The sequence below is a fragment of the Triticum aestivum genome, chromosome 2A (assembly GCF_018294505.1).
Source record: "Triticum aestivum cultivar Chinese Spring chromosome 2A, IWGSC CS RefSeq v2.1, whole genome shotgun sequence".
In the NCBI taxonomy this organism is placed as follows: Eukaryota; Viridiplantae; Streptophyta; class Magnoliopsida; order Poales; family Poaceae; genus Triticum; species Triticum aestivum.
The window spans coordinates 292,097,752-292,241,930 of NC_057797.1; positions in this window are offsets into that span (position 1 = coordinate 292,097,752).

Here is a 144,179-nt window from a genome sequence, read left to right on the forward strand (position 1 = left end):
CTGGAGTGTACTCAATATTCGGATTATACTCTTGAATCATTTCGACCCATCGAGTTTTCCTGAGGTTGAAATTAGGCTGAGTGAAGATGTACTTGAGACTCTTGTGATCAGTGAAAATGTCCACTTTTCTTCCCAATAGAAGATGTCTCCAAGTCAAAAGAGCATGCACAACTGCCGCCAACTCAAGATCATGAGTGGGGTAGTTCTTCTCATTAGGCTTCAACTGGCGAGATGTATAAGCAACAACTTTCTTCTCTTGCATCAATACTGCGCCAAGACCTTGGAGAGAGGCATCACAAAAGACCTCGTACGGCTTGGATTCATCAGGCGGAGTCAGAACTGGAGCAGTGATCAATTTCTCTTTCAAAGTGTTGAAAGTAATATCACACTCCGGAGACCAAACGTACTTGACGTGCTTCTGGAGAAGATTAGAGAGAGGCTTCGCGATCTTAGAAAAGTTTTCAACGAATCTTCGGCAATAGCTTGCGAGACCGAGGAAGCTACGGAGTTGCTTCACGTTCTGAGGAGGTTCCCAATTCACAATTGCAGACACCTTCTCAGGATTCAGGGCAATGCCCTTTGCAGAGATGATATGGCCAAGATAAAGAAGCTCATCGAGCCAAAATTCACACTTGGAGAACTTGGCGTAGAACTGATGTTCCCTGAGCTTATCAAGGACCAAACACAAGTGCTTGGCATGATCTTCCTTGTTCTTGGAGAAAACTAGAATTTCGTCGAGATAGACCAAAACGAAGTCATTGGTGTAGGCGTTGAAGATGAAGTTCATCATGCGAGAGAACGTCGGAGGAGCGTTGACGAGGCCAAAAGACATGACAGTGTATTCATATGAACCAAAGCTTGTCCTGAAAGCCGTCTTGGGAATATCTTGCTCACGGATACGAATCTGATGATAGCCCATACGGAGATCAAGCTTGGAGAATACTCGAGCACCTTTGAGTTGTTCGAACAGCTCATTGATGTTTGGAAGTGGGTATTTGTTCTTTATGGTCTTCTTGTTCACTGGACGGTAATCAACACAAAGTCGGTCCGTTCCATCCTTCTTCTTCACAAAAAGAACACCACAACCCAACGGAGAAGAACTAGGCCGGATGAGACCCATTTTCTCTTGAATATCGACTTGCTTCTTCAGCTCCTTCTACTCTTCAGGTCCGAGCTTGTAAGGACGTTTGCACACCGGTTCCGTGCCAGGCTCAAGATCAATAATGAATTCAACTGGCCAGTGTGGAGGCATTCCTGGAAGCTCTTCTGGAAAGACGTCTTGATATTCGCAAACGACTGGAATTTGCGAGGTGGCATCGAGTTCACCCTTCTCATTGAGAGAAAACAGACGGATGGTATTATCCCGAGAGGCAAAGACAATTACATCCTCAGATGAATGAGTCAATTGAATCTGCCTGGCAGCACAATCAAGATGAGCCTTGTGCTTAGAAAGCCAATCCATCCCGAGAATAAGATCAATACCCCAGTTACCAAGAACCACCGGAGAAGAGAGAAACTTGTAGTCACCCAAAGTGATAGAGATGTCGGGAGCGACCAAACTAGAAGTCAAAAGCTTGCCGGGAGAAACAACTTGCATGACTTTGGGCATGATCTCAGTCTCAACATTGTGCTTCGATGCAAAAGGGCATGACAAAAAGGAATGCGATGCACCAGTGTCAAAAAGAACTTTTGCAGGAACATCGTTAACAGGAAGGTTACCCATGATCACATCTGACGAGTCCTCTACCTGAGCTGCATTCATCAAATTGACCTTGGCGGGTTACGCTTGACCATAGCTGTACTTGCCGATCTGACAGGAGGAGGAGGTGGAAGACGCCTCTGGTTGAAACACTTGTTGGCATAGTGACCCTTCTGTTGGCACTTGTTGCACGTGACCTCTGAAAGCGGACGGTGATACGGAGCACTCGATCTTGGAGCTTGAGACGAAGTCTTGTTCTGAAAGCCAGGGTTGGGTGGGTGGGAAGAACCACTGCCACCTTTGCTCTTCTGCTGATACGGCTGACGGAACGGAGGAGGAGGAAGCCAATACTTCCGCTCCTTGGCCACTTGAGTGGAGGAAGAAGGAGTAGCATCTCTGACTCACTTCTTGGAAGCATCACACCTCAACTGAGCAGCCTCTTGCTTCAGTGTCATGTTGTAGAACTCATCGTATCTCAAGGGCTCAAAGAGAACAAGAGCTAGCTGAATTTCTTCTCTGAGACCACCCCTGAACTGGTATATCATGCTCTTCTCATCAGGGACGTCCTGCTTGGCAAAGCGGGCGAGCTTCTGGAACAACTTGTTGTAGTCATAGACAGACAAAGAGCCTTGCTTCAGATTGCGGAATTCCTCACGCTTAGTTTCAACCATGCTCTGAGGAATATGATGAGCTCGGAAATCTCGACAGAAATCATCCCAAGTGATAACAAGTCCACCTCAGGAATCCTTGTACTGCTGGAACCATTCTGCAGCTTGATCTTTGAGTTGTAAGGACGTGAACTTGACAGAGTCCTTAGGCCTGACGTTACTGCACTCGAAATGCTTGCACAGATCCACAAGCCAATCGTCAGCATCGGTTGCCTCAACACAATTGCTGAAAGTCTTTGGCCCGTTAGCAAGGAACTGGTTGAGTGTAGTAAAGTGATTCTGATTGCTGCCTTGATTCCCTTGGTTGCCTTGATTGCGCTCATGGAGAATTTGCATGATCAACTATGTGTTTGCATTGGTTGCAGCCATCACAGCTTGCCATGCCTCTGGAGGAGGTGGAGGTGGAGGTGGATCAGGATTCGGAGTCGTGCGCGTTGGAGGAGCCATCCTGAAGAGGTTGACCACCCACTAGCATATTGACAGACAAATATTGAAGCTGAATCTAACGGAATGAAAATTGCAACATATAGTCTTCACATCCGAACAAAATGAACGAATGCATTCCTCTTGAAATGGTCACATATCCATAAATTGAGAAGCCACGTAGAATTAAGGTAGAGAAATAAATCAACAAGGTACGGATCAAGAACGAATAATCGGTAAGAAATCCTAATCTCAGACCAATATCCATGGAAGAAGAACTAGAGCTACTAGAATTACCACCTATGAAACTCCCGAACCTTTCCGGTTATGCAACCAGGTGTTGGGGATACAGGGGAAGCATAATATCTCACCCAAATATAGCAAATCCTACATCCAGCTGTATCCATCCTTCAACACATAACCAAGAAACCTTCGGAAACCATCTACCACAACCTTCGAAAAGCATCCGTTATACAAGTTATGGCGATACTCCCGAACTCCCGCCCCAGTACTGGGTGGCATCGAGGTTATCTCACCAACGAACTGCATAAAAGAGATTTTCGATGTCGGCGTATCAAACTCAGGTATTCCAGAAATGCAACAATAAAATTATGATGACAACACCTCAGAGCTCAACTCCCCGGGACACTTCCACTAAACCCCTGACAAGAGGCACCAAGACAATGTTCTCATCATAAAACCATCGGAACGAGTCCAAGATACCCGCGTGATCCTAAAATTTTTTTTAGTGAAATTTGAGAAGAGAAGAGTCAAAACTCTACGTCAGGATGCCTTACCAGAGCGATGAGGAGACTGGGAAGTAAAAAGAATTGCTAAACTCTCTGATATATAATTCCTAATTGACTCAAAACATTTTTCTAGACACAACTCGGCCGCTAATAACGATCAAGCAATGGGGCTCCTAAGGTCGGGGAAGGCTCTGATACCAACTTGTAACACCCTCGATGCGAGTATAGCTCCCACGTGTCGAGGCACGACTTAGAGACATAATCGCATTGAAGGCATATGTCGCAAGTTAGGCAATCTTCACAAACATCCCATGTAATATAATAAAAAAAGGGGAGATAACATAGTTGGCTTACACTCGCCACGTCAATCAAGTACATAAATAACATTACATCATCCAAACACTCATGACCCGACTACGGCGCCAAAATAAAAGATAACCCAACATGCGAAACGGTCCCAATCACCCCCAACTGGGCACCACTACTGACCATCGAGTAAGGACACATAGTAACATTGAGAGTCCTCGTCAAACTCCCACTTGAGCTCATACGCGTCTGCTGGAGCGGAATCATCAGGCCCTGCATCTGGTTTAATAGTAATCTGTGAGCCACAGGGACTCAGCAATCTCGCACCCTCGCGATCAAGACTATTTAAGCTTAAAGGTATGACAGGGTAAAGATATGTGGAGCTGCAGCAAGCGACTAGCAAATATGGTGGCTAACTTATTCGCAAAAGAGAGCGAGAAGAGGAGGCAAAGCGCGGGCGAGAAACTAGAGAACAACCTGCGCAAACATTACTCCAACACCGTGTCCACTTCCCGGAATCTGCCGAGAACAAGCCATCATGGTAACACACTCAGTTGATTCATTTTAATTAAATTAAGGTTCATGTTATCTACAACAGGACATTAACAAATTCCCATCTGCCCATAACCGCGGGCACGACTTTCAAATGTTCAAATCCCTGCAGGGAAGTCCAACCTTAGCCCATGACAAGCTCTCACGGTCAACGAAGGAATAGGCCTCCTCCCAAGATGTTCCAATCGGACTCGGTTTCTCAGTAATTCAAGACACTTCGACAGGTTAAAACAAGACCAGCAACACCGCCCGAATGTGCCGAGAAATCTCGATAGGAGCTGCACATATCTTTTTCTCAGGTTTCCCTGAGGGGGCGCAGCACAGGACTCTAGTTTGGACCAACACTCAGAGGAGCACTGGCCCAGGGGGGTTTGAAATAAGATGACCCTCGGGCTCCGGAAACCCAAGGGAAAAAGAGGCTAGGTCGCAAATGGTAAGACCAAGGTTGGGCATTGCTGGAAAAGCTTTAATCAAGGCGAAATATCAAGGGGTTCCCATTATAACCCAACCGCGTAAGGAACGCAAAATCCGGGAACATAACACCGATATGACAGAAACTAGGGCGGCAAGAGTGGAACAAAACACTAGGCGAGAGGCCGAGCCTTCCACCCTTTACCAAGTATATAGATGCATTAAGATAACATAGCAATATAATGATATCCCAACAAGTGAATAAATGTTCCAACAAGGAACGGGCTCCAATCTTCACCTGCAACTAGCAACACTATAAGAGGGGCTGAGCAAAGCGGTAACATAGCCAATCAACGGTTTGCTAGGACATGGTGGGTTAGAGGTTTGACATGGCAATTTGGGAGGCTTGAAAGCAAGTGGTAGGCATCATAGCATTGGCATAGCAAAAGAGCGAGCAAACTAGCATAGCAAAGATAGTAGTGATTTCGAGGGTATGATCATCTTGCCTGCACAGTTCTCAGAGTTGACTGGATCCTCGAAAGCAAACTCAACGAGCTCCTCGTTAGCGAACTCGTCTCCCGGATCTACCCAAACAAGACAAACAAGCAACAAGGATATAATCAACCACGTGCAAGCTCAAACAACACGATGCAAAGATGATATGCTATGCGGGATGCGATGCGGGATGCAAAATGCAAGATATGACAGGAAACGCATGAACCTGGCCTGAACATGGAATTCCAAGTGTTCCACTGGAAATATGAGATGAAATCGCTTGAAAACGATATAAAGAACACCGGAATCGGAGTTACGGTTTGGAAATGGCAAGCGATTCAAATATGACACCGGTCTGCGATTTACAGCAAGTAGGCATCTAAATGCAACGAAATGAACATGCTACAGCAACCAAACATCACACAAAATACATGGCATGGATGCATTCAAGATGATTAACAAAAGTCTAGCACTGAGATACGGCCAATTCATCCATTAACAGGTTCAAACAAGCATGGCAAAAATGCATATGGCAAACAGATCTCAGACTTAGTAAAATTAACACTTGTCTGGAATTTCAGATCAGGTAGCCCTCTTCGGAGCAACAAAACTATATGCTACAGGACCTGAACATGGCAAAGTAAAGCATGGCATGGATCTACTCAAAGAGCTTAACAAAAGTCCCTTAGTGACCTTGAGCCAAAAGGGATCAGAAAATACAATTGCAAGCATGTGAACATAGTAAAAACATAATCAGTTTTCAGACAGTGAAAACTGGCACATGCTGAAATATAACTCAAGTAGGCATGTTTACGAGCTCGATGCACTCACCACAGGGCAAGTCATGATAAGCTAAGCATACAACCATCAAGAAGGAACAAAATGCAAGCTAGACATGGCAAAAACAATAGCATAGCATGCACGGATCAACTACAACATCATCAGCAATATTGCAAACAAGTTGACAATCTGCCCAGATTCACAAAGTCGCAAAAGTAGAGCTCAATTGAGTCAAGCTAGGGTGCTCCATAATTGCAAACAAAGACATGGATTGATAGAGCACTACAAGATTAACAAAACATCCTTACTGATCATCCTCAAAAGAGGCACGGATCACTAGGAAACAACAAGAACATATGGCATCATAAGATAAACAGCTCAAGGACTTAGTGGAAATGCTAAGTCCCTGAAATCAGGAATACCAAATGCCTCACTTTGCAAGCTTGTGCTAGTCACCACACACATCACAAAAATACATGGGTTGCACCTCTGGAATGATGGCAAAACCCTTAACAAAACATATGTAGAACTCATGGGCATATCATGCACACAATAATCATGGCAAAAATGACAAAACCCTAAACGGAGTAGCAGATCTGACAATTAACTCAAGTAGCCCTCTTCTATCAGCATTTCGGGCATCAAGATGAACTCAAATGAAAATGATGCAATGGAATGAAATGATGTACTCTCTGAGATGAACATTTCGATATGCTATATGCATGAATCGGAACTACGGATGCAAAGTTACGGAGCCGTGAACAAGAGCACTTGAATTGAATAACGAAGTCAACCTAAAATTTCAGATCTGGATCGCACGCTTCCCGAGGTGGATCCGGGCTCGCCGGCGGGCTGGTCGGCGACGATGGACAGTGGTGGCCGGAGTTAGAGGGAGGAAGAGGCCGGGGCGACGCCGGCTTGCAGGGCGGCAAAGTGGAGCGGCGAGGCGGCGGAGGGAGCTCGCCGGCCTCGGGCGAGCACGCGGCGGGGCGGAGGAGCTCCGGGCAGCGGGCGTTGGCTGCGGCGGCGCCGGACGGGAGGAGGACGGCGGCGGGGTCGCGATGCGTCGGGGGCGAGGAGGCGGGCGGCGCTACGAGGGCGGTAGCGACCGGGCGACTTCGGGCCCTTGGGGGCCCCGGCTGGGCTCGCGGGCCGGCGGGGATGCGCGGCGATGTGGGCGCCCGGGCGGACGAATCTCGGGGCGCCACATGGCGGCGGGCGGCGGTAACGGACACGTCCGTCGGTGGCAAAATGTCCGGCGGTCGCGGTGAGAGTCCGATCTAGGGTTTGAGGAGGAGGGGATCAGGGATTTCGGGGAGAGACCTCTATATAGGCATAGAGGAAGCTAGGAGAGTCCAAATGAGGTGCGGTTTTCGGCCACACGATCGTGATCGAACGCTCTAGATGATGGAGCAGAGTTAGGTGAGTTTTGGGCCAAATTGGAGGGGTGTTGGTCTGCAACACACACGAGGCCTTTTCGGTCCCTCGGTTAACCGTTGGAGTATCAAAACGAAGTCCATATGGTACGAAACTTGACAGGTGGTCTACCGGTAGTAAACCAAAGCCGCTTGGTAAGTCCCGGTCCAATCCGGAAATGTTTAATCCCCACACACGAAAGAAAGCTAGAAATGACCACTGCAGGAGAACGAAGCGCCGGAATGCAAAATGGACAACGTGGAAAATGCTCGAATGCAAGAGACGAACACATATGCAAATGCAATGCACATGATGACATGATATGAGATGCATGACAACGACAACAACACACGGAGACAAAGAACCCGAACCCGAGGAAATAAATATAACTTAACGCCGGAAACGGCAAGAGTTGGAGTACAAATTGGGAAAGTTACATCCGGGGTGTTACACTGCTCATCCATGCTTGTTTTTCTTTATGCCAGCTATGCTTAGAGTTGTGTCAGGTCTGATTCATCGGGAATGAATCGGAGTGGTGAACATGTCCTACCGGTAAAGGCTAAGTGTGTGAACACGTTTTGGTAAAGGTAGCGATGAGAGGCGATGTAGGAGTACATGGTGGGTTGTCTCATTGGAACCGTCCTTAAGCACTGAGTTCTGTGTATGTTATCCAAGTCCAGTTACTACCACACATTGGGTTCTGGTTATCCGGTCCCTCTTGGCTTATTAATCCGCTTTATCTCTGTCTAGGAGTTGCAACTAGTTTCTAGCGTTTGTAGGTAGTGCTACTTGTCTACCAGGTGGTGTCCGACGGGACGGGCTTGGGACAGACTAGGCACCGTGGCACGGTGTACCAAGTGGCACCCGGATGGTGGGCTTGGGAACCCTGCACAAATCATTTGGGGCCGTGAGCGACACCCCGGCCGGATCTCCTTACGAATGGAACCCGAATAGGCGATAAACCTGGACGAGAGACTTGTGTGGTTAGTCAGGTCGTGGCCAACTCCCTCGCCCGGCTTCCGCTTGAAGGTTGCCGAGGTACATGACGTGTACATGTCTATAAGTGGCGGGAGCGTGTGTGAAGAAGTACACCCCTGCAGGGTCAATATCACCTATTCGAATAGCCGTTTTCCTCGGATATGGAAACTTGGAGAACTTATGTAGTACATAGACAACTTGAAGTGGATACTCTAAAATACGCAAGATAAGTGTGAGTGCTATGGATGGCCTTCTCGTAGGAAGACGGGAACGGATCCATAGTGGAGTATTGATATGGTGACCATGTGGACTCGTGCGCGTCTTCTTACCTCAAAGAAGTTTCTGATACTCGTAGTATAGGTTAGCCACTAAGTCAAAGCTGGCTTGCTGCTGTTAAACTCCACCACCCCTTTGTTGATAATGTTGCATATGTAGATAGCTCTGATGTAAGACTTGCTGGGTACCTTTGTACTCACGTTTGCTTATTTATGTTTTGCAGTTGGTTACACTAGTGGCTTCAACGAGTAGCTTGTATCCCAGCTACGATCTTGTACCCTTGGGAGGGTCGTGTTTAGTCAAGCTTCTGAGTCTTTTCCTTTGTAGTTTTCTGTACTCAGACATATAATGTTTCCGTTGCTTGTATGCTCTGAATGATGGGTCATGAGACCCATGTTTGTATTGAATGCTATGTGGCTCTTCTGGGCCTTTACCTATATGAGTTTGAGTTATGTTGTGATGCCATGATGTGCAGCACATACTTGCATGTTATGCGTACGTGTAACGTGTATTGCTATGTGTGGGATCCGACAACCTAGTTGTTTACCTCTGATAGCCTCTCTTATGGGGAAATGTAGTCTTGTGATTCCATGTGTCATAGTTGTCCGCTACAGCCCGGTTCACCGAAGTCCTGCTAGCCCAACACTACTATTCCGGAACACTTGACTGGCCGGCATGTTATTCACTTCGTTCCTGTGTCTGTCCCTTCGGGGAAATGTCACGCATTGACATCCGGAGTCATGTCTAGCCTGCTACAGCCGGGGTTCCCGGAGTCCTGTTAGCTTAGTGCTACAGCCCGGATTCATACGCTGTTGACCAACATGCTCGAGGTTGATTCATGTATGCCTGTCCCTGTAAGTTAGTGCTACTTTGGGTTCACGACTAGTCATGTCGGCCCGGGTTCTCTGTCATATGGATGCTAGCGACACTATCATATACGTGAGCCAAAAGGCGCAAACGGTCCCGGGCCAGGTAAGGTGGCACCCGTGGGAATACCGTGCGTGAGGCCGCAAAGTGATATGAAGTGTTACATGCTAGATCGGTGTGACTTAGGATCGGGGTCCCGACAATCCAAAATTTTGAACGGTCTTTCCTCATAAGTTAAATCTTCTGCCAATTCTATCTCAGCCATTGTACTTCTTCTCTTAGGCGGGGATATGCATCGTCTCAATTGTGAAACATGGAACACGTTGTGTATGTCTGCCAATTCCGGGGGTAGTTCTAGTTGATATGCAACCGTACCTACTCGAGACATAATCGGGAATGGACCAATGAATCTGGGTGCCAGGTTTCCACGAGTCTAAAATCTCTTGACTCCTTTCATAGGAGTGACTCGGAGGTATACGTGTTATCCGGGTTCAAAATTGACCTCTTCTGTCGAGACTTGGCTAGTTGTAGCCTGTCTTGGATTTCCCTAACTTGTATCTCAGCATCCAGCATGAGATCCGTTCTGAAGATACGGCTATCTCCAGTCTGAGACAAATTTAGAGGAATGCGGCACTTACGGCCATACAAATATTCGTATGGTGACATTTTTAGACTGGTCTAGAAACTGTTGTTATGAGAGAACTCGGCATACGGCAAGCAGTCTTCCCATTTAGCACCTTTGGCTAGCACACAGGCTCGCAACATATCCTCGAGTATTTGATTTACCCGCTCTGTTTGTCCATCTGTTTGAGGGTGATAGGCAGTACTATATTTCAATGATGTCCCCAAGCCTCGATGGAGACGGGACCAAAAAGCAGAGGTAAACAAAGAGCCTCGGTCAGAAGTGATAGTTCGGGGTACTCCATGCAGACTGACGATCCTGGATACATACAGTTGTGCAAGTTCATCTGCCCTGTATCTGGTTCTGATCGGAATGAAATGAGCAACCTTGGTCAGGGTGTCTATTATAACCAAGATTGCATCCTTGCCTCGCTGAGTCCTAGGTAATCCTGTGATGAAATCCATGCAAACGTCATCCCATTTCCACTGTGAAACTGGCAGCGGTTGGAGAAGCCCGGCTAGCTACTGATGATCTGCTTTCACCTTGTTGCATATGTCGCAGCAGGCTACAAAATAAGCAATGTCTTTCTTCATACCATCCCACAAGAATATTTTTCTAAGGTCCTCATACATTTTCGTACCTCTTGGGTGAATAGAATATGCGAACTCGTGGGTTTCTAACAGGATTTTCTTCTTAAAATCCAGTTGATTTGGCACACAAATGCTTCCACAGAACCGGAGGGTGCCGAATTCGTCCTTGGAAAAGTCAGAGGCCTGCTTTTCCATCTGGCCTTTGGCCCGTTTTTGTAGGTTGGTGTCAGCTGGCTGGGCCTTGCAGATCTCCATCTCACGTGTGGCGGTAACTTCCAAAATATTAGCGAGGTGAGCCTCTATGATGACCAAGTTGAGCTGAGCGATCTCCTCTTGGAGTTTGGTGGGCAATGATTTTAACATGACATTTAAGCTGACAGGCTTTCGACTGAGCGCATCAGCAACGACGTCGGCCTTACCTGGATGGTAATTTATTCCAAGGTCGTAATCCTTGACCAACTCTAACCACCTTCACTGACGGAGATTTAACTCTGGCTAAGTGAAATGTACTTGAGGCTTTTGTGATCGGTAAAAAATTGGCACCTTTTTCCAATGAGGTAGTGTCTCCAAATTTTTAATGCATGAACCACTGCAGCCAATTCCAAATCATGAATAGGATAATTTCCCTCATGAGGTCGTAGCTGTCGTGATGCATATGCTACTACCTTGCTGTCTTGCATCAACACGCAGCCAATACCTTGTCTGGAAGAGTCAATACAGGTGCGGTTTTCAGTCGTATCTTCAGCTCATTAAAACTCTTCTCACAGTCCTCTGTCCACTTAAACTTTCTATCCTTTTTAAGTAGCTCCGTCATAGTTTTAGCAATTTTGGAAAACCCTTCAATAAAACGACGATAGTACCCAGCTAATCCGAGGAATGTCCGGATCTGTGTCACGGTCGTGGGTGGTACCCAATCGAGCACATCCTTTACTTTGCTCGGGTCCATGGCTATACCTTCTGCGGATAGTACATGTCCGAGAAACCCAACTTTCTTGAGCCAAAATCGCACTTACTAAACTTGGCGTATAGCTGATGGTCGCAGAGCCGCTGTAGTACTGCTCGGAGGTGATCCTTGTGTTCCTCCTCACCCTTGGAGTAAATGAGGATGTCATCCATGAAAACTACCATGAATTTATTGAGGAAGTCCATAAATACTTTGTTCATCATATGCATGAAGAAAGCAGGGGCATTGGTGAGACCAAAGGACATCACGGTATATTCGTAAGGATCGTACCGAGTAGTGAATGCGGTCTTAGGAATATCTTCCTTTTTAATCTTGAGCTGATGATATCCGGTTCGTAAATCGATTTTAGAGAATACCTTAACCCCACTGAGCTGATCAAACAGATCGTCAATCCTTGGCAGCGGGTATTTATTTTTGATGGTGACCTCATTCAGCTGGCGGTAGTCTATGCACATACGGTGACTACCATCCTTTTTTCCCACAAAAATGGCAGGTGATCCCCACGGTGAAGAGCTTGGACGAATATAGCTCTTCTGGTGTAATTTGTCAAGCTATTTCTTTAGCTCCACTAATTTTGATGAGGGCATCCGGTAATACTTCTTGTATAATGGTGCAGTTCCGGGCACAAGATCTATGGCAAACTCCAGTTCCCGATCTGGTGGCATGCCTGGCTGTTCTTTTGGAATCACATCAGGGTACTCACTGATCATGGGAATAAATTCCAATTCAACCACAGCAATGCACACTAAATCTGGCCTGGGTATCTTCTTGTCAGGACCCCGACTCAATGCCACATCGATCTAGCATGTAACACCTCATATCACTTTGCGGCCTCACGCACGGTATTCCCACGGGTGTCGCCTTACCTTTGCCCGGGACCGTTTGCGCCTTTTGGCACACGTATATGATAGTGTCGCTAGCATCCATATGATAAGGAGCCCGGGCTGACATGGCTAGTCGTAAACCCAAAGTGGCACAGACTTACAGGGACAGGCATCCATGACCCAGCATCGAACGTGTCGGTCATCAGCGAGTGAATCCAGGCTGTAGCACTGGGCTAGCAGGACTCCGGTGAACCGGGCTGTAGCGGGCTAACAGGACTCCGGTATTCATCGCGTGACATTTCCCCGAAGGGACAGACACAGGAACGAAGAAGGACACATGCCGGCCAGCCTAAGTGTTCCGGAGCAGTAGCAAGCTACCATGGCTCGGTGGAAACACTAGGAGACATTTCCCCGTAAGAGAGGCTACTAAAGATAAACAACTAGATGGTCAGATCCCACACATACCAAGCATTTCAATCATACACACAATATGCTCGATATGTGCAAATACAACAAGGCATCACAACATGACTCTATGACTCAAGTATTTTAATCAATAGGCTCTGAGGAGCGAGATATTACAAACATGGGTCTCATGACCCAACACTCAGAGCATACAAGTCAAAGCACAAGCGGAAGCTATCATGTCTGAGTACAGACATCTATAAATGAAAAAGGCTGAGAAGCCTGACTATCTATCAGATCCTGCCGAGGGCACAAGATCGTAGCTGAGGTATCAAGCTAAACGTCGAAGTCCACGTGAAACTACTAGCGAGACTGAAGTCTCTCTGCAAAAAACATAAAATAGGCAAACGTGAGTACAAATGTACCCAGCAAGACTTACATCAGAACTATCTACATATGCATCATTATCAACAAAGGGGTGGTGGGGTTTATCTGCAGCAAGCCAGCTTTGACTCGGTGGCTATCCTAAACTACGACTGCAAGTAACACTTTTGAGGTGGCGCACACGAGTCCACATATTCACCATATCAATACACCACTATGGATCCGCTCCCATCTCCCTACGAGAACGCCATCCATAGCACTCACGCTTATCTTGCGTATTTTAGAGTATTCACTTTCACTTGTCTATGAACTGATATAAGCAACCCAGAAGTCCTTTTCCGCGGACACGGCTATTCGAATAGATCATATTAACCCTGCAGGGGTGTACTTCTTCACACACGCTCTCACCACTTACCGCCGTTTACACGACATGTACTCGGCAACCTTCAAGCGGAAGCCCAACGTGGGTGTCGGCCACGGCCTGCCTAAACACTCAAGTCTCTAGTCCAGGTTTATCGCCTATTCGGGTTCCATCCATGAGGAGATCCGGCTGGAGTTTCGCTCACAGCCCCAAACGATGTGAACAGGGTTCCGTGACACCAAACGGGCGCCCGGTATACCCGGCCACGTGCCTACCGCATCACAGCCCACCACTACGGTCAGCGCTGCCCACGGCCTCCAGCATACTACAAACACCAGAAACTACTTGCAACTCCTGGACAGAGGACAAGGGTGATCAAGAAGCCGAGAGGGTCCATTGGTTTCGGGCCCAATGCGTGGTAGTAGCTGAATCATGGATCACAAACACAGAACTCAGTTCCTGAGGACGGCTTCAATGAGACAACCCACCATGTACTCCTACATGGCCTCTCACCACTACCTTTACCAAAACGTGTTCACACACTTAGCTCACACACAGTAGGACATGTTCACACGCCTCTGATTCATCCCCGATGAATCAGACCTGACTCAACTCTAAGCAGTAGCAGGCATGACAAACAACCATGAATGAGTAGGCACAACAGGGCTCAAACAACTCCTACTCATGCTAGTGGGTTTCATCTAATTACTCTGGAATGACAGGTCATGCAGAGGATAAAGGGTTCAGCTACCGCAACAAGTAACAGATGAATCGATGTTGTCCTAATGCAGTAAAAGAGAGCAGGAGCGAGAGAGTGGGATTGTATCGGAATGAACAAGGGGGTTTTGCTTGCCTGGCACTTCTGAAGATAACATTGAGTCTTCATCAGTGTCAACGATCACATCATCGGTATCACGTCTATCGAGAGGGGACAAATACCGACAACAAAGAAGAAATACAATCAATGCAATGCACAATATGATGCATGCTCATGGCATGGCAATATGAATCTGTTTTGAGCTAATGCACCTAGCAATAGATTAAATGAGGTTGGTTTGAATACAAGATTCAAATTCAAACTCCATATGTGATTATTTAAATGCCCTTTATATGATTTGTGCTAAACAGCATCTATAAGTTGTTCTAACATGCATGAAAATGGTACAGATGGATTCCTTGAATTTTTTTGATAATTTTTCATATATAAATTATTTAATTTGGAGTTACGGTTGAATTTCTATGAATTTTAGAAGTTTTAGGCATTTTCTGGAATTTTCTGAATTATTTTAAATTCAGAAAATACTTATTGCGTCAGCATGACCTCATAGTGATGTCAGCAGGTCAACGGGCGCCGTCCAGGTCAAACTGACCTGTGGGACCCATATGTCAGCGTCACAGGTTAAACAGGGGGGGTTTATTTTGGTTTAATTAAGGATTAGGGCACTAGGGCCCACATGTCAGTGTCAGCAGGGGGGTAATTAAATTAAAATAAACTAACTAATTAACAGGGGGGCTGGCCCCACCTGTCATCGACCCAGGGGGGTCAAACCCCTGGTCAGCAGGGCCTAACCCACCGGCGGCTCGTCGCCGGTGGCAACAGGCGCGGCGGAGGGTGCGGGCTCGCTCCTCCGGCGTCCAAATGGACGGAGGAGAGCGGCTACGGGGAGCTGGAGCTCACCCGCGCCCATTTCAGCAAGCAGCAGCAGCTAGGGCGGCCGGAGACGATGGCCTCGAGCTCGGCAGCGGCGGCCGGAGCTCGGGCATGCTCGGTTTCGGCGTTACACGGCACGGCGGGCGCGGCCGATGGGCTCTACGGGATGCTGGGGTCACCAGGAACACCCGGAGGCAACGAGCGCAGGCGGAGAAGCTCGGGAGCACGGAGCTCACCGGCCATGGCAGACGGCGGCTTCGGGTGCTCGTGGGGCGGCGGCTACAGGGCGCAATCGAAGGGGGAAAGAGGGAGGGGAGGCGTAGGAGCTCACAGCAGTGCCGTAGGGATGATTAGCCGGCTCGGGGGCGCGCCGGAGTGGCCGAATCGACGGAGAAGATCCTCGGCGGCCGCGAGGGGAAAAACATCGGGGGTGGCGTTCCGGGGCTCTTATGATCGCGTGACACGACGAGGAGGTCGAGGGAGGACCGGCGGAGCTTCCTGGGGCGTCGGTGAGGCTAGGGGTGGCCGGTGGCCATGGGTACGGCGACGATGGCGGCGAGCTCCGCTCGGTGGTGTGCGCGAGAGAGAAACAGAGGAGGGAATGGGGTCCAGGGGGGAGAGAGGGGAGGTGCAGGGGGCGAGGGCGGCTCCGTGGCGTCGCGAGGGAGTCGGGGAGGCTGCCACGGCGAAGCAGGAGGTGGCCGGCGCTCTTCGGGCGCGCGCCACGCCTCGCCTCTGCCTACTGGCAGAGGAAGAAGAGGACAAGGAGGGAGGTGGGCTGGGCCGGCTGGGGGGGGGGCTGGGCCAGGTAGGCTGCGGTAAGTGGCCCAGGTAAGCTCTGTTCTTTTTATTTCTGTTTTTATTTATCTATTTTGTTCTGTGTTGTTTTAGTTTAGTAAAATACTAAACCATTTTATAAAATCCTGAAAATAGTTATGTGGCTAGAGTTAAACTATACCAAACCACATAAAATGTTCCAGTAATTATTGGACATATATTATTTATATATCAAATATATATCCAATGCAAATAGCTATTTATTTAATTCAAAGGCCCAAAATAATTAACTCTGAGATACCAAAAATATTGTTTTGAGTTTTACCTCTTTGCAATATTTTCAGAGACTAAGAGGAACATTTTCTTGGACTTCTTTGAGAAGATTTTAATGTTGATCATTTTTAGAAGGTTTCTGAGGCTTTGAAAATTCCCCAATTCAAATTTCATCTGAATTTAAACATGATGCTCACATGAGGTCTAGCCTAGTGCATAACAGGACCAGGGATGTGACAACTCACCCCCACTAAACAAAAATCTCGTCCCGAGATTCAAGCGTAGGGTAAGGTGAAGGGGGAACGCAACTAGTACAGTCTTCACGATCCAGGTTGCACTTCATAGGAACGTTGATTCGATCACCATTATTGTCTCGAAGTCTTGCTCTGAGAAATCCTATCAACATGACATGGAGGGAAGAAGGAGACTCTAGAAGGGTCGATCTTCTCGAAGATCGAACAACTCACGGAATGAGACATAGGACCATCTCTCGGGTTGAGACACGAGATACACATCAAGAGGGGTGGAAAGAAACGGATGACGAAGGTTCACTAGGTGGACAACAATTCCACACTTAAGAAGGTGGTAAACGATTGTCCACGTAGCGAGGAGTTGAGTTGCCATGATACCACGACGAAACATCCTGGAGGAGGGTGATTCATAGATTATTTCCTCAAGTGTCAAAAAGAATTACCTTTGATTCAGAGATCATTGAAAACCTTTATACCAGCCTAAGGCAATTCTCAAGCGATCGTTTGGAGGGGGGTCAGTAGAATGGCATACTCGGACTTGGATGATGTGGATTACCTTGTTGAAGACAACGCAATGGATGAATTTGCTTATCACCGGAAATGGAAGAGACCCATGGTAGAATGGCACATTGGCGGTGCAAACTGGGAACAAAATGCAAATGATGGGAATGATTCTAGTAACTGGGGAAGAACCCAACAATAAAGAGCGAATTCACTGTTGGAGTGGTTATAGCATAACCGAAGAGACTAGGAGCAATCCCGGTTAGTGCCGGCGATAATACCTAGCGCTTGTGCGTGCTCTCAAGAACTTGAGCATTTCCACAATCATCAAGGTTTTATCAACAACCGCGTCAAGGGTGCTGACAACACAACATACTACCATGATGAATAGCGATGGACGATGCAGATGCAAAGGAAGATAACACCTTCTCAGATTTCACCCTTGGCGGGGCCAAGGAAATAAAATCTGGATGATCGACCGAGAGACATTTAGCACTCCGCTTCTAATGTTCTCCTTGATGTGCTAGTGTAACTCATTCATAGATATGGTTTGATATCTAGAACATCAAGTAAAAAGATCGGACTTCGGAACACAGAAATCCATAGGGGTAACTAGGAAGTAAATCCTACGAAATCCCTATGGGGAGGTGGCCAACTTCTTCAATCAAGATACTACAATAATAGGTCTTCCGGTTGGGTGTGTTGGCCACGACATCCACCTTACCGGTTATCGAGGGGCCAATATTATAGTTCTTGGGAATGTTCCAACCATCAAGTCTGCCTGAGATTCAGATCTGGTTGGTGTCAGGATATTCTAGACTCATCGAGTCTAGGAAGAAAAACAAAAGTTTGCAACACAAATCGACGAGATGACGTTGCGAGATTCTCGGGGAATGAACTACGATAGTAGGCTCCAAAACATGAGCTGGTTCTGCTACAAACATGTGAACACGCTGTCCCAGACAAGCATGACCACATAGTAGTCTTATAATAAAACACTACCGAGTTCAGGAGGGGGAACCATCAACGAGGTATCGAAGTCCTTACATAAGTCCGGATTAGCTCTTATGAAGGAACTCCTTCTCCTTGAACAAATCAATCAGTGGCTTGGTGTGCTCGGGACACATATGGAATGAAGGTTGCAAGTCTCCATACCACAGAATACTTCGCACGTGTGCATGACTGATTTGGAATGATTCCAGAGAAAGCAAAACTAACTTTCTCAAATTCACGGCGGCAACTTTCACCAAATGCACGTGTATAAGAGGAAGTCACTCCTTTCATCAAACAAGTACTTCATGAGCTAGCATGAAGAAAATGCTTTCAAAAGTTTCCAACACTAGCTTAATGTTCAGCAAAATTATGGAGAGGACAAGGATGTTGTCGATGGGCTCAACAACAATTCATCCAGCTTCCCGTGGAGATGGAATTCCATAACTATGTGAACAAGGTGATAGTATTGGTCCCAGGAATATAACGGTGTATGCTCGAGGAAAAACCACGGTTAAGACAACATTACGAGCATCGTTGGTGCTGATTTGACTTGACGATGGCCCACACTCAAATCAAAGGATTAATAAGACAATAGGTCCAACAACTGATCACAGGAATCAATCGATGAAGATATCATCTTTCTTCAACACACACTACACAAGAATATCCCTTTGGAACGAACTAAGTCGGGCAAGCTTTTATCTTCCAACTCTCCAAGTTGTTGTCTAGCTTAACCAACTAGCTCAGGGATATCTAACACCGATTCTTGGAGAGAAGGTGGTTCACAAGAAACCGACTTGATCACGAGCTCAACATAACAGTCAGGGAACAACCTGGTAGTACTTCCGAGAAGATATTCGGAAAATCACGAACCACCGGTATGTTACTAAGCTCGAGAACAATCTCGCTTTTGAGGGCAAGACGATATGATCAAATGAGTGAGGACTTGACAAGATCCTAACTCATCAATCGAAGGGTGCACAAAAATAAGGACTAGGTAGCACGATCAGTCTTAGAAGGATGATTCAAAAACCAACACGCTAAGAATGAAATTATTATCCTTTAACTACCAAGCAACGAGGTTGCTGGGAGTATTGATTTCACACATCACAATTCATTTGTCGGTATTCCGGTTGCATCAACACGAGGGCCGAGGAATGACTAATGATGGTGAGAAGTATCACTACGTCAAAATTCATGAGAGTTGGTGCAGTTCTCATGACAATTCTGACATAAAGGAGGTAATACTCCAAGGTAGAACAGAACCAAAAGCTGGATTGGCATTTGATCTGCGGCATACAACTTCTTTGACTCAATCCTGGATATGGAAGAGGTACTGGAGTTTGTTTCTCCTAGTCATTCCGAACTAGAATGGCTTGACGGACCACAAGAATAACGAGCATCGGTGAACACGAATGCACTACATCAACTTGACTATCAACTGCTGGACAAGGGTCAAATACAACTACAGAGGGACAACTCAAAAGAACATATGATTTCCTGAGTTGTGGTTGCATGGTTTAGCATGTCGAACGAAGTTCAACATATCTTCCAGATAACCCATGCAGAGAGGTAGGACTGGCAGAGTCACGATTTATGAATGGAGATCTCCTCAAAAGTACTCTAATTGTGATCTTTTGATCCAATAAACATCTGCCATAAGCGGTCCATAGTATTTGGAAGAAGGAAATACCACGGACCTCGAGGACTATCGCAAAGTTACTAATATCCTGAAGGAACTAGCAAACAGTATCAGCATGAGGTAAGTAGAGTGAATCTCGGGTTCAAAACCCAGAAATAGAATACCTACTACTAAGTAGCATCACGGGATGCTTCCGAGAATAAAGGCCAGAATCATCACACTGGGAACACAGATCATGGCTAGACCACTAGATGATCCCCTAAGCACTTAGGGTCATAATAATAATTCCAACATATATGTCGAGGCAATAATTACCTCAACACACTGATTAGTGTGGTTAATCTGGCCCATGGGAACATTGAAACGGAAGAAAGGATTTGCAAATGCATCAGACTACTTAGAAACCTGGGATGACTCGAACAACATAATGGCTGTAAATGCTCAGAAAAGATTTGAGACATTCACAAAAATGGTGGCATAACCACTCAGAAGCACAATATCAAGGTTCCGAGATCAACAATTAACATACGGAAGTACTAGGAACTGAAACGAGGCTTAAGTCCAACAATCTATAAGTCTACAGATTAGCAACACGTGATCCTGATAGAAAGAAGAGAAAGCCTAGTTTCTTAACCCCGTAGGAAAGATAAGATGACTCAGATCAGAAGGGCATGAGGTATAAGGAGTAAAAAGAGCCTTACGTTCCATCCCACAATCAATTCCCTTATATAACTAAAGAATTTCTAGACTCAACTTCGACCAGTTTGGCTTGGTAATCCTACAGGCAGTCAAGCTCTGATACCAACGCTGTCAGGACCCCGACTCAATGCCACATCGATCTAGCATGTAACACCTCATATCACTTTGCGGCCTCACGCACGGTATTCCCACGGGTGTTGCCTTACCTTTGCCCGGGACCGTTTGCGCCTTTTGGCACACGTATATGATAGTGTCGCTAGCATCCATATGATAAGGAACCCGGGCTGACATGGCTAGTCGTAAACCCAAAGTGGCACAGACTTACAGGGACAGGCATCCATGACCCAGCATCGAACGTGTCGGTCATCAGCGAGTGAATCCAGGCTGTAGCACTGGGCTAGCAGGACTCCGGTGAACCGGGCTGTAGCGGGCTAACAGGACTCCGGTATTCATCGCGTGACATTTCCCCGAAGGGACAGACACAGGAACGAAGAAGGACACATGCCGGCCAGCCTAAGTGTTCCGGAGCAGTAGCAAGCTACCATGGCTCGGTGGAAACACTAGGAGACATTTCCCCGTAAGAGAGGCTACTAAAGATAAACAACTAGATGGTCAGATCCCACACATACCAAGCATTTCAATCATACACACAATATGCTCGATATGTGCAAATACAACAAGGCATCACAACATGACTCTATGACTCAAGTATTTTAATCAATAGGCTCCGAGGAGCGAGATATTACAAACATGGGTCTCATGACCCAACACTCAGAGCATACAAGTCAAAGCACAAGCGGAAGCTATCATGTCTGAGTACAGACATCTATAAATGAAAAAGGCTGAGAAGCCTGACTATCTATCAGATCCTGCCGAGGGCACAAGATCGTAGCTAAGGTATCAAGCTAAACGTCGAAGTCCACGTGAAACTACTAGCGAGACCGAAGTCTCTCTGCAAAAAACATAAAATAGGCAAACGTGAGTACAAATGTACCCAGCAAGACTTACATCAGAACTATCTACATATGCATCATTATCAACAAAGGGGTGGTGGGGTTTATCTGCAGCAAGCCAGCTTTGACTCGGTGGCTATCCTAAACTACGACTGCAAGTAACACTTTTGAGGTGGCGCACACGAGTCCACATATTCACCATATCAATACACCACTATGGATCCGCTCCCGTCTCCCTACGAGAACGCCATCCATAGCACTCACGCTTATCTTGCGTATTTTAGAGTATTCACTTTCACTTGTCTATGAACTGATATAAGCAACCCAGAAGTCCTTTTCCGCGGACACGGCTATTCGAATAGATCATATTAACCCTGCAGGGGTGTACTTCTTCACACACGCTCTCACCACTTACCGCCGTTTACACGACATGTACTCGGCAACCTTCAAGCGGAAGCCCAACGTGGGTGTCGGCCACGGCCTGCCTAAACACTCAAGTCTCTAGTCCAGGTTTATCGCCTATTCGGGTTCCATCCATGAGGAGATCCGGTCGGAGTTTCGCTCACAGCCCCAAACGATGTGAACAGGGTTCCCTGACACCAAACGGGCGCCCGGTATACCCGGCCACGTGCCTACCGTATCACAGCCCACCCCTACGGTCAGCGCTGCCCACGGCCTCCAGCATACTACAAACACCAGAAACTACTTGCAACTCCTGGACAGAGGACAAGGGTGATCAAGAAGCCGAGAGGGTCCATTGGTTTCGGGCCCAATGCGTGGTAGTAGCTGAATCATGGATCACAAACACAGAACTCAGTTCCTGAGGACGGCTTCAATGAGACAACCCACCATGTACTCCTACATGGCCTCTCACCGCTACCTTTACCAAAACGTGTTCACACACTTAGCTCACACACAGTAGGACATGTTCACACGCCTCTGATTCATCCCCGATGAATCAGACCTGACTCAACTCTAAGCAGTAGCAGGCATGACAAACAACCATGAATGAGTAGGCACAACAGGGCTCAAACAACTCCTACTCATGCTAGTGGGTTTCATCTAATTACTCTGGAATGACAGGTCATGCAGAGGATAAAGGGTTCAGCTACCGCAGCAAGTAACAGATGAATCGATGTTGTCCTAATGCAGTAAAAGAGAGCAGGAGCGAGAGAGTGGGATTGTATCGGAATGAACAAGGGGGTTTTGCTTGCCTGGCACTTCTGAAGATAACATTGAGTCTTCATCAGTGTCAACGATCACATCATCGGTATCACGTCTATCGAGAGGGGACAAATACCGACAACAAAGAAGAAATACAATCAATGCAATGCACAATATGATGCATGCTCATGGCATGGCAATATGAATGTGTTTTGAGCCAATGCACCTAGCAATAGATTAAATGAGGTTGGTTTGAATACAAGATTCAAATTCAAACTCCATATGTGATTATTTAAATGCCCTTTATATGATTTGTGCTAAACAGCATCTATAAGTTGTTCTAACATGCATGAAAATGGTACAGATGGATTCCTTGAATTTTTCTGATAATTTTTCATATATAAATTATTTAATTTGGAGTTACGGTTGAATTTCTATGAATTTTAGAAGTTTTAGGCATTTTCTGGAATTTTCTGAATTATTTTAAATTCAGAAAATACTTATTGCGTCAGCATGACCTCATAGTGACGTCAGCAGGTCAACGGGCGCCGTCCAGGTCAAACTGACCTGTGGGACCCATATGTCAGCGTCACAGGTTAAACAGGGGGGGTTTATTTTGGTTTAATTAAGGATTAGGTCACTAGGGCCCACATGTCAGTGTCAGCAGGGGGGGTAATTAAATTAAAATAAACTAACTAATTAACAGGGGGGCTGGCCCCACCTGTCATTGACCCAGGGGGGTCAAACCCCTGGTCAGCAGGGCCTAACCCACCGGCGGCTCGTCGCCGGTGGCAACAGGCGCGGTGGAGGGTGCGGGCTCGCTCCTCCGGCGTCCAAATGGACGGAGGAGAGCGGCTACGGGGAGCTGGAGCTCACCCGCGCCCATTTCAGCAAGCAGCAGCAGCTAGGGCGGCCGGAGACGATGGCCTCGAGCTCGGCAGCGGCGGCCGGAGCTCGGGCGTGCTCGGTTTCGGCGTTACACGGCACGGCGGGCGCGGCCGATGGGCTCTACGGGATGCTGGGGTCACCAGGAACACCCGGAGGCAACGAGCGCAGGCGAAGAAGCTCGGGAGCACGGAGCTCACCGGCCATGGCGGACGGCGGCTTCGGGTGCTCGTGGGGCGGCGGCTACAGGGCGCAATCGAAGGGGGAAAGAGGGAGGGGAGGCGTAGGAGCTCACAGCAGTGCCGTAGGGATGATTAGCCGGCTCGGGGGCGCGCCGGAGTGGCCGAATCGACGGAGAAGATCCTCGGCGGCCGGCGAGGGGAAAAACGTCGGGGGTGGCGTTCCGGGGCTCTTATGGTCGCGTGACACGACGAGGAGGTCGAGGGAGGACCGGCGGAGCTTCCTGGGGCGTCGGTGAGGCTAGGGGTGGCCGGTGGCCATGGGTACGGCGACGATGGCGGCGAGCTCCGCTCGGTGGTGTGCGCGAGAGAGAAACAGAGGAGGGAATGGGGTCCAGGGGGGAGAGAGGGGAGGTGCAGGGGGCGAGGGCGGCTCCGTGGCGTCGCGAGGGAGTCGGGGAGGCTGCCACGGCGAAGCAGGAGGTGGCCGGCGCTCTTCGGGCGCGCGCCACGCCTCGCCTCTGCCTACTGGCAGAGGAAGAAGAGGACAAGGAGGGAGGTGGGCTGGGCCGGCTGGGGGGGGGGGGCTGGGCCAGGTAGGCTGCGGTAAGTGGCCCAGGTAAGCTCTGTTCTTTTTATTTCTGTTTTTATTTATCTATTTTGTTCTGTGTTGTTTTAGTTTAGTAAAATACTAAACCATTTTATAAAATCCTGAAAATAGTTATGTGGCTAGAGTTAAACTATACCAAACCACATAAAATGTTCCAGTAATTATTGGACATATATTATTTATATATCAAATATATATCCAATGCAAATAGCTATTTATTTAATTCAAAGGCCCAAAATAATTAACTCTGAGATACCAAAAATATTGTTTTGAGTTTTACCTCTTTGCAATATTTTCAGAGACTAAGAGGAACATTTTCTTGGACTTCTTTGAGAAGATTTTAATGTTGATCATTTTTAGAAGGTTTCTGAGACTTTGAAAATTCCCCAATTCAAATTTCATTTGAATTTAAACATGATGCTCACATGAGGTCTAGCCTAGTGCATAACAGGACCAGGGATGTGACACTTCTTGCGAGCATAGAATTTGGTGAGCTGCCCATCCAGACTGGTCAGATTGACTTCTTGGGTTGCGCAGTTTGTGCAAACTTTATATTTGGTCAACCAATTCATACCCAATATAACATCCAACTTTTCAGACTCAATGATTATCAAGGATGTCAGAAAATAGACCCCGTTGATATTGATCTCCAGATCACGGCAGACCAGATTGCTCTTGATTATATATCCCGGGGTTTGTACCAGCATATTTTTGCCCAAAATTGTACAAGGAAAATTGTTTTAGGCGGCAAAACTCCGAGAAATAAAAGAATGGGAAGCCCCAGAGTCAAATAAAATTATGGTAGGTATGTCATTAATAGAAAACATACCAATGACGACTTCTGGCTTCTTTTGGGCTTCAACGGCGGAGATATGATGCACGTGCCTGGTGAAGTTTTGCTGGCTTGGCCGCGACTCCATATAATTGACTTGCGGCCGGCTTAGGCCATTCGTCTTGTTGTTCTTGGGCACTGCTTTGCATAATGTCCATGCTTCCCGCAAATGAAACAAGAATTATTGCGCTGACGCTCCTCATGCATTGGAATGGTCACAATATTCTTGACTTGGGTGGTGGTCTTGTTAACATTATGTTGCCAATTTGGCCTGTATTCCACCTGACTCTGCTGCCAGGTATGAGCCTTTTGCACAGGTGGTCCATCCTTCTTTGACTCAAACTTGCGCTTGTTGTCGTTAGCAGGCCTATTATCGGATATCAGCTTGTGCTCCCGTTCAGCAATGAACGCCTTGTCCACCAGGGTTTGGAAATCCGTGAAATCAAACATACTGAGAGCACAACGAAGTTGCGGATTTAAGCCTCCAAGAAATTTGTCAAACTTCCTTTCTTCGGTGGCCATGTCATACAGAGAATAATGGGCCAAATGATTGAATTTTTGCACATATTCAGACACAAACTGATTTCCTTGGACGAGTGCGAGAAATTCACGCTGCTTGGTCTTCATTACTCCAGTAGGGATGTGGTATTTTCGGAACTTATCCTTAAATCTCTCCCAAGTGATTTGCTCATCACTCGGCCACATGGCCTTGGTATTTTCCTACCATATGGCGGTTGGGCCTTCAAGGTAATGAGTTACAAATGGAACTTTATCATTTCCTTCAGTATGGGAAATCTCAATCTTTTTCTCCATTGGACGCGACCAATCATCGGCATCTAACGGGCCAACAGCCCAACTAAAATTGGGTGGACTGGTCCTCTGAAAATCTGACAGCTTCGAATGATGACCATTCTGATTTCCATTCCGTCCAACCATAGCTTGAACACTTCTCAATATCTCAATCAGATCATTGTTTCTTTTCTCTTCAAACATATGCAGAATTTGCTCGGTGGAGGGAGGATCAGGCGGTGGAGGTGGTGGCTAAACGTACGGCTCGAGAGACTGTCCTGCCTGTCATGCGGAACGACGAACATGAGTTCCCTCACGAATGTTGCTACTGTTGCCTCCCCGCTTCATCCTATTGTGAATTTTCCCAAGGCAACACAATCGAGATGAGAAACACCCAAAAATAAAATTGGGGAAAAGCCAGCGACAAATCCCGAAAGAAAGCAGAAAAAGCAAAAAATACGGCGAATAAAGTCTCAACATAATTATACATAGACAGATATATGAAAAGTAAACAACATGACTGGTTCACTACTCTCGTATAGGCAACGAAACATCATGACTACATCCATACATCATCCAGAAAACTGCGAATAATCGAACATACTACTGCTCTGCTGGTGCTGCGGCGTCCTCCCTTGAGGTGGTCTCGGATCCTGAACTAACGTGGTTAACGGAAACCTCCGGGTTAAAGGTAACACGATGGCGCTGCCTCGAGGGCTCTCCCTCGGGGGCAGGGGTAGGATGAAGCATCGGGGCTACAGAGGTAGTGAGAAGTGACACCTGTTGGGGAACGTAGTAATTTCAAAATTTTCCTACGCACACGCAAGATCATGGTGATGCATAGCAACGAGGGGAGAGTATGATCTACGTACCCTTGTAGATCGCAACGGAAGCGTTGACACAACGTAGAGGAAGTAGTCGTACGTCTTCTTCCCGATCCAACCGATCCAAGCACCATTACTCCGGCACCTCCGAGTTCTTAGCACACGTACAGCTCGATGACGATCCCCGGGCTCCGATCCAGCAAAGCTTCGGGGAGGAGTTCTGTCAGCACGATGGCATGGTGACGATCTTGATATATTACCGACACAGGGCTTCGCCTAAGCACTACAACGATATGATCGAGGTGGAATATGGTGGCAGGGGGCACCGCACACGGCTAAGGAACGATCTCAATGATCAACTTGTGTGTCTAGAGGTGCCCCCTGCCTCCGTATATAAAGGAGCCAAGGGGGAGAGGTGCGCCGGCCAGGAGGAGGGCGCAGGAGGAGTCCTACTCCTACCGGGAGTAGGACTCCCCCCCCCAATCCTATTCCAACTAGGATTCCCAAGGGGGAAAGAGCGAGAGGGGTGGCCGGCCACCTCTCCTAGTCCTAATAGGACTAGGGGAGGGGGGAGGCACGCAGCCCTTATGGGCAGCCCTTTCACCTTTCCACTAAGGCCCAATAAGGCCCATATGACTCCCGGGGGGTTCCAGTAACCTCCCGGTAATCCGGTAAAATCCTGATTTCACCCGGAACACTTCCGATGTCCAAACATAGGCTTCCAATATATCAATCTTTATGTCTCGACCATTTCAAGACTCCTCGTCATGTCCGTGATCACATCCGGGACTCCGAACAACCTTCGGTACATCAAAATGCATAAACTCATAATAACTGTCATCGTAACGTTAAGCGTGCGGACCCTACGGTTCGAGAACAATGTAGACATGACCGAGACACGTCTCCGGTCAATAACCAATAGCGGGACCTGGATGCCCATATTGGCTCCTACATATTCTACGAAGATCTTTATCGGTCAGACCGCATAACAACATACGTTGTTCCCTTTGTCATTGGTATGTTACTTGCCCGAGATTCGATCGTCGGTATCCAATACCTAGTTCAATCTCGTTACCGGCAAGTCTCTTTACTCGTTCCGTAATACATCATCTCAAAACTACCATATTAGTTGTAATGCTTGCAAGGCTTATGTGATGTGCATTACCGAGAGGGCCCAGAGATACCTCTCCGACAATCGGAGTGACAAAACCTAATCTCGAAATACGCCAACCCAACATGTACCATTGGAGACACCTGTAGTACTCCTTTATAATCACCCAGTTACGTTGTGACATTTGGTAGTACCCAAAGTGTTCCTCCGGTAAACGGAGTTGCATAATCTCATAGTTATAGGAACATGTATAAGTCATGAAGAAAGCAATAGCAACATACTAAACGATCGGGTGCTAAGCTAATGGAATGGGTCATGTCAATCAGATCATTCAACTAATGATGTGACCTCATTAATCAAATAACAGCTCATTGTTCATGGTTAGGAAACATAACCATCTTTGATTAACGAGCTAGTCAAGTAGAGGCATACTAGTGACACTTTGTTTGTCTATTTATTCACACATGTATTATGTTTCCGGTTAATACAATTCTAGCATGAATAATAAACATTTATCATGATTATAAGGAAATAAATAATAACTTTATTATTGCCTCTAGGGCATATTTCCTTCAGTCTCCCACTTGCACTAGAGTCAATAATCTAGATTACACTATAATGATTCTAACACCCATGGAGCCTTGGTGTCGATCATGTTTTGCTCATGGAAGAGGCTTAGTCAACGGGTCTGCAACATTCAGATCCGTATGTATCTTGCAAATCTCTATGTCTCCCACATGGACTAGATCCCGGATGGAGTTGAAGCATCTCTTGATGTGCTTGGTCCTTTTGTGAAATCTGGATTCCTTTGCCAAGGCAATTGCACCAGTATTGTCACAAAAGATTTTCATTGGACCCGATGCACTAGGTATGACACCTAGATCGGATATGAACTCCTTCATCCAGACTCCTTCTTTGCTGCTTCCGAAGCAGCTATGTACTCCGCTTCACATGTAGATCCCGCTACGATGCTTTGTTTAGAACTGCACCAACTGACAGCTCCACCGTTCAATGTAAACACGTATCCGGTTTGCGATTTAGAATCGTCCGGATCAGTGTCAAAGCTTGCATCAACGTAACCTTTTACGGTGAGCTCTTTGTCACCTCCATATACGAGAAACATATCCTTAGTCCTTTTCAGGTATTTCAGGATGTTCTTGACCGCTGTCCAGTGATCCACTCCTGGATTACTTTGGTACCTCCCTGCTAAACTTATAGCAAGGCACACATCAGGTCTGGTACACAGCATTGCATACATGATAGAGCCTATGGCTGAAGCATAGGGAACATCTTTCATTTTCTCTCTATCTTCTGCAGTGGTCGGGCATTGAGTCTGACTCAACTTCACACCTTGTAACACAGGCAAGAACCCTTTCTTTGTGTCACATCCTAGCTAGCCATGCATTAGAGTGTTGCATCATGTTTACTCTTTCATCAGAAACTTGAAATGGGGATCTGTGAAACCCTCAGAATCATTTTGAAAATGACCCAAATAAAAATTTCTCCAAAAGGATCCAAGAAAATGCTCATGTTGCTCTCTGAAAATATTGGACAGAGATAAAAATCAAACCAATATTTTTAGTGGCTCATGGACATTTATTTTGGGCATTTGGAATTAATGCATAAATATTTGCATTGGAAATATATTAATTATATATATTAATATATGCCCAAATATTATGCCATTTATAAAAGAGCTCTGGAATAATATATATAGCTCCTGCAAAAATTGGCATAAGTTGAATAAATGATTTAATATATTTTTTAAATCAAAACAAATGTCAGAAATTAGAAAACAGAAAAATATATAACAGGAGGAGCTTACCTGGGCTCCTCCACTGTGCGGCCCAGCCAGCTGGCCGGCCCAGCCAGCAGCCGGCCCAGCCCACCACTGCAGCCCTCCGTCGTCTTCCTCCCCTCGCCCCGAAGCTGCTGCGTGCTCGCACGCGCACGGCCGCGCGTCCACCTCCTGCTTGCCGACGAGCTCCTGACCGCGTGGACGACTCCCGCAGGCCGTCCCGATCCCCCCTGCTCTCTCTCACTCTCCCCCGGCTCTTCCCATCTCTTCCTCGCTCTCTCTCTCACACGGCCGAGCACCACCGTCACCGCCGTTCGCCGTAGCAGCCATCTCCGGCCACCCCTCGCTCCCCCGACTAGCTCAGAAGCTCCGCCACGACCCCCTCTTCCTCCCCACCGCTCCACAGCTCCCCGGAAGCCCTGCATCGCCGCCACGTCGCCGTTCCCCTCTTCGGGCTCCGACCATTGTCGCCGTCGTGGCCACGGTCACCGTAGCACCCAACCGAGCGCACTATCGTGCTCCCCACCTCACCAGGAGCACGCAGCGCGCACTAACGCCTCCCCAAGCCCCCTGCAACGTCGATTCCGACCGCACCCGAACTCCGGCAGCCGCAGCCGAGCTCGCCGCCGTCGACTCCGGCCACCCCAGGGCCAGCCACGGCCACCGTCTGACGCGCCGTCGAGCTAGCTATCCAACGCACCTAGCCGCATGCCGTTTGGAGCACCACAGAGGAAACCCGAGGCCCCTGCACGCCGCGGACCTCGCCGGCGACTAACCACCGGCGGGTTTGACCTGTCCGACCTGAGGTTTGACCCCCCCAGGGTCACTGACGCGTGGGCCCTGTCGGATAGTTAGTTAGTTAGTACTAATTACCGTTAGTCAACCCCCCCTGACACTGACAGTGGGCCCCAGCGCCACTAATCCCTAATTAGGATTAATTTAAACCTGTTAAACCCCCCCTGTCACCGACGTGTGGCCCCCACATGTCAGGTTTGACCCAGACCTGTTCAGTTGACCACTGACGTCACACTGACGTCAGGCTGACGCAGTAATTGATTTTCTGGATTAAATTAAATCAGGAAATTCCAGAATATTATTTAAACTTCAAAAATTCATAACTTTTATTCTGTAACTCCAAATTGGACAAATTATATATGAAAAATGATCAGAAAAATCCAATCTATCCATCTGTACTATTTTCATGCATGATCAAACAAGTTAAATTGATGTTTTAAGCAGAACAAGGAAAAGCACTTTAAAAGGCCATGTTTGGAGTTTGAAATTTGAATCTTTGATTCAAATTTGTTCAAACCCTTCTGGTTTTAGTTGCATTAGCCCAACACACTCATATTGCCATGTTTTATGCATGCACCATATTGTTGCACATTGTTTGGTGATGCTTGTGTATCGATGTCCTTTGCGACAGGTTCTGCCTCCGAGGAGTACCGTGATTACCCTAACCAAGAACCATATCAGTGCATCGAACCATCAGGCAAGCAACCAACCATTTGATCATATCGATACAATCCCATGTTCTCGCTCCTGCTCTCTTTTACTGCATTAAGACAACGCGATTCAAACTGCTGTGTGCTACGGTAGTTGAACTCATTTCCTCTGCATGACCTGTCATTGCCACAGTAACTAGATGAAACCCACTAGCATGTGTAGGAGTTGATTGAGCCCTATGTATGTGTTGTTCCTACCTTGCTATGCCTGCTATGCTTAGAGTCGTGTCAGGTCTGGTTCATTTGGGTGATGGGCTAGAGTGAAATGATTATGTCGGTAATGAGAATGGTGTGGTGAACACGATTGGGTAAAGGTATCGATGAGAGGCCATGTAGGAGTACATGGTGGGTTGTTTCATTGAAGCCGACCTTAAGCACTGAGATATGTATATGTGATTTAAGATACAGCTACTACCATGCATTGGGCCCTGAAATATGACCCCGCTCGACTTCTTATTCACCCTAGCTCTCTGTCCAGGAGTTGCAAGTAGTTTCTGGTGTTTGTAGCCTACTGGAGGCCGTGGACAGCGCTAACCGTAGGGGTGGGCTGTGATGCGGTAGGTACGTGGCACGGTGTACCGAATACCCGTTAGGTATCTCGGGAACCCTGTTCACATCGTTCGGGGCCGTATGGGAAACCTCGGCCGGACTCCCTGCGGATGGAACCTGAATAGGCGATAAACCTGGACTAGAGGCTTAAGTGTTTAGGTAGGTCGTGGTCTACACCCACGTCGGCTTTCGCTTGAAGTCTGCCGAGCACATGTCGTGTGCAGACGCTAAGTGGTGGATACATGTATGAAGAAGTACACCCCTGCAGGGTTAACATGATCTATTCGAATAGCCGCGTCCGCGGTAAAGGACTACTTGGTTGCCTATACAGTTCATAGACAAGTAAATGGAAACTACTAAAAGCCTCAAGATAAGTGTGAGTGCCGAGGATGGCTCTTCCGTAGGAAGACGGAGGTGGATCCTCGGTAGTGTATTGAAGTGGTGAGTAGTGGACTCGTGTGCGCAAAACCATTTCAAGTTGGAGTATCGTAGGATAGCCTAGCCAAGAGTCAGAGCTGGCTTGCTGCAATAACTCCACCAACCCTTCTTGATACTATGCATGTATGTAGGATCTGATGTAAGTCTTGCTGAGTACCTTTGTACTCATGTTGCTATAATCTACATTTTTACAGAAGACGCTGCAACCCCTTCTGATGGGTTCTATGTAGACGTTGACATCAACGAGTAGGCTAAAGACCCAGGTGGTGACCCTGAGCTTGTGAAGGACCACGTAGTATAGCTAGGCTTTCCAAGCCTCTTTTATTTTACTAGTTGTCTGTACTCAGACAAGTTACTTCCGCTGCTGGTTTGTATGACTGTATGACTTGTATGTTGGGTCGTGAGACCCGTACCTTTGTGTATGATATGTATGGCTCCCTGAGCCTTAAATAAAGTACTTGTGTCGTAGAGTCATGTTGTGATGCTTCGTTGTATTTGCGCATATCGAGCATATTGTGTGTATGATTGAAATGCTTGGTATGTGCGGGATCTGACTATCTAGTTGTTTATCTTTAGTAGCCTCTCTTACCGGGAAATGTCTCCTAGTGTTACCGCTGAGCCATGGTAGCTTGCTACTGCTCTGGAACACTTAGGCTGGCCGGCATGTGTCCTTCTTCATTCCTGTGTCTGTCCCTTCGGGGAAATGTCACGCTTTGAGTACCGGAGTCCTGTTAGCCCGCTACAGCCCGGTTTACCGGAGTCCTGCTAGCCCAGTGCTACAGCCCGGACCCACTTGCTGATGACCGACACGTTCGAAGCTGGGTCATGGATGCATGTCCCTGTAAGTCTGTGCCACTTTGGGTTTACGACTAGTCATGTCAGCCCGGGCTCCTTATCATATGGATGCTAGCGACACTATCATATACGTGAGCCAAAAGGCGCAAACGGTCCCGGGAAAAGGTAAGACGACACCCGTGGGGATACCGTGCGTGAGGCCGCAAAGTGATATGAGGTGTTACCAGCTAGATCGATGTGACATCGAGTCGGGGTCCTGACAGCGTTGGCATCAGAGCCGGACTGCCTGTAGGTTCTCCAAGCCAAACTGGTCGATGTTGAGTCTAGAAATTCTTTAGTTATATGTAGGGGAATTGTTTGTGGGTTGGAACGTAAGGCTCTTTTTACTCCTTATATCTTATGACTTTCTGATCTGAGTCAGTCCATTCTTCCACCGGGGGTTAAGGAATTAGGATCTATTCTCTCTATCAGGATCACGTGTTACTAATCAGTAGTACCTTATAAGTTTGATGGTTACAAGCCTAGTTCAGTTCTACTACCACATTATGTTGCCAGAATGGTTTCAGAACTTTGATATGGTGATGTTGAGTGTGTACGAAATCCTTTGTCAAATGTCTCAAAATCCTTTTTGAGCATTTACAGCTGTTATGCTGCCGAAATTTTGCTAGAAATTCTAATGCCTTTGCATTATGATTATGCTTTCAGATGGCCACTCGCGACCTCAATCAAGTGGTTCGCCTGACTCGATGCCTAGATGTACCCGGCCATACTGCTAAGTTGGTCAGGGTAATGACTGAGGCTGGATACCGCTGGTATCCCGAGTACACGGTCGAAGAGCAATTCCGAGATTTTAATCAAAGCCAGTATCTCTGCACTGTCAGGATATTTCCATCTTATCCTGGATCCACCGAGCCTCTTCACTGCTCCTATGGACTCGGGGTTACTATTGAGATGGCTGTGCAGGACGCCGCCTACTCTATGATGACCATTATGCGAGTCAGATCTGGTTTATTTCGGGACTCTGATTTCGGTATATGCCAGGATCACTTCCGGGAGCACAAGGATATCTCCAGGCTATCTATGCTGACCCCACTCAGGAGGATTCACGGACTCGCACCACTGCTGAGATGCTCGAGGATAAGGACCGTGAAAATCGGGCCTTAAGGTTAGAGCTCTTCAATACCGTGCTGACCACTGGGCCACTTTGACTCGGTTCGCACCGGCGGTGCAAGCTGGATATTCAGATATGCGCGATCTCTATCCTGTGAGATCTGCTCTGCCGGACGTAATGGTTTGGCGTGATGTAGGAGGCATCACCCCACCTCGCGGCCCCCGCAGGCCACCGTTTGTTGGTCCAAGGCCTCATCCTAGCCCCTATGGTCCACAAGCTCCACGAGATCGTCTGTTTCCGGATGATCATGTTGAACTTCCAGGCTATGGAGGCGACTTCTACGAGGACTACTACGGATCGGTCTGAGTTAGTGGTAGTATCACTATTTCGCACTAGCCGTGTCGTCTATCGTCCTGCGTGACTCGTGGGATATGACCTAGTTTGTACTCTTTCCGGAGATGTAGAAAAATAATGTATAAGAGCTTGGAATGCCTCCGATGAGATGTAATCCTCTTGTCACCGTAATAGTACTTTGTTTGGTCTTGTACTAAACCATGTATGGTGTGTATGACGATGGAATAAAAGAAGCAGTTTCTGTATCTACCATGTCATACGGATGATCATCTTGCATTCCGAGTTATTCCTTACATTATGTATCCTATGACGGAATTTTACCATCCTGACTAAATCATTGTCTTGTTTACCTAGGATGGTCAACACGCGCGCTAACCCTGCTTCCCAAGAGCAGGCCTAAGGCAGTGAAGCCAGGGATGCAAATTTGCCTCATCCTCCTTCACTAGCCGAGGTTATGATGGAAGCTGAGAGAAACAAGCGGGAGACAAACCGTTTGTTGGAGCATATTGAACAGAATACAGCACACCATCAGAGGGCTAACGTGGTGTCACTCAGTGATTTTATCAAATTGCATCCACCCACGTTCCACCACTCCGTCGAGCCTCTCGACGCTGATGACTGGCTTCGCAGTATCTCTCACAAACTGCGTTCCGCGCTGGTAGCTGAGGCTGACAAGGTCACCTTTGCTGCATATCATCTTGAAGGCCCCGCCAGTCTATGGTGGGAGAATTATGGAGCTATGTGCCCAGCGGGCCATGTCACTACTTGGGCTGAGTTCAGCGAGGCTTTCCGTGAACATCACATTCCGGAGGGTCTCATGGACCGTAAACGTGAAGAATTTTGCAGTTTCACCCAAGGCCGACTTTCTGTGGATGTCTATAGCAGGGAGTTTGGTAATCTCGCCCGATATGCAACTGAGGAAGTGTCTACTGACGCCAAGAAGCAAGCAAGGTTCCGTAAGGGCCTTAGTCCTGAGCTTCGCCGTGACCTCCGTCTGCATGAGTGCACATCCTTTCAGAAACTTGTTAACAAGGCCATCAGTGCTGAAACTGGTCAGACTGATTATGATGCAACACGCAAGCATGGCCGTGACATGGGTTCCTCATCCGGTGCTGGTCCTCAGAAGCGCCGCGTGTGGGTGCCCAACACCGCCCTGCCACCCAGGTTCACACCGAGGCCATCTTTCCAGGCGCCTCGCCCTGTTCAACAGTCTGCACCGACCAAACCCTATGGGGGTCCAACCAATAATGCTCCTCCACGTACCAGTTCCGTGACTTGTTTCAAATGTGGGGAATCTGGTCACTATATGCGTGAGTGTCCCCAGACCAACCCCAACCAGTTTGCTAAAGCTGTTGGCCGTGGCAAGCCGACAGGAAAAATATTCCACGCCAAGCCGGTCACCGCTTCACGTGGCCATGTCAACTGTATCTCTGCCGAAGAAGCTCAAGAGGATCCCAACGTCGTTCTCGGTACGCTTCTTGTTAATTGCCACCCGGCATCTGTTCTTTTCGATACAGGAGCCTCTCATTCTTTTATATCTGAAAACTATGCTCGCTTGCATAACGTCGCATTCGGTGATATGCCAACCTCTATGGTAATTCAAACTCCGGGATCCAAATGGCAAACCTCTAGAGTAAGCCATGGAAATGAAATCCAAGTCGACAGACTTGTTTTTCTCGCATCTTTGATAGCCCTTAAATTTTCAGATATTAATATCATTTTGGGTATGGACTGGATGTCAGCTCATCAAGCCAAAATTGATTGCTTCTCTAGGACTGTTCAACTCACCCATCCTTCGGGGAAGATAGTCAATGTCTTGACCCGAATAGCCAAGCGACAATTATATTCTCTTAACGCCAGCCCTTTGCCAGACCTTGAGGACGTGCCGGTAGTCTGTGACTTCCCGGATGTCTTTCCAGAGGAATTGCCAGGTGTTCCACCTGACAGGGATGTTGAGTTCGTAATCGACCTCATCCCCGGAACCGTTCCGATTGCTAGAAGACCCTATAAGATGGCACCACTAGAACTAGCCGAGCTTAAGAAACAACTCGATGAATCCTTGAAAAAGGGTTTCATCCGCCCTAGTTCATCTCCGTGGGCTTGCCCCGTCCTATTCGTCAAGAAGAAGGATGGTACGGACCGGATGGTTGTAGATTACCGACCTGTCAATTTGGTCACAATCAAGAACAAATATCCACTTCCCAGGATCAACGATCTGTATGATCAGCTCGCTGGATCCTCAGTCTTCTCCAAGATGGATTTGAGGTTGGGCTACCATCAAATCAAAATCAGAAACGGGGACATTCCTAAAACGGCCTTTGTTACTCGTTATGGCCAATACGAGTACACCGTCATGTCCTTCGGTTTAACCAACGCTCCAGCCACCTTTTCTCGGTTAATGAACTCAATCTTCATGGAGTATTTGGATAAATTCGTCGTAGTTTATCTCGATGATATACTCATCTACTCCAAGAACAAAGAAGAACATGTCGAACATTTAAGGCTAGTGTTGAAGAAACTTCGAGAGCATCGCCTTTATGCCAAAATTTCTAAATGTGAATTCTGGTTGTCAGAAGTGACCTATCTGGGTCATGTAATATCTGGTAAAGGTATTGCTGTTAACCCTGAGCGAGTTCAAGCCGTCCTTAATTGGACTCCACCTGAATCGGTCAAGCAAGTTCGGAGTTTTCTGGGCTTAGCGAGCTATTGCCGTCGCTTTGTCGAGAACTTCTCCAAGTTTGCTAAACCTCTAACCGAACTCCTCAAGAAAGATAAGAAGTTCGAGTGGACTCCACAATGTGAGCACAGCTTTCAGGAACTGAAAAGACGCCTGACCTCTGCTCCCGTGCTGGTACCGCCAGACTTCTCCAAGGACTTTGTTATCTACTGCGACGCCTCGCGACAAGGACTAGGTTGCATTCTTATGCAAGATCGACACGTAATTGCTTACGCTTCACGGCAATTGCATCCACATGAGGAGAATTATCCTACCCATGATCTAGAGCTTGCAGCCGTAGTCTATGCACTTAAGACCCGGCGACATTACCTCCTCGGTAATCGTTGCGAAATATTCACTGATCACCAAAGTCTGAAGTATATTTTCACCCAACCGGATTTGAATCTCAGGCAGAGACGTTGGGTTGAATTGATCACAGACTTCGACTTAGGAATAACCTACACCCCAGGGAAAGCCAACGTCATGGCTGATGCGCTAAGTCGTAAATCTTATTGTAACAACCTGATGTTACAACAAAGTCAACCGCTTCTCCATGAGGAATTTCGGAAGCTTAACCTTCACATTGTACCTCAAGGTTTTCTTTCCACCTTGGTAGCAAAACCTACTCTTACGGACCAAATCATCGCTGCCCAAAAGCGAGATAAGGGAATATCTAAAATCAAAGAGAACATTGCTAGCGGAGGTGCTAGTTGTTTCTCCACAAATGATCATGGTGTTGTGTACTTTGAGAACCGTCTAGTGGTTCCCAAGAACCAGCATCTGCGGCAGTTGATCCTTAAGGAAGCTCATGAATCTCCTCTCACCATTCATCCCGGTAGCACTAAAATGTATCAGGACCTACGCCAAAGGTTCTGGTGGACTAGGATGAAGAGAGAAATCGCTCAGTATATTGCAAATTGCGACGTCTGTCGTCGTGTAAAAGCAGAGCATCAACGGCCTGCTGGCACCCTTCAACCCTTAGCTATTCCTGAATGGAAATGGGATAAAATTGGTATGGATTTCATTACCGGGTTTCCCAGGACCAAGAGAGGGAATAATGCTATTTTCGTCGTGGTCGATCGTCTTCCAAAGTAGCTCATTTCTTACCTGTTCGTGAGAGTATAACTGCTAGTCAGCTGGCAGATTTGTACATCTCCCGAATAGTGTCTCTCCATGGTGTTCCTTTGGAAATTAACTCGGATCGAGGAAGTCTTTTCACCTCTCGATTTTGGGAAAGTTTCCAAAATGCTATGGGAACTCATCTCTCTTTTAGCACCGCTTTCCACCCTCAGTCGAGTGGTCAAGTGGAACGCGTCAACCAAATTCTAGAAGACATGCTTCGAGCCTCTGTTATCTCTTTCGGAATGGACTGGGAGAAGTGTCTTCCATTTGCTGAATTCGCTTACAACAACAGCTATCAATCTAGCTTGGGTAAAGCCCCTTTTGAAGTTCTCTATGGACGACGGTGTCGAACACCCCTTAACTGGTCAGAGACCGGGGAAAGACAATTCTTTGGCCCGGATATGATTCAGGAAGCAGAGGAACAAGTTCGTATCGTTCGTGAAAAGTTGAAAACAGCCCAATCTCGTCAAAAGAGTCAATATGACCGAAAACATAAGGCTATGACTTTCGAGGTTGACGAGAAGGCTTATCTTCGGGTCACCCCTCTGAAGGGAACCCATCGTTGCGGTATCAAAGGCAAATTGGCTCCTCGTTACATTGGACCTTTTCGCATTCTTGCCAAACGAGGAGAAGTTGCCTACCAGTTGGAACTACCTCCGCACCTCTCCAGAGTTCACGATGTCTTCCACGTTTCTCAACTCAGGCGTTGCTTCTCGGATCCTATCCGTGAAGTGGACCACGAAACGCTTGATCTCCAAGATGATCTTACATATCGAGAGTATCCCATTCGTATCCTCGATCAAGCCGAACGTACCACGCGACGTCATAATATCAAGTTTCTCAAGGTTCAATGGTCGCACCATTCTGAGGATGAAGCAACTTGGGAAAGGGAGGATCGTCTTCGACTCGAGTATCCCGCCTTCTTCCCGGAGGAACCCAAATCTCGGGACGAGATTCTTTTGAGTGGGGGTGAGTTGTCACATCCTAGCTAGCCATGCATTAGAGTGTTGCATCATGTTTACTCTTTCATCAGAAACTTGAAATGGGGATCTGTGAAACCCTCAGAATCATTTTGAAAATGACCCAAATAAAAATTTCTCCAAAAGGATCCAAGAAAATGCTCATGTTGCTCTCTGAAAATATTGGACAGAGATAAAAGTCAAACCAATATTTTTAGTGGCTCATGGACATTTATTTTGGGCATTTGGAATTAATGCATAAGTATTTGCATTGGAAATATATTAATTATATATATTAATATATGCCCAAATATTATGCCATTTATAAAAGAGCTCTGGAATAATATATATAGCTCCTGCAAAAGTTGGCATAAGTTGAATAAATGATTTAATATATTTTTTAAATCAAAACAAATGTCAGAAATTAGAAAACAGAAAAATATATAACAGGAGGAGCTTACCTGGGCTCCTCCACTGTGCGGCCCAGCCAGCTGGCCGGCCCAGCCAGCAGCCGGCCCAGCCCACCACTGCAGCCCTCCGTCGTCTTCCTCCCCTCGCCCCGAAGCTGCTGCGTGCTCGCACGCGCACGGCCGCGCGGCCACCTCCTGCTTGCCGACGAGCTCCTGACCGCGTGGACGACTCCCGCAGGCCGTCCCGATCCCCCCTGCTCTCTCTCACTCTCCCCCGGCTCTTCCCTTCTCTTCCTCGCTCTCTCTCTCACACGGCCGAGCACCACCGTCACCGCCGTTCGCCGTAGCAGCCATCTCCGGCCACCCCTCGCTCCCCCGACTAGCTCAGAAGCTCCGCCACGACCCCCTCTTCCTCCCCACCGCTCCACAGCTCCCCGGAAGCCCTGCATCGCCGCCACGTCGCCGTTCCCCTCTTCGGGCTCCAACCATTGTCGCCGTCGTGGCCACGGTCACCGTAGCACCCAACCGAGCGCACTATCGTGCTCCCCACCTCACCAGGAGCACGCAGCGCGCACTAACGCCTCCCCAAGCCCCCTGCAACGTCGATTCCGACCGCACCCGAACTCCGGCAGCCGCAGCCAAGCTCGCCGCCGTCGACTCCGGCCACCCCAGGGCCAGCCACGACCACCGTCCGACGCGCCATTGAGCTAGCTATCCAACGCACCTAGCCGCACGCCGTTTGGAGCACCACAGAGGAAACCCGAGGCCCCTGCACGCCGCGGACCTCGCCGGCGACTAACCACCGGCGGGTTTGACCTGTCCGACCTGAGGTTTGACCCCCCCAGGGTCACTGACGCGTGGGCCCTGTCGGATAGTTAGTTAGTTAGTACTAATTACCGTTAGTCAACCCCCCCTGACACTGACAGTGGGCCCCAGCGCCACTAATCCCTAATTAGGATTAATTTAAACCTGTTAAACCCCCCCTGTCACCGACGTGTGGCCCCCACATGTCAGGTTTGACCCAGACCTGTTCAGTTGACCACTGACGTCACACTGACGTCAGGCTGACGCAGTAATTGATTTTCTGGATTAAATTAAATCAGGAAATTCCAGAATATTATTTAAACTTCAAAAATTCATAACTTTTATTCTGTAACTCCAAATTGGACAAATTATATATGAAAAATGATCAGAAAAATCCAATCTATCCATCTGTACTATTTTCATGCATGATCAAACAAGTTAAATTGATGTTTTAAGCAGAACAAGGAAAAGCACTTTAAAAGGCCATGTTTGGAGTTTGAAATTTGAATCTTTGATTCAAATTTGTTCAAACCCTTCTGGTTTTAGTTGCATTAGCCCAACACACTCATATTGCCATGTTTTATGCATGCATCATATTGTTGCACATTGTTTGGTGATGCTTGTGTATCGATGTCCTTTGCGACAGGTTCTGCCTCCGAGGAGTACCGTGATTACCCTAACGAAGAACCATATCAGTGCATCGAACCATCAGGCAAGCAACCAACCATTTGATCATATCGATACAATCCCATGTTCTCGCTCCTGCTCTCTTTTACTGCATTAAGACAACGCGATTCAAACTGCTGTGTGCTACGGTAGTTGAACCCATTTCCTCTGCATGACCTGTCATTGCCACAGTAACTAGATGAAACCCACTAGCATGTGTAGGAGTTGATTGAGCCCTATGTATGTGTTGTTCCTACCTTGCTATGCCTGCTATGCTTAGAGTCGTGTCAGGTCTGGTTCATCTGGGTGATGGGCTAGAGTGAAATGATTATGTCGGTAATGAGAATGGTGTGGTGAACACGATTTGGTAAAGGTATCGATGAGAGGCCATGTAGGAGTACATGGTGGGTTGTTTCATTGAAGCCGACCTTAAGCACTGAGATCTGTATATGTGATTTAAGATACAGCTACTACCATGCATTGGGCCCTGAAATATGACCCCGCTCGACTTCTTATTCACCCTAGCTCTCTGTCCAGGAGTTGCAAGTAGTTTCTGGTGTTTGTAGCCTACTGGAGGCCGTGGACAGCGCTGACCGTAGGGGTGGGCTGTGATGCGGTAGGTACGTGGCACGGTGTACCGAATACCCGTTAGGTATCTCGGGAACCCTGTTCACATCGTTCGGGGCCGTATGGGAAACCTCGGTCGGACTCCCTGCGGATGGAACCTGAATAGGCGATAAACCTGGAATAGAGGCTTAAGTGTTTAGGTAGGTCGTGGTCTACACCCACGTCGGCTTTCGCTTGAAGTCTGCCGAGCACATGTCGTGTGCAGACGCTAAGTGGTGGATACATGTATGAAGAAGTACACCCCTGCAGGGTTAACATGATCTATTCGAATAGCCGCTTCCGCGGTAAAGGACTACTTGGTTGCCTATACAGTTCATAGACAAGTAAATGGAAACTACTAAAAGCCTCAAGATAAGTGTGAGTGCCGAGGATGGCTCTTCCGTAGGAAGACGGAGGTGGATCCTCGGTAGTGTATTGAAGTGGTGAGTAGTGGACTCGTGTGCGCAAAACCATTTCAAGTTGGAGTATCGTAGGATAGCCTAGCCAAGAGTCAGAGCTGGCTTGCTGCAATAACTCCACCAACCCTTCTTGATACTATGCATGTATGTAGGATCTGATGTAAGTCTTGCTGAGTACCTTTGTACTCATGTTGCTATAATCTACATTTTTACAAAAGACGCTGCAACCCCTTCTGATGGGTTCTATGTAGACGTTGACATCAACGAGTAGGCTAAAGACCCAGGTGGTGACCCTGAGCTTGTGAAGGACCACGTAGTATAGCTAGGCTTTCCAAGCCTCTTTTATTTTACTAGTTGTCTGTACTCAGACAAGTTACTTCCGCTGCTGGTTTGTATGACTGTATGACTTGTATGTTGGGTCGTGAGACCCGTACCTTTGTGTATGATATGTATGGCTCCCTGAGCCTTAAATAAAGTACTTGTGTCGTAGAGTCATGTTGTGATGCTTCGTTGTATTTGCGCATATCGAGCATATTGTGTGTATGATTGAAATGCTTGGTATGTGTGGGATCTGAGTATCTAGTTGTTTATCTTTAGTAGCCTCTCTTACCGGGAAATGTCTCCTAGTGTTACCGCTGAGCCATGGTAGCTTGCTACTGCTCTGGAACACTTAGGCTGGCCGGCATGTGTCCTTCTTCGTTCCTGTGTCTGTCCCTTCGGGGAAATGTCACGCTTTGAGTACCGGAGTCCTGTTAGCCCGCTACAGCCCGGTTTACCGGAGTCCTGCTAGCCCAGTGCTACAGCCCGGACCCACTTGCTGATGACCGACACGTTCGAAGCTGGGTCATGGATGCCTGTCCCTGTAAGTCTGTGCCACTTTGGGTTTACGACTAGTCATGTCAGCCCGGGCTCCTTATCATATGGATGCTAGCGACACTATCATATACGTGAGCCAAAAGGCGCAAACGGTCCCGGGAAAAGGTAAGACGACACCCGTGGGGATACCGTGCGTGAGGCCGCAAAGTGATATGAGGTGTTACCAGCTAGATCGATGTGACATCGAGTCGGGGTCCTGACACTTTGCTTGATTCATTTTGAACTTTTTCAAAATCTTGTCAAGGTATGTGCTTTGTGAAAGTCCAATTAAGCGTCTTGATCTATCTCTATAGATCTTTATGCCTAATATGTAAGCAGCTTCACCAAGGTCTTTCATTGAAAAACTCTTATTCAAGTATCCCTTTATGCTATCCAGAAATTCTATATCATTTCCAATCAATAATATGTCATCCACATATAATATCAGAAATGCTATAGAGCTCCCACTCACTTTCTTGTAAATACAGGCTTCTCCGAAAGTCTGTATAAACCCAAATGCTTTAATCACACTATCAAAGCGTTTATTCCAACTCCGAGAGGCTTGCACCAGTCCATAAATGGATCACTGGAGCTTGCACACTTTGTTAGCTCCCTTTGGATCAACAAAACCTTCTGGTTGCATCATATACAACTCTTCTTCCAGAAATCCATTCAGGAATGCAGTTTTGACATCCATCTGCCAAATTTCATAATTATAAAATGCGGCAATTGCTAACATGATTCGGACAGACTTAAGCATCGCTACGGGTGAGAAGGTCTCATCGTAGTCAACCCCTTGAACTTGTCGAAAACCTTTTGCGATAAGTCGAGCTTTATAGACAGTAACATTACCGTCAGCGTCAGTCTTTTTCTTGAAGATCCATTTATTCTCAATTGCTTGCCGATCATCGGGCAAGTCAACCAAAGTCCATACTTTGTTCTCATACGCGGAATCTGGGCTCACCATCGCTTCTTCATAGTTCGTAGGTTCATCATGATCTAGTAGCATGACTTCCAGAACTGGATTACCGTACCACTCTGGTGCGGATCTTACTCTGGTTGATCTACGAGGTTCAGTAGTATCTTGTTCTGAAGTTTCATGATCATTATCATTAACTTCCTCACTTATTGGTGTAGGTGTCGCAGAAACAGTTTTCTGTGATGTACTATTTTCCAACAAGGGAGCAGGTACAGTTACCTCGTCAAGTTCTACTTTCCTCCCACTCACTTCTTTCGAGAGAAACTCCTTCTCAAGAAAGTTTCCGAATTTAGCAACAAAAGTCTTGCCTTCGGATCTGTGATAGAAGGTGTATCCAATAGTTTCCTTTGGATATCCTATGAAGACACATTTCTCCGATTTGGGTTCGAGCTTATCAGGTTGAAGCTTTTTCACATAAGCATCGCAGCCCCAAACTTTCAGAAACGACAACTTTGGTTTCTTGCCAAACCATAGTTCATAAGGCGTCGTCTCAACGGATTTTGATGGTGCCCTGTTTAACGTGAATGTGGCCGTCTCTAGAGCGTATCCCCAAAATGATAGCGGTAAATCAGTAAGAGACATCATAGATCGCACCATATCTAGTAAAGTACGATTACGACATTCGGACACACCATTACGCTGTGGTGTTCCGGGTGGCGTGAGTTGTGAAACTATTCCAAAAATTTTCAAATGTACACCAAACTCGTAACTCAAATATTCTCCTCCAATCAGATCGTAGAGACTTTATTTTCTTGTTACGATGATTTTCCACTTCACTCTGAAATTCTTTGAACTTTTCAAATGTTTCAGACTTATGTTTCATTAAGTAGATATAACTATATCTGCTTAAATCATCTGTGAGGGTGAGAAAATAACGATATCCCCCACGAGCCTCAATATTCATCGGACCACATACATCTGTTTGTATGATTTCCAACAAATCTGTTGCTCTCTCCATAGTATCGGAGAACGGTGTTTTAGTCATCTTGCCCATGAGGCACGGTTCGCAAGTACCAAGTGATTCATAATCAAGTGGTTCCAAAAGTCCATCAGTATGGAGTTTCTTCATGCGCTTTACACCGATATGACCTAAATGGCAGTGCCACAAATAAGTTGCACCATCATTATCAACTCTGCATCTTTTGGCTTCAACATTATGAATATGTGTATCACTACTCTCGAGATTCAATAAGAATAGACCACTCTTCAAGGGTTCATGACCATAAAAGATATTACTGATATAAATAGAACAACCATTATTCTCTGATTTAAATGAATAACCGTCTCGCATCAAACAAGATCCAGATATAATGTTCATGCTTAACGCTGGCACTAAATAACAATTACTTAGGTCTAATACTAATCCCGAAGGTAGATGTAGAGGTAGCGTGCCGACCGCGATCACATCGACTTTGGAACCGTTTCCCACGCGCATCGTCACCTCGTCCTTAGCCAATCTTCGCTTAATCCGTAGCCCCTGTTTCGAGTTGCAAATATTAGCAACAGAACCAGTATCAAATACCCAGGTGCTACTGCGAGCATTAGTAAGGTACACATCAACAACATGTATATCATATATACCTTTGTTCACCTTGCCATCCTTCTTATCCGCCAAATACTTTGGGCAGTTCCGCTTCCAGTGACCAGTCTGCTTGCAGTAGAAGCACTCAGTTTCAGGCTTAGGTCCAGACTTGGGTTTCTTCTCTTGAGCAGCAACTTGCTTGCCGTTCTTCTTGAAGTTCCCCTTCTTCTTCCCTTTGCCCTTTTTCTTGAAACTAGTGGTTTTGTTAACCATCAACACTTGATGCTCCTTTTGATTTCTACCTCCGCAGCTTTCAGCATTGCGAAGAGCTCGGGAATAGTCTTGTTCATCCCTTGCATATTATAGTTCATCACGAAGCTCTTGTAGCTTGGTGGCAGTGATTGGAGAATTCTGTCAATGACGCAATCATCTGGAAGATTAACTCCCAATTGAATCAAGTGATTATTATACCCAGACATTTTGAGTATATGCTCACTGACAGAACTGTTCTCTTCCATCTTGCAGCTATAGAACTTATTGGAGACTTCCTATCTCTCAATCCGGGCATTTGCTTGAAATATTAACTTCAACTCCTGAAACATCTCATATGCTCCATGACGTTCACAACGTCGTTGAAGTCCCAATTCTAAGCCGTAAAGCATGGCACACTGAACTATCGAGTAGTCATCAGCTTTGCTCTGCCAGATGTTCATAACATCTGGTGTTGCTCCAGCAGCAGGCCTAGCACCCAGCGGTGCTTCCAGAACGTAATTCTTCTGTGCAGCAATGAGGATAATCCTCAAGTTACGGACCCAGTCCGTGTAATTGCTACCATCATCTTTCAACATTGCTTTCTCAAGGAAGGCATTAAAATTCAACGGAACAACAGCACGAGCCATCTATCTACAATCAACATAAATAAGCAAGATACTATCAGGTACTAAGTTCATGATAAATTTAAGTTCAATTAATCATATTACTTAAGAACTCCCACTTAGATAGACATCCCTCTAATCCTCTAAGTGATCACGTGATCCAAATCAACTAAACCATGTCCGATCATCACGTGAGATGGAGTAGTTTCATTGGTGAATATCATTATGTTGATCATATCTACTATATGATTCACGCTCGACCTTTCAGTCTCCGTGTTCCGAGGCCATATCTGTATATGCTTGGCTCGTCAAGTATAACCTGAGTATTCCGCGTGTGCAACTGTTTTGCACCCGTTGTATTTGAACGTAGAGCCTATCACACCCGATCATCACGTGGTGTCTCAGCACGAAGAACTTTTGCAACGGTGCATACTCAGGGAGAACACTTCTTGATAATTTAGTGAGAGATCATCTTATAATGCTACCGTCAATCAAAGCAATATAAGATGCATATAAAGATAAACATCACATGCAATCAATATAAGTGATATGATATGGCCATCATCATCTTGTGCCTGTGATCTCCATCTCCGAAGCACCGTCATGATCACCATCGTCACCGGCGCGACACCTTGATCTCCATCGTAGCATCGTTGTCGTCTCACCAATCTTATGCTTCCACGGCTACCGTTTAGTGATAAAGTAAAGCATTACATCACGATTGCATTGCATACAATAACGCGACAACCATATGGCTCCTGCCAGTTGCCGATAACTCGGTTCCAAAACATGATCATCTCATACAATAAAATTTAGCATCATGCCTTGACCATATCACATCACAACATGCCCTGCAAAAACAAGTTAGACGTCCTCTACTTTGTTGTTGCAAGTTTTACGTGGCTGCTACGGGCTTTAAGCAAGAACCAATCTCAACTACGCATCAAAACCACAACGATAGTTTGTCAAATAGACTCCGTTTTAACCTTCGCAAGGACCGGGCGTAGCCACACTCGGTTCAACTAAAGTTGGAGAGACAGTCGCCCGCAAGCCATCTATGTGCAAAGCACGTCGAGGGAACCGGTCTCGCGTAAGCGTACGCGTAAGGTTGGTCCGGGTCGTCTCGTCCAACAATACCGCCGAACCAAAGTATGACATGCTGGTAGGCAGTATGACTTGTATCATCCACAACTCACTTGTGTTCTACTCGTGCAAATAACATCAAACCATAAAACCTAGGCTCGGATGCCACTGTTGGGGAACGTAGTAATTTCAAAATTTTCCTACGCACATGCAAGATCATGGTGATGCATAGCAACGAGGGGAGAGTATGATCTACGTACCCTTGTAGATCGCAACGGAAGCATTGACACAACGTAGAGAACTAGTCGTACGTCTTCTTCCCGATCCAACCGATCCAAGCACCATTACTCCGGCACCTCCGAGTTCTTAGCACACGTACAGCTCGATGACGATCCCCGGGCTCCGATCCAGCAAAGCTTTGGGGAGGAGTTCTGTCAGCACGACGGCGTGGTGACGATCTTGATGTATTACCGACGCAGGGCTTCGCCTAAGCACTACAACGATATGATCGAGGTGGAATATGGTGGCAGGGGGCACCGCACACGGCTAAGGAACGATCTCAATGATCAACTTGTGTGTCTAGAGGTGCCCCCTGCCTCCGTATATAAAGGAGCCAAGGGGGAGAGGTGCGCCGGCCAGGAGGAGGGCGCAGGAGGAGTCCTACTCCTACCGGGAGTAGGACTCCCCCCCCCAATCCTATTCCAACTAGGATTCCCAAGGGGGAAAGAGGGAGAGGGGTGGCCGGCCACCTCTCCTAGTCCTAATAGGACTAGGGGAGGGGGGAGGCACGCAGCCTTTATGGGCAGCCCTTTCACCTTTCCACTAAGGCCCAATAAGGCCCATATGACTCCCGGGGGGTTCCGGTAACCTCCCGGTAATCCGGTAAAATTCTGATTTCACCCGGAACACTTCCGATGTCCAAACATAGGCTTCCAATATATCAATCTTTATGTATCGACCATTTCGAGACTCCTCGTCATGTACGTGATCACATCCGGGACTCCGAACAACCTTCGGTACATCAAAATGCATAAACTCATAATAACTGTCATCGTAACGTTAAGAGTGCGGACCCTACGGTTCGAGAACAATGTAGACATGACCGAGACACGTCTCCGGTCAATAACCAATAGCGGGACCGGGATGCCCATATTGGCTCCTACATATTCTACGAAGATCTTTATCGGTCAGACCGCATAACAACATACGTTGTTCCCTTTGTCATTGGTATGTTACTTGCCCGAGATTCGATCGTCGGTATCCAATACCTAGTTCAATCTCGTTACCGGCAAGTCTCTTTACTCGTTCCGCAATACATCATCTCACAACTACCATATTAGTTGTAATTCTTGCAAGGCTTATGTGATGTGCATTACCGAGAGGGCCCAGAGATACCTCTCCGACAATCGGAGTGACAAAACCTAATCTCGAAATACGCCAACCCAACATGTACCATTGGAGACACCTGTAGTACTCCTTTATAATCACCCAGTTACGTTGTGACATTTGGTAGTACCCAAAGTGTTCCTCCGGTAAACGGGAATTGCATAATCTCATAGTTATATGAACATGTATAAGTCATGAAGAAAGCAATAGCAACATACTAAACGATCGGGTGCTAAGCTAATGGAATGGGTCATGTCAATCAGATCATTCAACTAATGATGTGACCTCGTTAATCAAATAACAACTCATTGTTCATGGTTAGGAAACATAACCATCTTTGATTAACGAGCTAGTCAAGTAGAGGCATACTAGTGACACTTTGTTTGTCTATTTATTCACACATGTATTATATTTCCAGTTAATACAATTCTAGCATGAATAATAAACATTTATCATGATTATAAGGAAATAAATAATAACTTCATTATTGCCTCTAGGGCATATTTCCTTTAAGACCCACTCGGTAGAAGTACTGAGAGGGTTCACGGCCAAAACACCTGTGCTACTCGGGGGAGTAACCGGCGAAATAGGGGAGCTAGAACTGACGGGGACATAAGGGGTAAATCCCAGCAAAGACAGAGTAGTGGAGGATCTAGCAGTGGCTAAAGTCGTACGAGTACGAGTCAGCTCTCGAGCCAGCTCGTGGATCATGAGATAGCTAGAAGTGATATAACGAGCAAGGTGGCTAGAAACACTATCAGACTCCGGATCAATGAGAGGGAAACGGACACGACCGTTGTCGTGCAGAGATGGGTAGTAGTAAAAACCTGGGTGGTTCTGCATTTGGACCTCGTTGTAACGAAGCTCGACAAGGACCTTGAATGTAGAAAACTGGACAACCTGAGAAGCGGTGGAGGCATAATCGCTCTGAGAAGTGCGAGTGTAAGAGCTGTAATCGAAACTTGTGCGCAGAGTGACCACTGCGCGATACTCATATACTGAATTAGCTAGATTCTCCCAGTACACATGATAGACTTGGTCGTCTCTGAGAGGATACAGCCGACACCACACATTGCGAAGGAGGCGCGGTGACGTGTACGACATCAGCTGCAACTGGCATGGATACGGCACCGGAGCCATCTACACCGACAACCATTAGCAGGTTAGCATAAAAATATAAACCGAATGCATGCGACTCAATAATCAGCACAAATTACTACCGGCACTCAACTAAAACTCGTATCTAGTGCATTATAGCCTAGCATGGCCTACAGTCAGCGCGGCTCTGATACCAAGTGTTGTGGCACCCTGGCTCAGAGCGACCGGTTTACCATACATTGCCAGCCCAGAGACCATGTCTTCTGGCAACACACAACATCTTGGTACAGAATAACAACCGCTTTATTGATGCTAGCAGAACAAAGTTACATTACAACAGTTGTCGAGGCCAAGCGGCACACTCGGTGCGGCTGAATAATATGTACATTATTTAGTGAACATAAATGGGCCTAGATCCGAACAACTACGTGTCATCAGAATAACGTCGTGGCGGAAGCTCCATATCACAGGGACACCGATGTGGACACGATCTAGACTCGGACATCGCTCTCCTCCAATGATACTTTCCTAAAATCTTGCATGACACGCCAGGTCAGTACATTGAATGTACTTGCAAGCTCACAACAGGCATCATCATAATGACAAACAATATCATGATATTTAACCAAGTATTAAAATTGCAACACTATATGCCAACATGTTGTGCTCATGCTCGAACGTCCCTCGGGACAACTTACCAACCGTGATCATCTCTGGATCACAAACACACCACCAAAGTGGTGAGATCACAAACACACCACCAAAGTGGTCAGAACACACCACCAAAGTGGTCTTTCTCAAGAACAACTCGTGATCCTCACGGCGATCACAACCACAACCATCATTTGGTCCCAAATGCCTCGATGGCCTTTCTGCCATCCATCAACAATGCAAAGTTCATCACTTAGTGTGCAATTTTTATTAAACGTTGACTCATGGTGGGACCTACTATGAGGTGTCTGTAACCATGGACTCGGCTATCGATACATTACACACTCTGTAGAGGTAGCACACTGTACCCACACCACGGAACCCATGGCCTCGCACTCCCATTCGGGTGGACTAACGGCATTCCGACAAAACTCCTCCGTTGCCACAGCACTCTCTCGGCCACTCTGACCCAAATCCCCCAACGGGCTGGTCCCGGGTGGCCCGTGTCTACCAAAGACACCCCGACCACCGTCGTGGTCAAAACACTCCCACTCAGGGACTGGGTACCATAATCGCATCAACAAGCACACGAGATTATGTTTGCTCACCGGGCCAGGGAAAGCACGACATAACCTTCCCTAGATGGAGGCACCGACCAGAGGTCGTGTCAATGGACCGAATCAAGGCCTTCCCACAAAGGCAAATGTGGTTGCACTGGAAAGAAACGCGATTCAGCGGCACCATGACCCAGTCAATGGTATATTCAAGTTGAGTTATATTCAGGTTTAACTAAAAAAATGACCAGTGTCATAGCATGCTATGAAATGCAAAATAACACATGCATCATATAATGATAAAATGACCGATGTCATCCTTATACACACCAAGCATAACGTCAACAACTCAATTTACTCTACTTGCTCAAATGACTCACAGCTTAACCAAAATATTTTTCCACAAGTTTTATTAACTTCTTACGCAAGAAAGTAACTCAAATAAATTTCTCATATGCTTGTCAAAAAGATTTGATTATCAACAACTCTTACTTTCCTTATCACTAAGTTGGGTTCAAACATTCTGTAAGACAAATAATATGATTAAACAAGTATTTAACAGAACTTTTTATCAATCTAAGAGGGAAACACATAGCTTTAAATAATTGCTAACATACAAAACAAAATTATTTCTAACATCACCTCAAATAAATCTTAACTTGCTTTATCCACTAAACTACTTTCAACCATTATGTAACTCAAGCATAACAACTAACCAATATTTAACAGAATATAAATAACTCCAAAATCATTTAAATGCATGGATTAATCCTTTCATTCAAGTAAGAAAATCACAAATATTGAAATGGCACCATCAAAATGTTGTTGTGGGTTGCCTTAGTGTAGATGAGGTTCACAAGCCTCCTGGTGATCCTCAAGACAAGCTTCACCTTCTGAAAATGCTTTGAAACACAACAAAAAAATATCAATAACACTTCTGAAAATCACCAGAAATTCTAGACAGCTTAGAAAAATCTCATCTTTGGTGAGCTGCTAGATTTCTTATCAAAGAACACAATGCAAAAAGAATCAATTCATTTGGACTTATGGTTGAAGAGATATGGCTGTTTGAAGTGTTCTGTAAATTCAAATGAATTTGAAATAGACTAGGGGTGACGTCGAAGGCGTAAAGCCCAGGGGCGCCACCACTCGTACCACTTCATGTGCGTACTGAGTGGCTGACTAGCGGGCCCCACTAGTGAGGTGGGGGAAAAAGGAGAGGGAAACAGAGGGGGCCGCGGCTTCGCCGGTGACGAGGGCTCGCCTTGGCCCAAACGAGAGGCAGGGATGGCAAGAGGGGGTTGAGACACACCTGCCCGTACCCGTAGCGTAGCTAGGGGCAGCCGGACGGCGTCAGAATCAAACTCGCAAGTGGAGACAGAACATGGAGGTCGCCGAAGTTGAGGAAGACGGCGAGCAGAGGCCACTCTAGGGGCTCCAAGCGGGCGAGACGGCCTCACCGGAGAGAGGCGGAGGCCCTGGAGGGGTCGCCCAGGCCTGGGAGAGGTGGGAGATACCACGGCAACCAGAGGGGATTGCCGACGAGCTCGATCTCGGGGACGGCGGCCCGAGGCCTGCCCGGCCGGGCTCCGGCTTCCTACTCGATCATGGGGTGTGTGTGAGTGTTGGCTGGTGCTCGAGGAGGCTGGGGAGGGCTCTATATATAGGCGAGCGGCAAGGGTGCTACGGGGCGACAAGCAGCGTCAGTGAGAGGGGGAGAAGGCGACGGAGGTCACGCGGCCACTGTGGGCGGGCGGAGACGAGCACAGGAACAAGAGGATGGCAACGAGCACAGTGCGCTCCGCACTGTTGGGCTGGCCGAACCTTGCCCGTGGTCGCTGCGGCGAGCTCCAGCGTCGGCGAGCTCCAGGGAGGAGTTAAGAGCATTGAGACGATGATGGTGGCGAAGTTTGGCATGGTTGGGCAGGCGGGGAAGCGAGCACGCGAGCAACAGAAGCTCGGGCGCGTCGCAAAGCGCGTCGGCTGCATGCCAGCACGCCTGGATGAACGCGGTCACCGCGTGAACTATGACATCAGGTTGATCTAAGCAGAAACGCAATGTCTGGCATGTTGTTCGTGGTAGTTTTGAGTGTTACCATGATTTGGTTTGGATCCAGGTGTAGTAGATAAGTTTTCACACATCAAGTAAGTTTCTGTTAAGTAACTTGGTGATGTTACTATGGTCAAATGACTTGGAGTTTGAAGCTGTGCTTTGGAGACTAGTGATAAGTTACTAAGGTAAAGATGCACAAGAAATTTCAGGTCAAATGGAGCAAGTAAAATGGTAGTTGCTGTAGAAACCATCATTTCTTCTTAGAATAGAAAAGATTTTCTGTAGCAAAAATATTCCAAAAAATGATGAAATATTTTTGCTCAGGAAGGTGCACTAGGGTTCGCAGAATATTTGTGAATTATCTCAGATTTTTCAAAGCCATAAAAATTGGGGTTGGTTTGAAGCAAACATATCAGGCTAAGTGTTTTAGAGAGAAAATGAATATTTTTCTTATTCCAAAGATTATTTTTGGGTAGGTCAAAAGTGAAATGATGATTTAGGAGGGAAGTGAAGCACTTGTGTGAAAGCCAAGGATGCCCAAGTGTTGAAGTCCACATGAAAAGATTCAGAAACCTCAAGTTTCAAAAAAATTCAAATAAAAAAATCAAGCAAAAAGAAGGGGCAAAACCCAGGCTGTCACATACACCACAACGGTGGCCCAAACCAGTAGAAATCTTGTGTATTTCTGTGTTGTGAGTTCGTCGAGTTCGTCCGCAAGATCTTAGAGAGCTATGGCGTGGATCGATAGGGAGAAGGCCTTCGCACGCACCAAGTGTTCGAACCTCAAGGGTCTGCCGGAACCCGTGATCTGACAGCAGCGTCCTCAAGGAGAGGCGTGTGTGCTGCAAGAACCACCACGTCAAGAATGCGTGCTGCCCGAGGCGGCGGTGCACAAGCGCCAGAATCACGTGAAGACCGCGTGCTGACCGAGGCGGCGGTGAGTGTGATAGGCTAATGTGTGTTCACCCAGAGTTGCCCCGTGTTGTATGGCCTGGGAAGTTCTAGCCGTACCTGCCTCCGTGCTATGACGGCACCCCCGACCTTGCCGAGTTCCTCCAACTCTACGAGATGAGCATCGAGTTAGCCAACAGCGACAAGAAGGTCATGGCGAACTGGTTTCCCATGGCCCTCAAGGATGGCACACGCTCATGGCTCCTAAACCTCCCCGCGGGATAGATCTCCTCCTGGGATCAAATGCAAGAGCGCTTCATAGCCAACTTCCAGGGCACTCGCGACCGCGCCCGTGCTACGGGCAACCTAAGGCGCATCAAGAAGTAGCCAGGGAGACCTTGCACAAATACATCCAGCGCTTCACCAACATTGGCCTCAAGATTCCCAAGGTGTCAGATGAGCCCATCATTTTGTTGTTCACTGATGGCGTCTGGGATGTCAAGATGAAGGAAGAGCTTGCCATTCACGAGGATCCGTGCTCGGCTCTGGAGATGTTCAACATGGCAAACAGATGCGCGAGGGCCGAGGAAGGTCGCATCTCCCTCCTTGAGCTCCCGGAGGCCCATCCAGAAGATAAGAAGGCCAAGGCCAAGGCCGTGAAGCGCAAGGGGCCAGCTGTGCCTACGGCCGGACCTGAGATGAAGCGTGGCTGCGACCACCTAAAGTCTTCCAAGGGTAGCCGCCCATTCCGCGTCTTCCACAATGTACATAGCCACAACACCAATGACCGCCGAGAGCTTATGGCCATCCGGGACGGGCGCCTTGGCCGCCACCCCGAGCGCAACAATCGCGGCTATGGCCGTGGAGGAGGACGAGGTGGGGGACGCTGGGACAACCGCGAGCCCCACCAGGACTGGCGCGATCAGCCTCATGAGGATCACTGGCAAGGCTAGCCTCCCGTCGGCCCCTGGAGGAATCGGGCTCGTGAGGACCGTCCTCAGGGCAATGCTGGCCTTCCTGCACTGCTGCCACCACCATGGAGGAATGACGACCACCACCAAGATGATGGGGCCGTGGGCTTAAAAGAGCATCGTGCCATTGCTTGAATCCTAGGCGGCGCTTAGGCCCCCGCCTCCCATCGGATCTTGAATGTAGCCCTCCCCAAGCTCGAGGCATCGCGTCCGCTCAGGTGGTCCAAGTACGCTATCACCTTCGACTGTACTCACCAGCTCAAGTGCATGGCCACTGGTGGTGCGCTCCCGATGCTCTACTCGCCCACCATCAGCAACGTCCTCATCACCAAGAAACTTATCGATGGTAGCGTGGGGCTCAATGTTCTCTCTGTCGAGACGTTCGACACGCTCCAGGTGCCGTACTACCAGCTTCAGCCTACCAAGCCTTTTTCGGGGGTGACCCATGGCTCCACCGTACACATAGGGCAGATCCTCCTCCCTGTCACCTTCGGCAAAGAGGGAGAGGCGTCACCCACATTCGCCTCCCGTACAATGCCATCATGGGGTATTCGGCCCTCGCCAAGTTCATGTGTAACGCCCTCGATGCAGCTATATCTCCTACGTGTCGAAGCTCGACTTAGAGGCATAACCGCATTGAACGCAATGTCACAAGTAAGGTAATCTTCACAACAACCCATGTAAATAGATAAAGGGGGAAAAGATACATAGTTGGCTTACACTCGCCACATCACACAAATACATGAATAACATTAAAAACATCCAATACACTCATGGTCCGACTACGGTACCAAAATAAAAGATCAACCCCCACATGCGACACGGTCCCCGATCGCCCCAACTGGGCACCACTACTGATCATCTGGGGAAGAAACATAGTAACGACGAGAGTCTTCATCGAACTCCCACTTGAGCTCAAGCGCATCATCTGGAATGGTATCATCGGTCCCTGCATCTGGTTTGGAAGTAATCTGTGTGTCACGGGGACTCAGCAATCTCGCACCCTCGCGATCAAGACTATTTAATCTTATAGGTAAGGTAAGATATCATGTGGACCTGCAGCAAGCGATTAGCATATATAGAGGCTAACCTATTCGCAAAAGAGAGCGAGAAGAGAAGGCAAAGCACGGACGAAGAACTATGATCAAGAAGTGATCCTAGAAACAACCTACGTCAAGCATTACTCCAACATCGTGTTCACTTCCCAGACTCCGCCAAGAAGAGACCATCACGGTTACACACGTAGTTGATTCATTTTAATTAAGTTAAGTTTCAAGTTATCTAAAACCGGATATTAACAAATTCCCATCTGCCCATAACCGCGGGCACGGTTTTCAAAAGTTCAAATCCCTGCAGGGGAGTCCCAACTTAGCCCATCACAATCTCTCACGGTCAACGAAGGATATTCCTTCTCCCAAGACATTCCTATCAGGCTCGGCATCCCGGTTACAAGACATCCTCGACGATGGTAAAACTAAACCAGCAACACCACCCAGATTTGCTGACAAATCCCGATAGGAGCTGCACATATCTCGTTCTCAGGGCACACCAGATGAGCAACACGTCGGGTAGGCCAGCCCAGAGTTTCCCCTGGTAGCCCCGGACATCGCTCAGTTGGACCAACACTTAGAGAAGCACTGGCCCGGTGGGGGGTTAAAATAAAGATGACCCTTGAGTCCACGAAACCCAAGGGAAAAAGGCTAGGTGGCGAATGGTAAAACCAATGTTGGGCATTGCTAGAAGAGTTTTATTCAAGGCCAACTGTCAAGGGGTTCCCATTATAACCCAACCGCGTAAGGAACGCAAAATCCGGGAACATAACACCGATATGATGGAAACTAGGGCGGCAAGAGTGGAACAAAACACTAGGAAAAAAGGCCGAGCCTTCCACCCTTTACCAAGTATATAGATGCATTAAGATAAACAAGATGATATAGTGATATCCCAACAATAACCGGTGTTCCAACAAGGAACGATCTCCAATCTTCACCTGCAACTGGCAATGCTATAAGAGGGGCTGAGCAAAGCGGTAACATAGACAATCAACGGTTTGCTAGGACATGGTGGGTTAGAGGTTTGACATGGAAATTTGGGAGGCATGATAAAAAAGTGGTAGGTATCGTAGCATAGGCATAGCAAAAGAGCGAGCATCTAGCAAGCAAAGATAGAAGTGATTTCAAGGGTATGATCATCTTGCCTGCAAAGTTGTCAGAGTTGACTTGATCCTCGTAAGCGAACTCAACGGGCTCCTCGTTCACGAACTCGTCTCCCGGCTCTACCCAAACAAGACAAACAAGCAAAAGGAACACAATCAACCACGTGCAATGCTCAAACAACATGATGCAAACATGGTATGGTATGCAGGATGCGGTATGCGATGCATATGTAAGATTTGACAAGGAATGATTGAACCTGGGCTCAACTTGGAAAACCAAGAGTGCCACTGGAAAGGTGAGGTGATTTCGGTTGAAATCGATATAGAGATCACCGGAATCGGATGCACGGTTTGGAAATGGCAAGCAAAACAAATATGGCACCGGTCTGCGATAATCAGCAAGTGACCAACTAAATGCATCAAGATAAATATGCTATAGCACTCAAACATGGCAACAAAATACATGGCAGGGATCCACTCATGAAGCTTGACAAATGCTGAACACCTGAGCTACGGCTAATTCATCCATTAACAGGTTCAAACAAGCATGGCAAAAGTGCAATTCATAACAGGTATCACACTTGGTGAAGTTAACACAAGTCTGGAATTTATCATCAGGAAGAATACTTTAGAGCATGAAAACTACATGCTACAGGAACTTAACATGGCAAAGCATGGCATGGCATGAAGATACTCAAAGCACTTAACAAAAGTCACTTAGTGACCTTGAGCCAAAAGGGATCAGAAAATACAATTGCAAGCATGTGAACATGGTAAAAACAAAAACAGATATCAGACTTAGTGAAAAACTGGAGCATGCAAATCAGTTAGCGAGTAGGCATGTTTACGAGCTCGATGCACTCACTACAGAGCATGGCATGACAAACTAATCATACACCCGTCAAGACTACATGGCATAGGAGCTAGGCGTGGCAATAACAACAACATAGCATGCACGGATCAATAGCAACATGCTCGGCAAAATCGCTAATCATGTCAACAATCTGCCAAGATTAACGAAATAGCAAAAGTAGTGCTCGATTGACTCAAGCTAGGATGCTCCATAAATGCAACCAAAGACATGGCTGGATGTATCACCACAATATTAACAAATGATCCTTACTGGTCATCCTCAAAAGAGGCACGGATCACTAGGAAACAACATGAACATATGGCATACCAACAAAAACAGAGCAAGGACTTAGAGAAATTCTAAGTCCCTGAAATCAGCATTACCGATTACGCTACTTTGCAAGCTTGTGCTAGTCACCACAAGTATCACAAAAATACATGGCAAGCACCAATGTAAAGATGGCATGGCATATAACAAAACACATGTTGAGCTCAGGAGCATAGCATGCACACATTAATCATGGAAGCAAAATGACAAATAGTTATTTGATGAAACAAATCTGCCAAATTTACCACATAGCCCTCTTCCAATAGCATTTCGGACATCAAGATGAGCTCAAATTAAAATGATGCAATGAGATGAAATGATGTACTCATCGAGGCGAACATTTTGATATTCTACACGCACAAATCGGACCTACGATGAGAGAGTTACGGCATGATGAAAAAGCCTAAAAAATTAGGGTTACGGGATAAAAGTCAGCCACGTGCAAAGATCCCAGATCTGGATCTGACGCTTAACACTATTCACCGGTGCACGGATTTCGAGGAACCACCGGGGGAGATAGGAGCGCCGGAATGCAAAACAGACAACGGGGAAAATGCTCGGATGCATGAGACAAACACGTATGCAAATGCAATGCACATGATGACATGATATGAGATGCATGAGAGACAAAAACACACACGAGACAGAAACCCGAACCCGAGAAAAATAAAATAACTTAGGACGAAAACGGCAAGAGTTGGGATACATATAAGGTAAATTACATCCAGGGTGTTACAACACTCCACCACTACGAAAGGATCTCATCCCGAGATCTAAGACTGGAAAAACGCCGGGTACTCAGAACAGAGGTGATACTCGCGTTCCCAGGTGGCTTCACAGTCGGAATGGTGTGACCACTTGACTTTGAGGAATTTGATTGACTTATTGCGAGTCTTGCGCTGAATTTCTTCAAGAATAGCAACGGGTTGCTCACGATAAGAATGGTCTTTTGGAGATCAATGTCTTCTAAGTTGACGGTGCGGTCAGGGGTCTTGAATCACTTGCGGAGCTGAGAGACATGGAACACGTCATGCACATTAGCAAAGTTGGAGGGAAGCTCAAGTTGATAGGCGAGATCGCCTCTCTTGCTGACGATCTTGAAAGGACCCACGTATCTAGGGGCAAGCTTCCCTTTGATACCAAAGCAACGAGTACCTTTCATTGGAGAGACACGGAGGTAAACATGGTCTCCGATCTCGAAAGCCAAATCATGATGCTTACTATCATAGTAGCTCTTCTGGCGCAATTGCGCTGCTTTAAGATTATCACGAATGACTTTGCACATTTCCTCTGCCTATGTGATCAAGTCATTCCCAAGAAGTTGACGTTCACCAGTCTCTGACCAGTTAAGAGGAGTACGTCACTTCCTACCATAGAGAATTTTAAATGGGGCCTTGCCCGAACTCGCTTGGAAGCTCTTGTTGTAGGAGAACTCGGCATATGGAAGACAATCTTTCCACTTCATACCGAAAGAGATAACGCAAGCCCTGAGCATATCTTCTAGAATCTGATTGACACGCTCGACTTGGCCGCTAGTTTGAGGATGAAAAGTTGTGCTGAAACGGATGTTGGTGCCCATGGCCTTCTGAAAAGAATCCCAAAACTTGGAGGTAAAAATGAGCCACTTTAGTGAGTTTGTCGATGAAGAGATGTTGGTGTCCACGGTCTGAAGATATGAACTGTGGAATGCCGTGAAGAGATACAATCCGAGAGGTATAAAGCTCCGCCAATTGAGCTGCAGTGATAGACTCTTTGATAGGCAAAAAATGAGCCACTTTAGTGAGTTTGTCGATGACAACGAATATAGGATCATTGCCACTCTTGGACTTTGGAAATCCCGTCATGAAGTCCATCTCAATATGGTCAAACTTCCATTCTGAATGGCAAGAGGTTGGAGGAAACCAGCTGGTCGTTGGTGTTCTGCCTTCACTCTTCTATAGACATCACATTCATTCACGAACTGAGAAATCTCACGCTTCATTCGAGTCCACCAATACGCCTGCTTGAGGTCCTGGTACATCTTCGTACTCCCAGGGTGGATGGAGAGGAGTGAATTGTGAGCCTCGTTCATAATGACTTTACGAAGGTCACCTTTAGGCACAACAATGCGATCCTCGAAGAAGAGAGTATCCTTGTCATCAAGGCGATAGCACTTGTACTTGGATTGACTCTTGGCAATCCCAATCTTCACCTTCTTCACCATAGCATCAAGAAGTTGAGCCTCGCGAATCTGATCTTCCAAAGTAGGAGAGACTTGGAGGTTGGCGAGGAAACCTTGAGGAACAACTTGCAGATTGAGTTTGCGGAAAGCTTCACAAAGCTCGGGTTGGTAAGGCTTGAGAATCAGACTGTTACAGTAAGCCTTCCTGCTCAATGCGTCAGCAATTACATTAGCCTTGCCTGGAGTATATTCAATGCTCGGGTTATACTCTTGAATCATTTCGTCCCAACTAGTCTGCCTGAGGTTGAGATTAGGCTGAGTGAAGATGTACTTGAGACTCTTGTGGTCAGTGAAGATGTCCACTTTTCTTCCCAATAAGAGATGTCTCCAAGTCAAAAGAGGATGCACAACTGCCGCCAACTCAAGGTCATGAGTGGGGTAGTTCTTCTCGTTGGGCTTCAACTGGCGTGAGGTATAAGCCACAACTTTCTTCTATTGCATCAACACTGCACCAAGACCTTGAAGAGAGGCATTGCAGAAGACCTCGAACGGTTTGGATTCATGAGGAGGAGTCAGAACTGGAGCAGTGACTAATTTCTCTTTCAGGGTGTTGAAAGCGATGTCACATTCCGGAGACCAAACGTACTTCATGTGCTTCTAGAGAAGGTTTGAAATAGGCTTCACGATCTTTGAGAAGTTCTCAATGAACCTTCGACAATAGCTTGCGAGACCAAGGAAGCTGCGGAGTTGCTTCACATTCTGAGGTGGATCCCAATTCACAATTGCAGAGACCTTCTCAAGATTCACCGCTATGCCCTTGGCAGAGATGATATGCCCAAGATAGAGAACCTCATTGAGCCAAAACTCGCACTTTGAAAACCAGGCGTAGAACTGATGTTCTCTGAGCTTATCGAGCACCAAACGCAAGTGCTTGGCATGATCTTCCTTGTTCTCTGAAAAGACCAAAATGTCATTGAGGTAGACCAAGACGAAGTCATTTGTGTAGGCGTAGAAGATGAAGTTCATCATGCGAGAGAAAGTCGGCGGAGCATTGACGAGGCCAAAAGACATGACAGTGTATTCATATGAACCATAGCTTGTTCTGAAAGCCGTCTTGGGAATATCTTGCTCACAAATTCGAATCTGGTGATAGCCCATACGGAGATCAAGTTTGGAGAATAATTGAGCACCTTTGAGTTATTCAAACATCTTGTTGATGTTGAGAAGTGGGTACTTGTTCTTTATAGTCTTCTTGTTCAATGGACGGTAGTCAACACAAAGTCGGTCCATTCCATCCTTCTTCTTCACAAAAAGAACTCCACAACCCCACGGAGAAGAACTAGGTCGGATGAGACCCATACGCTCTTGAATATCGAGTTGCTTCTTCAGCTCCTTCAACTCTTCAGGTCCAAGCTTGTAAGGACGTTTGCAAACAGGTTCCGTGCCCGGCTCAAGATCGATAACAAATTCAACTGGCCGGTGCGGAGGCATTCCTGGAAGCCCTTCTGGAAAGACATCTTGATATTCGCAAATGACTAGAATTTGAGAGATGGCATCCAGTTCACCCTTCTCATTGATAGAAAACAGACGGATGGTATCGTCATTAGCGGCAAAGACAATTACATCCTCAGACGAATGAGTCAATTGAATCTGCCCGGCAGCACAATCAAGCTGAGCATTGTGCTTAGAAAGCCAGTCCATACCAAGAATAAGATCAATATCCGATTTACCAAGGACCATTGGAGAAGAAAGAAACTTGTAGGCACCCAACGTGATAGTAACATCCGGAGCCATCATTTTGGTGTTCATGAACAAACCCGAAGAAGAAACCTCTATCGGCTTAGGAAAATCAACAGTATGCACATCATGCATGGATGTAAAAGGCTTCGATGAAAATGACAAAGATGCACCAGTATCAAAAAGAACTCTTGCGGGAATGTCATTAACAGGAAGGTTACCCATAATCACATCTGACGAGTCCTCTGCCTGAGCTGCGTTCAACAAGTTGACCTTAGCAGACTTGGGGTTATGCTTGACCACAGCTGTACTTGCCGATATCACAGGAGGAGGAGGAGGGAGACGCCTCTGATTGAAGCATTTGTTGGCATAGTGACCCTTCTGTTGGCACTTGTTGCGCATGACCTCCGAGAGCGGACGGTGATATGGAGCACTTGATCTTGGAGCTTGAGACGAAGTCTTGTTCTGAAAGCCAGGGTTGGGTGGGTGTGAAGATCCACTGCCACCTTTGCTCTTTTGCTGATAAGGCTGACGGAACGAAGGAGGAGGAAGCCAATACTTTTGCTGCTTAGCCACTTGAGTTGAGGAAGAAGGAGTAGCATCTCTGACTCGCTTCTTGGAAGCATCGCACTTCAGTTGAGCAGTCTCTTGCTTCATTGCGATGTTGTAAAACTCATCGTACCTCAAGGGCTCAAAGAGAACAAGAGCAAGCTGGATTTCTTCTCTGAGACCACCCCTGAACTGGTATATCATGCTCTCCTCATCAGGTACGTCCTACTTGGCAAAGCGGGCGAGCTTCTGGAACAACTTGTTGTAGTCATAGACAGACAAAGAGCCTTGCTTCAGGTTGCGGAATTCCTCACACTTTCTTTCAACCACGCTCTGAGGGATATGATGAGCTCGGAAATCTTGACGGACTTCATCCCAAGTGATAACACGTCCACCTTTGGAGTCCTTGTACTGATGGAACCATTCTGCAGCTTGATCTTTGAGTTGGAAGGAAGTGAACTTAACAAAGTCCTCAGGCCTGACGTTACTGCACTCGAAATGCTTGCACAGATCCACAAGCCAATCGTCAGCATCGGTTGCCTCAACACAATTGCTGAAAGTCTTTAGCCCGTTAGCAAGGAACTGGTTGAGTGTAGCAAAGTGATTCTGATTGTTGCCTTGGTTCCCTTGATTTCCTTGATTGCGCTATTGAAGAATTTGCATGATCAACTGTGTGTTTGCATTGGTTGCGGCCATCACAGCTTGCCATGCCTCCGGAGGAGGTGGAGGTGGTGGTGGATCAAGATTCAGAGTCCTGCGCGTTGGAGGAGCCATCCTGAAGAGGTTAACCACCATTAGCACATTGATAGACAAATATTGAAGCTGAATCCAACGGAATGAAAATTGCAACATATAGTCTTCACATCCGAGCAAAATGAACGAATGCATTCCTCTTGAAATGGTCACATTTCCATAAATTGAGAAGCCACGTAGTATTAAGGTAGAGAAATAAATCAACAAGGTATGGATCAAGAATGAATAATCGGTAAGAAATCCCAATCTCAAACCAATATCCATGGAAGAAGGGCTAGAGCTACAAGAATTCCCACCTATGAAACTCCCGAACCTTTCCGGTTATGCAATCAGGTGTTGGGGATACAGGGGAAGCATAATATCTCACCCAAACTAGCAAATCCAACATCCAGCTATATCCATCCTTCAACACATAACCAAGAAAACTTCGGAAACCATCTACCTCAACCTTCGAAAAGCATCCGTTATACAAGTTATGGCGATACTCCCGAACTCCCGCCCCAGTACTGGGTGGCGTCGAGGTTATCTCACCAACGAACTGCATAAAAGGGATTTTCGATGTCGGCGTACTAAACTCAGGTATTCCAGAACTACAACGATAAAATTATGATGACAACACCTCAGAGCTCAACTCCCCGGGACACTTCCACAAAACCCCTGACAGGAGGCACCAAGACAATGCTCTCATCATAAAACCATCGGAATGATTCCAAGATACCTGCGTGATCCTAAAAAAATTAGTGAAATTTGAGAAGAGAAGAGTCAAAACTCTACGTCAGGATGCCTTAACAGAGCGATGAGGAGACTGGGGAGTAAAAGAATTCCTAAACTCTCTGATATATAATTCCTAATGACTCAAAAAAAATTTCTAGACACAACTCGGCCGCTAAAAACGATCAAGCAATGGGGCTCCTAATGTCGGGGAAGGCTCTGATACCAACTTGTAACACCCTCGATGCGACTATAGCTCCCACGTGTCAAGGCACGACTTAGAGACATAATCGCATTGAAGGCATATGTCGCAAGTTAGGCAATCTTCACAACATCCCATGTAATATAGATAATAAAAGGGGAGATAACATAGTTGGCTTACACTCGCCACGTCAATCAAGTACATAAATAACATTACATCATCCAAACACTCATGGCCCGACTACGGCGCCAAAATAAACGATAACCCAACATGCGACACGGTCCCGATCACCCCCAACTGGGCACCACTACTGATCATCAAGAAAAGAAACATAGTATCGTTGAGAGTCCTCGTCGAACTCCCACTTGAGCTCAAGCCCTGCATCTGGTGTAATAGTAATCTGTGAGCCACAGGGACTCAGCAATCTCGCACCCTCGCGATCAAGACTATTTAAGCTTATAGGTAAGGCAAGGTAAAAGTATATGTGGAGCTGCAGCAAGCGACTAGCAAATATGGTGGCTAACTTATTCGCAAAAGAGAGCGAGAAGAGGAGGCAAAGCGCGAGCGAGAAACTAGAGAACAACCTACGCAAACATTACTCCAACACCGTGTCCACATCCCGGACTCCACCGAGAAGAGGCCATCACGGTAACACACTCAGTTGATTCATTTTAGTTAAGTTAAGGTTCAATTTATCTACAACCGGACATTAACAAATTCCCATCTGCCCATAACCGCGGGCACGGTTTCGAAAGTTCAATTCCCTGCAGGGGAGTCCCAACTTAGCCCATCACAAGCTCTCACGGTCAACGAAGGAGTAGACCTTCTCCCAAGACATTCTGATCAGACTCGGTATCTCGGTTCTTCAAGACACTTCGACAGGTTAAAACAAGACCAGCAACACCGCCCGAATGTGCCGACAAATCCCGATAGGAGCTGCACATATCTCTTTCTCAGGGCACACTCAGATGAACACTACGTACAACTAGAACCAACCCTCAAGTTGCCCCGAGGTGGCGCTGCAAGTGGCTCTATTTGGACCAACACTCAGAGGAGCACTGGCCCGGGGGGGTTTAAAATAAGATGACCCTCGGGCTCCGGAAACCCAAGGGAAAAAAAGATGCTAGGTGGAAAATGGTAAAACCAAGGTTGGGCATTTCTGGAAAAGCTTTAATCAAGGCGAACTATCAAGGGGTTCCCATTATAACCCAACCGCATAAGGAACGCAAAATCCGGGAACATAACACCGATATGACGGAAACTAGGACGGCAAGAGTGGAACAAAACACTAGGCGAGAGGCCGAGCCTTCCACCCTTTACCAAGTATATAGATGCATTAAGGTAACAAGATAATATAATGATATCCCAACAATTAAATAAAAGATCCAACAAGGAACGGGCTCCAATCTTCACCTGCAACTAGCAACGCTATAAGAGGGGCTGAGCAAAGCGGTAACATAGCCAATCAACGGTTTGCTAGGACAAGGTGGGTTAGAGGTTTGACATGGCAATTTGGGAGGCTTGAAATCAAGTGGTAGGCATCGTAGCATTGGCATAGCAAAAGAGTGAGCAATCTAGCATAGCAAAGATAGTAGTGATTTTGAGGGTATGATCATCTTGCCTGCACAGTTGTCAGAGTTGACTGGATCCTCGAAAGCAAACTCAACAGGCTCCTCGTTAGCGAACTCATCTCCCAGCTCTACCCAAACAAGACAAACAAGCAACAAGGACACAATCAACCACGTGCAAAGATCAAACAATATGATGCAAAGATGATATGCTATGCGGGATGCGATGCGGGATGCATATGCAAGATGTGACAAGGAATGCATGAACCTGGCCTCAACTTGGAAATCCAAGTGTGCCACTGGAAAGATGAGATGAAATCTCTTGAAAACGATATAAAGAACGTCGCAATCGGAGTTACGGTTTGGAAATGGCAAGCAAATAAAATATGACACCGGTCTGCGGTTTACAGCAAGTAGCCATCTAAATGCAATGAGATGAACATGCTACAGCACCCAAACATAACAAGAAAATACATGGCAGGGATGCATTCAAGATGCTTAACAAAAGTCTAGCACTGAGCTACGGCCAATTCATCCATTAACAGGTTCAAACAAGCATGGCAAAAATGCATATGGCAAACAGATCTCAGACTTAGTGAAATTAACACTTGTCTGGAATTTCAGATCAGGTAGCCCTCTTCGGAGCAACAAAACTATATGCTACAGGACCTGAACATGGAAAAGTAAAGCATGGCATGGAGCTACTCAAAGAGCTTAACAAAAGTCCCTTAGTGACCTTGAGCCAAAAGGGATCAGAAAATACAATTGCAAGCATGTGAACATAGCAAAAACATAACCAGATCACAGACTTAGTGAAAACTGGAGCATGCTGAAACATAACTCAAGTAGGCATGTTTACGAGCTCGATGCACTCACTACGGTGCAAGTCATGACCAACTAAGCATACATCTATCAAGAACACACAAAATTCAAGCTAGACATGGCAAGAACAATAGCATAGCATGCACCGATCAACTACAACATCATCGGCAAAATTGCAAACAAGTTGACAATCTACCCAGATTCACAAAGTAGCAAAAGTAGAGCTCGATTGGCTCAAGCTTAGGTGCTCCATCAATTGACAAACAAAAGACATGGATGGATAGACACTACAAAATTAACAAACATCCTTACTGATCATCCTCAAAAGAGGCACGGATCACTAGGAAACAACATGAACATATGGCCATATGAGATAAACAGCTCAAGACTTGTGATGCTAGTTCTGACATAGAATTAGCAAGTGCACCACTTGCAAGCTGTGCTACACCAACAATCACAAAAATACATGGTTGCACCTCTGAAAGATGCACCACTTACAAAACATTGTAGAGCTCGCATACATCGCACACATTAATCACAAAAATGACAAACTAAATGGTGCAGCAGATCTGAAATTATCTCAATACCCTCTTCTAACACCTTTCTGGCAACAAGATGACTCAAATGAAAATGATGCAATGGAATGAAATGATGTACTCTTTGTGATGAACATTTTGATATGCTATATGTTCAAAAACGGGGTTACGGATGTGGAGATACAAGGCTATGAACAGGAGCACTTGGGTTATAAAAAACCGGGGACTTAGTGAAAAAAACAACCTCTCTCAGATCTAGGGTTTTCACGGAATCCGAGGAGCGGTCGGGGCACTGTTCACCGGCGGGGAGAGAGCTCGCCGGAGTCGGCGTGACGGCGGGGAGGCGGCGTGGCGAGGCCGGTGGCCGGAGCCGGCGTTGACGGCGGGGAGGCGGCGGTGGCAGGCTTCGGTGGAGGCGGCGGGGTCGCCCGGGCGCCGAGCTCGCTGGTGCGGCGAAGCTAGGTGGCGGCCGGAGTGGGCGGCGGTGGCCGGCGCGCGGTGGAGGTGGCGGCATCGTGGGCGCGGTCGGGCGACGCGGAGGGAGGATGGCGGCGGCCGAGGCTTCGGGCCGCGGGGGCCGGCGTTGGGCCACGCGGGCCTCGGCGGTGGTGGGTTTGGCGGCGGTGACGTGGCAGGCGGCGGTGTGTCCGGCGCGGTGCGGACAATGTCCGGCCGCGCGGAGACGATTTTTAGGGTTTTCAGGGGGGAAGGAGAAGGAGATTTTCGGGGGATCTTTATATAGGCATAGGAGGAGCTAGGAGAGTCCAAATGAGGTGCGGTTTTCGGCCACGCGATCGTGATAGAACAATCTAGATGATGGAGAAGGCTTAGGTGGGTTTTGGGCCAAATTGGAGGGGTGTTGGGCTGCAACACACACGAGGCCTTCTCGGTCCCTCGGTTAACCGTTGGAGTATCAAACGAAGTCCAAATGATACGAAACTTGACAGGCGGTCTACCGGTAGTAAACCAATGCCGCTTGGCAAGTCTCGGTCCAATCCGGAAATGCTTAATCCCCACACATGAAAGAAAGCTAGAAATGACCACCGAAGGAGAACGAAGCGCCGGAATGCAAAACGGACAACGGGGAAAATGCTCGAATGCATGAGATGAACACGTATGCAAATGCAATACACATGATGACATGATATGAGATGCATGACAACGATAACAACACACGGAGACAAAAACCCGAACCCGAGAAAATAAATTAACTTAACGCTGGAAACGGCAAGAGTTGGAGTACATATTGGGAAAGTTACATCCGGGGTGTTACAACACTCCACCACTACGAAAGGATCTCGTCCTGAGATCTAGGACTGAAAGAACGCCGGTTACTCAGAACGGAGGTGGTCCTCGCGTTCCCAGGTACCTTCATGGTTGGAATGGTGTGACCACTTGACTTTGAGAAATTTGATTGACTTATTGCGAGTCTTGCGTTCAGTCTCTTCAAGAATAGCAACTGGGTGCTCACGATAAGAGAGATCTTCTTGGAGCTCAATGTCCTCGAAGTTGACGGTGCGGTCAGGCGTCTTGAAGCACTTTCGGAGCTGAGAGACATGGAACACGTCATGAACATTTGCAAAGTTTGAAGGAAGCTCGAGTTGATAGGCGAGGTCGCCTCTCTTGCTGACAATCTTGAAAGGTCCCACGTATCTAGGGGCAAGCTTCCCTTTGATACCGAAGCGACGAGTACCTTTCATAGGAGAGACGCGGAGGTAAACATGATCTCCGATCTCGAAAGCCAAATCACGATGCTTACTATCATAGTAGCTCTTCTGACGGGATTGGGCTGCTTTGAGGTTATCACGAATGACTTTGCACATTTCCTCTGCCTCTGTGATTAAGTCATTACCCAAAAGCTGACGTTCACCGGTTTCAGACCAGTTGAGAGGGGTACGGCACTTCCTGCCATACAGAATTTCAAAAGGGGCCTTGCCCGAACTTGCTTGAAAACTGTTGTTGTAGGAGAATTCAGCATAAGGAAGACAATCCTCCCACTTCATGCCGAAGGAGATCACACAAGCCCTGAGCATATCTTCAAGAATCTGGTTGACACGCTCGACTTGACCGCTAGTTTGAGGATGGAAAGCTGTGCTGAAGCGGATGTTAGTGCCCATGGCCTTCTGAAAAGAATCCCAAAACTTTGATGTAAAGATGTTGCCACGGTCTGAAGAGATCACTTTTGGAATACCGTGCAGAGAGACAATACGAGAGGTATAGAGTTCCGCCAATTGAGCTGCAGTGATCGACTCTTTGATAGACAGAAAGTGAGCCACTTTGGTGAGTTTGTCGATGACAACGAATATAGCATCATTGCCACGCTTGGACTTTGGAAACCCAGTCACGAAGTCCATTTCAATGTGGTCAAACTTCCATTCTGGAATGGCAAGAGGTTGGAGGAGACCTGCTGGCCTTTGGTGTTCTGCCTTCACTCTTCTGCAGACATCACATTCATTCACGAATTGAGCAATCTCGCGCTTCATTCGAGTCCACCAATAAGCCTGCTTGAGGTCCTGATACATCTTCGTGCTCCCAGGGTGGATGGAGAGGAGAGAATTGTGAGCCTCGTTCATGATCACTTTACGAAGTTCACCTTTGGGTACAACAATACGATCCTCGAAGAAGAGAGTGTCCTTGTCATCAAGGCGGTAGCACTTGTACTTGGGTTGACTCTTGGCAATCCCAATCTTCACCTTTTTCACCATAGCATCAAGAAGCTGAGCTTGGCGAATCTGGTCTTCCAAGGTAGGAGAGACTTGAAGGTTGGCGAGGAAACCTTGAGGAACAACTTGCAGATTAAGTTTGCGGAAAGCTTCACAAAGCTCGGGTTGATAAGGCTTGAGAATCAGACTGTTGCAATAAGCCTTTCTGCTCAATGCGTCAGCAATCACATTGGCCTTGCCTGGAGTATACTCGATACTCGGATTATACTCTTGAATCATTTCGACCCATCGAGTTTGCCTGAGGTTGAGATTAGGCTGAGTAAAGATGTACTTGAGACTCTTGTGATCAGTGAAAATGTCCACTTTTCTTCTCAATAAGAGATGTCTCCATGTCAAAAGAGCATGCACAACTGCCGCCAACTCGTTATCATGAGTGGGGTAGTTCTTCTCATTGGGCTTCAACTGGCGAGAGGTATAAGCAACAACTTTCTTCTCTTGCATCAATACTGCGCCAAGACCTTGGAGAGAGGCATCACAAAAGACCTCGTACGGCTTGGATTCATCAGGCGGAGTGAGAACTGGAGCAGTGATCAATTTCTCTTTCAAAGTGTTGAAAGCAATGTCACACTCCGGAGACCAAATGTACTTGACGTGCTTCTGGAGAAGATTTGAGAGAGGCTTCGCGATCTTAGAAAAGTTTTCAATGAATCTTCGGCAATAGCTTGCGAGACCGAGGAAGCTACGGAGTTGCTTCACGTTCTGAGGAGGTTCCCAATTCACAATTGCAGACACCTTCTCAGGATTCACGGCAATGCCCTTGGCAGAGATGATATGACCAAGATAAAGAACCTCATCGAGCCAAAATTCACACTTGGAGAACTTGGCGTAGAACTGGTGTTCTCTGAGCTTATCAAGAACCAAACGCAAGTGCTTGGCATGATCTTCCTTGTTCTTCGAGAAAACCAGAATGTCGTCGAGATAGACCAAAACGAAGTCATTGGTGTAGGCGTTGAAGATGAAGTTCATCATGCGAGAGAACGTCGGAGGAGCGTTGACGAGGCCAAAAGACATGACAGTGTATTCATATGAACCATAGCTTGTCCTGAAAGCCGTCTTGGGAATATCTTGCTCACGGATTCGAATCTGATGATAACCCATACGGAGATCAAGCTTGGAGAATACTTGGGCACCTTTGAGTTGTTCGAACAGCTCGTTGATGTTGGGAAGTGGGTATTTGTTCTTGATGGTCTTCTTGTTCAATGGACGGTAATCAACACAAAGTCGGTCCATTCCATCCTTCTTCTTCACAAAAAGAACACCACAACCCCATGGAGAAGAACTAGGCCGGATGAGACCCATTTTTCTCTTGAATATCGAGTTGCTTCTTCAGCTCCTTCAACTCTTCAGGACCGAGTTTATAAGGACGTTTGCACACAGGCTCCATGCCAGGCTCAAGATCAATAACAAATTCAACTGGCCGGTGCGGAGGCATTCCTGGAAGCTCTTCTGGAAAGACGTCTTGATATTTGCAAACGACTGGAATCTGCAAGATGGCATCGAGTTCACCCTTCTCATTGAAAGAAAACAGACGGATAATATCATCATGAGCGGCAAAGACAATTACATCCTCAGACGAACGAGTCAATTGAATCTGCCTGGCTGCACAATCAAGCTGAGCCTTGTGCTTAGAAAGCCAATCCATTCCGAGAATAAGATCAATATCCGAGCTACCAAGAACCACCGGAGAAGAGAGAAACTTGTAATCGCCCAACGTGATAGAGACATCCGGGACGCAATTGTTAGAAGTCATTTGCTTGCCCGGAGACACAATCTTCAACGGAACAGGAATCCTTTCGGTCACAAAATCATGCTCGGCCACAAATGGTGTTGAAATAAAAGAAAGCGATGCACCAGTGTCAAAAAGAACTTTTGCAGGAACATCGTTAACAGGAAGGTTACCCATGATCACATCTGGCGAGTCCTCTGCCTGAGCTGCGTTCGGCAAATTGACCTTGGCGTGCTTGGGGTTATGCTTGACCACAGCTGTACTTGCCGATCTGACAGGAGGAGGAGGAGGAGGAAGACGCCTCTGGTTGAAACACTTGTTGGCATAGTGACCCTTCTGTTGGCACTTGTTGCACGTGACCTCTGAAAGCGGACGGTGATACGGAGCACTCGATCTTGGAGGTTGAGACGAAGTCTTGTTCTGAAAGCCAGGGTTGGGTGGGTGGGAAGAACCACTGCCACCTTTGCTCTTCTGCTGATACGGCTGACGGAATGGAGGAGGAGGAAGCCAATACTTCTGCTGCTTGGCCACTTGAGTAGAGGAAGAAGGAGTAGCATCTCTGACTCGCTTCTTGGAAGCATCACACCTCAATTGAGCAGCCTCTTGCTTCAACGCCATGTTGTAGAACTCATCGTACCTCAAGGGCTCAAAGAGAACAAGAGTGAGCTGGATTTCTTCTCTGAGACCACCCCTGAACTAGTATATCATGCTCTTCTCATCAGGTACGTCCTGCTTGCCAAAGCGGGCGAGCTTCTGGAACAACTTGTTGTAGTCATAGACAGACAAAGAGCCTTGCTTCAGGTTGCGGAATTCCTCACACTTGGTTTCAACCATGCTCTGAGGGATATGATGAGCTCGAAAATCTTGACGGAATTCATCCCAAGTGATAACACGTCGACCTCTGGAGTCCTTGTACTGCTGGAACCATTCTGCAGCTTGATTTTTGAGTTGGAAGGAAGCGAACTTAACAAAGTCCTCGGGCCTGACGTTACTGCACTCGAAATGCTTGCACAGATCCACAAGCCAATCGTCAGCATCGGTTGCCTCAACACAATTGCTGAACGTCTTGAGCCCGTTAGCAAGGAACTGGTTGAGTGTAGCAAAGTGATTCTGATTGTTGCCTTGGTTCCCTTGATTTCCTTGATTGCGCTCTTGAAGAATTTGCATGATCAACTGTGTGTTTGCATTGGTTGCGGCCATCACAGCTTGCCATGCCTCCGGAGGAGGTGGAGGTGGTGGCGGATCAAGATTCGGAGTCGTGCGCGTTGGAGGAGCCATCCTGAAGAGGTTGACCACCATTAGCACATTGATAGACAAATATTGAAGCTGAATCCAACGGAATGAAAATTGCAACATATAGTCTTCACATCCAAACAAAATGAACGAATGCATTCCTCTTGAAAAGGTCACATTTCCATAAATTGAGAAGCCACGTAGAATTAAGGTAGAGAAATAAATCAACAAGGTACGGATCAAGAACGAATAATCGGTCAGAAATCCCAGTCTCAAACCAATATCCATGGAAGAAGGACTAGAGCTACAAGAATTCCCACCTATGAAACTCCCGAACCTTTCCGGTTATGCAATCAGGTGTTGGGGATACAGGGGAAGCATAATATCTAACCCAAACTAGCAAATCCTACATCCAGCTGTATCCATCGTTCAACACATAACCAAGAAAACTTCGGAAACCATATACCTCAACCTTCGAAAAGCATCCGTTATACAAGTTATGGCGATACTCCCGAACTCCCGCCCCAGTACTGGGTGGCGTCGAGGTTATCTCACCAACGAACTGCATAAAAGAGATTTTCGATGTCGGCGTACTAAACTCAGGTATTCCAGAACTGCAACGATAAAATTATGATGACAACACCTCAGAGCTCAACTCCCCGGGACACTTCCACAAAACCCCTGACAGGAGGCACCAAGACAATGTTCTCATCATAAAACCATCGGAACGATTCCAAGATACCCGCGTGATCCTAAAAAAATTTAGTGAAATTTGAGAAGAGAAGAGTCAAAACTCTACATCAGGATGCCTTACCAGAGCGATGAGGAGACTGGGGAGTAAAAGAATTCCTAAACTCTCCGATATATAATTCCTAATGACTCAAAACATTTTTCTAGACACAACTCGGCCGCTAAAAAGATCAAGCAATGGGGCTCCTAAGGTCGGGGAAGGCTCTGATACCAACTTGTAACACCCTCGATGCGACTATAGCTCCCACAATTCGAGGCATGACTTAGAGACATAATCGCATTAAAGGCATATGTCGCAAGTTAGGCAATCTTCACAACATCCCATGTAATATAGATAATAAAAGGGGAGATAACATAGTTGGCTTACACTCGACACGTCAATCAAGTACATAAATAACATTACATCATCCAAACACTCATGGCCCGACTACGGCACCAAAATAAAAGATAACCCAACATGCGACACGGTCCCGATCACCCCCAACTGGGCACCACTACTGATCATCAGGAAAAGAAACATAGTATCGTTGAGAGTCCTCGTCGAACTCCCACTTGAGCTCAAGCGCGTCTCCTGGAGTGGAATCATCAGGCCCTGCATCTGGTGTAATAGTAATCTGTGAGCCACAGGGACTCAGCAATCTCGCACCCTCGCGATCAAGACTATTTAAGCTTATAGGTAAGGCAAGGTAAAAGTATATGTGGAGCTGCAGCAAGCGACTAGCAAATATGGTGGCTAACTTATTCGCAAAAGAGAGCGAGAAGAGGAGGCAAAGCACGAGCGAGAAACTAGAGAACAACCTACGCAAACATTACTCCAACACCGTGTCCACATCCCGGACTCCGCGGAGACGAGGCCATCATGGTAACACACTCAGTTCATTCATTTTAATTAAGTTAAGGTTCAAGTTATCTACAACCGGACATTAACAAATTCCCATCTGCCCATAACCGCGGGCACGGCTTTCGAAAGTTCAAATCCCTGCAGGGGAGTCCCAACTTAGCCCATGACAAGCTCTCACGGTCAACAAAGGAATAGACCTCCTCCCAAGACGTTCCGACCAGACTCGGTATCTCGGTTCTTCAAGACACATCGACAGGTTAAAACAAGACCAGCAACACCGCCTGAATGTGCCGACAAATCCCGATAGGAGCTGCACATATCTCTTTCTCAGGGCACACTCAGATGAACACTACGTACAACTAGAACCAACCCTCGAGTTGCCCCGAGGTGGCGCTGCAAGTGGCTCTTTTTGGACCAACACTCAGAGGAGCACTGGCCCGGGGGGGTTTAAAATAAGATGACCCTCGGGCTCCGGAAACCCAAGTGAAAAAAAGAGGCTAGGTGGAAAATGGTAAAACCAAGGTTGGGCATTGCTGGAAAAGTTTTAATCAAGGCGAACTATCAAGGGGTTCCCATTATAACCCAACCGCGTAAGGAACGCAAAATCCGGGAACATAACATCGATATGACGGAAACTAGGATGGCAAGAGTGGAACAAAACACTAGGCGAGAGGCCGAGCCTTCCACCCTTTACCAAGTATATAGATGCATTAAGATAACAAGATAATATGATGATATCCCAACAAGTAAATAAAAGATCCAACAAGGAACGGGCTCCAATCTTCACCTGCAACTAGCAACGCTATAAGAGGGGCTGAGCAAAGCGGTAACATAGCCAATCAACGGTTTGCTAGGACAAGGTGGGTTATAGGTTTGACATGGAAATTTGGGAGGCTTGAAAGCAAGTGGTAGGCATCGTAGCATTGGCATAGCAAAAGAGCGAGCAATCTAGCATAGCAAAAATAGTAGTGATTTCGAGGGTATGATCATCTTGCCTGCACAGTTGTCAGAGTTGACTGGATCCTCGAAAGTAAACTCAACAGGCTCCTCGTTAGCGAACTCATCTCCCGGCTCTACCCAAACAAGACAAACAAGCAACAAGGACACAATCAACCACGTGCAAAGATCAAACAATATGATGCAAAGATGATATGCTATGCGGGATGCGATGCGGGATGCATATGCAAGATGTGACAAGGTATGCATGAACCTTGCCTCAACTTGGAAATCCTAGTGTGCCACTGGAAATATGAGATGAAATCGCTTGAAAACGATATAAAGAACGTCGCAATCGGAGTTACGGTTTGGAAATGGCAAGCAAATCAAGTATGACACCGGTCTGCGGTTTACAGCAAGTAGCCATCTAAATGCAATGAGATGAACATGCTACAGCACCCAAACATAACAAGAAAATACATGGCAGGGATGCATTCAAGATGCTTAACAAAAGTCTAGCAATGAGCTACGGCCAATTCATCCATTAACAGGTTCAAAAAAGCATGGCAAAAATGCATATGGCAAACAGATCTCAGACTTGGTGAAATTAACACTTGTCTGGAATTTCAGATCAGGTAGCCCTCTTCGGAGCAACAAAACTATATGCTACAGGACCTGAACAGGGAAAAGTAAAGCATGGCATGGAGCTACTCAAAGAGCTTAACAAAAGTCCCTTAGTGACCTTGAGCCAAAAGGGATCAGAAAATACAATTGCAAGCATGTGAACATAGCAAAAACATAACTAGATCACAGACTTAGTGAAAACTGGAGCATGCTGAAACATAACTCAAGTAGGCATGTTTACGAGCTCGATGCACTCACTACGGTGCAAGTCATGACCAACTAAGCATACATCTATCAAGAACACACAAAATTCAAGCTAGACATGGCAAGAACAATAGCATAGCATGCACGGATCAACTACAACATCATCGGCAAAATTGCAAACAAGTTGACAATCTGCCCAGATTCACAAAGTAGCAAAAGTAGAGCTCGATTGGCTCAAGCTAGGGTGCTCCATAATTGCAAACAAAGACATGGATGGATAGAGCACTACAAGATTAACAAAACATCCTTACTGATCATCCTCAAAAGAGGCACGGATCACTAGGAAACAACATGAACATATGGCCATATGAGATAAACAGCTCAACGACTTTGTAGAATTGCTAAGACCCTGAAAACAGAATTACCAAGTGCACCACTTTGCAAACTTGTGCTAGACACCACACACATCACAAAAATACATGGGTTGCACCTCTGGAAAGATGACAAAACCCTTAACAAAATATATGTAGAAGATCAGGGCATATCATGCACACATTAATCATGGCAAAAATGACAAAAACCTAAATGGAGTAGCAGATCTGACAATTATCTCAAGTAGCCCTCTTCTAACAGCATTTCGGGCAACAAGATGAACTCAAATGAAAATGATGCAATGGAATGAAATGATGTACACTTTGAGCTGAACATTTTGATATGCTATATGCCAAAAACGGAGTTACGGATGCGGAGATACAATGCTATGAACAGGAGCACTTGGGCTAGGAAAAACTGGGGACTTGGTGAAAAAACAACCTCTCTCAGATCTAGGGTTTTCACGGAATCCGAGGCACGGTCGGGGCACTGTTTCACCGGCGGGGAGGGAGCTCGCCGGAGTCGGCGTGACGGCGGGGAGGCAGCGGGGCGAGGCCGGTGGCCGGAGCCGGCGTTGACGGCGGGGAGGCGGCGGCGGCAGGCTTCGGTGGAGGCGGCAGGGTCACTGGGCGCCGAGCTCGCCAGCGCGGCGAAGCTAGGCGGCGGCCGGAGTGGGCGGCGGTGGCCGCCGCGCGGTGGAGGCGGCGGTGTCGCGGGCGCGGTCGGGCGGGGCGGAGGGAGGATGGCGGCGGCCGAGGCTTCGGGCCGCGGGGGCCGGCGTTGGGCCGCGCGGGCCTCAGCGGTGGTGGGTTTGGCGGCGGTGACGTGGCAGGCGGCGAGTGGCTGGCGGTGGTGTGTCCGGCGTGGTGCGGACAATGTCCGGCCACACAGAGACAATTTTTAGGGTTTTCGGGGGGGGGGGGAAGGAGAAGAAGATTTTCGGGGGATCTTTATATAGGCATAGGAGGAGCTAGGAGAGTCCAAATGAGGTGCGGTTTTCGGCCACGCGATCATGATCGAACGATCTAGATGATGGAGAAGGTTTAGGTGGGTTTTGGGCCAAATTGGAGGGGTGTTGGGCTGCAACACACACGAGGCCTTCTCGGTCCCTTGGTTAACCGTTGGAGTATCAAACGAAGTCCAAATGATACGAAACTTGACAGGCGGTCTACCGGTAATAAACCAAGGCCGCTTGGCATGTATTGGTCCAATCCGGAAATGCTTAATCCCCACACATGAAAGAAAGCTAGAAATGACCACCGGAGGAGAACAAAGCGCCGGAATGCAAAACGGACAACGGGGAAAATGCTCGAATGCATGAGATGAACACGTATGCAAATGCAATACACGTGATGACATGATATGAGATGCATGACAACGATAACATCACACGGAGACAAAAACACGAACCCGAGAAAATAAATTAACTTAACGCCGGAAACGGAAGAGTTGGAGTACAAATTCGGAAAGTTACATCCGGGGTGTTACATGCCCAGTCCGACGACGATGCCCTCGAGTGACATGGCGACCTTGGGGATCAGCCTGGCGAGACCATCCTCCGGAGTCGCTAGCGGTTCCTCGAACCCTTCCCCATAAAGGGTCTGTAGTGCCGTGTAGGACCTCAGCTCGAAGGAGACAAAGGTTTCGCGCCCCTCAGCGGCCGCCTTCTCAGCCGCGTCCAGTGACTTCTCCATGGCCTCCAACCGGGCCTTCTCCTCAGAGACAAGCTTGGTGTGGGACACCTGGGCCATCTCCGTCTCTTCCTCCAGCTTCCCAAGCGGGGCCTGTTCCTGGGCTGCCTGCTCCAGCTCGGCGTCGCGGTCGGCGAGCGCAGTCTGTCGGGCCTGGTGCTCCTCCTCAAGCCGACGGGTGTGGGCGGCCTACTCTTTGTGGAGGGCCTTCACCTCAGCCTCCACCGTGCAGCAACGCTCCTTGCGAGACGCTACGTCAGTCAGCGGTGCATCGCGAGCTGTTGTGGCCTCACCGGCCTCCTTCCTGCCCTGCACTACGGCAGCCTCAGCCTTGCCCCAAGCCATCCTGACAGACGAGTTGGCTTCGACCACCCCTAGATCAGCCCCAGACGCCCGTCACCACGCGTCGGTCGACGGCCTGAAGATCCGTCCGGAGTTGGTCCAGCGTGGCAAAGGCATCCTCCAAAGTGTTGGGCCTGGTACAGGAACCATGGTCACGCAGCGCGAGGGCTTGAGGAGGAGGTGGCACCGATGCCTGGACTGGCGCCACCAGAGCAGCAAGGGTGGCAGGGGGCTGTGGAGCCCTCAAACCCCCCGCGAGTGCGTTAGGGACCGGCGCCCCCGGAGTCAGTTGGGCCACGGAAGCGGTCTCCTCCCGAGGCCTCACCACCACGCTTCGAGGGGCGCGTTCCGTCATAGGCGAACGTGAGGCAGCCTCTTCCGCCCTTGCCAGGGACGCCGCGGCCACGGCAGGTGGCGGGGCCTTGGAGGCCATGGCCTCCTCCTTCCTTCTCTTCACCACCAGCTTCAGTATGGCCACCAGGAGGAGAATATCGTGAGCATGGCATCAGGAATGGAAGCAAAAACTAGGTAAATTGCTTACTCATCATTGGCGACATACACCCTCCTCTTGGCCAGGAGCGTGGCGCCCCTGGCCTTCTTGAGCGCGGGTGTCGGATTCGGGGTTCCGTGGACTCTTGAGAGGTTCGAACTCTGGGGTGCGTGCGAAGAACTCTTCCTTCCTAGTTTGCCTGCCCACCGATCCTACAGCCTAGCTCGACGAACCTAATGATAAAGAGACATAGCAGTTTACCTAGGTTCAAGCCACCTTTCTGTGGAAAACCCTACTCCTATTTGTGGTGGATTGGCCTCAAGGGGCTGCAGACGAACTAGTATAAGGGTCGAACAACCTCCGGAGGAGAGGTGTTCTTGTGCTCGATGAGCTGGTGGTTGAGGGGATGATCTTTTTGATCTGTCCCCCCTATGGTGGTGGCTATGTCCTATTTATAATGGCCTTGGTCCTCTTCCCAAATGCCAGGCAGGAAGGGATCCTGACAAAAGTAGTCTTCACCTGCAAAGCTCCTAGCCGTGACGTCGTGGTGAACTTCGCGATGACCTCCATCCTGCCGTCCTGGTGGTCTTGGTCTTGTTGCACCAGAATGGAAACCTTAGTTGATTCCTCGGGACTCCGCACCCGCGCTTGCCTCCTTAGCACCAAAGAGGAAACTGGCACACTGCGCCCGCTGGCGCCCAACTGGCCTTGGTCATCCATGGCTCACATCATCCAAACCTCGCGAGGTGCACCTTGCATAGATATCTCTGCTCCTCGGGAGCCAGCCTATCAAAGCCGCCCCCAGGGAGGTCTTAGTGTTGTCCGCCTCGCAAGGCTTGGCCCCTCGCGAGGGTCTTGAGTTGTCGATGTTGAAGCTAGGCGATAGCGGGCTGTCAACAGAGGTACGTCGTGGGCTGCAGGCATGCAAGTCTGGGTACCCCCATTCCCAGAACACTGGCAATAGCCCCTTGGCCCAAGGCACGCTTGAACTTTGCTTTTAGGTGAAGCCGAAGGGCAAGTGCAGAGCGCCATGGGCCCTAACCGCCTGCACCCTTGGTCAGCGCGTGGCCATTGATGGGATGTGTGCGCCTCCACATCCCCATGCTGCCTCAGCAACCGTACGACTTGACGAGAACCTGCTGCATGCAGAGAGACCATCATTGCATGAGATCATGGAAGCCGGCGGTTGGCCTTCCTCTAGCTATAAAGGAGGGGAGGGGCAGAGCCCCCTTTGCTCATCTTCGTCTTCTCGCCACTCGCTCCTACTTATTCCTTCTTGCCTCGCCATCTTGTCGTAGCACCCATGGCGTTGACGAGGAAGTTCTCCTCTACCGAGAAGCGGAAGGCTCCCAAGGAAGGGCCCGGCTCGCCGCCTCCCAAGAGAGGGTGAGGTCGCCCCCGCAAGCACCCCGTGACTCCTATGGTGGCTCCTCGAGGGCGCGCGCGTGCCTCGAGTGGCCGTGGCGGTGCTTCATCTCGCGGCAGGAGCCACTAGGGGCAAGGCAGCCCCTGTGATGGAGGGAGGGGCGCCCTAGTCATTCGGCCTCCTCGGTCGCGCTTCCATTTGGTGGAGGTGCTTCCGGAGTTTGTTGTTTGTCAGAGAGGCCGACCAGCACCTGGCTCCCGCTCCCTTGCTTTTTCATGGGTGAGCTGCTGGTCGCGGGCCTTAACGGCCTTTGGCTGCAGGCTGACAGCTGCTGCAACAAGGCTTCATGGGTCGGGGTCGAAGTTTCCGCTGCCGGGAACGTGTCCTTGACCTTCGGCTGGCAGGCGTTTGCCCGCGCGTGCGGCCTGGGCTGGAGGTGCACCCTCCACTTCAAGTACGACAGCGTTCAGACCCTCTACATGATGGTGTTTGGAGAAGACGACCGTAGCGCACGGTGCTGCCCCGAAGACGGCGGCGGCGCCTATGAGCTTGGCCTTGACAACAACCATGATGATGCTGAGGGTGACCTTGCCCTTGTCAACGGCCGCGGCTGATCCTCCTCCAGCGAGAGCACCAGCAGCGGCGGCTACGACCAGCCGCCACGTCGCCGGGCTCGCTTCGAAGAAGGTGGCGGATTGTATCATCATCACGCTCCAGTGATGCGGGAGGAAGGCTCGGGCTGAGACTGAGGGCCTCCGGAGGACGGCTTCCGGAGCTGCTGTGGTCACGCTGGCCACTTTTGTTTAGCCTTTCCTTTCTCCTGCGTTTTCAAAAAAGTATAAGGCCCTATCGGGGCGTGTAATGAACAATGGCACTTGTGCCACTATGCTATGCTTATTATTTTGGTGTTGTGCCACAATACCCTATGTTTCGAGTGAGTGAGGTAGGATGACTTAGCTTGATACACTCGTGGTAGTTTCGTGTCTCATGAGGGCGCGCCTCTTGGCATCTGGTGAAGCCCCCTTGCTACTGACATTAGGAGCCGTTAACCTCGGGAGGCATCATAAAGCTTCAGAGTTGTTACAAATCTTCGTGGGACGCCTTGCTCTTCCTTGCGCAAGCCCTCAGGCATGAGCTAGCTCCGGCTTAGTGCACCACGTCGCGCTACCCAATGGCACGGACTAAAGGGGAGGCGCATGTCCAGAAGCTCGTTCGAGATTTTCTCGCTAGGATAGTAAAAGCCAAGGACTTGAGGGACAGGGCTATGGCGAAGTGTGTTTGCGGCACGGGGCTGGCCCGATGCGCACGCACACACCTGCCCAGCCCCCGCGCACAAGACGTGCGAGGAAGAGCAACAGGCAACTTCCGCTCCTCCTGGGCCAACATTGAAGGGAAAGAGAGAAGACGAAAGGGAAATCCAACTTGGAAATCGAAAATGCGAGAACTCCAAATTCCATTTAAAGGGGTGCAAACCAACTACAGAAAGCAGGAAAATGAATAGCCGCGTCCGGCACCTAGACTAGTCTTCTCACCAGTGTAGAGCTAAGTGTTGCCACTAAGACGTGGGAGGGAGCCCATGAGGCCCGAGGGCGGCACTCCGGAGACTCTGGGGCGTGTACAGCCCCACTCATTATTACGTGAGAGTGTCACGAGTGGATACCTTAACAGGCACTTGGCCTTGTTTCATGGGTAGAAATTCCCTGAGGTGCTGGATGTTCCAAGCGTTCTAGATGGGGATCCCGTCCTGCATCGCCAGGTGTGTTGCGCCAGGCCTGGAGACACGGCGACCCTAAATGGGCCGTCCCACATGGGTGAGAGCTTATGCAGCCCTTCCCTAGAGAGCACCCACATTAGGAAAAGATCACCCACCTCTAGCGTCCTGGAGCAGACGTTGCGGCAATGGTACCGCCGCAGCGCCTGCTGGTACCTTGCCGCCGGAGCAAGGCTTAGCAGGAGGGTTCCTGCCCTAGCACGACGTCTATCCCCTACGAGGCATCCTGGCATGCCTCATCAAACACCGAGACCCATGCGCAGCGATGCTTGACCTCGTGTGGGAGAACCGCTTTGGCTCTATAGACAAAGAAGAAAGGAGTCTCGTCAGTCGGCTTGGTCGCGGTGGTGCGGATGGACCACCGCATGGACTGGAGCTCATCCAACCAGCCTCTGTCGCAGCCCTCGATCTTCTTCTTGAAAGTTCTTGACCTGAGTCCCCTCAGAACCTCCACGTTGGCCAGCTCGGCTTGGCCGTTGCTCCTGGGGCGCGCCACCTATGCGTAGCATATCTATGTTTCAAGGTTAGTACTGTATGTTTTGAAGAGGTTACTAGTGAACTGTGAGCCATTGTCGGTGATGATGTGATTGGGGACCCTGAACCGGCTCACGAGGCCCTTGATGAACTTGACCGCCAAGCCAACTGGGACGGTGCGGATGGGCGCTCGGGGGAATGGGCCCAAGATGTCTATCCCCCAGACCGCAAACGGCCATGAGAGTGGGATGGTCTGGACGCCCTGAGCAGGTTGGTGGATTTGCTTGGCATGGAACTGGCAGGCTTCATAAGTTCTCACCAGCTTGGCCACCTTGCTGAGCACCATGGGCCAATAGAATCTGCTGCGGAATGCCTTGCCCACCGAGGTGCATGCTGATGAGTGGTGCCCGTAGTCTCCGCTGTGTATGTCAGTTAACAGCTCACACCCCTGCTCCTTGGAGATGCATCACATGGAAACATTGCTCGGTCGTTTTTAGTAGAGCTCATCGTCATGAATGCAGTAGGTAGTAGCCTGTCGAGCCACACACTCCGCATCTTCCTCCTTCTCCGGCAGGGTTCCCTGAAGCAGGTACGCTTTCAACTCTTTGGTCCAGCACCCCTCCTAAGGCTCGAGCGCGAGGAGCAAACGCACTCCCGAGGTCGGGCCGCAAGCAGGGGCTCCTCAGAGGGGCGCCGGTGGGAGCTCTTCCTGGGGCGGTGTTAGGCCCGCAGCAGGAGGTGCTGCTGAGGGCTTGAAGAGCCACTCCTCGAAGATTCCTGGCTCCCGAGGCAAGTGTCGGGACGCCCTCTTGGCGATGTCACCCGCTTCCTTTTCCGTGCTGCGTGGCACATGCTACAATTCCAGACCCAAGAATTGCTTCTCGATTTTGCGTACCTCCGACAGGTGCCTCACTTCTTGGAGAGAGGGATCGGCCCTCGCCTACTTCGGCCCATGGAACAATGGTCCATTCCGCCACAAAATCGGCGAGTGTCGCCCCCATTATGACCCTGGTGGTGCTGAACTCCAATTGGAATACTTGCAATTTGATGTTCCACGACTCTCCCCGCGGCGTTTGGGCTACGGAGCACCTTTCCAGGTGTTAAGCTAAGACGACCTTGATGGGGTGTCCTTGGAAGTAGTGGCGTAGCTTGCGGGAGGCGACAAGGAGCGCGAGCAAGAGCTTCTGTGGCATGGGATAGCACGCCCACTTGTCATGTGGCACCGTGCTGACAAAGTACACCGGGTGCTCAACGAGGGCGGAAATGTTGGTGGAGGCTTGCACCTCCTGAGGCTGGGGGACCTCAGAAGCTTGGTCGCTTGTTGGGGCAGCCGCGGCCTCAAGAGCATCGTCCTGTGCGGCCTGGTTGTCTGTTGGCACCATCGAGGTTTCAGTGGTGCCATCCTGGAGCCGCGCCATCTTGGCGGGGCGCGTAGCGTCGCTCGGCGGGCCCCCATCCCGGCACCCTTCTGGGATAGCCACTAGTGCCGCGATAGCTGAGTGAGGCGTGGCAGCCAGGTATAGCACCAGGGGCTCCATAGGACACGGTGCTACCATCACCGGCGGGCTGGTGAGGTATTTCTTGAGATCTTTGAACGCTGCGTCAGCCTCCGGGGTCCACTCGAACGGGCCCTTCTTTTTCATCAGCTTGAAGAAAGGGAAGGTGTGCTCCCCCAGCTTGGAGATGACGTGCCCTAGCGAGGTTACACAACCCGCCAGTTTTTTTCATTTCCTTGAGAGTCTGTGATGGGCTCATCTCTTCTATCACCTTGACCTTCTCTGGATTTGCCTCAATTCCCATGTGCGACACGAGAAAACCCAGCAACTTACCGGAGGGGATGCCAAACACACATTTCTCCGGGTTGAGCCATGATACATCTCCAACGTATCTATAATTTTTTTTCACGGTTCCATGCTATTGTATTGTCAATCTTGGATGTCTTATAATCATATTCTAGTCAATTTATATCATTTTTTGGAACTAACTTATTGACATAGTGCCAAGTGCTAGTTGTTGTTTTTTCCATGTTTTTACATCGCGGAAAATCAATATCAAACGGAGTCCAAATTCCATGAAACTTTATGGAGAATTTTTACGGGCCCAAAGGAACACAACGGGCCATGGCTGCACCTGGGGGGTGCCCGAGGGGGCACAACCCACCAGGGCACGTCAAGAGGCCTAGGTGTGCCCTGGTGGGTTGTGCCCACCTCGGGTGCCCCCGGACCTCCACTTTGCTCTATAAATACCCAAGTATTCCCAAAACCCAAGGGGAGTCGACAAAATATTGATCCAGTCACCGTAGAGTTCATAACCACTAGATCCAATCTAGACACCATCTCGGATGGGGTTCACCACCTCCATTGGTGCCTCTCCGATGATGCGTGAGTAGTTATTTGTGGACCTTCGGGTCCATATTTAGTAGCTAGATGGATTCCTCTCTCTCTCTCTCTCTCTCTCTCTCTCTCTCTTCATTCTCAATACAATGGTCTCTTGGAGATCCATATGATGTAACTCTTTTGCGGTGTGTTTGTTGGGATTGATGAACTTTGAGTTTATGATCAGATCTATCTTTTTATATCCATGAAAGTATTTGAGGTTCTTTGATCTCTTTTGTGCATGCACTACAAAAAAATACACTTCCGTGATGATACGTGTTTGTCACAGTAGGTCACATTTTCTGTCATGCATGTACATCCATGACAAATTTATGACAGAATCAAGATACTCATACCTATGTTGTCATAGAAGTGTTCCATGACATTACCAAAATTATCATCACGGGAGTGTCCACTTCCATGCCGATAAATTGCGCGTCACAGAAGTACTTTCGTCAAGGGTGACCGACACGTGGCATCCACCATAACGGAATGCCGTTAAGCTATCAGGTCCGGTTTTGGATCTGATAACCCGTTAACAGCCTGGACCAATGGGGATTTTCCATGTGTGAAATCATCATTGGCTGTAGGAAACACGTGTCAGCTCCATGTTGGCACAGGTTTCACTGATCCAATAGGCGAGATGCGCCTATGATATGTTAACACGTGGACCGGCCCAAAAGTGGCCCATAAAGTTTAAATGGGACGGCCCAACTAATGGCCCACAAGATTTTGCGGACCGTTATGGGCCGGCCTAGCTAAAGTCCCACAAGATTTTGCGGGCCATAATGGGCCGGCCCTGGTAAAGGCCCACAAGATTTTTGCGGGCAATAATGGGCCGGCCCAGGTAAAGGCCCACAAGATTTTTGTGGACCATAATGGGCCGGCCCAACTAAATGCCCACGAGAATTCGTCGACATTAATGGGCCGGCCCAGCTGTAGGGCCACAGGATTTTGAGGACCCTAGTAGGTCGCCCATTAAATGGCTGCCTTGTTTTGGGCCAAATGCCGGCCCATATTTGATTCGGTCCATTAATGGCATGCCATGTTCCCAGCCTAATAATTGCCCATATGAGATCCGGCCCATTAAAAGCCTACCACGTTCTGGGCCAAATTACGACCAAGATCAGGTCTGGCACTTTAAGAGGCTTTGGGCTAAATTATGGTCCATATTAGATTCGGCCCGTCAACTAGATACTATGCTTTTGGCCCCACTTGCTAAAGGCCCATTTAGTAATTCGTCCTGAAATTAGTTTCGGCCTGTTAAGGGCCCGTTTAACATTTCAGCCCTATATTAATTTTGTCTTGTTAAAAGCCCGTCATATAGTTGGGCGTAACTACGGCCTAGTTTGCATCTGGCCTGCTCGCAGCCGATAATCTGATTGGCCCAAACAAGGACTGAGACAATTTTGGCCTGTTATAAGCCCATGATTTGATTGGCATATTCATGGGCCGGTGCCTATTTTGGCCTGCTGCCGGCCCGTGAGCTGTTCGGCATGTTTCAGGCCCAACCTACTTTTTCAGCCTCCTAAAGGCCCATTGAGTTTTCTTGGGAAAATAGGGCCAGCAGTTTACTCGCCTATTAAAGGCCCGAATCTACTAGTGGGCCAGTTTACATTTAGGCCTGTTAGTGGACCAAGATGACGGGGCCCATGATGCGGAACATACATGGTGACTTGCATGACGGCTCGATTATGTACCGTAATTTTACGGTTAGGCCATTTGACTGTGAAGACAGAATATATATATATATACAGTAAAATAACTACAGCATTGTGAATAAGAAAAAAAACCTAGACTATACAATAAAGAAATTACGGCATATTACATCCACTGGGCATCAAAGTTTGCCACTATGATAATAAAGCACAAGCAGACAACAAATTACATACACTTGGCATCAAAGATCGCCGCTAGTTCAACTAAACACGCCGACAAAATAATATACAAAACCGACAACACTTCAATAGAGTTCAAGAAAGGTTAGCCGTGCTCAGAAGCTGTAGCGCAAGCAGCTCAGCAAGCTGGTGAGACTGCACTTGTTTGACACTTATATCCTCCTCACTCTCAAAGATAAACAAGAAGACAGATGATAGGTTTTTCACACATAAGTATCAGTGCTGACAATTCATCACATTTCTTACTGACGAATAAAGTGACACAATTTAAAATAGCATTAACACAATATGGTATTGAGGTCAAGACATGGTAGTAAATGACATTGTGAAGGAGTTGGCAGCTTCACAACACCATTGGATTACAGATAAAGAACTCATAAGTATCAATGGTTAGTGTGTTGTCAATTTATCCCATTTCAGATTGGAAAAATAAGATCACTTGCTATGTATAGTTTAATTTACATGGTATGAAGAAGGAACTTGGTTGTATAACTGAAAACTTAAATTGAGAAGGACAAACTTTTATTTATGAACTGGAGTACATAATAAACTTTAAACATGCAATTTGATGCAAACACCAAAAATAAACAACTATTGCAGTCATGCCTAACCAAATATACACAACAAAGTTTGTAGGGTTGAGAAGGACAAACTTACATTATTGGTGAAGGTAGGCTCTATAGAGCCCTCGTCCATACTGATGGGGGGGGGGCAATTCAAGAAGTTTACCACATAATCTTCTTCATAACCATTTCCTTTTGTTAAGAGTAAATATAGATGTGACAATATAAGAAAAAATGGAGAATATTTAAGATAAGGTGAAGAGTGATGCTACATAACCAAGTAGCTATAAATGTAAGTACAGCGATACAGGCAAAAGGTACAGCCAAGAGCAATGCAGAGCTAAACTTCTTCAGTACCATCGGTGTTATCCAATGTTATGGTAAGCGTAAATATAGATCTTATGCGTACAAAATGGAGGGCAAAGGAAAATAAGCTGCAGAGTGATGGTACATGAACAACTACCTGTCAATGTAAGTACACTGATAAAGGACAACAACTACTTACAAGAACAATGCAGAGCTAAAAAATTTCATTGGCATTGGGTATATTCTACACTAATTTAACTATTCATACAGATCAGATAATCTGGAGCGAACAATTGATAAGCAAGCTATCATGCATACTGCTGTCACATAATGAACCAGGTATGTATGGAAGTACAGTGATACATGACAACAGGTACTAACTAGAGCAAAGCAGCGGGCAACATATTTGCGATATCCTATCGTTCTTTTCAAACCGGAATTCTTTTTCCAGCTAATTTTCTGCAAAAAACATCCATAAGGCACATGCGGAAAAGTAGAAGTTCAAATTGTCATGCGATATCATAGACAGTATCTCATCCTCGGAACGAGAACAGTGCATAACAAGGTTTTTCCATTCAATGTCTTCTAAATTTAGCATGGGAGACTTCACCAGAAATTCGTTTATAGACCTGCCATCAAAGTGTGATTTCCTCAGGTAACACCAATACTGTTGCAATGCTTCCTTCAAAAGCGCAAGCAAGCTTTGCTCGTCATGACTATCCAGATTAACCCTCGCCTACTTACAACAATGTATTGTAAATCATTGATGTGTTCAATCAGCAGAAAACAGGAAAATAATCACTAGGAATAATAGCACTTACACGTAAGTGGGACAGGAAGAACTGAAAATGGTGTTTGTCTTCACTATAATCTTCCAATGATGGGAATATATGCACATAGTCCCTAACAACATTGAAAGTATTGTCTTTTAAACTGGGAATAACTGGAATGGGCTTCCAATCTACAGGAATTGGCCGTCTCTGCAGTTGGGATAGGTCTTCGGCCGGTGGACTTGCTGTACTTTTTGCTGGAGTGGGATTTTTCCATGGTATGGCTGGTGCTATGGCAACTGAAATCGGTATACCTTTTGCTGGAGTGCAGGTCCTGTGTGGTGGGGCTAGTGGTGTGGCCTGTGAAGTATGGGTACAGTCTGCTAGAGTCGGTCCTACATTTTGTGTCACTGGTTGTACAACCAATATAAGTGGGGTGCTGTCTGATTTCTCCGTCACAACCATGTTTTTCAAGGACGTTGCTGGTGCTCCTTCAGGTTCGGCAATCACCCTCTTCCTTTTTGATGTCTGATGCACAAGAACAACATTTGAGTGGAAAAACATGGTATGATGACAAATGGAATATGTATTGATAATGGATGGGCATGGCATCTTGACATATATGATGAGTAAACTAAGCAGATGGTGGTGCAACAAAGTAGAAGAAATGCAAGACAACATATGCAAGATACGCACAATCAATAAAACCTTGCCAAATTAGAGCAGTCACCTTGATGGGTGCACATGACAGGCCATCTACCTTTGACTCCTCGAGGTTAGAATAGTCATTAGGATCATATTCTGAACAAGAATCTATAGGTGGGGAGCGTATGAGGTTCATTGCATTCAGAATGGCACTCAATGCCTTGGTGCCAATTTTGTAAGTCATTGCAGTGTTCCACAATATTCTTCTGATGCGTGGATTCTGATATTCACTGTAATTACGTATAATATCTGAGAACCATGAAAACATAAATAGTTGTGAGATTATCTTTGTAATGCAGAGGATATTCTAATATAGGGGCGCCCCTGCAAACACTTTTGTGCTATCACAGGATTCTGATGAGAGAGCTCATGTGTGCTGTAACATGGTGCATGCATTTATATAATCTGGCACAAGTACATAAAAAATAGGCTCCAGAAGTAACACTACTAGGGAAAACCTTATACACAGAAGTTTATCCGTAGCACGGTCTAAAACCGGGCGCTACTGCTAATTAGTAGCAGCGAGGGGCATAAAAATCGCGCTACTACTAAATTGATAGTAGTAGCGAGGGGTATAAATTTGCGCCGCTACTAAGTGATCTCCACCAATGCCCCTAGTACAGGCCATAGTAGTAGCGAGGGGTATAAAACCTGCACTACTACTATGTACGTAGCTATAGCGCTGGTATGACCCCCACGCTATTACTAATCATGTCCACTCCCACCCCACCCCGGCCGGCCTGATCCACTCCCACCCCACCACACTCTCTCTCTCTCTCATCCCGAAAAAAAACTCTCAGGAACTCACCATCTCCTCATGATCCAGCCCAGCTTCTCTCCCCACGATCTCCTCGCCACCGCCCCCACCCATGCGACCGGTTCCGTCGAGCAACGGCCGCCCGCAATGCTCCCCAAGCGTGCCCCTCCCTCCCCCCACACCTTGATCTAGCAATATCCCTTCCTCCCCTCGTCGACCGCTTCGGCTTCGATGACGACGGCGCTGCAATCCTCGTCCTCTCCGACACAGACCCCGCAGCACCGTGGCAGCAGCAGCCCACGGGCACCAACATCCGCCACGAGCTCACGCGCCTCATCGCCGATGCGTGGCCCGGGAACTCCCTCTTCTTCCACTACAGCGGCCACGGCACGCGCCTGCCTGCCAAGACCGGCCAGGACGATGACACCGGCTACAACGAGTGCATCATCCCCTCCGACATGAACCTCATCACAAGTGCGCAGATCCGGAGACGCCCTTCCGTTTTCGTTTTGTCTCATGCCATGTTGCTCCTGTAGCTGTTGTTCTGTCTCAAAATCTGAGAGAGGTTGGTGAGATCTGAGAGAGGGACGTTATTTTATTGATTGTCACGTTTCTACGGCTTAGCGGATTTAGCACTATGGTAATTTCTGAATTTCTGATTGGATTAGTTTTTAGGTGACTATGATTTTGGGTTTACTGACCCTTTTTACCTCAAGTACTACTACAAAGCAGAAAGGAACCCTATAATTTACTTTGTAGTAGCTTTGTACAAGACCACTGGCAGCTAGACTTTGTGTTGTGGTAAAGGACCTGACAGCAGCTAAAAACCCATTTTTGGGGAATGCTTAGTGTGCCAAGACAAGTTTTTTGTGGGATGTGGGTGGACGGAACAGATCGAATTTGGTAGTGTTCGTCTTATTTTACGGTTTAGTACTCAATTGTCAGCATAGCTCTCTAGTCTCTCTGGTTCGTCCAACTGCAATTTCACATAAAACGCATATGCATATTATGTTGCTATTGTCTGCATGAATGAATTTGATATGCACTATATGTTTTTTTCCATGCATTATGCTGGTCTCAGCTGGAAAGAATTTCTTACCAAATCATATGGACGCAAGCAACTAGGAGCAGTTCCTGCCCGATGCCAGCTAGCATGCAATTTCACTCTGATAGGATATATGTACTCTGATGTCAGCTTTATGGAGTTCTTAAGTTCACAGGCGAAGTAGCCTGTATACTCTGATAGACAAATGAGCTTGAGCGCTTTATAGATTTATCAGCCCAAGATGAGCAGCTCATATATAGTACTCGTAATAATAGTTCGGCCATAGGATATATATCAGAATTCAGAGCACACACAAATTCTGTTAACGGTGTTGATTAGCCGGTCATATTAGGATTTTACTCTTGTGTCATGGAATCGGTCGATGATTCCTTTGTATGTACGGTCAACTCATACTTTAGCTGATGTATAAGTAATGCGTCGTCTGTGCTTCTTGATGGTCAGCAATTAACTATGCTTGTTGCTCGGTGGCCGAATGAATGATGTCTCTCATGGACGCTGCTGCTGCTGCTGCTTATCTGAACCCCAAAACTGAACCTTGTTTTATTGATTGACTGAGCATGAGCCTTATTCACTCAAGTTCTGAACCAAATAAACAAGTAATATCAATCTTGTTTGCTCCACTCCATGTCCATGTGCGATATATTACAGCTGACCATTGAGTTTTTGTTGTTGTTGTTGACTTGCGTATTTTTTGCGTATTCTTCAACCTCTTCACTTTTAATCTTAATATTTATTCCATTAAGCTACTGGATCTGGATGCTTGCTGACTTGTTGTTGCTTGCTTCTGACATGCAGTCTGCTGGAGCTAGTCTTTTTCATAATATTTCTCAAAGCAGCTTGATGTAACCCGACCCTTCATGATTGCAGGGACCACTATTATTATTGGTGGACTTGCTATGGCGATGTTAGTAGCTCGTTGCAATATTGTTACTGTCGTGGTTCTCAATTTAGCTGCTACTCCTCTCGAGCTAAGGTAAACACACACCCAGCATTAAAAATAATAAATAAAATTCCATTTTCTGGATTCTATTAAAAGAATAGTTGTTGGTTCTGTGTAAAGCTTTATATCTAGTAATAGTTGTTGGTTCTGTATCAATCTTGAAATGTTTCTGGATCACCTGTAAAAAAAAATTAATTACCAACCTGCACGCACAAGACATATATCTTTCTCATCATTTTAAACAGTAACCATTGATACTCCACATATACATTTTCTGAGAATTACTCCATATATGTAGGATGGCAGCGGTATTGACAAATCACCACGGAGAAAGTAAAGATATCGAGAGGATTCCGTTTGTTTGCTCTATGTATTGTATTTCGAAGCGCAGGAAAAACACACACAAAATTCTAGTTTATTTTACTGCATTTTGTAGTAAAAGAAAATGAAAATCACAAAAAAATGTTTGTTTCTTTGCCTTTTGTAGTAATGGAGAAGGAAAGTAAAAAAACTGCTTGTTTTCAGGGTCGAGCAATCTGTTGGTTTGTTGTTCACTCAGAAATGTTTTTAGTTTTGGGGGGTCCGATGTGTACATTGTGCATCAGCATACACTGCTAGCTGCCCGTGGAGATCAACACTAATGAATAAACAAATCCTGGTTATTCTTTCATCTAGGATGCTTATGCCGTCTCGAAACTGTCAACTTGACTCATAGAATGATCTTTTTAGTATGATTCATGGTTATTTTTTCTTGTTATTATGCATTACTACGAGTTCATCATATTAAGATTCCTTACAACTTTAGGCACCTGAGCTATTTACAGAAGGAGGGGACCCGACCTTCTTCACGGCTCGCGGCAGTGTCTCCCGTTTATTCCTTCATGCAACAAGGAGGGCACCCACACTTCTTCACATCTCGTGCAACAAGTAAGGACCAACCTCTGGCTATTACTACCGGTTCGTGTGCATGTGCTAAAAAGTAAGAAAATACCCTACTGGATTTGGACGTTGACGAGCACTAACAAGTTTTCACTTTCCCACGTGGCCGCAGGGGTGATCGACACGGACTACCGCTGCTCGGTGGGTGTCATGCTCTTCAACCACTCGGAGGTGGACTTCACCGTGAAGCCCGGCGACCGCGTCATACAGATTATCGTCCAGGTGATTGCGAAGAGGGAGGTCGCCGAGGTGGAGGACCTCGATACCATCATTTGGGGGGAGGGAGGATTTGGGTCCACTAGCGTCTGAACTCTGAGCCTTGGTAGATACGTCTAGAGAAGTGGTATGTTTAGGCTGCCGGTGGAACACTAGGAAAGGTACCCACCTTTGGTTGTGTGCGTTTACTGTCAAATGAATCACGTGATCTCTTGAAGTTGAGATGTTCAATGTTGCATCCATGAACGGTGCAAGTGTTAAGATGGTCCTGTGACCTTAATTTATTTTGCACTGGACCTGTCTTTGATCTTCATCCATGAATACTGCATCTAATTTTTATTTTTTAATTCTTAATTTGTTAGTAGTAGCGTGGGGGGAAATGTGTGCTACTAGTATTTATGATACTAGTAGCGTGTGGTATAATAGATGCGCTACTACTATTCTGTTATTAGTAGCGCGGGTTTCAAATAGTAGTAGCGTGGGTGGCATCCGCGCTACTACTAAATTTTTAGTAGTAGCGCGGGTGCCAACCGCGCTACTACTAACTTTTAGCTGTAGCGCCTTATTAGTAGCGCCTGTCCGCGCGCTGCTGATACACATAAAACCCACGCTGCTGCTAGCCTTTTTCCTAGTAGTAAGGAGAGTTAGCATATGATAGGTTCAAAATATACTGTATGGAGAGTTTATTGCCAAGCCATGATAACAAGAGCACACAACAACTAGGCAGATCATAGTTTACATTAAAGGGGTACACTATAACCACGATATATAAATCGGGAAAGTGGAACTGGCTTGAAAATACAGTGTTGTATTGCCGCTAGTAATTGAAATCATATTGATCAAGTACATGCCAGTTCTATCAGCTGTTGACTACAGATGTCCCTGCTCCCCTTCCTAACAAGGAATATACTGTACGTACTAAATACAGAATAACAAAAGCGGAACATGTTAAAGAATGGAAGAGGAAGTGTATTCTTGAGGTTCCGCTTAATGGAATACAATGTTGGTGGCCCACTCATGATGAACCACAGCGCCCAAAGAAATGCAATTCCATGTTGTCTCTCTATATGTGGCAATTTTGAACAAGAGTCATTAGGATCATATTCTGAACAAGAGTCAATAGGTGGGGAGCATATGAGTTTCATTTCATCCAGAATTGCACTCAATGCCTTGGTGCCAATTTTGTAAGTCATTGCAGTGTTTAGCTTCAAGAGTGGATTGCTGGTAGTGCGAATCAAAGCAGCTACATAGATCATAGTGTAGGTATAACGAGAAAACCGTAAGCATCAAAGTAAAATCAGCAAAGTGGAACTTGTTGGAATATGTGTGCTAGTATTGCCAGTACGACTAGAAAGGCTTTGGATACTAGCTCTCTTCAACTGAAGGTTCGGTACTGTTAATATCAGTGTAACTCTCAAAGGCGACACAGCTCCCCGCATTTCCTTGCTATTCTTATAGGATTCAAGTGGGCAGGCCACTACAAATCCTATTCCCATGTTTACAAAATCCTACGAATCAAAGAGGCCCGAAGAGTTCAAAGTGTCCATACCAACCGACCATATAGACCTCTACAATGCAAATGTCCCTGCTCATCTTCACTACAAGGAACATATTGTACTACTATCGTACTCCCTCCGTTCCAAAATATAAGTCTTGGTAGAGATTTCCACTATGGATCACATATAGATGTATCCAGATACATTTTAGAGTGTAGACTCACTCATTTTGCTCCATATGTAGTCCATGGTGGAATCTATACAAAGACTTGTATTTAGGAACGGAGAGAGTACTTATTAAAGACGAATAGAAGAGGAACATGCTAAAGAAGAGCAAGGAGATTTTGGATAATAAAATGTTCATTGCGCAGTGCCCACACATGATGAACCAGAGCGCATTAAGAAAGCAACTCCCTGTTGTCTCTCTATATGTGGTGCACGTTCTTTTTAGAAAGTAAAGTAGGAACATTAGCTGACCAAATTAATGTTATCTGTTTTAGTAATATCAGCATCATATCAAATTCGTACTTGAGCACCAAGTTTGGAATTAGAGTGGCACATTGTTTAGCTTGATGGATTCAGGAGCAGTGCTAAGCAGGTACGATGATGGTACTGGATATAAAGGCATGTCTGCATGCAAGTCGCGTGACTTTTGTCATTTGGGTCAGTCAACCATTTCAGGCGGTTGGATGAAGATCCTACGTCTCCTAACCCTTCTTCTTCCTCGTCTCTGATTCTTCCCATACAGAACACCGCACGGGTCGCCGACCAGACCATGGGTCCCCACCGCCTGTGTTCCTCCGCCACCCCCGCCCCCACCCGCGTCGAGTTCTCTTCCTTTGGCAAGGCCCCACCATCGCCCCCCATCACAACCAAAGTCCTCACCTGAGCCCCTTTGTTCACGCCGGCAAACTTCAGCGAGCTCTGAAAAATCGACTGACCCAATTTTGAAATTTAGTCTACTGTGATTTAACTAGTGTGGAATATAAAAGGGGAAACCATAAGCATTGGGAGTATAGTGTTGAGTGTGCCATGGTGGATCTGAAGGTGCAAACCGGACAAGGGCAATTTCGCAACCAATGTTTGCTTTCAACTAGCAAGTAAATGATGTACAAGAAATCAGAGTAAAGCAGTGGCGATCTATTTTCTTGCTGTAATAAATAAGTTGAGCAGATACAAAAGAGTACCGCCTCTGGTGCAGCGCCGTGTATGGATTTGCTGAGAATTTGACGGTGCTGCGGTAGCGATGGCTATCGGCGGCGTGGAAGCAGATGGTGGCGGCGGGGCGCGGTGGATGACACGGTTGTAGGAGCGGTGGCGGCAAGGTGGATAATGGCGGGGATGAAGCGAGAAGATGGGATGCAAGGATCCCGGTTAAAAGATGTGCATGAGAGAGGTCGATCTCTTGTAATGGACGGTGGCATCGGGGTATCAGCTCTGGCATGGTGGAGGAGGACGGCGGTGGATGGGGTTGCGTACGGAGGAGGCAGGGGTGGATAGGGTGTTTTGGCACCCACGGAGTACGAATGGGAAAAATGGAGGTGGAGAGGAAGGGGGGAACCATGTCCTCAGGGCGCGCTTCTCTAAAATGCGAGGAAATTTACAAACTTAGCCTCCATTTCAAATTTTCTACATCACAGCAAGATTAGTCGGTTGGGGATAGGACGGTAATCTCGCATACACCGAATATTTGCCGATGAGAGTTTGTTTTTGGCGCTCACCGTGTATGAATCGGGGAGGGAGTCAATTTCGGCCAAGGACACACTCTGTTTTGGCGCCCACCGTTTATGAATCCGGGTGAGAGGCAGTTATGTCACGTTTCAGTGAAATTACAAACCTACCCGTATTGAAACCTATGGAAATCGAGCATATAGGCTTTGCGTGGTAGGGATAGGCAGTAGTAATTTCCATCTCACAGATTTCAGTTTCGGGCGGTTACTACGACTTTCCCCGCTTCGTTCAAATTTTGCAGAGTGCACGTTTACCATGCCAACTCAATTCGAATCCCATTTGTATTCTATTTTTTCGGGCGGGGTCCATTTTCGATTGGAATAAAATTCTATATACATCATTTTTTTATATATATACTTTCAAAAGCACAACACCCTTTATACATAAATCTGGTTTACAAATGGCATGATCTAAGATTCATAAGGTTGTATCCAACAATTCAGATTTTCAAATATTCGAAACCACTTTATGCTGAAATCCAATGTATGCATTCCTCGCTAACTGTCTCCAATTAATGTGTGTTTCATGCGGGTTTTTTTTACTTGTCAAACATGTATAATGTGTTTCACACATGCAACATATAGTGTAATCCTATTTAGACATTAATTGCATATAAATCATCCATTGTTTCTAATTAAAGAATCTATGGATTACCAATATTGATAAACTATATAACATTACACGTGTCCCCAAATTCAAATGAATATGCATGTTTGATACACCAATTTGCGTTATGATATTATCGATGTCGTGATCTCCAGTTTAAATATTTGAATCCCATTTAATCCATATATTCGTCTCATATAACTATCACTCATGCTTATATAGGACTATCTCTCTAGACCTATACATGTTCATCGTCTCTCGGGTATCTCTTGTGCTACCTGTATGTCGACAATGATCTTTTATCTTTGTAACACACTGATGGTACTCTCTCCCTCGACCTCCATCACTCTATCTCTCTTTAAGTATATCTCGCTCCCTGCTATGTATCTCTAACTATGATTCTCCAAGTGGAATATCTTTCTCTCACACAAACACAAAACTTTGTCTTCCGGGGTCTCATTTATCTCTACTATTCCCCTGTGTGCCACTCGCACACCCCTCATACAGAGATGTCTTTCGCTCCTTAGGTATGAGAACCTATGACTCTTCCTTTTAAATATCTCTTTCTCACACATAAACACAAACTCTGTCTCCTAGGGTCTCATATTTCTCCACTGTTCTCTTGTACGTCGCTCACACACACTCTCTCTCCCTTGAGATATCTTGCGTTCCCTCATATGTTTCTCTAGCTATCACTCTCATTTTGAAATATCTTACTCTCTCGCAGACACAAAACTCTGTCTCTCGGGATCTCATTTCTCTCTGATATATGTTTGTATGTAAGTCACATGCACCCTTTCTTCATATCTCTCACACCCACACCCATAACTCAGCCTTCTGATCCACTCGACTCCTATCTCTAACGCACACTAGCTAGCATCTTTATCTTTATTTATCTGTTTCTACATTAACCTTGTTTCACTTATAGGTTGATCTCTTTTGCACAATCATTGTGCCTCACTCCCTCTGCTCGCCATAGATGCATGCTCCATCCCACGCCACTATCTCTTAAAGACAAAAACACATGCTCAATTGTCGGGACTTCTTCCCTGCATTCTCGCATGCATGCATATTTTCATACTGATCCGTCTCTCCCATGTCGTTGATCTTAGCTTATGACTTATGTCTTCTTTCTTTTATCTCGATCATGCGCGTGCACACACAAACATCCCATGTATACACGTATACCTCTCACACATGCATGTTGAAGGTCTCTATATCTCCATACGTAGTTAATTACCCTCAACCCTAACGCCACATCGAATCGTTCTCTTCTTGTGTGCACATAACTTCTGCCTGGATGGGTAAAACACACACTCACACTTAACAATCTCCTTGTAGCTACCCCCCCTCTCACTCTTCCCCTATATCCCTAAAACCAATAAGACCATCCCTTCGTTTAATTCCCTCCTACAAGCACCATCGATATATAGTAGTCTTCCTCGGTGTCTCTCAAACAAACACGTTCTCTCTATGTTGACTACTCTCACGCGCACACACCTTCTCTTCCCTCTCTACGGGCATTTTCTCTCTCGCACCCCATCGTTGGTGGCCTCTGCCATACACATCACCTCTCTATGATGAAGCCATGCACACTTAAATTACATCCACCACCGAGGACCCCGCGACACACACACACACAAAGGCACGCACGCACCCACCCACACACACACAGTAAGACTCCATTACACACACACGCGCACACACACACTAAGACTCCATCTCTCTCTCTCTCTCTCTCTCTCTCTCTCACACACACACACACACACAGAGACTCCATCTCACACACACATGCTCTAGGCGGAGCATTTGTTCCTACCACCCTTCATCCACCCTTACCCATATGATAAACAATCACCTTAATTTACTTGTATAACATGGACAAATTCCACTTTACTTTAGTAGTTAGCAAACTTATCATCTGAACCCTTATAAAAAACCAAGTTGGCGATGATGGTGTGCCTGCCATCTTGTAATATAGACCGTCTGATCTATATCTAATGGACAGAAAGCAAACTGTGATAATTATACAAAAGATAGCCGCACCTCTCTCCACATCCTTATCTCCCACACCTCATTGCTGAGCAATTAAAAAAGAAAGTCTCCAAAACAATCTAGCATGGTGGCCGCTGCCGCCTGCCGGCGCCGTCCATCCCCATGGCTCCGCCCAATCCGACCACCAGTCACCACCACGCTCCACTCCTCCTCACCTTATCTCTCATCTTTCAGTTTCTCGATGACATTCTCAAGATACCAGTTTTCCGATAAAATACTCGAAATATCATTAGTTTTTACACATGGGATTACTCTTGCATGGGTAAATCACAACATGTGTTTTGTAAAAACAATCATATTGATGTTATGCGCAAATCACGAGCAGGAAGTGACATTTTTTCACACAACCACGTTAACATGGCCACGTAAATCACTAGCTAAAGTAAATACCATTATACTTATATCCCGATGCAAAAGGTTGAGTACATGTCCGAAGAGTAGAGTCGCACACACGCACTCTGTCTCCCAGAATCACACACACACACACCAGTTACGTGACACCCACTTAAGTAGACACATATGTTACAATTTGTGCACCCGCGGGTAGACGTGATGCTGCGCATTTATTTAAGCCGGATAGCGAACCCAAACCATAGTTGCATCCGTTCCCCTCCCACCGCCTCTTCTCTGGTCGCCGTCGCCCGGTAGCCATGGCCCGGCCGAAGGTAACAACATACGCCATACTCCCACCGGAGCGGCTCTTTAATCTGGAAATTTTAGTGGTCATGCATGCATCTTTTTGTGCTAGCACTCCTATATAAGGGTTGACCGGTCGCTTCCCGCAGACGTGCACGGGCGGTGGAAGAGGAAGGAGAAGGGAAGTGGGCTGTGGAGTAACGTTTTTTACCACAATTTCTTAGGAAACTGAGTGCAATAATAGAGTAGTTTGGAAAACTACCAGTACTACACATGAAACGGTTAAAAACCTGTAGTCCCTTGATAGCGCGCGCTTCCCGCGTGAAATGGTCAGTGTTGCCCTGGAGAGTTAGTGCCTCATTAATGCCCGGCCAGAGCGGAGGCAACCTCTCACTAGCGCCGGCTTTGAAGCGGACGACGGCCGAGAGAGCGCCGCTTCCCAGTGCACCGGCTGCTCCGCATCGAGGCTCGCCATAGGCCCTGTTTGGATCCATGGGTTAGAGTTGGTTTGACCTAGTTGGGGCTCAAATATCCCTAAAGTATCCAAGCATCAGGGTTTAAATTGGAGCAAGTTGCACTGAACCCACCAAAAAAAAACTATCCCACCCAAGAGGTGCTAACTAGAGATAGTTATCATTGGGACCACTGAAAAATCACTTCTCTCTCTCCATCAAGTGCATTTATAGTCAATCTAACCCTGTCACCCGAACACCTCTTTGGCTACAGTTAGTTCAGGGTTAGTCATGAGTTAGTCTAACCTCTAGCTAAGTTAGAGTATCGAAACGGGAGCAGTATAGGACATGCAAGTTGCTCAAAGCATACAGTCAAATTCGTACGTGAATGGATTTTTTCCTTTTGAAAACGGAACGTGAAAGGAATTTTTTTAGAATGCTCTTGGCATGTTGCTAACATGTGATGAGTTAACCGACCTCAATAGACGGCAAAAACGACAGCCCGCCGCACTTTGAGAGAGATAGGTGTCGCACGGAAGCCAAGAAATATGGTGATAGCGTGGGTTAGCCATGTACTAGTATGATGTAACTACACTGGGCTGCCATGTTTCGTACTCTTCCAATCCACTGTGGAGATGATTGGTTGATTTTATATCGCTGAATAATATAAAATATTATGAGTGCCGACGCTCCACCCCGAGGTTCCTTGCTCCTTCTCGGTCGTCAGGAATCTATGTTCTTCCACTCTAATTTTTTTACGTGAGCTTTGTTCATCCTTTTGCCAACACGCGACACATCTATCATCAAGGTGCACGTGTCATGCAAGGATCGTTCCATCTATATGAAGAACACGTGGGACTGGAACTACAAGATGGACATGTACCCATGAGTGGACGTGCGAACTTGTGTAACGTAGCGCAGTAAGTGAAGTTGAAAGGCACAAATAGTATGAACATGCATCGCATATAGGCATTTTTCTCTTACTACCACTAAATGTTGTACGTGCAATGCCCGGTGATGTTATGGAGTACGTGACTAAGTACTCTACTAATACTATATTAATTGGAGGCACATATTAGGTTTTATATTTGTTTACGTGTATGCCCCGAGACCTTCCAACTAGACATGTCTTTCTCTCCGAGTCGCACTTTGTATCGTTCATACCACTAGTACAGTAGTACTACTACGTGTGGCCTTCGACCCAGAAGTGGAGACGCTCTACCACGCTGTTCATGTCCCACTCCTTTCGCTGATGTGTGCGACATCCAGCACGTGTCGTGTGTTCGGCACTCCTACGTCGTAAGAGTTGAAACACTAGCATTCACTAGAAATAAAAAATAAATATAAATCACCAGTGATACTATACCATGTGATTTCCTTGCTCCTCGATATCGAAAACAATACTTCCACTTGCTGACATGTGGGACGTCGACCATCCTGGTCCACTTGCGATGCCCGTAGAACTCCATGGGAGAGTCACCCCGGTCGTCACGCCGTAGTAATTACTAATGAGCCGTCAAATCACAGGCCCAACCTTACCTACTATGAAGTTGCTCGGACGAAGGAACCATCATGACTTCGTTGAATTCTGCTTCTTGAAGAAAACTACTGTACCAGCAGTACTGCTAGCTACAGTAGTCACTCCAGCAAAGGCCTCCTTTGGTTCATAGGATAGGAATTTTATAGGAATATGAAAATCATAGGAAGTGAGATGACATGCATCTCAATTCCTATAGAGAAAGATATGCCATTTCATGCATTGGATAGGAATTTTTCCATTGAGTCCAGGCTAATGTACTGGTAATTTTCTCTAAAAACTGCAGTAGTAACTAGTAGTACTGTTACATGCTCATAATTAATTAAACAAACGTACGGGCGACACAGACAGACACACTAACTACTTGTACTACTACTTCTCACATGCTGGCCAGACGCTGTCATTCTCCTTCCCGGCTTTGTCGGCGACACCCCACCGTGCTTGGATCTCCGCCGACCTCTCCACAGTAGTGCATGCGTCCTCTTCTTTCTTGCGGCGGTGGGCCTCTCTTTTCTTGAGTGCTTTCTAACTTTTCTGCTCCCTCCGTGTGGCTTTTGCCGCCTCTTGCTCTACCGCCCATTCTGCCTTGGCAGCTTCAAATTCCGCCCACATAGGTGTGAGGTCGCGAGCGGCGATGAACTTGGCATGGCGGGATGCCACCGCTTGCCAACCATCCTGTGTGCGATCATGGGCAGCCAGGAACTCGGCACGGTGGGATGCCATCGCTTCCTCAATGGTTAGTGTGCAGTGCGGTGGCATGAACGACGCTTGGTGACAGCTCTGGGGTGGAGTGGCCGGACAACCGTAAAGTGCATTGGTTTGTCAAGAGCTCAAGGATAGAAGACCAAGGAAATTTGGATTCCCTTTCAATCCTGGTCGTTTATTACCGAGTAAAATGCATTGGTGGTCATTGAACGTGTCTTGGTAGCTCACTTTGATCATTGTATACAAGATATGGTGATTATACGCTCACTAGCTTAGCGTATAGCTCCAAATGTCTGGTTGTCCAGTCAAATAGTCCGCATGCGCCTCATCAGCTTGTGTTCTTTATCTATCTATCTATGCAGGCCTACCTGTCAGTGGAGAAAGAAATAAAAACCAAAATTATGCGTATGTGACATTACTGCTTAGACGTTTGCTGGAGGCCTCCACGAACACCAAGCATGTATTCACCTGGCTCAACACCAACGGTCATACTCGTGACTCGGTGCCTTGCTCATGTATATCGTCCATCACAACGACAATCTATAAAATAGCCTACCTAGAGAGGGTACTATGGTGAGCAACCGATCATAGTGCCACTTCACACGAGTGTGTGTCTGATCGATTTGTCCATTATTCGTAAGTTATGTATGGTTGTGTGGTGTCTAATGGTGGTTGTCGAATGCTAGCTGGCGACAAGAGCCTGGTTGTCAATATGTGCCGCATACGCTTCAAAGGCTCATCATCCATCAGTTCACATTTTACAACCACGCCAGCGTCTGACCGCCCTGGCCTACCGAAACCCCTTCCATCGCTAGCATGCGCTTCCCGCCTGAAACGATTAGCGTCTCTCCAGAATATCAATGTCACATTCACCGGCCTTAACTACAGGTGCAGTTGGTGTGTCAGTCACATGCGGGCCTGATGCCCGTTGGGCTCACATGTCAGTGAGACAACGCACATGCGGTTAAGTCACTGAAGCAGCGTCCGCATTCACGCCCGATGCGACCTCTCAGTGGCGCCGGCATTGCAGCTGCGTGACGGCCGAGAGAGCGCCGCCCGTGCGGCATCGCAGTGCAAGCGACTGCTCCATGTTAATGACACCATGACTATCGACGAACCTACTCTGGTGCCAGCCGTCCATCCGTCTGCCGCAGCTTATTGCCATTCGCCCGCTATATTAACTTGATCACCAGCTCCCAACCATAGCCAAAGACCCACAATCATTCTCCTCCGGTGAGTTCCTTCTGTTGGCACCACCCCAACCATGGCCTCCGGGTGCGCTCCAAAGCTCTCTTGGACGTACTATCGCAGGATCAGACGAAGGAGATCACCGGCTCCCCCCCCCCCCCCCGCTCGGCCGCCACGACCACGAAGTCGGCACACGTGTGCACGCGCAGCCGGCAGCGAGGAAGAGTAGTACACGGTAGGTCACCACCACTCTGGTCCCAGGAAGGCCACCGCTCCTCCACTCAGTCGACGCCAAGATTGGTGGGATAAAAATCGGCGGCCGATTAGCCGCTTGACAGAGACGTGGAGGCGGGAATCTTCGTAACCTTGTGCTTCGGAGGAGGAGGTTATCGAGGCAGATAAGGAGGAGACAATGGCAATGGCCGGCTTTCTCGGGTTCATGGCCGGACATGGTGGTCGGGGCCCGGCAATCGTTTAGATTAGGTTTACAGTAGGTTTTAGTACTGTTTGTGTGAAATATGTAATGAATTTCGTCCAGTTTATAGGAAAAGTTCTTGAAATGTAATAAATTTTATCCGGTCAATTTGAAATTTGCTTTGTTTGCACGAATTTCGTCCGGTTAGTTCATATAGTTGTCGAAAGGTATGCGGGCAGCATTGGATGAAATCCATCAGTGTCCTCGGACAGATGCCGGTGTAAATTTGAGGGCCAGCGCTGGAGATGCCCTAACTATCATGCTATAATCGCTAGCAGTGCTCGATTATTTTGCAGGGACCAGTTATCCCTCGATCAAAATCAGATTCACCGTGTTTCGCACTCCTACCACGTAAGAGTGTAGACTCTTGCTTACAAAAAAATGGAGCAAGTGGACGGCACTGTAGCACATCATATCACTTAAACTAGCCCGCCTAACGCGCGGGAAAGCACCGCCGTTGTCATTTTGTTCTGGATTTCTATCAATTGATCGCACAAAAATGTTACACTTTGCAAGTTCAAAAGGAAAAGGTGGCAGACTTAAAACTCGTACGCGTCGCATTCACGTCGCACCCCCGACAGTCTGGCTCGCACGCCGCTCACCAGAGGGGACACGCGTTGTCTTGCATTTTCATTGACATGTGGGACTGCAATTGAATAAACTGTCGATAGCCGAAATCTAATCGCTTGACGGGCGTCGGCTGAGAGGAGAGAGACGGGGGAGGGAGAAGAGATCGCCCGCCCGCCGTGCACGGACTCAATATGTGGTGATAATGTGAGGTGGGCCATGCGGGAGTCCGCACCGCTTCCAAGCCCGCTTCTTACAGCCCTGGCCCACCAGAACCCCTCCCCCACCCCACCACCTCCCCCCGCGCGCTCCTCCTCAGAGGCCAGCTGCCCGCATTCATAGCAAGTAGTACCAGTAAAATTCTGGGCTATAAAGGGCATGTACAATGGTTGATAAGATAGTCTTATCATAAGTCTTGCATGTAATTTAGAGATGACAAAAAAACATGTGTACAATGGACCACCTCTTAGCCTTATCTTCAATAACTAGTTATTCCTAAAAACATGGTGAAACATATTGTGCTAAGAGATCATCTCTTGTCTTCTCGACAAGCCCGCTTATGTGGAGGAGAGAGAGGCATTGACAAAGTCAAGGGGTGGGATCTGTAGGACCCTGTCTCTACACGTGCTCCTAGGTATAAAACAACTAATTCTAAAAAAAGAGGCATCAAAAACAATTGTGTCTAAAAAAAGGAAGGTAAAAAACATTTGAGAGGAAATAGATAGAGAGAGAGTGAGAAAAAGTTATAACCTTATAGTCAACACTATGGTAGTATTACATGAGGAAGGAGGGAGTGGTGCACATGCCAAGTTCACTAGGCTGCCGTGTTTCACACTCCTCCGTCATAACAGTGGAGACAAGAGGTTTCATCAAAAATAAACAATGATTTCTCGTTGCTCATCCACTATATTTGAAGGAATACGTTCATTCGCCGACATGTGGGACGTCGACCATCCTGGTCCACCTGCCATGCACAAAATTATCCTGGTCCACCTGCCATGCACAAATTTAGTCGGACGAAGGAACCATCATGACTTCATTCAATTCCGCATCCTCTACCCGCAGTACTGCTACCACACGCGAAGACTGGATGGCACTGTACCGCGTCATATGACTAAAACCCACTAGGCTAAACTAGCTAGCCTAGGATTTGTACTCCCTCCGTTTCAAACTTAGTAGTACAAAGTTGACTCATCTATTTTGGAATGGAGGGACATCTCTATACTGCTATGATTTTGTGTTGTGCGTCTTTGTACTTCTTCTACAATTTTCCAACCCCATGAACCAAATGACGCCTGAATGTATCTGTGTCAACTATTGTCTGATCGATCGCTAAGCCTATAATTTTAGGAGCTTGGGCTATAAGCGTACTATGAGCTCATCAACCCCAATATTTCTCTTCGATGAGTGTTTTGCAAGTACTATAGCTTGCATAGTAGCTAGCCTACTAACACCAAGAATCAGCAAATAAGCCTTGCTGATATGATAAACAGTTCAAAGTTACATCTAAGCATGCCATATATTACATCAAAAGCTGGTAAGGATACATCTGTTTCCATAACTCGGATAGGGTTTGCACGATTTACTATCAAACAAAATTAGCAAGTACCGCCCACACAAGACAGTGCACTATCCCTAAGATGGTTTGATAACACACATTTTTCTGGTAATTAAACACATGGCAATGCAAACTACAATGAGGGATTAGCGTGACCAACTATTTCTTGTCATCGATCTCTCGGGCAATGACCACAGCACAGACAGGGGCATGGGAATCGATCTCTGGGGTGATGTTCACAGGACCGACCGTGACATCGGAATCAATCTCTGGGGTGATGTCCATAGGATGGACAGCGGCATCGGAATCGATCTCTGGGGCGATGCCAACAGGACGAACCGCGACATCGAAAACGATCTCTGGGGCGTTGTCCACATGATGGGCCGCGACATTAGAATCATCAAGGATGTCCATCGGCACTTGCACAACCCTAACATATTAGCAAGCACATTGCAAATAATCAAAAACCACAACTTTCGGTAATAAGCCATTATTTTTTACTTTATGCAGCTCACCGGGGGATTCCATCACCTTGCCAGGGGAATACTACTTCTCAACAGCGACTATCTCCTCAAACTCGTCCTTGAGCCTCGCATAGGTGGCCATCAGAGTTTCTGGGGTAGGCATGGTGGGGCCCTTGCTGTTCTTCCAACTTTCTTTGAGGAGTTCGTCCGCCAACATCGTCAACTCTTTGGCCAGTGCTTGTTTCTTGGAGTTCTTCGTCTCCATGGTTTGGCCTGCCAACATGGTCAACTCGTTGGTTGGTGCTCGCTTCCTGGAGATCGCTGTCTCCAGTGGGTTGTTCGCCGGCAACTCTTTGCCTAGTGCTCCAGGATCCATCAATGAACTGACAAACAAAAAGCAATCGAAAGGAAACCAAAATCGCAATGAAAACGGGAAAAGAATTGGCTGTGAGAATCGGTCGGTGCTCCCCAAAAAGAAGATTCTTGGAATGAAAATATAGCAGCATCACTAATTCGCCCACCTTTCCTTCGTCGGTACAGAAAAAAAATGGCAGAAGTGAGTAGCCTAGAGTGAGGTTTTATTCAGGAAAGGGGAGAAAGGGCTTCAACGAGCGTTCCAGTGAAATGATGGTTGCTTCATCCAGACCAACTTCGAGGCCACTTTACCACTGCTGGTAAAGGTGTGGGTTTTGTGATATGACGGGTCATGACGGCCACACAGGGGTGACCGGTTAGTTTCGACTGTAGCACCTCGCTGTGATTTGGTGGATGGCACGTGGTCCCGGATGCTCTGATGTCCCGCATGTAGATAGAGCAGCTATTCATATAGGAGTGGTCAATATTGTGCACCACGACCAAGGTGGAGAGGAAAACAACAGAACTATGTAATTAATGCATGAGTTTAATTAGGGTAGTTTTTTAAAGTACGAGATACATTCCTCCAATCGCAAAATGCCTTGGTTGATGAGATTGGAAATTTGAGCCCTATAAACCAGAAGGGAGATTTGAGATCTGAGATTTGAGATACTGCACGCGATGTAGTCTAGTCACTTGTTGGAATCTCTAGAAAGACTTATACCGCATGATTCTTTGCTTCTTCTTACTACTACATACTACTTCGCCGACATGTGGGATAGCCAGCAGCATCCGGGTCGGCGTAATACGTGTCATGCACCAGATTAGAGTGCGGAACGGAAGTGGGCATCACCCCGGTCGTACTGCCTGGTCTTGTTTGGATACTCTAACTCAGTTAAAGGTTAGAGTTAGATTCTAATCCTGAACTAACCCTGAAGTAACTCTAGCGAAAGAGGTGTTTGCATGACGGGGTTAGATGGAGCGCGGATACGGCGAGGTGCCTTCATGGGCGGTGCGAGAGGGAGGGAGGGAGAGGATGAGAAGCTTCGAGGAAGAGGGGAGGGATCTGCTACGAGGAGAGCGAGAGAAAAATGTGTTTTTAGTGTCCTGAGAAGAACTAACCCAAATAAGCACCTCTTGGGTGGGTTAGATTTTTTTGGGTTAGTTGAGTTCAAACTAACCCAAACTAACTCTAACGCATGGATCCAAACAGTAACCCAAACTAACCCTCCTGTTTGGATATTTTTGGGTTAGTTGAGTTCAAACTAACCCAAACTAACTCTAACACATGGACCCAAACAGTAATGCACCTTCAAATCGCACAGCCCGACCTTTCCAGCAGTAAGTAAGTTGAATATGTCACTCCCTCACCCTCCTCGCCTCTCTGTCAAACCGCCTATGCGAAAACTACCGCGCGTACTGCCAGGGAAAAGCCCCGCCCTCAACTTTTAACTACATGAAAATAGTTCGAGCTTGTTCGTTCTTTATAAATACAACTCCCTCTGTTCCTAAATATAAGTCTTTGTAGAGATTTCACAATGGACTACATATGGAGCAAAATGAGTGAATCTAGACTCTAAAATGCATCTATATACATCCGTATGTGGTCCATAGTAGAATCTCTATGAAGACTTATATTTAGGAACCGAGGGAGTAGTACTCTATGTTTATTCACCCGTGGGGTTGTTCAATGAATGGAGGGTCGGGGAGCACAAGTGAACAATACTACTACTAGTAGTAGTAAGTAGGAGTCATACAAGTAGTCACCTTAAATAGAGAGTTTCTTTTCTTTAATGCCACGTACACAAATTGAAACGCTTGTTGTGGAGAGAAAAAGATAATCACTCCACTATATATGTACGCAGGGGCCTGAGAGGTAGCGGAGAGAAAAAGATAATCACTCTCTTCATTCTCTCATCCTCTCCGGATATAAAGAAGACAGCGGTAGCGACATTTTCTCTCTACTCACCGCTGGTCACAGATCCGGCCGGATCCCTTCGGCTGGTGTGTGTAGAGGACTAGGTGCATCGTTCACGCGGTCATCGCCGGCGAGGGAGGAAACCCACAGCTGTCGGAGGAGCCCAATCCTTTGCCCGTGTTGTTCTCCCCGGCATAGCGCCGGCTCGGGAGGTCCTCCGACCCTTCTTCCTCCCTATCGTATTGTCCGCAGATTCGACCTGCTGCCGCCGACAACCCGATGACCCTCGGGTAGAAGTTCTTTGAAAGCGGCCTTGCTCTACTGCCCCAGCTCCCCACGTGTCTGCAGGTGCATCTTTTTCTACTCCCATCAGCTCTTCCAAAGCCACCTAAATTTTTAGTATTATTAGAGGTAAAGCTACTTCATGCATTCGAATCTAGGGCTTTGTTCAAACAACGAAGAAAGGGGAGAAAGTTGTAGCATGAATCTAGGACTTGATTCAAAGAGGAAATAATATGGGGAAAGTAGTAGAGACCGGATACCCAACCAGTCTCTTAGTTGAAAAGAGAAATAATGGGAAAACACAGTACAAACTGGATAAGTAACAGATCTATTATTGGTTGAAAAAGGGATAGAAAGTGACAGCTGGTGGACAAGTCAATAGAGTATATCCAGGATTAGATTTGTTGCCCTCACATAGTAAAAGGTCTCTAGGATTAGACTTGCTGCCCTCACATAGTAAAAGGTCTCAGGATTAGATTTGCTGCCCTCACATAATAAAAGGTCCCCAGGATTAGATTTGCTGCCCTCACATAGTAAAAGGTCTCCAGGATTAGATTTGCTGCCCTTACATAGTACAAGGTCTCCAGGATTAGGTTTGCTGCCCTCACATAGTAAAAGGTCTCTAGGATTAGATTTGCTGCCCTCACATAGCATGAACAAACTCGGCATGAGCACTTATGCCTCCTTGTATGTACATTGTGCTGATGCGTCCACTGTCGCATGTCCTTATACCAACATTTTGTTGTTGTTAATGTAAGGGCGCATGTAAAATGAAGCGATCACACTGTTACGTTAGGGACATGTCTAACCAGTGTTATTGTTAATCTAATGCCTCAAGTGATATGATGCAATTAAACTGTGTTACAAATGGCACTCCTCCTATTTCCCCCAGTATGATAAGTAAGTTGCTCCTTTACGCTGCTGAGTGTCCTGGTGTCCCCATGGTCCCATGCCCTTAAACCAACTCTTTAGCTGTTGTTGATTTACTGTATCTGGTACACAAGCAATGCCACCACGATAGTAATCCCATATTTGAGGAATCTCAATGTTGATCGTAATGCTTCTGGTAACATGAATCATTGCTGACGTTTTAAAATTTCTACTGTCCTTGCGTGATTGCCATGAACATAATTAAGATGCTTCTTTTCATTTCGTATATGTTTCATATATTCTTATTGACTAGCAACGGTTTACTTTCTATCTTTTTGTGCAGATAGGGATATCCATTTCACGTTGTTGCTATTGTGACATTTTGGTGAACTACACAAAGCACTTTTTTTGGAATGAGTTCTTGTGCAGTTCAACTAAAATGTCACGTGGGCAACATCTCTCAATTTTGGTGGAACTGCACAAAATGGTGATTGGAGTTTCCAAAATCTCCGTCATTTCTGCTAGTAATCTCATGCAACATTTTATTAGCCTTTGCAAGATGAGCCGTCACTGTCACCACAATGGCACTTTATTTTAGTGGAACTACACAAAAGGATAAGAAAATTATAGTTGCACCTTACATGAGCCGGACAGCCAACCTTAATGTTCCTCAATTTTAGTGCAACTACTAAAGAAGAACATGCCAGCTCACGAGAGCAAGTACTTCTTGCTAGCTGAATGATGCAATCTTTGCTTCATTTCAGGTGAACTGCAGAAAAAGGCGCATTAATTGAATCATGGAACTCCAGGCATGCCTCATCCGAGTGGAGCTGCAGGTTGAGTTCAAGGAGGCCACTATTAAAGTGAAATCATGCTCTTCTTGTTTGTGTTGTGCAAACAGGAATACTCATCTGTGACGGTCAAGAGCATTTGCCAAGTTCTTCGATTGTATGACAAGGCTAGCCAAGATGGATTTAATCCCGATATTCACTTTATCGAAGGGCTCTAATGGGTTGGTTCTGAATCTTGCAAGCTGGGAATCAATGAGATGTGTAGGCATCTTTGTTGTACTTATTATTTGAATCTTATTTGATGGTTCTGAATCTTATAAGATGGGAATCAATGAGACGTGTAGGCATCTTTGTTGTACTTATTATTTGGATCTTATTTGTTGGTTCTGAATATTGCAAGTTGGGGATCAATGAGATGTGTAGGCATCTTTGTTGTACTTATTAGTTGGATCTTATTTGTTGGTTCTGGATCTTGCAAGCTGGGAAACACGGCATGTTGATGCAGAGGACAACAACCATAACAAACAGTTCAAACTTGGTAGTATTATCTTTGTGAAAGTCCGACAAATGTGCTGATCGTGTGCGTGCTGATAATAATAATTATAATTGTTGTGTATGTTGATTCTGTGGCACTGATAGAACGAGCCAATGCATTGCTTGTTTTAAGAATAAATTTCTATTAAAGCTAATTAAATTTAAGTAAAGTGAGCACTAACTCCTGTTATTACAATACCAATACAGACCCGCTCGTGAACCGACGTGTGGCCGGAGTAGGTTCCTCAATGGAGGCTTTGCATGCGCCGAGGGTACATCTTCTTCGGGGCATGAAGCGGACGAGGGAGGGGTAGTAACTGTTGTCGCCTACACACACTCACTTTACTATTGAATCCAGTTCCCCAAGAGCTGAAAAACGAACTGCTGTCGCAGCCTACACACTCGTTCACTTGAAGAGACTCCAATGGCGATCCGAGGGGTGAGCCTGCTGGATATGGACTTCAGCAAGGAGTTCCTCTTTGAGTTCTCCGTTCAGTCCTATGGCTGCACCAAGTGGAATGCGCCGAGTTCAAGCAGTACCTACAGGAAGAGAAAGCACAAGGTTGCAGGACTAGACCTTGTGCCCATCCATTCGTCTCCTGAAAGGGACCAGCGGATCGCCGTTGCCCAGGTATGTGTGCGGGACGAGGTTCTCATCTACCACTTCTGTAGGGCCATCAGAGGATCTGGAGCAATCGCCCATTTCATGGGCAGCGCCGACTGCACCTTCTCTACGGTGTAGAGAAGGAAGAACGCGACTATTCGGCCATCTGGTGCAACAAGCTTGTCGACATCCAGAAGCAATACAAGATCATCAACAACGGGAAGGAGAAGGACTCCGTGCTTGACCTCGCCGAGACCATCATCGACCCCTGATACACCAACATGAAAGAAGACAACGATACCAAGGACCTAAACATGTGGGAGGTACCTATGAATCTAGCCTACATAACCTGCATGGCCAAGGACGCATATGCATGCTATGACATGTATGGGCAGATCTTGACATGAGGGCGTGTCTGCTTCCCGTAACCAACGAGTACACGGACAGCCGCAGCATCATGATCAATCATGCCAGGAAGGTCTAGATGTTCTACTTTATCTGTTTATAAGCACATTTATCATCTGAGTGTTTCATGCATTAGCCTATGTGTCGTAATTATCTGTTTTGTCTGAAATATTTCTTTTAAGAACCCATTAACCTATTTGCTTTTTTAGTGGCTATTTGCTTATGTATGTAGCTAGTTCACTTGCCGTTAAAAAAACTAGTTTACTCGGCTCTCGTGCTTTGAATCTCCTTCCTCCCAACATATTCCCCTCCTTGGGTGGACCCAGCATGTATCGTACACAGACATATTGGACCAACCACCTATCCATTTATATTTCTTTATTTTGTTCAATCTTTCGTCCTCTTCCTATACAGCGGCTGGCCATCATAGCCTATGGCGTTGTCAAGGCCATCCCTCCACTACCACACATTGTCCGGCGGCGGCGGCTCCACCGGCCCACCCTGCACGCGAACAAGTCAACCCTCATAGTCCCGTCCGCCTGCATCTTCCCCCGCTCCGGTTCGTTTGGTCTGAGGTCTCGACGTCGTCCTCTGCTTTTGGTGCTCTAGTCGCGGCGCCGCCGTCTGTCATTCCCAACATGGTCAGCAAAACAAGAGGAATCAGGAGACAATTGTGACGACCCAAGACCAGAGCTTCAGATGCCTTCCATGTTTCCGAGTGTTGTCGGGCGATTCGTTTTGGTTCGTTGCATCATGTGCATTGCATCATGTCATCATGTCATAAGTCTTTTGCATCTCGACTAATTAATTTGTATGGATCTTCGGTCCATTTAAATCGAGGGAATTCACATGGTGATTCTCTTTACAACACATCCTCTCGATATTTAGAGAGCTATAGTAATATTCCAATTATTTGGAATTTATCACAACACACTTGCAAAATAACCCCATGCCTTTTCTGCTTCGAGTTGATCTCCAAACCTTGCCCAATATTTCTTTTCCCTTTTACCGGGTCTCCTCCAAAAATCCTAACATTTTTTTTAGTTTTTTTGAACTTCCTTTTACCAAGTCCCATGTCAAACCCATTTGAACTAAATTCAAATGAGTTTGAATTTATATCTTTCAATCTTGTTGTTTCTATTTTTCTTGGGTCAAACTCATTTTTGTGAGTCTGGGAAATTTATCCGCGAGTCCAACTTCGTTCCCTAACCCCCCACTTTCTTTCTTTTCTTCTCTTGTTTTCTGATAAAGAAAATATTAAGAGAAGGAAGGGAGAGAGAGCCCACACCCACAGGCCTTCTTGGGACTAGGCCTGTCAGACCGGCCCAACCTCCTTGAGGCCTCACAGCCCGCACCTAAACCTAACCCTCTCCCCGACCGTAACCTCCCCTCTCCCCCTGTTCGATCCTTCCTCCAGCGCCATCACCACGATCCCCATCTCCCTCGCGCTGCACCCTTTGCCCCGTTTCCCTCAGCCTCATCTCCTCGGCCCTGCCACCAGGACCCGCAGCTCCGCCGTCCTGCGTGCGCGACCACACCAGCGCCTCCTCCCGCTCGCGCCTCCTCCTTCCACGTCCATGGAAGCCGCCGCCTCGACTTCTAGCTCCGGCCTCCGCCGGCCGCTCCCTCCCCGGCCTTGGCCTCGTCCCCGTCTACCCAGGCCGGAGCTCCCATCGCTGCTCCTTGGACAGGAGGTCCCTCACGGCCGCCCGCCGCTTTCCTTGTCCGCGTCCGTGGAACCAGGCCGCCGAGCTCCACCAAGCCCCGCCGTCGTGTTCGGTCGCTGCCGGTGACCACGACCAGCGTCGGCCATCCTCCTGCCGCTCCTACTACCCGCCTCTGCTCTGCACGTATGACCCTGCATCCGTGGCTTCGCCTCCGTCGAGCTCGCCCTGCCGCCTCCGTTCTACTCCAGCCAGATCCAGCTGGCCCCGTCCTCCTCCATCTGGGGACTCGCCGTTCCCCCTCGTCCTGTCGCCGGAGTTCACGCCCAAGGCCGCTACAACCTCACCAACGGCCGCATCCTTGCCTTCCTGTAATACTGTTGCGGGATGCCAGGGCCACCACTACACCTATACATCATGCTGTGTTCGTTCGCACGCCAAGACCTGACCCGTCAAGTACAACCACACCATGTTGATACGGGAACCACTACCGTCGGCCTCCGAAGAACATGGTTTTGCTGAGTACCCCTTCGTTTTGTCAAGACCATCAAGTCGCTCGACGACAAGTGCATGACCACGCGGATTGTACCAAGTAACCCTTCATTTCGGTGTGACCGGCAAGTCCGAAGACCCCAAGTACCACGACAACCCCGAAGGGATTCAAATCCGTCAAGTTCCTCTACCGATGACTCGAACGGCTACGACCGAGTACCAATACCGTCGACCCTCGAAGACCCCGTGGACATCAAGTTCCGTCTCGTGTTCCCGAACCTCTACGAAAACTTGTACGACTACTTCCGTGGCTGAAAACCCGTGTACAACTACCGCCGTCGTGTACGACTACCTCCACGATGAACGTCCCGAGAACGTCTACTTCCTCTACTTTGCACCAAACGAGAACCGTCCCTTTTGCATGCTTCGAAGGTATAACCCCGAGACGACCGTCCGAGAACGCTTGCATGTGATGTATGAGATGCTCGTGCTTGCTCCGTGCTCGAATTGTCGATGCACGTCGCCCCTCTTTTGCCTTGCCACCCACATGTGGGAACTCGGTATCTGAGATCACCCCACCATCCCGGCATGTCACGTTACGCACACTTCCCCTTTGCATCGGTATCTCAATCGAGTACCGGAACCGGAACGTTGTCGTGGTACCGTTTCCGTTATCGTCGCCGTGGCATCCTTTCTTTCCGCCACGATGACGTATGCTCCATATAATGCTCTTATCAACATTTTCTTTAAAACTTGCATAAAACTTGCCCATGTCATCTGCATCATAGTAACAACAATTAAAATGTTTAAATTGTTGTTGCATTAAATTGCTAATGCATAATGGGATTTATCGGATTTGTTGTTTGTTATATCCGGCCCCATTTAAATTGCTTAGTTAGATAGTTTCTTTTATGCTTCACCTCTTGCCATGCTTAATAACATTTAATATTGTTGGGTACATAACCGAGAGGGAACTAAATAAGTCATGTGGTGTTCCCTCAATATGCAACTCATTGCATATTGAGATCCACTTAATTTGTAGTATTGTTTGTGCACTTTGCCATGCCATGCTTCTTTAAACCGGACATGCATCATACTCGATTGTGCATCATGCCATGTTGATGTGGTGGTTGTTTACTATGTTGTTTGTTTCTTTCCGGTGTTGCTTCTTCGGGTTGGTTCCGATAATGTGGCGTTTGTGAGGAACCGTTCGTCTACGTCCATTTGTATTCTTCATGGGCTCGTTCTTCTTCCTTGTGGGATCTTAGGAAATATGATCATACCCTCCAAATCACTTCTATCTTTGCTTGCTAGTTGCTCACTCTGCTGCTATGCCTATGCTGCGATACCTACCACTTTCTTATCCTGCCTCCCATATTGTTGAAGCAAGCCTCTAACCCACCTTGTCCTAGCAAACCGTTGTTTGGCTATGTTACCGCTTTGCTCAGCCCCTCTTATAGCGTTGTTAGTTGCAGGTGAAGATTGAAGTTTGTTCCTTGTTGGAACATGGAGATGTTGTTCCTTGTTGGAACATGTTTATTTGTTGGGATATCACAATATCTCTTATTTAATTAATGCATCTATATACTTGGTAAAGGGTGGAAGGCTCGGCCTTATGCCTGGTGTTTCATTCCACTCTTGCCGCCATAGTTTCCGTCATATCGGTGTTATGTTCCCGGATTTTGCGTTCCTTACGCGGTTGGGTATAATGGGAACCCCTTGACAGTTCGCTTTGAATAAAACTCTTCCAGCAAGGCCCAACATTGGTTTTACAATTCGCCACCTAGCCTTTTCTTTCCCTTGGGTAGGCCTGTCCGAGGGTCATCTTTATTAAACCCCCGGGCCAGTGCTCCTCTCAGTGTTGGTCCAAACTGAGCGATGTCCGGAGCTACCAGGGGCAACTCTGGGCTGGCCCACCCAACGTCTTGCTCATCCGGTGTGCCCTGAGAACGAGATATGTGCAGCTCCTATCAGGATTTGTCGGCACATCTGGGTGGCTTTGCTGGTCTTGTTTTACCATTGTTGAAATGTCTTGTAACCAGGATTCCGAGTCTGATCGGGGCTTCCCGCTAGAAGGAATATCCTTCATTGACCATGAGAGCTTGTGATGGGCTAAGTTGGGACACCCCTGCAGGGTTATGAACTTTCAAAAGCCGTGCCCGCGGTTATGGGCAGATGGGAATTTGTTAATGTCTGGTTGTAGAAAACCTGATCTTGACCTTAATTAAAATACATCAACCGCGTGTGTAACCATGATGGTCTCTTCTCAGCGTAGTCCGGGAAGTGAACACGGTGTTGGAGTTATGTTCGACGTAGGTTGTTCTAGGATCACTTCTTGATCATAGTTGTTCGATCGTGCTTTGCCTTCTCTTCTCGCTCTCATTTGCGTATGTTAGCCACCATATATGCTAGTCGCTTGCTGCAGCTCCACCTCATACCTTTACCTTACCCATAAGCTTAAATAGTCTTGATCGCGAGGGTGTGAGATTGCTGAGTCCTCGTGACTCACAGATACTTCCAAAACCAGCTTGCAGGTGCCGATGAGTCCGTGCAGATGACGCAACCAAGCTCAGGAGGAGCTCGATGAAGATCTTGTCCTTTGTGTTGTTTCGTTCTAGTTGCCCGGTTGGGGTCGATCGGGGACCGTGTCGCATTTGGGGTTCTTATTTTATTTTGGCTCCGTAGTCGGGCCCTGATTGTATTTGGATGATGTAATTCTTTATTCATGTATTTGTGTGAAGTGGCGAGTGTAAGCCAACTATGTATCTCTTTCCCTTATGTATTACATGGGTTGTGTGAAGATTGCCTCACTTGCGACATTGCTTTCAATGCGGTTATGCCTCTAAGTCGTGCTACGACACGTGGGAGATATGGCCGCATCGAGGGCGTTACAACAATTGTTCATCGAGAGGCTGCTAGACCCAGGCCCACTGGGTCCCTGGCCTAGGTTTTGTTGGTTAACATGGGCTGCCCACGACATGTTTCGATATTTTTTGGATCCAGCAGGTATCAAGCGGCCTCTGGGCCTCCCAACCTAGCTTTTCTATAACATCAGCATCCTAAGTTATGTTTCTTTTTTCAAGACGACGCACAGCTCAGTTCCATTTTTCTATAAGAATGCAAAATTGAACTTGTTTTCTATAAGAATGCAAAAGTGAACCTATATTTATATCTTATTTTATTACATATATATATATATATATATTATAAACAACATAAGTTTCCGTTAAACCTGTCGTTCGTCCAACCATTTTATAGACCTTCCCACTTTCTTTATTTTTCAATTTCATTAATCCTATATCCGAATTTTCTCCCACTTTCCTTTTTGATGTAAACTGAGTTTTCTCCTAGTACTTTTCCCTAGAACAAACTCATCTGTCCCACGTCTAGCATAAAAAATAATAATACCCCACGTACTATTAACTCATCAAATTTAAATGATATTTTATTTCATAAGTTGAAAGTTCTTACAAAATAATAATAATAATTGTTTATATATAACTTGGCAAGTTAACTCCTAGTGATTGCGTACATAAGATTGCAAAGATTTTACTGACCAATGTAGTAATAGATGTGCAATCATGTGTTTATGTTTCTATAACATTTCTCCGTCTAGCCCAACATGATATTTTCACCCAGCCTAGCAAGTCCGCGGATTTCGAGAAAAATGCAAATGGGTTTTAAATTCTACCATATATATAAACGGGCTGCATAGATACTACATCATTGTTTCACCCATCCCACCAAATGGACTAAAAAACAAATGGACTAGCTGACATGTGAGCTAGTAGGTGGAAGCCTAAGAAGGCGTTGGATTTACATCCAACGGCCGGCATTCTTCTTTAATCTCTCGTCTTCTTCCCCCAGCGTTGCCGGGACCGGCTGCTCCAGCCTCCGGCGTCCAGCGGTGTTGTTTTGCGCTCCTCAGCGAAACGCTACCCTGCCTACGGCCAGGCCATCCCTCCACTCTGCACCTGCTATTATTCTCTGCCGAGTGTAGGCCCACCCCGCACCAGAACCAGTCAAGTTTCCCACTCCTTTCTGTTTGCGACTCAACTGCCGTGTCTTCCCCATCTTCGGGTCGTTCCAGTCTGGGGCCTCGCCATCATCCACCACCTCAGTGCACTCGGCGCGGCGTAGTCAACATACGAGAGTCATCGGAAGAGGACTGTACATGGAGAGCCTGAGGGCTGGGACCCACCAGGTCCATGGTCGCACGCAAGGAAAGTTCCTCCTTATTACGCACTGGATGTGGGAAGGGCTTCTGTATTTCGCGAAAAAAACATTCCCCCCGCTGACAGGTCGGACCCACCAGCTATATCTTCGCACGCAAGTGCCTCCTATTATGCACAAAAAAGAATACCCCCTGCTAGCTGGGACCCACCATAGTGGGTGGCTGACTTGTGGGCCTACTAAGTTGACGGGGATGGAGGTCTTTGTCAACTTAGTCAATACGAACGATTCTAGCTCTAGTGACCGTACGATGTCCATCCAACGGCCATAGTGCTTCTTCAACCTCTGGTCTTCTTGCTCCAGCCGCCCAAAGCAGCGCCGGTCGTGCTGCATGCTCCTGCCTCCCATGGCCGGCTGTGATGCCACGGAGGCCTCACCGCCCCCTACTACTCCCACCGCTGGCCAGGGCATCCCTCTACTCACCCACACCCCTGTTATTCTGCAGCGACAGCAGCCTCACGCCACAGCCGAACCAGTGAACCCTCGTACTCCTCTCCACGTGGGCATCCACTGCTGCGTCTTCCCCGGCTCCGCATCGTCCCCTTCCTAGGCCTCGCCGTCGTCCACCGCCTTGGTGCTCTCGGCGCGGCATGGTCAATGTGGTCAACGACCAACTTCCATCGGAAGAGTACTGTACGTGGAGAGGCCGACATCTGGGTTGAGGAACAAGCAGTGACTATTGGACTTCCATCCAATGGCCGTCGTGCTTCTTCAATCTCTGCTCTTCCTGCTCCAGCCGCTCAAACAAGCGCTGGCAGGACTGCCTGCTCCCTCCTCCCCATAGCCGGCTGTGCTGCCGTGTAGGCCTAACCGCCCCACCATACTCCCATCGCTGGCCTAGCCATCCATCTACTCACCCACACCTGCTGTTATTTTCCGGCGACGGCAGACGAACCAGTAAACGCTCGTACAATTGTACTCCCCTTTGTGTGGGAAACAACTACCGAGTCTTCCCTGCCTCCGTGTCGTTCCCTTCCTAGGCCTCGTCGTTGTCCACCGCCCTGGTGCTCTCGGTGCGGCCTGGTCAACGTGGTCAACGACCGATATGCATCTGAAGTGGACTATACGTGGACAGGCTGACAGCTGGGTCCATGGCCGCACACAAGGAAAATCCTCCTTATTACGCGCAAAATAATGATTCATCCATCTGACATCTGGGACCCACCGAAAGGGCCTTTGTATTTCGCGAAAAAAACGTTACCGCCGCTGAGAGCTTGGACCCACCAGCTATATCTTCGCACGCAAGGAAGTGCCTCCTTATTACGCACAAAAAAATGAATACTCGCCCTGCTAGCTGGGACCCAGTATAGTGGTAGGCTGACTTGTGGGCCTACTAAGTTGAAGGGGACGGAGGGCTTTGTCAACATAGTCAATATGCACGATTCTAGCTCCAGTGACCGTACAATGTCCATCCAACGGCCGTAGTGCTTCTTCAACCTCTGGTCTTCTTGCTCCAGCCGCCCAAACCAGCGCCAGTCGTGCCTTGTGCTCCTACTACTCCCACCGTTGGCCAGGCCATCCCTCTACTCGCCCACACCCCATATTATTCTGCGGCGACGGCAGCCTCACACCACAGTGAACCAGTGAACCCTCATACTCCTCTACCCGTGGGCATCCACTGCCACGTCTTTCCCGACTCCGCGCCGTCCCCTTTCCTAGGCCTCACCGTCGTCCACCGCCCTGGTGCTCTTGGTGCGACGTGGTCAACGTGGTCAAGGAATGGCTTCCATTGGACGTGGACTGTATGTGGAGAGGCTGACAACTGGGTCCATGGCCGCAGCAAAGAAGTGCCTCCTTATTACGCGCAAAATAATTATTCCTCCACCTAACAGCAGGGACCCACCGGATGGGGCACCGTATTTCACAAAAAAACATTTCCCCCTGACTGCTGGGACCTACCAGCTACATCTTCGCACCCAAGGAAGTGCCCGACAGTCGGGACCCACCTGGTCGAAGCATACGTAGTGTTGTCATTCTGGTTGCGAACGTGTACATACATGGTGGTTGATGTAGAGGCCCGCACGTGTCGTAGTAGAGGCGCGCACGTAGCATGTACACGTAGGTACAGCAGCCAGTGTGCAAGAAAGAAAATACCGCCACGTACGTACATACGGGCAGGGTCTCGAATGCCTACTCGCGCATACATACGACCAGGGCTCGTGTACATGGCTAGGTCGGAACGGAGAACCAGCATCGTCGTCGTGTTCATGGGGAGCCAACCGGATGGTTTGGGATAAAATGTGTCGTCGTGTTCATCGGGAGGGCTTGGACGGAACAACCGATGGAAACGAGGCCTGGCATACCGCAGAACAGAGGAAACGACCTTGTGTTCGACTAGCCACATTGGAAACGGGATCCCGTTCATCGGGAGGGGTCTGGCGTACCGCAAAACGGAGGAAACGGACCTCTTACTGTAGAAATGGGGGTCCTGTTGATCAGGAGGGGTGTGGCGTACCGCAAAACGGAGGAAACGGACTTGTGTTGGAGCGCTACGATCGAAATGGTGGTCATGTTCATCGGGAGGGGTGTGGCGTACCGCAAAATGGGACTCCACGAGATATTGTTCATCTCCACCGTCAACCCCCTCCAGCCTCCACGGGCTACTATTCATCCACCATCGACCTTCTCCAGCCTCCACCTGCGACTGTTCATCCACGGGCTCCTGTTCATCCGGCCTCCACCACGCGCTACTCCACCGGCTATTGTTCAACCAGCCCTCTCCACGGGCTCCTATTCAACCACCCCTCCACGGGCTACTATTCATCCTTCCCTCCACTGGGTGTTTCTGTTCATCCAGCCCTCCACGGGGTCCTGTTCATCCAGCCCCAACCGGCTCGATGTATCGGGGTCCTGTTCATCCAGAGGCAACACCACGGTGTCCTGTTCATCGACCCCCACTAGGAACTGTTCATCCAAACCCCCCCACTAACGCTCATTGTTCATCCAGAGGCAGCACCGATCGGCTTCAGTTAGTGGCAGTAGCGAAGGAATCTATTGATCGGGTTCAGTTAACAGCCATCGATCGAGCACTCGGGTTCAGTAACGCGTAGCCTGCAGTGCAATCGCTCGGGTTCAGTTAGAGCCCAACGCCTCGCTCGGGTTCAGTTAAAGGCCAACGCCTTGCACCCACGCGCGTATGTGTACGAGAGAAACACACATCTCTCAGCCCCGACCACCCACTGTAACCGGGAACACCCCGATATTTTCCTCGCCCTCGCTTCTACCACGGTTTTTTCCCGTCATGGACGGCCCAAAGAATGTCACGGAGCTGTGTCTCCGGCCCGCCCACGACGAAAAGCCCATTTTCTGTCATGATTTTTTGTCATAGAAGTAGGAGCCCACCACATCTATGATGATACCGGGTTTTGTCACAATTATCGTCATAGAAGTGTCATAAGTATGACAGATTTTTTTCGTTCGGCCCAAAATGTCACAGACGTGTCTTTTTTTGTAGTGATGATTGCTTATAGCCTCGTATTTCTTCTCCGATATTTGGGTTTTGTTTGGCCAACTTGATCTATTCATCTTGCAATGGGAAGATGTGGTTTGTAGTGGATTCGATCTTACGGTGCTTGATCCCAGTGACAGAAGGGGAACCGACACGTATGTATTGTTGCTACTAAGGATAAATGATGGGGTCTATCTCTACATAGATAGATCTTGTCTACATCATGTCATCATTCTTATTGCATTACTCTGTTTCTCCATGAACTTAATACACTACAAGCATGTTGGATAGCGGTCGATGTGTGGAGCAATAGTAGTAGATGCAGGAAGGAGTCGGTCTACTAATCTTGGACATGATGCCTATATAATGATCATTGCCTTGATATCGTCATGAGTATTTGAAGTTCTATCAATTGCCCAACAGTAATTTGTTCACCCACATTTTGCTATTTTTCTCGAGAGAAGCCACTAGTGAAACCTACGGCCCCCAGGTCTCTTTCTCCTATTATTTGCCTTTGCGATCTACTTTTCTGTTGCGTTTATTTTCAGATATACTAATCCAAAAACCCAAAATTGCTTTGCTGCAATTTATTCTTATTTATTTATTTGGCGTTCGATCTATCAATCTAATACAAATTTACCTCGTGTCTGTTTGCCTAACTTGAGGCGCCGTACCCTGGAAGGGATTGATAACACCTTTAACATGTCGGGTTGCGAGAAGCTTGGTTCTCCTACTAGTTCGATAACCTTGGTTTCACAGCTGAGGGAAATACCTGCCACCGATAACCTTGAGATAGGCGGTTCTTTTAGTTTAGGGGTATCATGGGAATTTCGCGTGTCGGGGTTTCACAGGAGGTGGGAGTTTTCGCGCGCGTTGTAATTTTGGAATAGCAAGGCACGGGTTGAGATGGAGGGAGTTTTCGGAGCATAACGAGACAAAGATATATCTTAAATATTTCGGGGTAACAAGGCGCGGGTTGAAGAGGCGGGAGTTTCGCAGCATGATAGACAGAGATGCTAGCTTGAAATTTCGGCATAACAAGGCGCGGCTTGAAATTCCGGGAGAACAAGCTTAACGTGTACCCGAAAAAAAGACAATTCGCACCTCATCACTAGAGAGAGCTATGTCCCGTTTTACTATATTACTAGAAATGCATTCAAACACAACAAAAAAACTAAAAAAATTAGGACAACAAACATAACGTGTATAGTACCAAAACAATTTGCACTTCCCTCAACAATAAAAAATGTGTGTTGTCTTGCATATGACTAAATTTGAGTACATTTTCCCTGTTTGAATGGGATTGTACTCGGGTTAGCTATACAACCATATAAATATTATATTCACAGCACATGACATGAATATAGGAGAAGTAAATTCCTATCTAAATATGAACTACATGTACATACGATCTCAAATTCAAATATATGTATAGATTTTATGTTGAATTCAAATCATAGTACATGTATGCTCTAGCTAGATGTTCGGAATCTAAAACATGTATGATATACTACGTACAATGTGATTAACAAGCACAACACACAAACAAACATCATTTAGACTAGTAAGGTACACGTGCATTGCACACAGGAGATTTGGCAACCAAATTACGAATAAATACCACATTATAGCATGTAAGCTTTGTGTCATATATGCATGATGTAGATGTTCATTTAATTCTTATAGTTCATTTCATTCAAAATCATCTAGTTTTTATAAGAAAGCTAATCTATTTTAAGATTCATGGAATTGTGCATTGTAAGGCATAAAGTAAAAAACAAATAATGACAAATCATGTAGAAAAACATTTGGGCAATTCTGATATGGAAGATTCTAGAAAAAATAAGAAGTGCTTGTGTTTTGAGGTTTGTGCATTATGCTTAAATTCAACCATCGAGTCTTCTAGATTTTACATGTGGCAAAATCTGGTGGAATCTAGATGATATCCGATGGCCAGTTGTGCTCAAATTTTCCATCTCTGCCCCATCGGATTGGCCTCATCCAACGATCATCTTTCAAAGTTAAAGTTATCCGCACACTATATAAAAAATATAAAATATAATATATATATATATAGGGGTATAGATATAGATATGTGATGCGAAAGCCACCCATCATCTCCAATTAGAATAGTGTGCCCATGCACGGATGCAATGTGGCCAAACGATGTCTGCCATCGATATCTCAAAAACAAACATGCTCGTTTCCAAACCACACCACGCATATCTCAGTTATATTCACGCATGCATGGGTTTCAAACGTCATGACCTCGTATTCAAATATTTGAATTCTACTTTACATTGATTATGACGTCACCTAGTCGTTTACACCCACATAGTCATCTTCTCTTTATAATTGTACCATTAACTTTCTCTCGTGCATGCATACACACACAGTACCTATTGGCATTATCCATCGCACACATGCAATCTTTTTCTTCAGGTCGGTCTCCCATGCATGCACGCACACAGACCTCCCCCTCCCCATCATATCGGGCATTCTTTATCTCTCACGTGCATGCGCAACGATCGATGTTCCTCTATGTGTGTGTATATATAGCTAGGTCTTTCACAGTTTTCCACACAAATTGATCAATCTATATATGTAGTGAGGTCTCACCCTATTTCCCATGTCCACATCGATCAATCTATACCTCTCTATATAGGATTACATAGCTAATACACCCACATTAATTATATATCCAACGCCCCCCTCTCATTATCCATGCCTCTGCTTCATCTCTTAGACACGCACAGTGGTGAAGTCAGGGGGCAGCAAGGGCCCTGCCCCCCTAGCATCACTATATATCGAGGCTAATATGAATGTGATCATTAGACAATAGCTTGTAAAATGGTTTAAGATGATGAATTGGCCCTCCTCGTAAAGGATTAGCAATGCTTGGCCCCTAGCTCATTTATTTTTCATGGCTCTACCACTGCGCGCAACAGCGCACATTCTCGCCCCCTCTCTTCAAATATCGATCTTGCACTTGTGCACTCCTTCATAGTCTCCCCTCCACTTGGCCCCTCGCACCATCTTCTAGCCCCCCACCGGATTTTGCCACATGTACAATCTAGCAGATACCATGGTTGAACTTAAGCATAATCCACAAACCTCAAAACACAGGTGCTTCTCCTTTGTTCTAGAATCATCCATATCATAATTGCCCAAACTTTTTTCCTAGTTGAATTGCCATTATTTGTTTTTAGTTCATGCTTTACAATGCACAATTCCTTGAATCATAAAATAGATTAAGGGCTTCTTTAATTCAAAGGATTCTCAAAGAAATTTGGGAGGATTCTAATCCTTAGGAATTTTTCCTTTCTTGGTTGTCTGATTCGTAGGATTCATTTGCGCTACTTTTCATAGGGAAACATCCCATCCACTCAAACCACTTTGAAAGAATCATGTTTCTTTCTATGCACAATCAAACACTCGTACAATCCTATAGGATTCAAGACGACATTCCATTGTAATGCCATGATTTTCCTATTCCCATGTTTTGGAAACCCTACGAATCAAAGAGGCCCTAGATTTTTTATAAAAACTAATTTATTTTGAATGAGATGAACTATAAGAGTTAAATTAAGGTCTACATCAGGCATATATGACTCAGAGCGTACATGCTATAGTATGGTATTTATTCCTAATTTGGCTGCCAAATCTAATGCGTGCAACGCATGTGTACCTTACTAGTACTTCGAGTGTGTGGAAACAAGTAAATTAGGATTCCAATGTCACGCTACACAGTGTCTCTCCTATAGTTCATGAAGCTACGTTGCACAAAAAAGAGGCGTTGTCGCGACCTACTTGTGTGGATTGATCACAGTGACATGCTGTTGCTTCCAGAAGAATGTACTCGTCTCTCTGAGCCACACTAGCGGTACATGCACGAAGCGAATATGTGCACGCACGCCACGCATGCACTCATTCCCTCGCACGCACACGCGGGGTACACGGGGCGACACATTTTTTTACGAAGATCCACCCCATGTGATAATTTGAAGCGTGTAAAGTCCTTCATTTCATCGATGGTCAATTAATACAGCGCATGCAAATTGAGTGGACGTGAGGGCGGAAGAAAGACATTACTACTCCACTGCGCACATGTGAGTAGTTCAATCATGGGGTGCCAATACTTCCATTGGTCTCCTTCATATTTTGTGCCAATTTTTGACCATATTTGTAAGTAACATAATATTTATGCATGTCATAAAAATTGGCACAAAAAAGGGGGTCAGTAAACCAGGACGCAGGCAGCATGATTAATTTTTGCCAGGGCTACCGTTGATGGCCTTTGTATTTAAATATGGACGGGGTGGAGTAGTACTATCTTTATCTTAGCCTCGTAGGGATCTCCCAGCGCCTAGGCTCGCCTTCCTGCCTCGCCCATCGGATCCCTTCATGGAAGATCCCGCCATGGATAATCCCTTAGATCCTAGGATCCCGCGGGCTGCCCTCTCGCTGCGGCCCGCAGCACTGCCGCCTTCGAGCGAAACCCACATGTGTTTTAAAGGGGATCCATTGCTCTGGAATCACATATCGGTGGTGTCGGAGGACATGCCAGGGCTGCGTTTCAGGTGGTGGGCAGAAAGGGTAAATTGGATCGAGGAAGCATCGCATCGATTGGAGAGAAGGTCCAAGGAGCTACGCCTGGCGCAGTTCAAGGCGGAGGCGCAAGTCGATCTCAGGGGAGAGATGCTGAGGGATGTCAGCATCTGGTAGCATCTCGTTGATTTAGAGCTAGGGCTAATGGAAGAGATCATATTCACGGAGTCGTCTGCGAAGGAAAGAACGCGCATGCCTGCGTAATGGCATGAGCAGCCGGCGCAACTGTTCAAATGGGCGGTAGGAGAAGCCAAATCCCAGGACCAGTCGCGGTGGTGTCGCTGGGCATGCATCATAGGCGAGGTGAGCAACCCTCCTTCCCCGCAAGCGATGTAGTGACCTAGTCGGTTGCTGCTGTAGTGAACTTGCAACGCTATGTCGGTTTGCAACCATGACAATCACTTCATCTATATGTATAGTTTTCCTGTAAAAAATACTTGGTCGTTTGGAAAAAGATGGTAATTGATTAATCACTCATTTTAGAATGCTTGGTTGTGACAATCAACCGAAGCCACAACCAGAAGTCTCCATTGTGTAAGTACTTTAGGGTCGGTCACACCAACAGACGGTCGGTCAGACCCGTGTCTCACCGAAGGGACACGCATCGGCTTGGTCTGACATGTACGACCAGTTACATCACTGACTTGTGCGACCGCATTTGAGCAGTGTAGTACTCCCTCTATCTCAGTTTACAAGTCTTGCACGTGTACGTAGGTCATTAATTTGACCAACTTAATAAGCGGCATACATTACAAGAAATATATCATTACAAACTCATCGGGAGCCGTTTCGGGCCTCGAAACCAAAACCATCAATTAATCTTTACCTTGTTCCCATCACATTCCAAAGTACTAGTGCTACAATTAAGTGCAAGCCTGCTCACACCTACATGTATGTACCAAACCTGAACGTGTTCCCACTATGCAGGTTTTAGCACTAGTGCTAGTACTTCGGTTATAAAAAGGGGAACTACCTAACCGAAAATTAGTCTACCTTCATCCTCATAAGTCCTCCTTCTTCGTTCGTCCTTGCCATGGCCGGTGTGCAGAGCTCTAGGTCGAGAACTACTCGTAACAAGGGAGCGGCAACCAAGGTTGTGGAAAAAAGAGGGCTCGCAGCCACGCAGAGACGTCGAAAGATCTCTCACGGGCAGGCGATGGCTCCCAGGAGCGCCCTACCCATAGAGGCGAACATGCCGAGCTGGCGGCGCTGGAGTCGTTATCCCTCGACAGCATGACCGATCAGCTCAACAAGCAGCTCAATAAGCAGAAGGAGTTCATCCACAGCTTGGTGGAGGTGCTGAAGGAGAGCCTCGACGACATGCACGTTGAGCTCAATGAGCAGGGGGGGTTGACCGCCAGCTTGGTGATGCTGCTGAAGAAGAGCATTGCCTCAGAGAAGAAGGCGACCGGCGAAATGCTGCAACTTCAGGAGGACAAGGCGAAGCTCTGCCACGAGCTCGACCTGCTGAAGGAGGAGAACGCCGGATGGAAGAAGCTGCATGAGAATAGTAGTTCCTCGATGAAGATGCTACAGTTCTTCGTGATGGAACAGAAGGAGGAGTTGGCGAAGCTCCGTCTCGAGCACCCGACAGCTGTCAAGGTACGTAATGCAGCCGTGGAACAGATGATGATGGCTCGCGTCGAGAAATCTCGCGTCATCGACACAATAAAGAAGATAGCGGAGGAGACACGCAATGAGATGGAGGTCTTGGAGGCGATGAAGAAGCAGTTATGACTCCGCGGCCAACAACCCGTCATGTGTGTGCGTCTTCCTTTGGGGGGGGGTGATAATCTTCCTTTTTCTTTTTCTCCCGTGTTTCTTCTTTTGCTTCGGGTGTTTCACCGCACGTGTCACGTTCTCTGCGAGGCATGAATAGAACAATGCTAAAAATGAGATGACTAGCAAATTAGATCATTCTTTATTGCCAATAGAACAATGCCTCTTGCTAGAAATATATAATAAGAGTAGAGAGTAGAGATATCGCACTGGGCTGCCGTGTTTCGTGCTCCTCCGTCGTACTACAGTGGTAAACTTGAGTATACCGCGCGGTTCTTTGCTCCTCCTCTGGTCATAGGCACATTTATACGAGCAGTCAAATCACAAGGCCCCGCCTTCCAGTAGTAATGAGCCATCAAATCACAAAGGCCCTCGCCTCTCTTGAAATCGACCTAGCTAGACTGCCCCACCCTCTAGCCTTTTAAAAAATGTATACTTTTGTGTAGTAGTAGGATCGATGGATTGCACAATGGAGCAAAACTAACACGATGAAATTAAATAAAAAAGGTGGTACATATATAGAGCGCTCATCGCCAAATTATGCATATAGTACTATTTAAAAAGCTAGTACGTGCTTAAATGGGGTGCTAAATTATATTAAAGAAATTAGCATACCTATTTAATTCTTGGGTTCTTATTATTTATGCCACTAGTTTGTGCATCACTACTTAGTTTTGCCATTAGAAGTTACAGCTACTCAAAAATGCCATCGATCCGTGAGATGCCTGCTCAAAAATGCAATTAGATATCTCAAAAGGCCATCATTTAGTTAGATGTTTGCTCAAAAATACCATCATACATTGTGATTTTCACATCAAACCCGTTGACCATTTACATGACAAAAATAAGCCGATTCTCGCAATGATAAGTGTGGCCCCGCTTGTTAGGAGTAAACAAGTGAACGATTTTATAGGAAAATAAGAATGCTGTTGGGATCAAGTAGGCCCCACACTTTGTTTTATTGCAGTGAGGTAGAGGGAGAGCTAGCGTGTTGGTCCAACGGTATTTATGTAATTATAACATGGCAAAAGAGATTTCAGTCACAATAATGGTGTCCAGCACAACACACCCGTCAAATAAAACTAAGCACCCTGAAATTCTTTGACAAAACTAAGCCCCCTGAAATTCTTTGACAACTAAACTGCTGGCTATATGATGTTGGCCATATATATTGTATGTATATAATGTGAAGAAATGAGTGGTAGTCATAGTACTATACCAACTAAAAGATGAACCATAAGAAATACTAGCATGTACATACTGAAGAGTAAAATAACAAGAAGAAACATAACATAGTTCTGCTGGGGGCTCAGCACAACACACCCCTCAAATAAAACTAAGCACACCAGAAATTAAACTAAGGAACTAATCCGGTAGACACTTCATTAGAACCACCATGAGCAAAGACACTACCACCTTACTCAGAGTCCTCGTCCATGTCCTCGACTTCGTCCTTGTCCCTCTTCCTCTTGGGCGATACTTCTTTGCTTGAACCGCACACTTGGCTCTTTCTCTTCATCCAACCCTTGTAGATATTGAAACAAAGGTAGCCATCCATTGCAGCGTAGTGGATGTGGTTTATATCTAGTACATTCCACTGTCATGCACGATGAAACGTGTGCGGAGGTTTCTTCAGTTTACCGTACGAAGGATGAACCATGGCTCCTCCCAGGGTCAGCATTGAAGGCTGATCACGGGAGGGCACCAACCCTTCCTTCTGGAGGTCCAAGGGGTCGCCTACAACGAGGCATATCCGACCCAGGATTTCCTTTTCATTCCTAAAGTCTACAGTAATGAATTTGACTCGGCCACCCTTGAGGAACATCTTAAATTCCTCACACTCAACATCGGCATGGCATATGTGGTTGCCCAAGCATAAGTCATGCACACAAACCTAGATCACAATGAGCTTCTTCTTCTCTGCCTCCTTTAGATTCTTCTCGCTTCCTAGGACTGTGGTGTACTCAACATCTAGCCCGACGACCCACTCATCATTTGAGTTTTCGAACATGCGTTTGAAGCGAGCAAGGGATTATTTCACCATTGTAGAAGAACGGGTGTAGATGACATCAAACTCATCGCCGGTGATGGTTCTAACCTTGTACTCACCGCCGATCATGGAGATTTGGGGCGCCCTGCATTTGGGAGGAGGGTTAGGATTAGTGGAACTGCCGTAATGTGAAAGGACGGGACGACTAGGAGCGGTTTATCAATTGTAAAAATGCCGAGTGGGGGCGCGTGCGAATGGTAGGGTAGTGGCTTGCCTGGTGGATAAATGGATTCATGCACAGTACTATGGGGGCCTAATTAGATGTCTTGTCTACTCAACGCCCAATTAAATGGCTTTCGATGTCATATCAAGCGTCGGGAAAATTACAAGTGATACAAAGCTTTCCATTCTCCAATGATACGGGCGTCCGGAGAGCCCTTGGATCTGAGATTGAATGGTTGCATGGAGTGATTCATGCACAGTACTATGGGGGCCTAATTAGATGTCTTGTCTACTCAATGCCCAATTAAATGGCTTTGGATGTCATGTCAAGCGTCGGGAAAATTACAAGTGATACAAAGCTTTCCATTCTCCAATGATACGGGCTTCCGGAGAGCCCTTGGATCGAATGGTTGCAGAATAACCCTCCAGGATAGGATATTCACCCATAGGTCCAAGGGCCCCACATGTCCAGCAGTAACTCACTGTCAAATCACACAACCCTATGTTTGTAGCAGCCTACTCCCGCATCTTCTCGTGTCTTTGTTGAACTGACTAGGCGGAACTGCCCCACCTGCCACGCAGGAAAAGCCCCGCCCTCGACTTTTAAATAGTAAAGTATTACTAATTTTGTATCGATGGATTGCGCCATGGAGCAAAGCCTCAAGAAAACGGCGGCACACATTTACGGAGTACAGTATATAGCACGCCTGTCGCATTCGTGTCGCACCCTAGATGGTCGGTCGGTCTGGCATGCCACTCTCCAAATGGAACGCGCGTCATATTGCGTTTGCACACACATGTGGGACCGCAATTGAGAACCGACCATAGGCACAATCCCCGCCCCGCAAGTCGGGTGAGATAATAAAAGAGAGAGATGAGCGATAGTACTAAAGAGGTGTTGTACAGACATAGGTGGAGGCCTCGACGTTGTAGCCTGGATGATCCATGCATGACACGGAAGATCAGTTCATCCATGCATGTGACCAGACTCCAGCATACACGCCTGGATTGGCTATCGTCTACATATCATGCATGCTGTGTTGTACATGGCTGTAGTTCTAGTGAGAAATCTAAAAAAGGTTTCTTGTCATCTCGCAAAATTATTTGTCATGTGCTTTGGATCTCTGTGAGGGTTAAACAGCGACCACTGAGTTCCTCCAAGGCGCTAGTCATGGGGGCCACATGCATGAAGACTACTCGGCTGCCATCTATGTCAAGCCGGCTATGGTAATTAGGGCATCTATCGATGGACCCCTTTTCTACGAGTTTATCTTTAATTTGAGCTTTGATCCTCATCTAGTTTGTCCGTCGGGATTCGTGTTTTCTCCTTTGGGCAGTGAGGTTATGGTTTCTTGTCATGTTATAATCTGGTGCTTCAGATCGAAATGAGGACAACTACGCCTCTAGGCCATGTGCATGAAGACAGTCATTGACAAGGTTAAGCTAGCTTCGGTAGACAAAAGAAAATTAGTACTAGTACTCCACTATATATAGGCAGGAGCATCCACGCTTGCTTGCTAGTGTTGCTCTCTTCACACTATCTCATCCTCTCCAGATCTAAAAACGCTGGTCACAGATCTAGCCGGATTCTCTCCGCCGGGGAAGGTGAGAAGGTGCAACATTCACACACTCATCCTCGGCGACGACTCTTACCCACTGCTGGCGCGTCGCGATCAGTGTGCCTTGCCGTTCTCTCCCAAGAACTGCTAGCTAGGGAGGGCCTCCAACCCCATCTTCCTCGCTGCCATAGTGTGGGCAGATCTGGCCTCCTGCCGCCCACCTAGCGACATCCCGGTGACCCTCAGGTATAACTTCCTTCGAAACCGGCCTTGCTCTACTTCCCGAGCTCCTGACGTCGCTGCATTTGTATCTTTTACTATTTCCCTAGCCCCCTCGTAGATACTCCCTCTGTTCCAAAATAGATGACCCAACTTTGTATTAACTTTGTACTAATGTCGGTACAAAGTTGAGTCATCTATTTTGGAACGGAGGGAGTAGGATCGATCGGCTATTTGAAAGCCACCTAAATAATTACCGCTAAGAGGTCTAGTTCATGCACTCGAATCTAGTACTGCTTGGTTCAAACAAGGAAGAAAGGGGGTGGGGGTGGGGGAAGATTTGTTACCTAAATCTAGGACTTGTTCGAAAGAGGAAATAATGGGGGCGAAAACTAGCAGAGACTGGCTATCCAACTAGTCTCTAGGTCTAATAGGGAAATAAAGGGATACACAGTACAAACTCAATATAAACTCGATCTATTGGTTGAAAAGGAAAGAAAGTGGGGATTGGGGGACAAGTCAACAGAGTAAGTCCAGCACTAGATTTTCTAGTGTCACACAGTATAAGGTGGCTACAACAAACAAAAATGGGACCAACCCAGATATCCTGTTATGATGTTTGTTGCCCCGAGCCACTCTTATGTAATGCCACTGGTAAAATGTTGCAGTTGCACTGCTAAAAGTAAGGACATGTTAAACCAATGTTGCCGGTAAAATGAAGCAATGGCATCATTAAAGTAGTGTCGTATTTAACGGTTGTCATAGTTAATCCTAATGCCCACACTAATATCTAGCAACGCTGCTCCTTTAGAAATTGCTACTGTCCTTGTAGGATTGCCATTCAGATAAGAAACATGCTTCTTTTCATTTGATGTATGTTTCATCACTTGTTTGTCACCCTCCTTTCCACCATTTTGTGTAAACGGAGACATACATTTCACGCTTGATCTTAGTTCAACTAGAAAAATAATATCCAAATTATAGTTGAACATTCTAGGAGCTTCACAACCAACCTTGATGTTGCTCAATTTTATTGCAACTAATGAAGAAGAAGCTCTGTGGGTTTCATTTTCTGATGGAAATGGAACCGGGGATGGAGCCCCTTTCTTAAAAAAAAGGAAGAAGAAGATGCTAGCTCATGGGACATTGCTTCATTTTAGGTGAACTGCACCAAAAGGTCCCATGAATTGAATCATCCATGTTGGTGATTGGTGTCATCCCTTGTACGATGGCGTTGACTGCAGACATGGTTCCCATCACGAGGTATGTTCCTTTTTGATCTGACCGTTTGCCAAAGATACTGCATGTTGAATCTGCTCTTGTGCTACTATTTTGGCACTGCCATGATAAAGCAATAATGTTATTATTTTGCACGTTAATCTAGTGGCACTAATTATATATATATATATATATATATATATATATATATATATATATCGAAAGAGGGGGTTTCCTCTGATTTCATTAAAGAAATCCAACCATAGAGAACCATTATCCGACAACATCTCAGTGTAAACGGGAAGTTATGCAACTACTCCTAGAACAGACTGAGTACTAGCAGGAGACAAGTTCGCCACATAAGCTAGGCTGGTAGGGGGATGCAACACCAGCTCGACCAAGTTTGGATTACAACCCAAATGCTACCGCAAAAACATCAGAGGGGAAGATAGATACTGAAAGAGCCAGCTTCAGCATCCCAGTCTAAGCACCCCGGGCCTCGATCCTTGCGACACACGGTACACTGATAAAATGAAGTAATAATACAGTTAAAATAGAGCGATTGTCCTCTCTATCATTTCATTTCCAATGTAGATAAAGAAAGTGCTTCTCTTTGTTAGTATATGTTTCATCAACTAGTCCCATTGTTAATGTTTAAGCGTTTCTGCAAACTGGGGTGCTTAATTTTAGTTGATTTGCACGAAAATAGAGATTGGAATGTCTCAAGGCCCCTCCTTGTTCTACCCTTGTACACTGATGTTCATCACTGGCAGAATTTTTATCGGGGATACTTGGGTCGATTTCCAGTATGAGGCGTACCGTATGAGGCATCGCAGGGCCCATCTCACCCTCACAGCATGGCATACTATGATACTATTGCAATATTTTCTTCTATTTATTAGTGTATGTTTCATCAACTAGTGCCACTATAATGTAATCACGCCTTTTCATTATCTGTGCAAACAGGGTTATTCAGTTGCATTTTGGTGGAACTGCACAAATGTACGGATGGAACCGGCATATATGCAAAGTGCATGGTGCCAAGTAAAATTACTGACACCAACCTTTCTCCAACTAAGCATTGGCATCCACAAACATCAGTGGGATGTGTGGCGCTCACCGTGGACGGATCTTTCTCGGCAGCAAATCCTCTAACCAAATACTAGTAGCTTAGACTTCAAAAAAATACTACACTACAAAAAAAGACACATCCGTGAAATTTTGGGCCGAACGAAATTTTTTTGTGTCATACATATGACACTTGTATGATGATAATTGTGACAATACCCGGTATCATCATAGATGTGGTGGGCTCCTACTTCTATGACAAAAAATCATGACAGAAAATCGGATTTTCGTCCTGGGCGGGCCGGAGACACAGCTGCATGACATTCTTTGGGCCGTCCATGACGGAAAAAAACGTGGTAGAAGCGAGGGGGAGGAAAATTTCAGGGAGTTCCCAGTTACGGTGGGAGGTCAGGGCCGAGCGATGCACGTTTCTCTCGTACACGTACGCGCGTGTGTGCGAGGGATTGGCTCTAATTGAACCCGAGCGAGGCGTTCAGCTCTAACTGAACACGAGCGATTGCACTGCAAGCTACGCGTTACTGAACCCGAGCGATCGATCGATGGTTGTTAACTGAACCCGATCGAGCGATTCCTTCGCTACTGCTGCTAACTGAAGGCGATCGATGGCATGAACAGTGAGCGTTGTGGGGGCGGGGGGGTTTGGATGAACAGTGAGCGTGGCGTTGCCTCTGGATGAACAGGACCCCGTGGTGTGGTGGAGGGCTGGATGAACAGTAGACGGTGGAGGGGTGCCCGTGGAGGGGTGGATGAACAGGATCCTGTGGTGTGGAGGCCTGGATGAACAGTAGACGGTGGAGGGGTGGTTGAACAGTAGCTGGTGGAGTAGCGCGCGGTGGAGGCTGGATGAACAGGAGCCCGTGGAGGCTGGATGAACAGGAGCTCATGGAGGCTGGAGGAGGTCGACGGTGGAGATGAACAGTATCCCGTGGAGTCCCGTTTTGCGGTATGCCACACCCCTCCCGATGAACAGGACCCCCGTTTCGACCGTAGCGCTCCAACACAAGTCTGTTTCCTCCGTTTTGCGGTACGCCACACCCCTCCCGATCAACAGGACCCCTGTTTTGAACGTAGGAGGTCCGTTTCCTCCATTTTGTGGTACGCCAGACCCCTCCTGTTCCGTCCAAGCCCTCCCGATCAACACGATGCATTTCATTACCTTCCCATGAACACTACGCATTCCGTTGCCTCCCCATGAACACGACGACGATGATGTTTCTCCGTTCCAACCCAGCCATGTACACGAGCCCTGGCCGTACGTATGCGCGAGTAGGCGTTCGAGACCCCGCCCGTATGTACACATACGCGGCTGTATTTTCTTTCTTGCACCCTGGCCGCTGTACGTACGTGTACATGCTACGTGCGCGCCTCTACTACGACACATGCGCACCTCTACATCGACCAGTATATATGTACGTACACGTTCGTGACCAGAATGACGATGCTACGTACGCTTCTACCAGGTGGGTCCTGACTGTCAGGCACTTCCTTGCGTGCGAAGATGTAGCTGGTGGGTCCCAGCAGTCAGGGGGGCGAAATACGGTGGCCCGTCCGGTGGGTCCCTGCTGTCAGGTGGAGGAATAATTATTTTGCACGTAATAAGGAGGCACTTCCTTGCTACGGCCGTGGACCCAGCTGTCAGCCTCTCCACGTAAAGTCCACGTCCGATGGAAGTCGTTCCTTGAACACGTTAGCAGCCATCGATCGGGTTCAGTTAACAGCCATCGATCGATCGCTCGGGTTTAGTGTAACGCGTAGCCTGCACTCCAATCGCTCGGGTTCAGTTAGAGCCCAATGCCTTGCTCGGGCTCAGTTAGAGCGCAACGCCTCGCACACACACATACATATGAGATAAATGCGCATCGCTCGGCCCCCGACCAGCGACCGTAACTGGGAACTCCCCGATATTTTCCGCGCCCTCGCTTCTACCACGGTTTTTTCCGTCATGGACGGCCTAAAGAATGTCATGTACCTACGTCTCTCACCCGCTTAGGACGAAAAGCCCATTTTCTGTCATGATTTTTTGTCATAGAAGTAGGACCCCACCACATCTATGATGATACCGGGTTTTGTCACAATTATTGTCATAGAAGTGTCATAAGTATGACAGGAAAAAAATCCGTTCGGCTCAAAATGTTACAGATGTGTCTTTTTTTCGTAGTGATACTTATTACAAAAATCTATTAGTCATTGAAACAAAGTACTACGCGCATGCTCCTAGGGGATAGATTGGTAGGAAAACACCATCGCTCGTCCCCGACCGCCACTCATAAGGAAGACAATTAATAAATAAATCATGCTCCGACTTTATCACATAATGATTCACCATACGTGCATGCTACGGGACTCACAAACCTTAACACAAGTATTTCTCAAATTCACAACTACTTACTAGCATGACTCTAATAACACCATCTTCATATCTCAAAACAATCAGAAGGAATCAAACTTCTCATAGTATCCAATGCACTCTATATGAAAGTTTTTATTATATCCCTCTTGGATGCCTACCATATTAGGACTAATTTTATAACCAATGCAAACTACTATGCTGTTTTAAAGACTCTCGAAATAGTGTAAGTAAAGCACGATAGTTCAACAATTTCTATAAAATAAAACCACCGCCGTGCTCTTAAAATTTATAAGTGAAGCACTAGAGCAGATTAGCCTAGCTCAAAAGATATAAGTGAAGCACATAGAGTATTATAATAAATCATGATTCATCGTTTCTCTCTCAAAAGGTGTGTACAGGAAGGATGATTGTGGCAAACTAAAAAGCAAATACTCAAATTATACAAGACGCTCCAAGACAAACACATATCATGTGGTGAATAAAAATATAGCCTCAAGTAAAGTTACCGATAGACGAAGACGAAAGAGGGGATGCCTTCCAGGGCATCCCCAAGCTTAGACTCTTGGCATCCTTGTATATTACCTTCGGGTGCATTGGGCATCCCCAAGCTTAGGCTCCTGCCACTCCTTATTCCATAGCCCATCAAATCCTTACCCACAACTAGAAAACTTCACAACACAAAACTCAACAAAAAATCTCATGAGCTCCGTTAGTATAAGAAAATAAATCACCACTTTTTGTACTGTTGTGGACTCATTCTTTATTTATATTGGTGTAATATATACTATATACAAAGTTTTCCATGGTTCATACCCCCTAATACTTGCGATAGATTCATCAAAATAAGCAAACGACACGCGACAAACAAAATCTATCAAAAACAGAATAGCTGTAGCAATCTGGAAATTCAATTTTTTTGAAAAATTAGGAAAATAGCGGAAATTTGTATACCAATCTACTGTAAAAAAAACTCAGCATTTTATCACGCTTCTGTGATTTTAAAAAATTCTAGGACTGAGCACAAAAGTTTCTATTTTTTCAGCAAGATCAAATCAACTGTTACCGTAAGCTATCCCAAAGGTCTTACTTGGCACAAACACTAATTAAAACACAAAACCACATCTAGCCAGAGGCTAGATGAATTATTTATTCAAAAACAGAAAGGAAGTATATTGGGTTGTCTCCTGACAAGTTCTTTTCTTTAAAGCCTTTCAGGTAGGCATTGATAATTTTAATGATGCTCACATGAAAGACAAGAATTGAAGCACAAAAGGAGCATCATATAGCATGTGATAAGCACATCTAAGTCAAATATACTTCATATACATAGGCATTTTATAAGCAAACAAATTATCAAGGAAAGCTAAAAATAGCATATGCAAGGGAGAAGAAAGAGACAATAGCAATCTCAACATGAAGAGAGGTAATTTAGTAACATGAAAATTTCTACCATAATATTTTCCTCTCTCATAATAATTACATGTAGGATCGTTAGCAAATTCAACAATATAGCTATCACACAAAAGTTTCTCTTCATGATCCACTGATACGTCTCCGTCGTATCTACTTTTTCAAACACTTTTTCCCTTGTTTTGGAATCTAACTTGCATGATTTGAATGGAACTAACCCGGACTTACCCTGTTTTCAGCAGAATTAGCACGGTGTTATATATGTGTAGAAACAAAAGTTCTTGCAATGACCCGAAACTTCACGGAACAAATTTTCAGAAATAATAAAAAATCCTTGCAAAAGATGAAGGCCAGGGGGCCCACCACCTGTCCACGAGGTTGGGGGGCGTGCCTGCCCCCCTAGGGCGCGCCCCCTACCTCGTGGGCCCCCTGGAGCTCCTCTGGCAGCAACTCCAATTCTATATATTTGGTGTTGGGGAGAAAACAGTAGAGAAAAGATTCATCGCGGTTTACGATACAGAGCCGCCGCCAAGCCCTAAAACCTCTCGGGAGGGCTGATCTGGAGTCCGTTCGGGGCTCCGGAGAGGGGAATCCGTCGCCATCGTCATCATCAACCATCCTCCATCACCAACTTCATGATGCTCACTGCCGTGCATGAGTAATTCCATCGTAGGCTTGCTGGACGGTGATGGTTTTGATGAGATTTATCGTGTAATCGAGTTAGTTTTGTTAGGGTTTGATCCCTAGTATCCACTATGTTCTGAGATTGATGTTGCTATGACATTGCTATGCTTAATGCTTGTCACCAGGGCTCTAGTGCCATGATTTCAGATCTGAACCTATTATGTTTTCATCAATATATGAGATTTCTTGATCCTATCTTGCAAGTCTATAGTCACCTATTATGTGTTATGATCCGTTAACCAAGAAGTGACAATAAACGGGATACTTACCGGTGATGACCATAGTTTGAGGAGTTCATTTATTCACTATGTGCTAATGCTTTGTTCCGGTACTCTATTAAAAGGAGGCCTTAATATCCCTTAATTTCCATTAGGACCCCACTGCCACGGGAGGGTAGGACAAAAGATGTCATGCAAGTTCTTTTCCATAAGGATGTATGACTATATTCGGAATACATGCCTACATTACATTGATGAACTGGAGCTAGTTCTGTGTCACCCTAGGTTATGATTGTTACATGATGAACTAAATCCGACATAATTCTCCATCACCGATCCATTTCCTACGAGGTTTCCATATATTGTTCTTCACTTATTTACTTTTCCGTTGCTATTGCTATCATCACTACAAAATACCAAAAACACTACTTTTACTACTGTTACCTTTTGCTACCATTACCACTACTATCATATTACTTTGCTACTAAATACTTTGTTGCAGATATTAAATTTCCAGGGGTGGTTTAATGGACAACTCAGCTGGTAATACTTGAGAATATTCTTTGACTCCCCTTGTGTCGAATCAATAAATTTGGGTTGAATACTCTACCCTCGAAAACTATTGCGATCCCCTATACTTGTGGGTTATCAAGACTATTTTCTAGCGCCGTTGCGGGGGAGCATCGCTCTATTCTTTGAGTCACTTAGGATTTATATCTGCTTATCATTATGAAGAACTTGAGAGATCCTAAAACCAAGATTTATCCCTCAACTACGAGGGGAGGTAAGGAACTGCCATCTAGCTCTGCACTTGATTCACCTTCTGTTTTGAGTAAGCTTGCGACACCTAAACCTGCTTCCTCTATTCGTTCTGATATGTCTGATGTTATTGATGATGCCACTTCTGCTATACATGATACTTATGATGAAACTACTTCTATGCTTGATATTACTGTGCCACTTGGTGAATTTCTTGATGAACAACTTGCTAGGGTTAGAGAGAATGAAAATATTGAATCTGATAATACTGATGAAAGTGATGATGAAGACTCACCTGTTATTCCTAAGGGTTATGTTTTTGATAAAGAAGCTTCTTTAGCTATTTTAGCTTGCAAAGATAGATACGAACTCAAGAGGTTATTATCTAAATGGAATCAGCAATCTCTTAATGCTAGAATGAAACCTGAACATGCTTTTGCTACTTCACCTATGTGTGTTACTGATAAGGATTATGAATTCTCTGTTGATCCTGATATAATTACTTTGGTTGAATCTGATCCTTTTCATGGCTATGAATCTGAAACTGCTGTGGCACATCTTACTAAATTAAATGATATAGCCACCCTGTTCACTACTGATGAGAGAACTCGTTACTTTTATATTCTTAAAATATCTCCGTTCTAATTAAAGGGTGATGCTAAGATATGGTTTAATTCTCTTGATCCTGGTTGTGTGCATAGTCCCCAGGATATGATTTATTTCATCTCTGCTAAATATTTCCTTGCTCATAAGAAACAAGCTGCTTTAAGGGATACATATAATTTTGTGCAAATTGAAGAAGAGAGTCTCCCACAAGTTTGGGGGAGGATTCTCCAATTACTTAATGCTTTGCCTGATCATCCTCTTAAGAAAAATGAAATACTTGATATAATTTATAATGGACTAACTGATGCCTCTAGAGATTACCTGGATAGTTGTGCTGGTTCTGTTTTCAGGGAAAGAACACCGGATGAAGCTGAAATTTTATTGAATAATATGTTGACAAATGAAAATAATTGGACACTTCCTGAACTAGCTCCTGAGCCTATTCCTAAACCAACTCCGAAGAAGAGGGGTATTCTATTTCTCAGTCCTGAAGATATGCAAGAGGCAAAGAAATCTATGAAAGAGAAAGGTATTAAAGCTGAAGATGTTAAGTATTTACCACCCATTGAAGAAATACACGGTCTTAATTTACCGCCTGTTGAAGAAACATATGATCTTAATACATTACCTATTGAAGAAGTACATGGTGCTGATAACCCGACATAGGTAGTAAAGGTAAATTCTCTCTATAGATATGATAAAGCTGAAATCCCATTTACTAAGTTTGCTAGCCCATGCTTAGATGAGTTTGATAAATTTATGGCTAAGCAAGAAGATTTTAATGCTTATTTTGGTAGACAATTGAAATACAATTCAAATATTCTTGAACACTTGGGTGATTATATGGCTAATGTTAAAGGTGAACTTAAACTTATTAGTAAACATGCTTCTATGGTTACCACTCAAGTAGAACAAGTACTTAAAGCTCAAAATGATTTGCTCAATGAATTAAATAGAAAGAATAATGATACTGCTGTTAGAGTTTTGACTAGAGGTGGTAAAATGACTCAGGAACCTTTGTATCCTAAAGGCCACCCTAAGAGAATTGAGCAAGATTCTCAGAGAAATAATGTGGATGCACCTAGTCCTTCTAAAAGGAAGAGAAATAAAAATGATAGGACTTTGCATGCTTCTAGTGAACCTATTACTGAAACACCTGAGAATCCAAATGATATCTCTATCTCTGATGCTGAAACACAATCTGGAAATGAACCTGAAACTAGTGATAATGTTAATGATAATGTTAATGATAATGTTAATGATAATGTTCATGATGATGCTCAATCTAGTAATGATAATGATATAGAAATTGAACCTGATGTTGATCTTGATAACCCACAATCAAAGAATCAACGTTATTATAAGAAAGACTTTGTTGCTAGGAAACATGGTAAAGAAAGAGAACCATGGTTCAGAAACCCATGCCTTTTCCTCCCAAACCATCCAAGAAAAAGGATGATGAGGATTTTGAGCGCTTTGCTGAAATTATTAGACCTATCTTTTTGCGTATGAGATTAATTGATATGCTCAAAACCAATCCTTATGCTAAGTACATGAAAGATATTATTACAAATAAAAGAAAGATACCGGAAGCTGAAATTTCCACCATGCTTGCTAATTATACTTTTAAAGGTGGAATACCTGAGAAACTAGGAGATCCAGGAGTACCTACTATACCATGTTCCATTAAAAGAAACTATCTTAAAACTGCTTTATGTGATCTTGGAGCCGGTGTTGGTGCTATGCCTCTCTCTTTATATCATATACTTGATTTGAATAAGTTGACACCTTCTGAAATATCTCTGCAGGCTGATAAATCAACTGCTATACCTGTCGGGATTTGTGAGGATGTGCATGTTGTAGTTGCAAATGTTACTATTTTAACGAACTTTGTTATTCTTGATATTCCCGAGGACAATAATATGTCTATTATTCTTGGAAGACCCTTTTTGAATACTACAGGGGCTGTTATTGATTGCACTGAAGGCAATGTCACTTTTCATGTTAATGGTAATGAGCATACGATACACTTTCAGAGGAAACAACCTCAAGTTCATAGTATCAACTCAATTGGAAAAATTCCATCAATTATATTTGGAGGTTTTGAATTTCCTCTTCCTACTGTCAAGAAGAAATATGATATTCTTATTATTGGGGATGTGCATATCCCCGTTGAGGTAACATAGTGTTATTCGAAATTTCTCCGGTTCCATGTTATTCGGAATGAGTTCGTTAACAAGACTTGATCAACCATGTTTGTGGATTCCTTTTGATGATCATGAGATGGATGAAACTAGAAGGCACAACCTTCTGTATCCTCCTCTTACTTTCTGTAATTTATATTAAATAAAGTAAAAATAGTATTTTCTGCCTGTTATCTGGTTATCCGTGCAATATAAAAATACCCTGAAAATAAAAGTTCTCCAAATGCCCTGAAATTTAAATATGATTTTTTCTGGAATATTTGAGAATATTTGGCACTGAGAACACAGCAGGAGGAGCTGGCACCTGGCCACGAGGGTCAGGGGCACGCCTTACCCCCCTGGGCGTGCCCCCTGCCTCGTGGGCCCATGGTGGCCCTCCTCCACTTATTCCTGCACCCACACACTCCTTCTTCCTCCCACAAACATGAATATCCAGTTCATACCCAAGTCCAAGCTCATTTTGCTGCCATTTTCGATCTCCTTGCTCAAAGCACCTCTCACAAAACTGCTTGGGTAGATTGTTCCTTGGTATGTGACTCCTCCATTTGTCCAATTAGGTTTTGCTATAGTGCTTTATTCATTGCAATTTTTTTGCTTCTTAGGTGACCATGTTCTTGAGCTTGCATGTCAAATTTATATGGTCAAAAGTAGTTTTGATGCATGATATAGGCTC